This window comes from Bos indicus, chromosome 1 (assembly GCF_029378745.1).
Source record: "Bos indicus isolate NIAB-ARS_2022 breed Sahiwal x Tharparkar chromosome 1, NIAB-ARS_B.indTharparkar_mat_pri_1.0, whole genome shotgun sequence".
Taxonomy (NCBI): Eukaryota; Metazoa; Chordata; class Mammalia; order Artiodactyla; family Bovidae; genus Bos; species Bos indicus.
The window spans coordinates 118,022,255-118,166,433 of record NC_091760.1 but is presented as its reverse complement, the minus strand read 5'-3'; the positions used below and the strand labels follow the sequence as shown (position 1 = coordinate 118,166,433).

Here is a 144,179-nt window from a genome sequence, read left to right as displayed (position 1 = left end):
GCTTGCATCCGCATGCATCGGATTCGGCTGTCTCTTAAATCTGCAAAGCGTTATCTGCCCCACCGTGCACAAACTACTGTCCCGGACTGTATTCAATCCAGATGGGCGGCTTTACGACTTCCTGACTTCCCTTCAATTGCAAGTATGAATATTTTGAAACCAGGCAACTAGGAGACCAGTATCCCAGCTAAATGGGAGGTGTATACTGTTCAGAGAAAGCTTTTTAAGTGGCCTCCTAAGAAATGAAAAAATGCCCCCTTTTCCTCCTGGATGTCTGGAATTTTCAACCCCTCAGAATGTCCACCAGATCACATTTACAAAATACATACTTTGGTAATGCTATGGGTCACACATACTTCTCAGTGAACCAGCTTGATCCCCATGCCTTTTGCTCTCACTCACAAAGGCAAATCAGAATGCAGATGAAGTTAATTGTCACAGGAATAAGCTCCAACCTATTTTTTAAAACAATTTACAAACACTGGCACTTCACTATTAGTAACAATAATTTACTTGTGACAGTTGATCAGGCTCAGAGATATTTAAACCCTGATCCACTCAGCCCACCACCACTCCCAGAAGTACCTCCAAATGGGCACATATCAATCAAATATAAGATAGCAGCTGGTTTCTGTGTCTACTTCTGCCCCAGGGATAGGGGCCAAGTCTTAACCATCACTTTGAACCAGTGATAGTCCAGTGCCCAGGCTGTAGCAAAGATTCAATAACAATTATGAAAACCAAAGGAAAGATACATTTATGCCTGGAATATCTCTAGAAAGATCCACAAAAGAAAAAACCTGATAATGGTGACTGTCTCTAAGCAAAGGAACTGGGAGACTGGGGATGAGAAACTTGCTTGTCACTGTTTATTATTTTATACTAATGGAAATTTTTACCCTGTATGTTGTATTTAATAGAGTAGATTCGGATAGATGTTTATTAAAGAAATAAACAATAGATGAATGAACAAGCTACAATCCAGAGTTGACGCCTGAATATTTTTAGCCGCAGCAACTTAATGGCAATGGCTTTTCCTAGCCCTGAGTTTCAGATCCTTCCAGTGACTCATGGTAAGCTGTGTGCCAGGTCAAGAGAATGCTGACACCCCGACTGACTCAGTGTCCAGACATTCTTGGCCGAGGAGGAGACAAAGAACTGTCACAAAGACTAGATTTCATTGGTCCCATTTTGATCCATTCAGCAGAAATGGAAATACTGTTTCTCTCAATATTAGATGTCCTTTGTCTGCAATGAACCGCTATAGTTAGTTCTTTAAAATAAAGCTCTAATCAAAGCTCAAGGAAACCTGGAACGCTTTAGGGAAGAAGCCCATTTGTTTCATGAGTTTGTGGCTCCTTTTAGCCCCCACAGAGGCATTTTTTAAAAACTTTTTATTTTATATTGGAGTTTAGCTGATTAACGGGGCTTCCCTGGTGGCTCAATGGTAAAGAAACTGCCTGCAGTGCAGAAGACCTGGGTTCAATCCCTGGATCATTAAGATTTCCTGGAAAAGTGCATGGCAACCCACTCCAGTATTCTTGCCTGGAGAATCCCCTGGACAGAGAAGTCTGGAGGCTACAGTTCCTGGGGTCGCAGAGTTGGACACAACTGAAGCGACTTCACATGCATACATAGCTGATTAACAATGTTTTGATAGTTTCAGGTGAACAACAAAGGGATTTAGCCATACGTAGACATGTGTCCATTTTCCCTCTAAACTCCCATCCCATCCAGGCTGCCACATAACATTGAGGTGAGTTCCCTGTGCTATACAGGAGGTCCTTGTTGGTTACCCATTTTAAATATAGCTATCCCACAGAGGCACTTGAATACAGTCAATCCAAAAGCACTGGCTTTGAGATCAAGTAGAACTTTCCTAACTGCCGGGGGCTCCAGAATCCTCAGTTTTATGTAAACTGGGAGACAATGATATCTATCTGACCAACTTCTATTAGGCCTAAATTAGCTAATGTGTTTAAAATCTAGGGACAGAGTGCTCCAAAAGTAGTCCCTATTATTTTTATCCTCACATAGTTCCATGGTCCCTTTTCCCCTTAAACTGGCTGGGATCAACGCCAGTCTTTGCTTTGAGACAAGCTCTGAGGCTCACCTCTGACATCCAACGATACTGCAAGTTGAAGAACAGGTCACTCCCTCCTCTAATGAACATACTGGGACTTGCCAGGTAGCACTAGTGGTAAAGAACCCACCTGCCAATGCAGGAGACATAAGAGATATGGGTTCCATCCCTGGGTCCAGAAGATCCCTAGAGGAAGGCCTGGCAACCAACTCCATTATTCTTGCCTGGAGAATCCTGTGGACAGAGGGGCCTGGCGGGCTACAGACATAGGGTTACAATGAGTTGGACACGACTGAAGCAACTTAACAGCACACACATAATGAATATACAGGAGTTTCCCTGGTGGCTCAGATGGTAAAGAATCTGCCTGCAATTCAGGAGACCTGGGTTCCATCCTTGGGTAGGGAAGATCCAGGAGATAGCAAAGGACAGCAAAGCCTGGCACGCTGCAGTCCATGGGGTCACAAAGAGTCAGACACAATTTAGTGACTGAACAACAATAACAACAATAATGAATATATGGGAAGCCTGGTGGCTCAGTGCTAAAGAATATGACTGCAATCCAGGAGATGCAGGTTTGATCCCCGGGTCAGGAAGGGCCCCTGGAGGAGAAAATGGCAACCCACTCCAGTATTCTTGCTGGGAAAGTCCCATGGACAGAAGAGCTTAGCAGGCTGCAGTCCACTGGGTCTCAAGGAATCAGACATAACTGAACAACTGACCACACACACACATAATGAATATATGTTGTGCATGGTGTTTTGACCTGTCACTGTTTTTTTCTTTGGCTGCACACTACAGCATGTGGAATCTTAGTTCCCCCACCAGGAGTGGAACCCACACCCCCCACACACCCTCACAGTGGAAGGTGGATTCACAACCACCACCAGGAAAGTCCCTGACATGTCACTTCTTTTGCCTAGAGTTGTAGAGTAGCAATACATCTGCTAGTTCTCATAACTCCCCATGTTATCTGTCTACCTATCATAATCCCCAATCAATCACCTTCCAGAGCGCCTCATTTTATTCAGCCGTGCCAAGATTATATAGTTTGGAAGGTGGAGCCGGGGGTGGGGGGGATTGAAAAAAAAAACAAAACAGAACTATATAGTTTGATGGCTGCCCCAGTACTGTTGGAAATTTGTCAGCTCTGCTGTTTGAAGGGTGTTAGAAAGATGTCAGCACTGGATCAGACTTTCTAGCAGTCTGTCGTGCCAAGAGCATTTTTAATGAGGGTTTTGTTTTGGGGGGGTTTTTGGAGTTGGGGGATAAGAGAACCGAGACTAGACTTTTCGAAACCACAATCCCAAATTCCTGAATGTTTGGCAAGTTTGCCAGGAGGTATAAGCTCTGCTCGAGCCTGTCTGGCCGCTGCTGTCATCTAGGCCATCTGATGACTGGCTGGGGCCGCCAGGGGCCCTGCCTTTCCCAGCATGTAAGTGTGCAGCACTCCCCACACTCCCTTCCCTGACAATGCCAAGAATCAGAAACAAGGGCCCAGACTGTTAGCCGGCCCCGCATGAGTGGCAGCTTAGAGGGCCTTTATTGTGCCTGGTGCACCGAGAGCAGATTGTTATTCTGCAGGCATGGATTAGAGCCTGGGCAAAAGGCGCCACGCTCGCTGGTACCCAGGGCTGGGCCCTGTCCTGGGCCCTGTCCAGCTGCTTCTGGAGAGGGGAGGGGGCTGCTGTCCTACAGAAGTTCAGTGGGCCATGTTCCAAGAATTATCTCTAGAGAGCCCATTGGAAGGGGGAAACATTTGTTTTCTGAATTCAAAACACCCTCCAATTCCATTAGTCTGTTGTTTTCCCTCACCTTCCCTACCTCCCCTGCGGCAAAATAGCATCAACCCTACTTTAGTATAGTTATAGGCTCACTACTCCATTTATCATCACTTGAAACTTTATATTTTGCATGAAGCTTTATTAGATAAAGATTTCAGTTGGAAGCAGTTGTTCCCATTGTCTGTTGGATTGTCAGTGAGACAACACTCCCTGAAAGGTTAGCCCCTATAGATTTTAGCCCGGCTGCTGGAAGAATAAACATACTCTGTTTTTATGGTCCTTTTCCAGACTAGAGGATTCTGAGGCATCAGTCCATGAAATGACTCCCTCTTTCCTCCAGGTATTGAAATCCCTAGAGGAAGTTTGAAAGCTCTCTGTCGCTTTCTCATTGGCCTGAATGCCTAACAACTAGATTTGTGGAAAACTTTGAAGTCAGCTATGAAGGTCTACTGCAAAGTTAAATGATCACTGTTTTTAAAAATCTTCCTGATTTCTCTGCCAGCAGAGATGTGCTAGAATCAGCATCACACTTTTGGTGATGAGGTGCTGAAAGGCTTTGCAGCAATCAAAAAATGAAGGAAAACATCTGGGCAAAGTGAATGGCAGGACATGGTGACCAAGGAGATTGGCAGAAACCATTTTGGGGAAAAAAAATTGTAAAGGATTCCACATACACATATCACATCCTCTACTTCACCTGCCCCCCACCCTCTACCCTCATCCCCCCAAAATGGAATTCATCTCATTCATTGAAGGAACGGAAACATCAAGTGCAGAAGGATTGTTCAGGATGGAGTCTGCAGAATTTTCCACTTCTCTTCTCCCACTCACCCCCTTCTATCCTGAGCCTGGAATATCAAAGACACCAAAGGTCTTAACTCTCTTTTCCCACTGACTCAGCCTCACCATCGTGGGTGGGGACAGCAGGGAAGTGTGCATGAATTTTTCTAAGCCCTTTTGCTGGTTCAAGCAAAAGGCAAAGGAAGTGAAGGAATCTGTCTGATGCACAAAGCACAGACTATGATTCTCCTCTAAGACATGTGCTCGCAAGTAGGCTATCATTATTTGAGGCAACTGCGAGTGTAATTAAAAACCCTTCAGCACTCCAGTCATGTTTCCTGTCAGAAGGGCAAGATGACACACTGAGAACTGATCGAACTTAACTCTTTAGGCAATGCAAGCAGTGGGTCATGGAATGTGCACACACCCTCATACACATGCGTGTGTCAGCCAAGATGAACGCGCTTCACCCATTCTTGAAAACTATTACATTTTATTCAAATAATTTTTACAAGGAACAGAATTAGAGGGATGCAGAAACCTTTCATTCATTCATGCACTCACAATAAATATTTTTGATATATATAAAAGAGGGTGCATATTATTGAATAAATGAAACAAAGGTTTCTAGAACTCTTCGACTTTAGTCCTGAACTCATATACTTCAGTGGTACATTATTTTAGAATGATATTGAAAATCAGTCTCAGTTAAAGAGAATATAATGACAAGGTGGTAGGAAATGTAATCTCTAGGTAGGAGATTTTATTATTGTTCCCCTACTCAGCACAAGAAAAATTAACATGAATTAATAAAATAATAAAAATTAATATGAAGACTGGCGGGGGAGGGAAACTGTTCACTTCATGAAGCTTTTGCCTGGGAAGTCTGATGCCTGTTTTGGATAGTCTTCCTTCCAAAATAAGTTTGATAAAGGTACACGCTTCTGAGGAAAGCCACTTTCCTGAGCTTATAAAAGAAGAACATATCAGATGGAAGAGAATAGAAGAATGTGAGTAGGGGCACCAAGAGTCCAAAGCCCCTCTCCTCTTCTGCCAGTCTGGAATTCAACTCAAGACCAGCATGCCCATGCCCAAAGTGTCTTCTCTTCAACATATCAAAGTAAGATCTAGGAAATCTAGTTTTAAAAACAAATGAACTAATCACAGGTGAGATTTATTTATCCACCTCCAAAGTAAGGGGTAACAACAGTTCATTCCTTCAGAGTATGAAAAAGTGTATACAATTTTAAAAGGCCTCTTAGTTACCTCTTTTGTACTTCATCTAATTATTAGTGCCAAAACTTGTTAAATCTGGTAGCAAAGACTACTGCTGCTGTGTAATGTTCACTGAGCATTCAGTATTTTGCTAGCTGGAAATAGGATTTTTTAATTGAAATACAGATGATTTATAATGTTGTGTTAGTTTCTGATGTACAGCAAAGTGATTCAGATACACAGGTAATATATCCTTTTTTGCCATTATAGTTTATGAAAATATATTGAATATAGTTCCCTGTGCTATATTGTAGGTCCTTGTTATTTATTTTATATATAGTGGTGTGTATCTGCCAATTCCAAACTCCTAATTTATCCCTCTTTCACCCCCTTTCTCCTTTGGTAACAATACATTTGTTTTCTATGTGTGTGAGTCTGTTTGTATCTTGTAAATAAGTTCATTTGCGTCACATTTTTAGATTCCACATCTAAGTGACAGCATGTGGCATTTGTCTCTCCTTCTGACTCACTTCACTTAGTATGGTGATCTCTAGATCCATCCATGTTGCTGCAAATGGCATTAGGAAACAGCATTTTCAAAGCATGGCATCTACCTTGAGGAAGTTCACCTAATCAGGAAGAAAAAACTTTTGTTTGCTGTCTAGATGTGTGATTAATCACAATGACTCACTCTTCTATTTTGAGCTCTGCCAGTTTACCCTAGGCAGCCCTGGGAAAATCACTTAAATCTCTCCATGCATCAGTCTTCTCATCTGTAAAATAGAACTAAGAATACCAGTCTTCTACAGCCATTCAATGAGAAGTAATTAATATATGAGATCTTCAGATGAAAGACTCTCTGGATGTGCAGAGGGCTATACACAAACAATAAAACTGCACCTATACACAGCTGGGCTTGGTTCAAGTGAGAAGAGACAAATTCCTGTAAGTTCTACATTCCGTCAAGACCAGGATATATATCTACCTCTTGATGGTATAGGGCTTAGACTCTGTCCAGCAGAAATATAATGTGACCCACATATGTAATTTTAGATTTTCTAGTTGCCAAATTAAAAACATAAAATGGAATAATTATAATAAAAATAATTGTAATAATTTATTTGATTTCCCTTAATATATCCAAAATATCATTTCAACCTGTAATCCAGGTGAGCAAGTGCTAATGAGCTCTTTGACATACTTCTCCTTTTTTTTTAACTAAGTCACTGAAATCTGGTGTGTGTTTTGCATCTCTCGATTCAGATTAGCATAGTTTCAAGTGCTCATCAGTCACATGTGGCCAGTGGCTCCCATACTGGAGAGTTCGAGTCTAAGAGCTCCTGAAGCCCCAGGTTGTAAGTAATGTCCACTGATCCATGCAACTTTGGTTTCTCTTAGGTTATAGGTCAACACAAATATACTCCACTCTCTTCCTCTGTACTGTTGGGCTTCAGAGAGGTTGATGCTAGAACTTCTAGTAGCACTCAGGAGATTAGCAAGATGGTAGTGGAAGATGCTACAGAAAAAAGTAAATCCTTCCCACTTCTCCCATCCTCATATAAACGTGTCTTGAGACATTTGGGGGCAAGTTTCTTGTGTTTTCTATCATGATCGCCAAAATCATGGCATCCCACAGAGAGCACACAGAGTCACAGCATCATCTCTTCACCCCTAGTCTCAAAAGAACATTCAGAAATGATTCTCAGGATCATTGGGAATCATTTCGAAAATTGAAATGATTCCCAGTAAAGTTGATGAGAAGTTGAAGTGCAAAAAACAAAATCTGTTTTATTTTTGTTGTTGTTATTTCACATATTTGGAGGGAAATGACTATTGGATCTTTGGTTTCTTTGGTTCATATATATAAGAATAATCAACTAACCAAAGGAAGATACAAACTAATCGACCAAAGAGCGAGAGAGAATTGCATCAAATTATTAGGGACCTAAAACCATTACTGATTTTAAACTTGAAATATGTTTGTTTTAGATAAGTTCTAACTCAAAGGATTTTTCAGTCAATTTGAAACAACCAATCCACAATATAATACTACATAATGGCTTGAATAGTACAAAATGCTCAAGAAAAAAATATGTCTAATGTGGACATGTTAACCATTTCACTCTTTTCACTGATCTTTGGAAAACACTATCTTTTCTTTCTTATCTCCAAATATCATACTGAAACCTTTAGTTTCACCTAAACTCCAGTCTCGAATTTGCCCCAGGATTCTCCTTAGTACCCTGAGCACTAGCTCATTCTCTGTGACCCTCTTCATGCAAATTGCTGCCTGATCTTGAGTCTTTCCAAGCTGACCTCAAGTCATTAGATGTTTACTGAACATCTACCAGGGGTAAAACCTTGTGCAGGGCACTGCAGGGACCATAAATATGGCAGAGGACTTACTCAAGCTGCATATCTAAAAGAAGTAGTAGAAAACATACATTATTTCACCCATAGGAGAAATACAAAGAATTCTTTACACAAGAGTATTGTAATCAGCTCAGGCCGCATAACAAAATAGACTGAGTGGCTTAAACATTAAAAGTTTACTTTCTCACAATTCTGGAAGCTCTAAGTCCCAGATCAAGGTCTAGCAGGGTTGGTTTCTGGTGAGAGCTCTCTTCTTGTCTTGTAGACAGCTGTCTTGGCTCCCATGGCCTTTCCTGAGTACATGTGGAGACAGACAGCAAGCTACCGGGTATCTTTTCTTATAAGCGCACCAATTCCTCAGACCAGCACCCCACCTTCATGACCTCATCTAATCCTAATTACCTCTCAAAGGCCCCATCTGTAATACCATCACACTAAGGGGTTAGGACTTCTAGATATGAATGTTGAGGAGACATAAACATTCACTCCATAACAAGGGGTCTCAGAATAAAGAGACACTACCCGGTGGGTTGATCAGAAAAAGATTTTATAACGGAAGTTGCACCTGACATAGCTATCAAGGTGCCCTCCCTTCTGGGCACTAAAAAGTCATGCATCAGGGGTCAAGGGAATGAAATATCTTTTGTACATCAGTGCAGCTATTTCTGATTCATGGGTCTGTTACCCTGGATTCAGTTCATGTGGCCTTTACCCCTCCCTCTTGAGCTCCAGCCCTGGGTGTCCTTCTATTGTCTAGACATTTCTACCTTCTTGATCCATAAGTATCTAAAACTCAGCATCACCAAACCAGTATTCATTATCTTCTACAAAGGTCCGTCTAGTCAAGGCTATGGTTTTTCCTGTGGTCATGTATGGATGTGAGAGTTGGACTGTGAAGAAGGCTGAGCACTGAAGAATTGATGCTTTTGAACTGTGGTGTTGGAGAAGACTCTTGAGAGTCCCTTGGACTGCAAGGAGATCCAACCAGTCCATTCTGAAGGAGAGCAGCCCTGGGATTTCTTTGGAAGGAATGATGCTAAAGCTGAAACTCCAGTACTTTGGCCACCTCATGCAAAGAGTTGACTCATTGGAAAGGACTCTGATGCTGGGAGGGACTGGGGGCAGGAGGAGAAGGGGACGACAGAGGATGAGATGGCTGGATGGCATCACCGACTCGATGGACATGAATTTGACTGAACTCTGGGAGTTGGTGATGGACAGGGAGGCCTGGTGTGCTGCAATTCATGGAGTCGCAAAGAGTCGGACACAACTGAGCGACTGAACTGAACTGAACTGAACTGCACCACCCAACTTGTCCCTGCTCCTACCTTCCCCTACATTTTGGTTCCAACACCCTCCATTACATCATTCAGCTGTCAACCTCCCCCTTTCTTAACTAAAGTGTCATATCCACTGTCCCCCTTCTTATCTCTATCCCCTCCTCACAAATTCCACTGCCTATACTTTGGTTCAGACCATCATCATCTTTCTTATAAACTACTGAAGGACTGTCATTGTAATATTTTAATAATAATAGCTGCCATGAAGCAGGAGCTGTGCTTGCCCTTCTTTGCCAGGCATCACCACATGGTGAGCGGGCAGCCAAGGCAGGTGGCTTTGTATGTGCTGTTCATGGCTGTGATTGTAAAGTCTGGAGCTCTATCCAATACACAATAAAAACTCAATAAATATTTATTGAGGCCAAAAAAATAATAGCTGCCATGTATTGAGAGCTTTCTAGATGGCAGCTTCTGCCCTGAATACTTTATAGGTGTTGTTTCCTTTAAACTTCACAGCTATCACGATTTGCATTTTACAGATGAGGAAACCAGGTCAACAGAGAGGCCAAAAGAGCTTGCCCAAACACACAGCTGCTAAGATAGAAAGCAGGTGTTGGATCTCAGCAGTCTGAATCCAGAATTCTCTCTCTTATCATGACCCTAATGTATTAACATTCTACCTTCTCAGCAGTGAACCCCCTCCTTCCAGACTCTGCATGTGTGCTAATTTGCTTCAGTAATGTCCAACTCTTTGCAATCCTATGCACCGTAGCCTGCCAGGCTCCTCTGTCCATGGGATTCTGCAGGCAAGAATACTGGAATATGTTGCCACGCCCTTCTCCAGAGGATTTTCCCAACCCAGGGATCAAACTTGTGTCTCTTATGTCTCCAGCATTAGCAGGTGGGTTCTTTACCAATTCCCACCTGGGAAGCCCCCATCATCTGTTCTTCCTCTGTTGCCATAATGATCTGTCTAAAATACAAATCTAATGTTCTCATTCCTGGCTTCAAACCATTCAACAGCTTCTGTTTCCTATATGATAAAACTCCATGGAAACCCGAGGCCACAAAGCCCTCCAGACAGCGGCTCTTTCTTCCTCTCCAGCTCTGTCCACTCTTGCTTCCTCACCTCACTTCTAAATACTTACCATTCTCAGAAGATGTCTTTCCACTGCTTGCCTCCAAAAGGTCCCATGTACTGCTCCCTCTTCACAGGATATCTTTTTTCATCAATTCTCCAAGTTCCTTCCCCTTCAAGCTCCTATGCATTCTGAATAGAGCTTCCCCCTCAAGGAAGCGAGGCAGTTAGAAATCATTTGCCAAAAGGGAATTCCTGAATGATTACTCTGTCAAGTGACCAATTGACCAAATTTAACAAAAAATTTAAACTATTTAGAACGTTTACAACAATTTTATCTTGAATGGAATGGATTCTACACTTTTGAAGATTTCTGTGGAGTTATAGTTAGCCAGGTTAATCAACTGATCCAAGGACCCTGGCCTGCAGATTTTTTTTTTCTTGTGTTGACTGATGCATGTTATTATGTTTGAGATCCCAGGAGACTGAGTGATTAGGGTCTGGCTATGTGTCTTTATCTCTTGTCCCTGTATCTAGTGGAGTGTGGAATATGCTAACACTTTAATAAATGCCATATTAAGCTGAATCTTATGTCATCAATAAGTGAGCACTTATAGGTACTACTATCATTAATCCATCAGAAAAGGTAATTGCTAAACAAAACAAATATACATCCTAGAAACTTTGAAGTCCTAGAATATGTATATTCAGGACTTTTCTTAACACGTTTGGGACCCACCTTGAGTACAAATGGAAGGCCACATACCTACCATATGCAGAATATTTTGATGTTATAAAAGCAAACACAAATATTAAATTAAATGTATTCTCTTTATCTAGAAAAAGGTAGCTTAAAAATTGTTTGGAACTCAGGATTGAATTCAGATTTGATTCAGATCCTTCCCATACCATTGATTGCCAATGGTAGTGTGGGGATATCCAACCCCAAATTCTGGCCCTTGGTACCTAGCCCCTGACCTGTGATCCATACCTCTTTCTGCTCTCTGCTCAGTTTCACATTGTGAAGTCTCACACACACACACACAAACACACACACACACTCACATGGACATCCAGCCACCTAAAACAACTGGCCCTGTGTCTACCTTATGATACCACAGTGGTGCAGCCCACTCCCCTCAGGAGATGAGGCCCTGGAGTGAGCTGACATCACTGGGGCAAGGAATTCCCAGTCCCATGGAGCTAGAATCCCCTTAGCTCACCATTATTAAATATTATGTTGGAAATGGAAACGTATCTATGGTATATTAAATTTCAAAAGTGGGGTTTGAAGCTTTTAAGACATCTGCTTGATAATCTATTTTTATAAAAATTATATATGTATATAAAGGCATAGTACATAAAAAAAATCTAAAGAAGTATACATCAAATTTATTATGGTTATTATTATCTCCAGATGCTGGGATCAAGTATGATATTATTTTATTATTGCTTACTTGGATTTTATGTTTTCACTATGAATATGCATGACATATGTCATTTTTTTAAATAATAAAAGTTAAAATCAAAAATATTAAAAAATAATTTACTTAACTTTGGGATCATTCCTACACTATTTAAGTGAAACATGGTATTTTTCAAAACCTCAGAAATTTAGTACTTCCTATCCAGTAATAGTAGAGGATTTATAAAACATACTGGAGAACCCACTGGCTGGTGAGCAAAATGCATGAGGCTATTGAGGGTCTCCTATTTATAGACATGTGCTCATGAGGCTATGAATGTATACATTTATACTAAGTCATAGAAAAATACTCGGAGTGTACAGTGCATACGTGTCCATCCTGGTACCCAGAATTCTTCGAACACAGAAGTACTCTGTTCTCCATAGAGCCTGTCACTAACTCACTGTCTGAATGTGGGAAAACTGCTGTGGGCCCCAAACAGTGGAGTCAAGCTATAAAACTAGTTGTTAGCAAGATGCTTGCAGAGTCTCATGGAATGATCATCCACCTGATTAATATTACTGCACTAACATGGAAGGGAAGGATATTATTTGTTAATAATCCAAATAATTTTAAGGAATGTTGTGTGTGTATGTGTGTGTTTGTGCTGGCACCCATGCACACACGCATGCACCATATCCCATATACATATGCAAACTGTAAATGGAGCATGGATGCTTATATGTCTGGCATTTCAATAACCTTAGATATTGTTGGGTATTTTTTTCCATTGAAAGTAACCTTTTGCCTAGAGATGGAATCAGAATAATCATATACATTTTCAACAGTTTCAGTGAATACAAGTTGACCCAAATATTCCCTCAAAGTGTTCAAGCTATAAATTAATTCTAAACTAAGCTTCTCTGAACTTATTTTTAAGAGTTAGTTTTAATTAGCATTTCCTGCCATTTGTAATGAAAAAGAGTGTCATATATAAACAAGAATGTGACAACATTTCTATTTTCAGGGTATTCTATCTAGACCAAAAATATTCACTTCAGGATAAACACCTGACGGGGAAAAAGTCCATTTCCAAAAGAACTGTTCTATTCCTTTCATATTCTAAAAAATTGATCTGTACAAAAATAAGAAAGTACTATACGTTCAGAAGTTTTATGATTGTATTTCTCACAGTACTAAAGTGGCAATGTAATTGCCTTCTTGAGCTATACTGATAGAAAGGAGAAAAAAAAATTATATTGTGAAAGAAAATGAAAAACATTGAACATATTGCCATAACAGGCCACATTCACAGTCAAAATCTTGTATCTATTCATTGTATTTACTTGTCTAGGCAGCTCTCTGCTGATTGGAAGGATGCATCCCTTTGGGCTTTATGGAATGTGTGTGTGTGTGCGTGTGTACAATATTAAGCTTGGTACTTGGGTTTACAAGATAGCCTCAGAAGCCTATACCTAACCTAGAGCAGAATAGGCTAGTCTTGGAAATGCACCATGATTTATAATATTATTACCACAAGGAAATGAATTCTAAAACATAGCTCAGGAAATCATTTAACCATCCTCCTTCTCCACTTGCTTGCACTTTTAGACACAAGAAGAAAGAAGCACAGTGGCTGAGAATTGCTTCTGGCACCTCAGGGTTAGAGGTAGTCTGTGTCTCTGTTTGCTATTTGTTTATTAACTGTGTTTTGTTCTAATTATAAAAGAAATGTAGTCCATTATAAAAATTAACAAGGCGGAATATAGAACTTAAGAAACAAACACCCTATTTCTCAGCTATACCCACACTACCAGTTTGGTATAGTCTGGTGCTTCTCATATAGTTGTTTATGACTTGTGGTATCATACATAGTATTCTGCCAACAGGCCTGTGAAAAGATATTCAACATCATTAGCCGTTAAAAACTGAAAATCAAAATTACAGTGAAATACCACTTCATACTTATGAGTATAGCTATTACCAAAAAGACATAATAACAAGTAACATACTAGTATGGATGCAGAGAAGTTGGAACCCTTATACGCTGTTAGATGGAAGGCACATCCACTGTGGAAGATAGTCCGACAGTTTCTCCAAGTGTTGAAGTAGAGTTCTCATATGACATAGACATCTGTCTTACTGATGATCCCATTTATATGAAACGTCCAGAATTAGGGAAATTCAGATGGAAAGAAAGTAGAGATTAGCTGGGACAAGGAGGAATGAGGAGTGGAAGCTAATACGTACTGAATTTCCTTTGGGAGTGATGAAAAGGATCTAAAATCAGATATTAGAAGTTTATGACTCTGTGAATATACTAAAAACTACTGAACTATGTAGTTTAAAGAGCACACAATTTTTAATGAATTTTATGCTGTGTGAATTATATATCAATAATGTATTATTAAACCATATGTATTAGCTGTGTGACCTTATTTAATCTCTGAGTCTTAATTTCTTATCCCTGTAGGGTTATATGATGGTTTATATATATATAATTTACATATAAATTTAATAAATATTTATTTGTAATCATTCTTATATATGTAATCTGACGTTTATGCATATATATGGGTTTCTCCGATGGCTCAGTGGATAAAGAATCTGCCTGCAATGCAGGACACAGGAGACGCAGGTTTGATCCCTGGATTGGGAAGATTACCCAGAGTAGGAAATGGCAACCCACTCAAGTATTCTTGCCTGGGAAATCCCATGAACAGAGGAGCCTGGTGGGCTACAGTCTATGGGGTCGCAAAGAGTCAGATATAAGCAACTAAGAACTCACTTACTCAAACATATATAATCACTATTTTAAGTTATATATATATATATACACACACACACACACACACACATATATATATATACACATATATATAAATGTATATATATATATGTTTTATATATGCTTATACATAGAAAAGCAGAGACATTACTTTGTCAACAAAGGTCCATCTAGTCAAGGCTATGGTTTTTCCAGTGGTCATGTATGGATGTGAGAGTTGGACTATAAAGAAAGCTGAGCATAGAAGAATTGATGCTTTTGAACTGTGGTATTGAAGAAGACTCTTGAGAGTCCCTTGGACTGCAAGGAGATCCAACCAGTCCATCCTAAAGGAGATCAGTCCTGGGTGTTCTTTGGAAGGAATGATGCCAAAGCTGAAACTCCAATACTTTGGCTACCTGATGCAAAGAGCTGACTCATTGGAAAAGACCCTGATGCTGGGAAAGATTGAGGGCAGGAGGAGAAGGGGACAGAGGATGAGATGGTTGGATGGCATCACCAATTCAATGGACATGGATTTGGGTGAACTCCAGGAGTTGGTGATGGACAGGGAGGCCTGGCGTGCTGTGGTTCATGGGGTCGCAAAGAGTCAGACATGACTGAGCGACTGGCCTGAACTATATATATACAGACATATAAATGTATATACATAGCTATACATCACTTAACACCTTGCTGGGCACAGAGCAGCCCCTTTGATAAAGATAGTTATTACATTAAATTCTTTATGTTACAGCAAATCTCCTTTGTAACATCGATTTTATGTATTTTCTCAATGTAAAATAGTTATCAAGTCTCCATATAATTTCTTCATCTTGTATTTGAAAATCCTAATTATTAAGCTACTCCTCAGTTCACCTCTCTTGTCAATGAGTAAATGGACATTTGTAACACTTACCTGACTGGTGATTTTACATTTATCTGCTTGATTTCATTAAAGTGTGTCTTGTACTAAACCATTCCAAGAAGGCAGGGCCCATGCCTGTTTTTGTTCAATCCTGAATCATCAGTGCTAGCCCAGGGCCAGACACATGTTAGAGCTTAAGAAATAGTTGTTGAATGAATGAATGGCTGGCTGGATGGATAGATATTATATCTGCTCAGTGAGTGGCCTTCCTGGAAATGGGTGGTTCTCAGCAAGAGTTGGGGTGTGGAGAGAAGGCAGGTTGTCATACAGGATACAGATTGTCATATCTGAATCACCTGGGGTGATTTTTTTGAAGTTACTGTCAGCTTCTCCCCAAGACATGCCATATCAGAGCTTACTGTGTGCTACTTCAGGGGCAGGAAGGCCCACTCCACCCAAGATATACCTCATACAGCCAGTCACTGGTGACAGAAATTTCTTTCATAGGATACAAAACCTTTCATTCATAATCAGAGATAAAGGTTAAGGTACAAACACCTTTGGCCTCTGTGCTATGATAGAAACACCACTGATTAGACATAAACACATCTGGTCTTAGGTTTGACTTGACTTTGGATATGAATATATGACAAGAAGGGCTTCTCAGGTGACTCAGTGATAAAGAATTCACCTGCCAATGCAGGAGACACAGGCTCAATCCCTGGGTTGGAAAGATCCCCTGAAGAAGGAAGTGGCAACCCACTCCAGAGAGAGGAGCTCCATGGAGAGAGGAGCCTGGTGGACTTCAGTACACAGGGTCACAGAAGAGTCGGACACAAACAACAATATAATGCACAAGTTTAAGACCTGCTTTGGCATCACCCAGTGATGCTTCTACACATAAGCTGCAAGAATAGTTTCTTGTCTACTTTATTCTTATTTTCCAACATGTGTTCATTTCTTTTAACGGAGCCCTAGTTGCTAGTTCATATTCACCTTTGATGCAGCCTTATTCCTAAGATCCTCTGCTGTACTCAAAGTCTGTTTTTACCTTTTTTAACTGTAAAATATAGCACCTATTTTGCATGGAACACAAATGTTTGGTTAAATGGATTATTATAAAGTCAACATCTGTATAACTAACATAAGTTTACATTATACATTACTTACATATATACATTATGCATATGTAAAGGGTTATATTAGTTTCATTAAATGTGAGTTAAACCGCAATAAGAATGATTTTTAAAGGAAAAGTAAAAAGAAATAATATACTATAAACACCTCAGAAAATCCCCACCCATGGTTCTTTTCTAATCACAACTCTTACATTCTTCACTAAAGAAAATTCTGACTCCTAAGGTATTTACTTTTTTTGCTTTTCTTAATGGATTTACCACTTAAATATGCATCTCTTAAAAATAGTTTAATTTTATCTACTTTTCAACTCTCCATAAATAGACTCATATAATCTGTGCTCCTTTTCATTATAGGGGACTGGAACGCAAAAGTAGAAAGTCAAGAATCACCTGGAGTAACAGGCAAATTTGGCCTTGGAGTACAGAATGAAGCAGGGCAACGGCTAATAGAGTCTTGCCAAGAGAACGCACTGGTCACAGCAAACACCCTCTTCCAACAACACAAGAGAAGACTCTACACATGGACATCACCAGATGGGCAACACCAAAACCAGATTGATTATATTCTTTGCAGCCAAAGGTGGAGAAGCTCTATACAGTCAGCAAAAACAAGACTGGGAGCTGACTGTGGCTCAGATCATGAACTCTTTATTTAACTCTTCTTAAATTGAAGAAAGTAGGGAAAACCACTAGACCATTCAGGTATGACCTAAATCAAATCCCTTATGATTATACAGTGGAAGTGAGAAACAGATTTAAGGGACTAGATCTGATAGATAGGGTGCCTGATGAACTATGGAGTGAGGTTCGTGACATTGTACAGGAGACAGGGATCAAGACTATCCCCATGGAAAAGAAATGCAAAAAAGCAAAATGGCTGTCTGGGGAGGCCTTACAAATAGCTGTGAAAAGAAGAGAAGCAAAAAGCAAAGGAGAAAAGGAAAGATATAAGCATCTGAATGCAGAGTTCCAAAGAATAGCAAGAAGAGATAAGAAAGCCTTCTTCAGCGATCAATGCAAAGAAATAGAGGAAAACAACAGAATGGGAAAGACTAGAGATCTCTTCAAGAAAATTAGAGATACCAAGGGAACATTTCATGCAAAGATGGGCTCAATAAAGGACAGAAATGGTATGGACCTAACAGAAGCAGAAGATATTAAAAAGAGGTGGCAAGAATACACAGAAGAACTGTGCAAAAAAGATCTTCATGACCCAGATAATCACGATGGTGTGATCACTCACCTAGAGCCAGACATCCTGGAATGTGAAGTCAAATGGGCCTTAGAAAGCATCATCACGAACAAAGCTAGTGGAGGTGATGGAATTCCAGTGGAGCTCTTTCAAATCCTGAAAGATGATGCTGTGAAAGTGCTGCACTCAATACGCTAGCAAATTTGGAAAACTCAGCAGTGGCCACAGGACTGGAAAAGGTCAGTTTTCATTCCAATCCCAAAGAAAGGCAATGCCAAAGAATGCTCAAACTACCACACAATTGCACTCATCTCACATGCTAGTAAAGTAATGCTCAAAATTCTCCAAGCCAGGCTTCAGCAATATGTGAACCATGAACTTCCAGATGTTCAAGCTGGTTTTAGCAAAGGCAGAGGAACCAAAGACCAAATTGCCAACATCTGCTGGATCATCGAAAAAGCAAGAGAGTTCCAGAAAAACATCTATTTCTGCTTTATTGACTATGCCAAAGCCTTTGTGTGGGTCACAATAAACTGTGGAAAATTCTGAAAGAGATGGGAATACCAGACCACCTGACCTGCCTCTTGAGAAATTTGTATGCAGGTCAGGAAGCAACAGTTAGAACTGGACATGGAACAACAGACTGGTTCCAAATAGGAAAAGGAGTCTGTCAAGGCTGTATATTGTCACCCTGCTTATTTAACTTATATGCAGAGTACATCATGAGAAACGCTGGGCTGGAAGAAGCACAAGCTGGAATCAAGATTGCTGGGAGAAATCTCAATAACCTCAGATATGCAGATGACACCACCCTTATGGCAGAAAGTGAAGAGGAACTCAAAAGCCTCTTGATGAAAGTGAAAGAGGAGAGTGAAAAAGTTGGCTTAAAGCTCAACATTCAGAAAACGAAGATCATGGCATCTGGTCCCAGCACTTCATGGGAAATAGATGGGGAAACAGTGGAAACAGTATCAGACTTTATTTTTGGGGGGCTCCAAAATCACTGCAGATGGTGAGTGCAGCCATGAAATTAAAAGACGCTTACTCCTTGGAAGGAAAGTTATGACAAACCTAGATAGCATACTGAAAAGCAGAGACATTACTTTGCCAACAAAGTTCTGTGTAGTCAGGGCTATGGTTTCTCCAGTGGTCACGTATGGATGTGAGAGTTGGACTGTGAAGAAAGCTAAGTGCCGAAGAATTGATGCTTTTGAACTGTGGTGTTGGAGAAGACTCTTGAGAGTCCCTTGGACTGCAAGGAGATCCAACCAGTCCATCCTAAAGGAGATCAGTCCTGGGTGTTCTTTGGAAGGAATGATGCCAAAGCTGAAACTCCAATACTTTGGCCACCTCATGCAAAGAGTTGACTCACTGGAAAAGACTCTGATGCTGGGAGGGATTTGGGGCAGGAGGAGAAGGGGATGACAGGGGATGAGATGGCTGGATGGCATCACGGACTCGATGGACGTGAGTCTGATTGAACTCCGGGAGATGGTGATGAACAGGGAGGTCTGGCGTGCTGCGATTCATGGGGTCGCAAAGAGTCGGACACGACTGAGCGACTGAAGTGAACTGAACTGAACTGAATCTGTGCTCCTTTGTGCTGGATCTCTTCCACTAGACATTGTTTTTTGGATTCAGTCACATTTTTGTCTGTAGATATAGTTTTTGATTTTTATTTATATCTAGTATTCTAGTGAATGAATGATGCATAATTTGTTTATATATTCTACTGTGAATGGATACTTGGGTTGTTTCCAGTTCCAGGCTATTATGAGTAATCCTTCTATTAACATTCGTGTACATGTCTTTCAGTATCCATGTGCACCTGTATCTGTTACATATATGTCTAGGAGTAGGATTATGATAACTTATCTGGTGGTATGTATATCTTCACCTTTATTAGATAATATAAAACTACTTTCTGAAATGACTATCAATGTACTTTATGACCAACAGTGTTTAATTCCCAATACCTGGCATTGTCAGACTTTAAAATTTTAGCTGATCTGGAGAGTGGTAGGCTTTCATTCCTATCCCATTTTGAGGGTATACTTTCTTTCCTAGTATTTACTCTTAACATTTTCTAATGATTTTTTCCTATCTACAAGCATGAATTCATCATTTACTTCTGTATAGCAACTTATACCCACAATTAGTGGCTTAAAACAAATACACTATCTCACACACACATTTGTGTAGCTCAGGAAAGCAGAAGGGCCTTAGGATCTGACTTAGGGTCTCTTCTGTGGTTGTAGTCAAGAGGTCTACCAAGGCTGCAGTCATCTAAAGGCTTATCTGGGACCGGAGGATTCACTTCTAGGGTGCTCACTCATACTCCTTCCAAGTTAGTGAGGGCCATTGCAGAGGGCCTTGGTTCCTCTCCACATGGAGCCTCAATAGGGCAGCTTGAGTGCTTCACAACATGGCAGCTCACCTTCCCCAAAGTAAGTGATTCAAGAGAGTGAGAGCAGAGAGAAAATCACAGTGCATTTTACAAATTAGCCTTGGAAATCACCTCTGCCATTTTGTATTCATTGGAATAGAGGTGCTAAGAATACCCTACATACAAGAAGAGGGGAAGCAGGCTCCATTTCTTAAAGGATGAAATATCAAAAAACTTGTGGACATGTTTTAAAACCACCACACAACGCAATCTAAAATCTCTTGACTGTCACCTTTTGGCAAGCACTGGTTCAGTTGGTAAAGGATCTGCCTGTAATGCAGGAGACATGGGTTCAATGCCTGGGTCAGGAAGATCCCCTGGAGAAGGAAATAGCAACCCACTCCAGTATTCTTGCCTGGGAAATCCCATGGACAGAGGAACATGGCAGGCTACAGTCCATGGGGTCACAAGAGTCTGACATGACTTATCAACTAAACCACCGCCAAAGTTATTTGTTATTTTAGGCATCAAAAAAATGTTAAAATAACTGAAAGTATGATTAAGAAAACAAATAAGAGGGAGTTCCCTGGTGGTCTAGTGGTTTAGGATCTGGAACTTTCCCTGCCATGGCCCAGGTACAATCTCTGGTCAGGGAACTGAAATCCTGCAAGCTTTGTGGCATGGCAAAAAAACAACAACAAAAAAGAAATGTGTATAGTCTCAAAGTATCTTCTCATGAAACAACTTAATAATTACAAAGGGAATCATAATAACTTACAGTAGAAAGACTTAGCACTAACACGACCTTGACCAAGTTATCAGCACTAACATCATCAATAATGAGTCTCAATATCATGAGACTTCCAATATGAAGCACTTTCAGTGTTATTCTTGCCAAAAATGCATAACTTAGATTTAATAATGAGAGAACATCAGATAAGGTAAACCCAAGTTGGCAAACATTCTACAAAATAACTGGATAGTATTCTTCAGTAGTACCAAGGTCGTTAAAGACAAAGAAGGGCTGAAAAATTGTCCCAGATGAAAGGAAACTAAGGAAACATAACAACTAAAACCAAGGTGTGATTTTGAACCAGAAAAAAAAAAAAAAAAAAAAAATACACTAACCAGAAAACTGGTGAAATTTGAACAAAGTTGGTAGACTAGTGTAAAGTGTTAGGTCAATGTTAATATCCTAATTTTGATATTTGCACTGTGGCTAAATAAAATGGTAACAGTTGCAAAAGCTGGATGAAGAGTATGTAAGAATTCCCTGTATTCATTTTTCAAACTTTTGGTAAATCTGAAATACTTCAAGATGAAAATAAAAATTTTTAATTATTATGAGAAAATATGTATCTAATTAAAGGATCAGTGAAAAACAATATGAATGACATAGTCGGTCAGAAGCTCACTAATCTTTAACAGGAGTAGCTACTGAAAAAGAACTAGTCATTTTCTTTATGGCCTCCATTTCTCCCTGCTTCTAGTTTTACTATGCCCGTTTGATGAAATCCTCAACAGCCACCTGTCTAAAACATGTATCTGATCATGTCAATTTCCTGCTTAAACTTTGTCAATAGCTTTCCATATCTTAGAATAAATCCATCTTTCCTAGCGAGGACTCCTCACACGAATGCTTGGCCAAAACTGTATGGAACTGAACACACTCCCTATGACATGACACAGGTCTCCCCACTCCAGGTCTTTGCATATGCCATTCCCTTTTCTTTGCTAGAAAAGTCCTGATTTTTCTGGTATATTAATCTCCAAATATCTGTTCGGAAAGCTTTTTGGACTCTTTTTCTCTTCAAATAGAGTTAATTGTTAATCTCCTCTTCCCTATGGCATTTGGTAAGGATCTCCCTTGCAGCATTGTGTTCTAAGTAGATGCTTACATATCTATTGTTATTGGCATTGCTGTGTTGTTTTTCTGAGAACTATGAGCTTCTAGAGGGCAAAAATTTAAGCCATCTTCATTCCCAGCAGAAACAAACAAATGGTAGGCTTATTAGTTATTTACTGCCATATAAAAAATTACTCTAAAAATTAGCATCTTAAAGTGACAGTTTCATACAGTTTCCAAGGGTCAGGAGTCCAAAAGCAGCTTAGATGAGTGGGTTCTGCCTTAGGGTCTCACAGGGCTCAAATCTAGGTGTCAGGCAGGGCTGCAGTCATCCAAAGACTTGACTGAGGCTGCTGAATCTTCCTCTCAGTTCAGTTCAGTTCAGTCACTCAGTCGTGTCCTACTCTTTGCGACCCCATGAATCACAGCACGCCAGTCCTCCCTGTCCATCACCAACTCCCAGAGTTCACTCAAATTCACGTCCGTCGAATCAGTGATGCCATCCAGCCATCTCATCCTCTGTCGTCCCCTTCTCCTCCTGCCCCCAATCCCTACCAGCATCAGAGTCTTTTCCAATGAGTCAACTCTTTGCATGAGGTGGCCAAAGTACTACAGCGTCAGCTTTAGCATCATTCCTTCCAAAGAAATCCCAGGGGTGTTCTCCTTCAGAATGGACTGGTTGGATCTCCTTGCAGTCCAAGGGACTCTCAAGAGTCTTCTCCAGCACCACAGTTCAAAAGCATCAATTCTTCGGCGCTCAGCCTTCTTCACAGTCCAACTCTCACATCCATACATGACCACAGGAAAAACCATAGCCTTGACTACATGAACCTTTGTTGGCAAAGTAATGTGTCTGCTTTTGAATATGCTATCTAGGTTGGTCATAACTTTCCTTCCAAGGAGTAAGCGTCTTTTAATTTCATGGCTGCAGTCACCATCTGCAGTGATTTTGGAGCCCCCCAAAAATAAAGTCTGACACTGTTTCCACTGTTTCCCCATCTATTTCCCATGAAGTGCTGGGACCAGATGCCATGATCTTCGTTTTCTGAATGTTGAGCTTTAAGCCAACTTTTTCACTCTCCTCTTTCACTTTCATCAAGAGGCTTTTGAGTTCCTCTTCACTTTCTGCCATAAGGGTGGTGTCATCTGCATATCTGAGGTTATTGAGATTTCTCCCGGCAATCTTGATTCCAGCTTGTGCTTCTTCCAGCCCAGCGTTTCTCATGATATACTCTGCATAGAAGTTAAATGAGCAGGATGACAATATACAGCTTTGACGTATTCCTTTTCCTATTTGGAACCAGTCTGTTGTTCCATGTCCAGTTCTAACTGTTGCTTCCTGACCTGCATACAAATTTCTCAAGAGGCAGGTCAGGTGGTCTGGTATTCCCATCTCTTTCAGAATTTTCCACAGTTTATTGTGATCCACACAGTCAAAGATAGATGACAGAAATAGATGTTTTTCTGGAACTCTCTTGCTTTTTCGATGATCCAGCAGATGTTGGCAATTTGGTCTCTGGTTCCTCTGCCTTTGCTAAAACCAGCTTAAACATCTGGAAGTTCATAGTTCATGTATTGCTGAAGCCTGGCTTGGAGAATTTTGAACATTACTTTACTAGCATGTGAGATGAGTGTAATTGTGCAGTAGTTTGAGCATTCTTTGGCATTGCTTTTCTTTGGGATTGGAATGAAAACTGACCTTTTCCAGTCCTGTGGCCACTGCTGAGTTTTCCAAACTTGCTGGCACATTGAGTGCAGCACTTTCACAGCATCATCTTTCAGGATTTGAAAGAGCTCAACTGGAATTCCATCACCTCCACTAGCTTTGTTCGTAGTGATGCTTTCTAAGGCCCACTTGACTTCACATTCCAGGATGTCTGGCTCTAGGTGAGTGATCACACCATCGTGATTATCTGGGTCGTGAAGGTCTTTTTTGTACAGTTCTTCTGTGTATTCTTGCCACCTCTTCTTAATATCTTCTGCTTCTGTTAGGTCCATACCATTTCTGTCCTTTATCGAGCCCGTCTTTGCATAAATGTTCCCCTGGTATCTCTAATTTTCTTGAAGAGATCTCTAGTCTTTCCCATTCTGTTGTTTTCCTCTATTTCTTTGCATTGATCGCTTAGAATCTTCCTCTAAGATGGCTTATTCACAAAACTGTGGATAGAAGATCTCAGTTCTTCTTCGGTTGTTGGCAGAGGGCCTCAGTTCCTCACATGGTCCTCTCCATAGAGTACTAACTATCCTCATAACGTGGCAAATGGCTTGCTTCAGAGAGAGTAGTCCAAGAGAGAAAGGAAGGCATATGTCACAACTTTTTTATAATCTATCTCAGAAGTGACATACCATTACTGTTGCTGTATTCTATTTGTCACAGAGAACAACCTTGGTAAATGTAGAAGAATCTATACAGGGCATGCATACCAAGATGCAGGGATCACTGGATTCCTTCTTAGAGGCTGACAGCCACAGTAGTACTTATTCAATGTCTAAAGGGATGAATCGATGAATGAATGAAGTGACCTCCTCTGGACTATATCCCAAAGTAATCGAAGAACCAAAATGAACTCATTTATCTTAAGGCAGTCTTAGCTATAATAAAGTCATCTCCAGATACTGACTAGGAACCACAAACAGCACTTGAAAAAGGTCCCCATGTGTAATTCACCCACTCTTTGAATAGAAGGACCTTGTCATATTTCAGGAAAATTAACTCAGACCAAAGAAGATGGGGTGATTGACCTGAGGTCACTGAGAAGGTCAGGAAGAGACTCCTTGTCTACTGAGAATAACCAGCATGAGTTTTAGAGGCTCACACATCTGAGTGTTGTCCAGTTGTTTAGAATACTGTGTTCTTTCTTCATTCAAAGGTGATTCATGGGTCCAAGAAATGGCCAACTCATAGCACATCGATATGTTAAAATTTTTCCTTTTTTAATTTTGTTATGAGACACACTTTCCCACTAAATCCTAATCTTTGATATAAAACCTACCATCTCTACAGATTTTTACAGAAGATTCTCACATTACTTAGAAGCTGTGTACCCTGAAGGAGGCCTCATGACCTTTTACCTTCATCTTATCCTTTTGTGTCACACCAGTTCCCTGTAGGGACTGTCCTTTCTTCAACTTCTCATATAAACTGATTGTAATTCTACCAGTTCTTCCAGTTTCAGCCAAAACTCTGCTCCTTCAAGAGGTTTCCCTGATTATTCTCATCTAGAGACTTCACTTCCTTATTGGACCAACCCTATCTGATAGTTTGTTTCACTATTTGTTTTATAAGTACTTAGATACATGCAGGACATGTCAGACATGCTGTTGTTCAATACACACACTTGATTTCCTTTAATAGAATACCATTTTTAAAAAGCCCTTTACCCTTAAAAACTCTGAGGTAAATATTTTTGCAGTATGCAAACTTTTTCAAACTTCTGTTGTTTTTTAGGTTGTTTGGTTTTTCTTTTTGTTGTGATTTCAGACTTTTTTCAAGTTATTATACTCTTGAATGCAGGACAGGTTACACGTGTGCAGTGTTGATACACTTCTCCTTTAACAAAATTGAACTCACTAATCACATTCATTTCTAAAGCCCTTTGAAAATGTGTGTCATGCTTATGAGTGGCCACATTCCAGAGAACTGAATATGTGCTGTGAAAGGAAAGGAGGCTGGGAGTGGGGAGGAAACCCTTACAAGGCAAGAGAACTGAGCATGTGCAAAGCTCTGTACAAAGAGAAGGGCAGAGAAGTGCAGTTTTGGAAACACTGAGGCTAATGGAAAGAGAAAGGGAATTTAAGGGAGAGAAGGGAGTTTGGCCACATTCAGGAGATCCCTCAGAACCCCCAAATGGAGAAAGTGCATTCAAGGAAGGGTACCTCTGACTGCCAGGCCCCTTCTGGCATCTCTTTATCAGTTCCCACCCATTGGGGATGCTCAGGCCCAGCTCTGGCTCCTCACCCTCAGTGACTCCTGAGATTCCAGCCTTTTCCCTGACATGTGATCTGTCACCCTGCATCAGACTTGCAGGTTTGAGTTTTGAGAGGTAGTGTGGGTTCTACCTTAGGGTCTCATGAAATTCAATGGACTTGGAAAACTCCTAGCTCTGCTATTTAGAAGCTGACAAGTTATGCAATCTCTTGTAGCCTCAATTTCCTCATCTATAAATTGGGGATAATAATACCTACAATACAGGTATTATTGTGGATCACAGGTCTTGCAGGATTATTGTGAAAATCACACATTAGTAGATAAATAGCAACAGTGAAAAGCAATGTAGCTTGGTGGTTAAAAGTTTGAAATTTGGATCTAGACTGTCTGGGTTTGAATTCTTGTTTCATTACCTACTCTCAGTGTGATTTATTTTCTCTATGCCTCAGTTAACAAATCTATCAAATGGGAATAATTTCTATCTGTGAGTTGATGAAAGGATATGGATAGTTATAATACAGTGCCTGTCACATCAAAAACATTCAGTTGATGGAAATAGTAGGAGCAGTTGTTTTGTTGTTGTTGTTATTATTATAAAAAATGCAGTGGAGGGCAACAGTTAAGACTGTGTCTTCTAGTGTTGAATGACCTGGGTTCGGATTATCATTCTGCTCTTTACCAGCTACACAATCCCATAGCCTTCATTCCCTCATCTGTAATTTGGGAATAATAGCATCTACTTCATAAGATGAAATAAATTCCTATATGCAAAATACATAGTGTTTATGCACCATAAAGAATAAATGAAGCCATCATTAGCATAAATTCCAGTAAGCCATAGATCCAGTTTTTATGCATGTCTGTGGGTAATATTAAAGCTGGATATTGTGTGCAATTTAATAGACAAAGTTTATGTGTTCTGTGGTGATTAACCTGAACTACTAGCTCCCTTGGAAATAAGCCAGGCTTTTCACTATCAAAGGTTTTCAACTGGATCCCAGCTGACCATCTTTTCAGCATCTATGTGTATAGCAGATGGTGAGCTGCATTTCTTTCAACTATTCCTCCCAAAGAGAAGACTGTAAAGTTCTCAGAAAAATTAAATGCCCTCATGACAAAAGCGTGCCAGGGTCTCAGTCCTCTCACTCCACTCTTTAGTGACTGGCACTGTGGAGTCTCACAGAAACGGACTACATCTCATAATTAGCCTTGTTGGAGAGTCTCCTCGTATGCTGCAGACTGTGCTTTTCAAAGAGACACCGAAAGCCTGCCACTTCAACTCACACTTTTTCTTTGCTCTCTGGCTGTACTGCAGTCACAGTACAAGTTGTTTGTTCAGATACCGGAAAGGCTGACAGTCCAGGAAACTTTTTTTTTTAATTCCTTCAGCCAATAATCTTGTAGCCTGGTGATGTCACTCAACAATTATGCAATATGACTTAACTGTTGGATAGGTGACAGGAATTCCACTGACACCAAGATCACAATGAAACTGCTTAGCTACTAAATTAGTCACATTGTATATTACCGATAAGTCACTTTTAAACTATGATTAACTGCCCTTTCAAACAGCACCATTGTCTAATGAGGGAAGTCAGGGGCCCATCACTCATAGTTTCAATGATTACATCCATTTATTTCAGCGTCTGAACAATGCAAATGAGGTGGTTATTAAACTCCACAAATTCAGAGGCTACTTAAAAAAGGAACATGTAAAAAGGAAACACTTTCTATCCTCTATTTTTAGGGGAAAATTTGTGCAATATTTCCTCAACTGTATTCTAAAGTTAGTCATTTCAATCTCTTGATTTCCCCAATCCAAATAGGATGAGAATAGGATCCTGTTCTTCGATGAAGACAGGAATTATTTACTGTTCTCTGTTCTAACACAAGTTGGCTTCTTTCCTACAATTCAGCTACACTATGAAAGCAGACTTTTTTACTGACCACAAGCCACAAGGTAGGCATCAGTTATTCTACAATATCAGTTGTTAAAATAATTTTAACAACTTTAAATTGTTAAATTTAATTCAATTTTCTCATTCAAAAAGTAGTAGATGCGTGTTAGAAAAAGTTTAGGAAATACTGAAAAATATAAAAAAAAGGAGACCCCACAATCTCACCCTCCCCCTAAAAAAAGCATAACTAAAACTCTAAATTTCTTCCAGTCTCAATAAAGAATGAATACAACAACCTAATGAACTCCTTGCCTGGCAGTGCGGTAGATGCTGAATGTAGAATGATACGTAAGATTCAATCCTTCTCCTTTAAGGGGCACACAACTTAATGTAATGAGGTATCTGAACACAAAAGAGGCATTGAGTGCAAGCTGGAGAGAACAGAATGTGGAGTGGAGGAGATGGAAGGGACTATCAGAACAGATTAGAAAAATTCTAGAGCAGAGCTACTCAAAATGTCATCCACAAGGTAACACCAGATCTCACAAGCTACTTACAGAAAATGAGAGAAATCATGTGAAACTTTTAGAGCAATTTGACAGAGTGATTGTCTGTTTTTTAATCCAATAATAGTTTTTTAAATTGGACCTGTATTCTGTAGGTATTTTTTATTTCTCTTTTGTTGTATTTATTTTTGTTATATTTTTTAAAAATCAGTCCCTAAAATAGATAAGAAATTAAAAATGTATATCTCCTCTGGCACTATAAATAGTTTGAAAACCACTGTTCCCAGGGACACAATAGCTTAGCTAAGTATAGGGTAACCAACTGTCCTGGTTTGCACTAAACTTGGCAAAGCCCCAGGCATACCAGGTTGAGTTCACCACTTTATACCGGTTTAATTCCAAAAGTTAGCTCATGAGAGAATAGATGAAGGGGAAGCAATCATCAGAGAAACAAAAGAAGAAAATTTCTCTAGGGTGAGAGAAATTTTAGTCTTCAGGTCCAGAGGGTTCACTAATAGCCAGGTAAGATTATTGAAAATAGAATCACACTTAGCTACATCCTGTCACACTTTCTAAATTCCAAGGATCACAAGAAAAATCCTACAAGATTACATACACACAGCAAATTGAAATGAACAAAATAAATTAGTAAGGTGGCAAAACACAATATTTATATTACATTCCTTTAACAAAAAGATAGTTGCTTTAACTCCCTGGTCTAAAGAGAGAAAAGAAAGAATTGTCCTTTAAATACAAATATAACCCAAGGGTCACAAAATGGAAATAGAGAGCAATACCACAAAAGAGGAAAATGCAAACATGTTGACGTTATTAATATAATTTATTTGATTTGGCTCAAATTTGACTCTAAACTTCCTGGTTGGTGATGAGAAGGTCAGGAATTACAATCATTCAGATTGTTGTTATGATGACGAAGGAAGAAGCATATGAGTTTCTCAGTAAGTTTCTCAGTTTCTCAGCTGAAGCCTAAAACAAATTCTCTCAAATAGTTTAATATTGGAAGTATGAAGTAGGGTGGTAGACTGTATTCGACACTCAAGGACATTACTACAGCGAAAATAGGAGTGAATTTCACATACATGCTTCTTATAGGAATTCTCATTAAAGTCAATGAAAGACTCAAGATATATAAATAGGGAATTTCCCTAGTGGTTCACTGGTTAAGACTCCACACTCTCGATGCAGGGGCACGTGTTCAATCCGTGGTTGGAGAACTAAGATCCCACAAGCTGCACACTGCAGCAAAAAAAAAAAAAGAGATACATAAATACATTATAGCCTAAAGATATTATTTGAGCCAAAGATAGAACTTTGAGTACTCTAGAGGAGAAGATGAATAGTATATTACTTACTGTTCTCTGAATATTATTTTTCTCAGCCAGACTAATGTAATAACATAATTTGAGGTTTCATAATGCCTGAAAAGAACTTAACTCTTGTGCTCTTCATTGCTGATTGAAGGTGTATAAAAATTGTAGTTTCAAAGGAAACATAGTTAGTTTTGTATACCCAATCCTTTCAGCACTGGTATTAGCATTGGACATCAAATTTGTGTGAGATTAGGCTATTGTGCTTCACATAATGAATGTTATTTCAGTGGATATAAATAGCATTAACACTCATTCATTTTACTCCTCCTCTGTCAGTCTTAATAAATTGAATATTGTAACACTTTCAGTAATGCAAATAGACTTGTTGATCAAAATATTGTTATAATAATAATAATTTTTCTATTAATTAAAATAGAAATTTTAATTAAATTTCCAGTCCTAATAATTTTAAGGTAAAGAAACTTCTTTCACATGCCATCTGTTGAGAGCAAAAATCAGTTTGCAAAGCAACTATGTAATTATGATCACTTTTAATAAAATGTACATTTGTACAAATATAATATTTATAAATGCAGCTGCCCCTTGAACAACACAGGTTTGAATTGTGTGGGCCCACTTATATGCAGATTTTTTTCAATAGTAAATACTACGGTATTACACAATCCCAGGTTGTTTGAATCCATAGATGCAGAAGCTTCCATTGGGAGGGTGGACTGTCAAGTTACACATGGATTTTCAACTGCTCTGAGGGACGGGCCCCTAACCCCCAAGTTGTTAAAGGGTTAGCTGTACATAAGCACACAGAAAAGCATTAGAGAGATAAAAATATTAACTCTGTCAATCTCTGAGTGGCAGGATTTGGGTAACTATTTTTTTTTTTTGCCCACGCCACTTAGCATGTGGGATCCTAGTTCTCCAACCATGGATGGAAACTGAGCTCCCTGCACTGGAAGCTCAGAATCTTAACCCCTGCACTGCCAGGAAAGTTCCTGGGTGACTTTTGTTTTCTTCTTTTTACTTTCCATAGGTGTGAATAACTTGTATTATCTTTGCAAGTAGAACAACAACAACAGCAAAACATTGTTGCTGTACTTAAGGCCAGGTAGACGAGAAGCAAGTGATGTCTCTACTCACCCTTAAAGCACATCAGCCAGGTGACCTTCCTGTACCACCGTCTACCTCTTGCATCATTAAAGTTGCCCTTTAAGGACTTACATGATGATTTTAAGGGTTGGCTAGTTTAAGAAGGGCTTCCCCAGTGGCTCAGTGGTAAAGAATCTGTCTGCAATGCAGGAGACACAGGTTCAATCCCTGGGTGGGAAAGATACCTGGAGGAAGTAATGGTAACCCACTCCAGTATTCTTGCCTGGAAAAACCTATGGTCAGAGAAGCCTGGTGGGCTACAGTCCATGGGGTCACAAAGAGTCAGACGGGACTGAAGTGACTGAGTGCACACACAGTTTAAGAAAGAGTGCAATTTGTATTGGAAACAATCTCCAACTTTACATCATAAGCAGCTATGTGACTTGGGGAAAATTTTCACACTTTTGATCTCTGGTTCCTCACCTTCAAAAGGGAGACTGGACTGTTGTGAGCACAAAATAAAATCACTGGGATGTAGTAAAGTGCCCGGAACAAAATAGGTGCTCAATAAATACTATATGCTAATTTGCTTGCCTCTGTCCTCAGAGAATTTATCCTGTTTCTACAGACAATATTTCTCTTCTCTGCAGTAATTTCACATGAACTTGGTTTCAGTTCAATAAAAGTGTTGGAAGAGTGAGGAAGTCTCTCTTTTCTCATGTTCACTAGTTGCTCAGATGCTGTCTGACTCTTTTACAACCCCGTGGATTGTAGTCCACCAGGCTCCTCTGCCCATTGGGTTTTCCAGGCCAGAATACTGGAGTGGGTTGCCATTTCCTACGCCAGCTCACTAGTTAGGGGTAGAGAAAATGAGAAAAAGGACGACTTACTGAGGATCTCCTGAGAATCAGGCACTATGTTGTCTGTGTTCCTTTGCTTAAGGAAGCCTTCACATTTTCCTAAATACTTGAACATCTGTGAAGTCTCAAGTTTCTCCCTTATTATTAATGCATTTGCCTCTTGAGAACTACTTATGTTATATCATCATTTACCCTAAAACAGCCTCTGTATTTCTATTTTAATCTTTCAGACTTCTAGTTGTGACACAGAACTTTGGTTGGTCACATTGTTATGACAGGTCATATTTTCAGAACATTTCATAGCATTTAAGATTCTAGAATTGTAAGTGATAATTTTCTATCACTTTACCTTGTGTCAAAATATCTCCAATTTTTATTTTTTACATTCATCAGTTTGTAAGCATCTCCTCTACTACATGTACAGCATACCTTACTTAAATGAGCCCTATTCTATAAGGCAGGGGTCCCCTACCTCTGGGTCATGGACTAGTACTGGTCAGTGGCATTTTAGGAGCCAGGCCACCTGGCAGGTGAGTGGCAGGTGAATGAGCAAAGCTTCATCTAATACTTACCACATCTCCCCACTGCTTTCATTCCCCTCCATGGAAAAACTGTCTTCTGCAAAACTGGTCCCTGGTGCTAAAAAGGTTGGGGACCACTGCTACATGGAGAAAACAAGACCAAAAGATAACGGAATGCATGTGCAGTTGCTTCAGTCATGTCCGACTCTTTGTGACCCTATGGATTATAGTCCGCCATGCTCCTCTGTCCATGGGATTCTCCAGGCAAGAATCCTGGAGTGGATTGCCATTTCCTCCTCCAGGGGATCTTCCCCACCCAGGGGAAGAGTATCTCTAATCATCAGGCCCCAGTACTGAAAGTATGATTAGCTTTATTCTTTTAAAAAGAACTGAATCTCATCACATTTTTGATGTAGAAGATTCCACAACAAGAATATTTCTGGGTCTATGGCAACTTATTCTCTTCAACAAGAGAAGTTTTCTTCAATATTTCAGACAGAGACAGTTAAGCAATTGTAGAGAGGCCTGCAAGACTCGGGAATGGAGCCTCCTTCCTAATGATCTATTGCAGTTGTATTACCCAGGGATTGCACAATAAAGACTTCTATTTCCTACTTTTTTTCTTTATCACATGCCAATTAAGCCTTCCCCCATCCCTTCACTCCCTTAAAGCCTCACCCTTTCTCATCTTTTACACTTCTGTTTTCCCTGATGTGAAAACTCTAAAAAGGCAAATTGCTAATTGCATTCCTTCAAAAACCCCACATATGTGTAACCAGCCAGGCAAACATGACCTGCATCTTTTCTCCTGAAAGATTTCCCAGCCATTGATCTACTAAAAACTCAAGTTTTCTCCAAACACATTTCCTAGGAAATGTCCCCAGATGGCATGTGATCTTTTCATTTTAGACAAGCTGCCTTGATCAGGTGTCACCCAACTGACCGGCTTTTCTCTACCTTTATTCTCAACACAATGTTGTCTCAACAGAGGATCCACTAAGTCCTGGTTTTTCTCCACTGAATTCCATTCTTACTTCTCTCTCTCCACCACACCGGCCACATGCAGTAGTTGCTAACATATCTTTGGTTATTCCCTCACCATTCTCACAGGGCCTCTGAGCAACCTTGACATTTTGTAACCATTTCCCCATTGTTTTCCTCCAATCTTTTGTCTGTATGGAGACTGCCTTCAGAAGGTTTTCATCTCAATTCTTTTTTTAGTTTCCAATTGGTTGGGAGCCAGCCCTCTGCTCTCTATCCTATGCTCACCTTGCAAGCTACCTAGCCAGGTCATCTGTATTCATATTTTTTCCTTTTCACTTATTTTTTGCCCATGCTGGGTCTTCACTGCAGCACAAGGGCTTCTCTACTTGTGGTGCTTGGCCTTCTCTTGTTGCAAAGCACGGACTCTAGAGCACGCAGGCTCAGTAGTTGAGGTTTGAGGGCTCTCTGGTTGTGGCACTCAGGCTTATATGCTCCACAGCATGTGAGATCTTAGTTCCCCAACCAGGGATCAAGCCCACGTCCCTACACTGGAAGGTGGATTCTTGAGCACTGGACCACCAGGGAGGTCCTCATATTTCTTTCACTATTCAAAGGAGTAAATGCAACTCAAAGTGTTAAGCTGAGTAAAAGGGAAGAAATTAGTGAGAGCTCCTTGTAGATAACAGATCACAGAATGGAAAGGACTACAGATGTCGTCCAGTCCAATTCTGCCATTTCACAAATGACAGATCTGGGACCTCAGAGTCTAAAGTCACATATCATTCAAATGAATCACTACCAGAGCTGCCAGGAAGAGGATTTCCAAGTGGCTAAAACTGTTGACTTTGGAATCATATGGATCTGGGTTCAAATCCCAAGCCATGTGGCCTTGTACAAGTAATTTAAACACTCTAATACACAGTATCCTTACTATTAACATGGGGATGATAATACCTATTTTACTGGATTGTTGAGCTGGATATACGGTAACTATTAATTTTTAACTATAATCCTGCTCTGTTGACTTTTAGTCTAATGTTCCTTATAAGATAATGCTATTATGTTTCTAGTCCCAATCTTCCAAGATCCCACTTTTAATCTTGAATAATAGTGGTCTCTTTTGTTGACTATGATGGCTACTCCACTTCTTCTAATGGATTCTTGCCCACGGTAGTAGATATAATGGTCATCTGAGTTAAATTCACCCATTCCAGTCCATTTCAGTTCGCTGATTCCTAGAATGTCAACGTTCACTCTTGCCATCTCCTATTTGACCACTTCCAATTTGCCTTGATTCATGGACCTGACATTCCAGGTTCCTATGCAATATTGCTCTTTACAGCATCGGACCTTGCTTCTATCACCAGTCCCATCCACAACTGGGTGTTGTTTTTGCTTTGGCTCTATCCCTTCATTCTTTCTGGAGTTATTTTTCCACTGATCTCCAATAGCATATTGGGCACCTACCAACCTGGGGAGTTCCTCTTTCAGTGTCCTATCTTTTTGCCTTCTCTTACTGTTCATGGGGTTCTCAAGGCAAGAACACTGAAGTGGTTTGCCATTCCCTTCTCCAGTGGACCACATTCTGTCAGACCTCTCCACCATGACTCACCCGTCTTGGGTGGCCCCAAGTTAGAACTGGACATGGAACAACAGACTGGTTCCAAATAGGAAAAGGAGTAGGTCAAGGCTGTATATTGCCACCCTGCTTATTTAACTTATATGCAGAGTACATCATGAGAAATGCTGGGCTGGAGGAAGTACAAGCTGCAATCAAGATTGCCAGGAGAAATATCAATAACCTTAGATATGCAGATGACACCACCCTTATGGCAGAAAGTGAAGAAGAACTAAAGAGCCTCTTGATGAAAGTGAAAGAGGAGAGTGAAAAAGTTGGCTTAAGGCCCTACATTCAGAAAACTAAGATCATGGCATCCGGTCCCATCACTTCATGGGAAATAGATGGGGAAACAGTGGAAACAGTGTCAGACTTTATTTTTCTGGGCTCCAAAATCACTGCAGATGGTGACTGCAGCCATGAAATTAAAAGACGCTTACTCCTTGGCTGGAAAGTTATGACCAACCTAGACAGCATATTAAAAAGCAGAGACATTACTTTGTCAACAAAGGTCCATCTAGTCAAGGCTATGGTTTTTCCAGTGGTCATGTATGGATGTAAGAGTTGGACTGTGGAGAAAGCTGAGCGCCGAAGAATTGATGCTTTTGAACTGTGGTGTTGGAGAAGACTCTTGAGGCTCCCTTGGACTGCAAGGAGATCCAACCAGTCCATCCTAAAGGAGATCAGTCCTGGGTGTTCATTGGAAGGACTGATGTTGAAACTGAAACTCCAATACTTTGGCCACCTGATGTGAAGAGCTGACTCATTGGAAAAGACCCTGATGCTGGGAAAGATGGAGGGCAGGAGGAGAAGAGGAAGACAGAGGATGAGATGGTTGGATGGCATCACCGACTCAGTGGACGTGGGTTTGGGTGGACTCCGGGAGTTGGTGATGGACAGGGAGGCCTGGCATGCTGTGGTTCATGGGGTCACAAAGAGTCAGACACGACTGAGCGACTGAACTGAACTGAATAGTGGTCTGACTTTGAACACCTTATTTACAAAGCTGTGCTTTGGTTGATTAATCCATAATGTAAAGCTAATCACAATGACTAGTGTACAAGTGGTTGTGTGGATTAAATAGATAATTCTTATAAATATAGCATTTCACACAGTATCTGCCATGTAGAAAACAATAAAATATTGAATGGGTCTATATAGTCCTAAATGCCCAGAATAATTGCATGAATGATCAGGATGATCTCTTGCCAATTGCTCTCAGGAACAAATTCAGGGTTGTATACTTGGTTTTCTTTGGCCCACAGTGTCAATATTCATTCATTCAAACTGAGCATTGAACAATAGGTAGCCTTAGATGTTGACGTATGGCAGAAATCAAACCAATATTATAAAGCAATTATTCTTCAAATAAAAATAAATAAATTTTTTTTTAATGTGACTATGAAAGAAAAAATGTTTTCCACCAAAGCAATAGCTATGAGCAAAAGAAGGAAAGGGCAACCTGTGTAGCAGGTCTCAAGTACTAATTAATTCTATTTGGTTTCTTTTATATATATATATATATATAGTTATTTATTTACTTATTTATTTGATTGCATCGGGTCTTAGTTGCATCATGTGGGATCTTTGTTGCGGCTCATGGGCTCAGTACTTGCAGCTCTTGGGTTTAGTTGCTCCAGCTTGTGAGATCTTAGTTCGTCAGCCAGGGATTGAATCCACGTTCCCTGCATTGCAAGGCAGATTCTTAATCACAGGACCACTAGGGAAGTCCCTCTGTTTGGTTTCAAAGTGTTCCAACTGACCTCCCACCAGTGGCTTCATGCCTTCCTATCCATCAACCTCGCTGCTGCCAGAAATAAAACATTCATTCAAGCTTGATTATAATGTTTGCAATTTCACTATTGCACATCAAATTCAGAATAAAGATCCAACTCCTTAGCCCAGTTTTCCAGTCGTGTTGTCACTTCTTCCTGCCATCTTTGTCAGCCTCAGTTCCCCGACTCTGCCAGTGGCCCTCCCTTAAACACGTGTACTTATCTGAATCATCTAACTCACTTTTGGCCCTTTGCATGGGCTATTTCCTTGGCTCAAAACAGTGATATGTCCTACTTGGCCTTTAAGATTCAGCTCAGCTGTTGCCTGTAAGAAGTCTTCTATGGCATGCTTTGCCCCTCTCACCACTGCTATCCAAGAGCAGAATTCCTTTTTGGAGGTCCCAGATCAGCCTACGTTTACCTCAAGCATGGTTGGTAGCACATGGGATTCCATATTTTGCCAACTTTCTCTTTAGAATGCGTGTTCCCTGACCTTGGGAAGAGGTCAGGCCCTTTCCAGGGTCCACTGTATATCAGGCACAATTGTAGGAACTGGGAACACAACGGACAAGAGAGAGAAACTCCCTGATATCTTGGGATTCCTGGTCCAGTGAGGTAAATCAAGCAGTTCACGAATACATAGGGTGTTCCCTGACAGCCCAGTGGTTAGGACTCCACACTTGCATTGCTGAGGGTGTGGGTGCCATCCCTTCTCAGGAAACCAACAGCCTGCAAGGACTGCAGCATGTCCAAAAAGTAATTTACATAAATGCATAAGTATTTTCAGATAATGACAGGTGCTATGAAGCCTAGGAAATGGCCTAATGTGCTGCATAGTGAGGAGGGAAGGGAAAGACAATATAAGAAAAAGTGGTCTAATCATGGTATTTGTGCAAAAAAAACTGATGAGGATCCAGTCATTCCTGGGAATATTGAGGGTAAGATTATTCCAGGTGGAGGGAAGAGTAAGAGCTTATAATCATTTTGTAGAAGAAAAGAAGGGATTGGTAGGGATCTACCTCAAGGATGTAAAGAGGACTCAAATTCCTCCCATATAGAAACCAGGATATACTAACTTTTTAGTACAGGAACAAAAGGCAAAAAAAGCATCAATATTATCACCTACAGCTTAGACAGGTTTTGTATTTTTTGTTGTTGTTGTTGATGAAGGGGTGGTAAGGGAGGAGTGATTAGGAGCTGGCTGAATTGGTGACCTTAGCATAAAGTAGGTCTCTATAAATCAACATTTCTGAAGAATGTTCCAGAAACATTGGACTAGATGCTGTAGTCAACCTAAAGTCACACTGAAGTCTCCAGTTTGGGAAACACTTTTCTTACACTGCTTCTCCCCACTCTCTACACCCCTACCACCTGGGCACTCACAATGCATGTTAGCACATTAAAGGCTCTGAAAAACTCAGCATTTGGAAAACTTGGTTAACTTTTGTTTCTCAAATTAATTTAACCACTATATCTGTTTTGTGGTTTTGTTTTAAGACAATACAAGTTAAATCCTGTGGACGAATATTTTGTAAAACAAATTCTGGGAAGCTCTGGTCTAAATCAGTCTCCACAACCCACAAGCCTTGCTGTGGTCATTCCTAGCTTCCAGTTTCATCCTGTTTAGTGGAAGCAGTAAATAAATAAAGGAATGTGATTTTTTAAAAGATACAACAGATAGTTCGGTTTACAAGTGTGAAAGTAAAAAATGCAAAAGTCTCAATTAATCTAATTTTACTACATTTATTTTAGAAAAGTCAGAGGAACCAGAGATCAAATTGCCAACATCCACTGGATCATGGAAAAAGCAAGAGAGTTCCAGAAAAACATCTATTTCTGCTTTATTGACTATGCCAAAGCCTTTGACTGTGTGGATCACAATAAACTGTGGAAAATTCTGAAAGAGATGGGAATACCAGACCACCTGACTTGCCTCTTGAGAAACCTGTATACAGGTCAGGAAGCAACAGTTAGAACTGGACATGGAACAAAAGACTGATTCCAAATAGGAAAAGGAGTATGTCAAGGCTGTGTGTGGTCACCCTGCTTATTTAACTTCTATGCAGAGTACATCATGAGAAACGCTGGGCTAGAGGAAGCACAGGCTGAAATCAAGATTGCCAGGAGAAATAGCAATAACCTTAGATATGCAGATGACACCACCCTTACGGCAGACAGTGAAGAACTAAAGAGCCTCTTGAAGAAAGTGAAAGAAGAGAGTGAAAAAGTTGGCTTAAAGTTCAACATTCAGAAAACTAAGATCATGGCATCTGGTCCCATCACTTCATGGCAAATAGATGGGGAAACAGTGTCTGACTTCATTTTTTGGGGCTCCAAAATCACTGCAGATGGTGATTGCAGCCATGAAATCAAAAGACGCTCACTCCTTGGAAGGAAAGTTATGACAAACCTAGACAGCATATTAAAAAACAGAGACATTACTTTGCCAACAAAGTTCTGTCTAGTCAAGGCTATGGTTTTTCCAGTGGTCATGTATAGATGTGAGAGTTGGACTATAAAGAAAGCTGAGCATAGAAGAATTGATGCTTTTGAACTGTGGTGTTGGAGAAGACTCTTGAGAGTCCCTTGGACTGCAAGGAGATCCAACCAGTCCATCCTAAAGGAGATCAGTCCTGGGTGTTCACTGGAAGGACTGATGTTGAAACTGAAACTCCAATACTTTGGCCACCTGATGTGAAGAGCTGACTCATTGGAAAAGACCCTGATGCTGGAAAAGATTGAGGGCAGGAGGAGAAGGGGATGACAGAGGATAAGATGGTTGGATGGCATCACCAACTCAATCGACATGGTTTGGGTGGACTCCGGGAGTTGGTGATGGACAGGGAGGCCTGGCATGCTGCAGTTCATGGGGTCGCAAGGAGTCAGACATGACTGAGCAACTGGACTAAACTGAACGTTTATTTACCTTAAAATAATTTCAACAGAATTACAAATAGCTAATACATATAAATATAAATATGTGTGCTGCTGCTGCTGCTAAGTCGCTTCAGTTGTGTCCAACTCTGTGCGACCCCATAGACGGCAGCCCACCAGGCTCCTCTGTCCTTGGGATTCTCCAGGCAAGAATACTGGAGTGGGTTGCCATTCCTTCTCCAATGCATGAAAGTGAAAAGTAAAAGTGAAGTCGCTCAGTTGTGTCCAACTCTTAGCAACCCCATGGACTGTAGCCTACTATAAGTTTCATGAAAAATAAGAAGTTTAATTACTAAAGGTTAAAATCCGATTTGAATGCTCATTTATGCCCTGAGGCTGAGTAAGATGTTTTAAATTAAAATTAATTTCTGCTCAGCCAAGTGCAAAAAACATTAAGCCTATTCATCACAAATCCAACTTCCTTATTTTGATTACAACCATTTTAAATGACAGAATTATTAAGCATTTTAAGATTAATTTTTAAAAATCAAATACATCACACTTTATAATAATATAGATACTTAAAAGAGGGAGGGAAATTCCATATCAAAGGTTAATTAACAATGCTGACACTCTCTTGGTGGCTAAAAATAAGACTAATAGCATGTTTCTCTAATATCAGGCTGTATTATATTATATTTAAAGTCCATTTGGGAAACTGAATTTATATTTCCTGATTAGATTTATTCTAGTAAAGATAATTGTGTAAAATAATTATTACAAACATATGAAAATGTTAAATTTCAATCATACAGTTCACATATATATCATCAGAATATACAGAACCCACTTCCTATATATTATGGCTCTATTTGTCAAATAGCTTCTCGTTAAGTTTCCATTTTGTAATACCTTTAAAATTATGAGCTATCTCAAATAAAATGGAGACTTCAAAATAAGTCACTGAGGGAATGAATGCTAATAGTGTAATAACAATAAATATTAATAGTATAATTCCCTGGTGGCACAGTGGTAAAGAATCTGCCTGCCAATGCAGGAGATGTAAGAGACATGGGTTCAATTGCTGGATTGGGAAGATCCCCTGGAGTAGGAAAAGGCAACCCACTCCAGTATTATTGCCTGGGAAATTCCATGGACAGAGGAGCCTGGCAAGCTACAGTCCGTGGGGTCACAAAGAATTGGACGTGATTAATCACACACACACACACACATTCTCAAACTAAGTTTCCTCTGGTAAATATAAAATTTATTACATTCCCCAAACTGGTCTTCAAAATAATAAAAGAGAAGCTTAATTATTCAAAATAAGATCAGTACATTTTTAACTAAAATTAACCCAAGCCCCCGAAAATACTGATTTATACAAGCAGTCAAAATTCACTTTTTAAAGTTAACCTTTTATTGGCTCATAATGGTCAATTCAAAATTATAACTAAGAGATTTTAGCCATATTTTAACAAATGCTTGGCTGTTTTCAGCATCTTGATATTTTTTCTTTATAAGTACTCTAGCACTCACATCAGTATTTTTTTAAGTCACTCATGCTAAATATCAAGGAAGAATATGCAAGAAAATGCTCAATCAAAATGCTCTCCCAAGTGGTTAAATGGCATATTTAGATATGGCAGGCATGCTAAGCCACTTCAGTCATGTCTGACTCTGCAACCCTATGGACTGTAGCCCACCAGGCTCCTCTGTCCATGGATTCTCCAGGCAAGAATACTTGAGTGGGTTGCCATTTCCACCTCCAGAGGATCTTCCTGACCCAGAGACTGAACTCAGTTCTCTTATGTCTCCTGCACCAGCAGGCAAATTCTTTATCACTAGTGCCACCTGGGAAGTTCCTTGGCAGGCATGAACCCACGTAAAACTCACATTGTTTAGGGAAGGAACTGTACCTTCAATAAGGGACACTGGATGGATTAGATACATAGGTACATAATTATTTTTAAAAAGTCTTGATTCTCTACCTCAAACCACATGTAAAAATTACAGATGTAAATGTAAAGGTAGAATAATACAGCTTTTAGAAGAAAACATAAGAGAATATCTTCATGACCTTAAAATAGGCCAAGATTTCTCAAACAGAACACAGAAAGTACTAACCATAAAAGAAAAGATTGATAAATTGGATTATATTAAAGCTAAGGACTTCTATTCCATTAAAAAATCATCATTAAGAATGAAAAAGCAAGTCACAGAGAAGATATTTGTAGGACATATCAGCAAAGGACTCCTCCAAAGGTATAAGGAACTCCTAAAAGCCAACTTGAAAAAACAGACAACCCAAGAAAAAAGACAGGCAAAAGACTTGAACAATCATTTCACAAAACAGGGTATTCAAATGGCTGGTAAATATACGAAATGAAAATCAAAACTGCAGTAAGAGACTATTATCCACCCACCCAAGTGACCAAAATTTGCTTGGATTTCTTTAAGTGAACATATTGCCATTGTAATAATAATAATAATAAAATACTTATTGCTGTTATTGTTGTTCAGTTGCTACATTGTGTCTGACTCTGTGGCCCCATGGACGGCAGCACACCAGCCTCCCCTGTCCTTCACTGTCTCCTGCAGTTTGCTCAAATTCATGTCCATTGAGTCAGTGATGCTATCTATCTCATCCTCTGTTGCCCTCTTCTCCTTTTGCCTTCAATCTTTCCCAGCACCAGGGTCTTTTCCAATGAGTCGGCTCTTTGCATCAGGTGGCCAAAGTATTAGAACTTCAGCTTCACTGTCAGTTTTTCTAATGAATATTCAGGGTGGATTTCTTTCAGGATTGACTGGTTTGACCTCCTTGCCTTCCAAGGGAGGGACTCTATATGATTCTGGAGAATATACATAAAAAGAACAAATATATAGGCCTTATCTGTCTAGGCAAAAGAAGAGTTTCTAGTAATTAATTACCTTTGATGGCCTGGACTTTTTAAAATACCAAGTATTGGCAAGAATATGAAATAAGTGGACTCAGACATTACTGATGAGAGTGAAAAATTGAAAGTGCCACTTTGGAGAACTATTTGGCATTATCTAATAAAGCTAAACATATGCCTTACCTGTAAACCAACTATTTTTTTTTTTTTTGAGAGAAAAGAGTGCATATGTCACCTGTAGCTGTATACAAAGATGTTCAGAGCAACACTATTTATAATATCTCAGGAGGGGCAAATGCCCATCAAAAATAGAATGGGTCAATAAATTGTGGAATAGGCATACAAGGCAATACTATACAATAATTCAGATGTACATGTTACAGCCATACACAAAATGGAATAAATCTTGCAAGCATAATGATAAGAAAAGCTAGACAAAAACAAAAAAAGTACATACTGCAGTTCTTATAAATACTTTAAATATACCATATATTTTATAAATATATCATTTGTATAAAGTTCAAAAATGGGAGGGATGGGGAAGTCTATGTTTTAGCAGTCAAGATAGCAGTAACACTTGAGATGGAGCACAGTACTTGTAAGGGGGCTTTGAGAAGCTTTGGGGTGCTGGTATGTCCTGTTTCTGGGGTGCCTGTTGCATTCTGTTGGTTACATGGGTGTGTTCACTTTGTGAACATTCATCAAGCTGCACACTTACAATCTGTGAATTTTCTGCATGTTATACTGCAATAAAATTTATACTTTAAAAATCCTATAGTGTACATAGTAATGGGTCTGTGGTGTGTGTATATGTATGTATTTGTATGTGCTTAGTCATGTTCAACTCTTTGAGGCCTCATAAACTGTAGTCCACCAGGCTCCTATGTCCATGGAATTTTCCAGGCAAGAATACTGGAGGAAGGTAGCCCACTTTCTTTTCCAGGGGATATTCCTGACCCAAGGATCAAACCCATGTCTCCTGCATTGGCAGGCGGGTTCTTTACCACTGATCCACCTGGGCTGTGATGTAGTATTAAATAAAAAGAAGGGTTCAGAGTAGAACGATCACCATGATCCCTACTGGGGAAGAAAAGGAAAAGAAATACATATGTGGATAGAGCTGATTTGATGGATAAGCACCAAATACTAAGCAATTCTCTCTGAGGGTTGATCCTTGTTGGTTTTTTTTTTTTTGGTAGTTTTTCTGAGTTTCCTTAAGTGAACGTATCATCAATGCAAAAAAAAAAAAAAAAAATATATATATATATATATATATATATATAAATGTTATCTGTACACCCCTGCCTGGATTTATACAAAAAGAATAAATCAAATTTGTCAACACATAGACCTTGTCTATATAGGCAAAAGCAGGAGTCTTAGGCAACTGCTATTAAAAGCCTGGAAAATTGAGTCAAAACATCAATCTGATGGGAAATGTGTATTATATGAAATATATTATTGAGGAGTTTGGAAGTAAATGTGGATAAACGTAGTCAACAAATGACTGTCTCTTCAAAGTCAGGAACTTCTTGCGTTAGGGAGTATTTGAAAAATTGCCTCATTTTGCCCATAAACTCCTAGTATATCAATAGCTCCCCTACCATTTGGACATTTCAAATATCTCATCAGAGGTCCAGTGAAATGCATTTTTAATGCTGTAAGGCACAAGATAATTCAGCTTCATTCTAAAAGAAGAACTAAATGAAAGAGTAAATGTTTCCTCCTCCTCACCTTCTTCTTTCCCCTCCCCTACTGTCTCTTCTCCCATGGCCTGCTCCTTCTCTTCTCATTTTCCTGGGACTGCCTTGCAGTTTGGTCTCAGTCCTGGGGTGGGCGGGGGGCGGGGGGTGGGGAGTGTGCAAATGGGACTGACAGGTCCTAAGCTTTGTTATTCTAGTGTCCTTGAAATCCCAGCTGAATGGGAGATTTGCCTCTCCTCACTCTAAAATTGGAAGTGCAAAGAGAGAAGAGAAAGTGAACAATTATCAGTTTCTTCTCCCTCTCCCAGCTCCAGCCCTTCCCCCTCAGTTCCCCAACCCAGGCCCAGTATAAGGGGAGATGAATGCTGAGATGCTAGCTGTTCACACTGCCCAACACTTTTCACGTAGTAGGTCACGGGACATTAGGGGAAAGGGAAGTGGTGATGCAATATCCAATGGCCATGCTAGGGATGGGGGACCAGAAAGTTAAGAAGGAAATAAGATGCAGACAGTGGGATGGAGCGTGTACTCCAGTGGCTAAGAGTGGCGCTTCTCTGTATAGCAACAGAAAGTACAAAGCAGGTGCCCCGCACACTACAAAAACAAAGAACAGAAAAACAAACAAAAGACAATAGACACTCGTACATGTGAGATTACATATATCTAAGGTATTCAAAAAACCCTCCAAATATCAGGGATTCATTACAGTTATGAAAATAAATGCTTTAGGGACTTTCAGAGCAACTCATGTATTTAAAAAGAATATAAAAGCTCAGGAAAATAAATAGACATCCCAGAAATTCCCCCAGCAGAAACTATGAGAGCTGCCTCTAGACTTTCCATTTCACGGAGACAAGGAGTAGGGTGGTTTCCACTGGGCCTCAGAGAAAGGAACAGAAAGGTTGCCTCCTCCCAATCGGTAAATATCTGAAATCCCCCCGTGCAGGATTGTGATATGAGGCTGGAAGACACAGAGCCCACAGGGGAAGACTTCAGACCAGAGCCAAGAGATCAAGAATCCACTCACAGAAGACACAAGCAGAGCTACCTGATTGGCTCTGGTGTCACCCCAGCCAGGCAAGAAGAGAAAAATAGTAGAGAAAGATTGTGCTGTTGCCAGGCGGCCTGGCAAAACTAGGTGGTGGGGTGAGAAAATGACCTGAGGGCGCTGACTAGAGTGGAGGGAGTATTTGATGTCTGAGGCGGACTTGGGGTGAGGCAGAGAACCAAGTGATTTGATGGGAAAATCCTAAAGGCAGATGAAAAGGACAAGGTGGGAGTTAATGTTGTTTAGTCACTAAGTCCTGTCTGACTCTTTTGCGACCCCTTAGACTGTAGCCCACCAGGTTCCTCTGTCCACAGGATTTCCCAAGAAAGCATACTGGAGTGGGTTGTCATTTCCTTCTTCAGGGATCTTCCTGACCCAGGGATCAAACCCCCATCTTCTGCATTAGGAGGGGGATCCTCTACCACTGAGCCACCTTATTGTAGTTAAATATACTCTCATATTAGTTTAAAGCACATTCCATATACATTACATTGTTGTTCAGTCGCTAAGTCATCTCTGACTCTCTGCAACCCCATGGACTGCAGCACACCAGGCTTCTCTGTCCTCCACCATTTCCCTGGCGCTTGCTCAAATTCATGTCCATTGAGTCGGTGATGCCATCCAACCATCTCATCCTCTGTTGTCCCCTTCTCCTTTTGCCTTCAATTTTTCCCAGCATCAGGGTCTTTTCCAATGAGTTGGCTCTTCCTATCAAGTGGCCAAATTACTGGGGCTTCAGATTCAGCATCACTCCTTTCAATGAATATTCAGGATTGATTTCCTTTAGGATTGACTGGTTTGATCTTCTTGCAGTCCAAGGGACTTTCAAGATTACATACGTATCTCTAAAAAACAAAGATTCTTTTTATTCTTTTTAAATAACCACAATATCAATATATCTTAAAAACAATTCCCTAATATCAAGAGATATTTCGAAGGCATTTCTACATTAACATCTCTCCTGTTGCTGTATGTAAAGGCACTTGAGCATTTTAGAAGAGTTTAGAAGGACAAGAACAAGTTTTACCACAAGAAGGGACCAGGAAATGAAGTTGTAGCGGGAACTCTGGAAAGAGCTAAGATTCAGCAAGAGAAGACTGTGTTTGATAGGTTTTCATATAATACTGGCCTTTCTAGGCTATCAAGTAGGGGACAACCATCTTGCAGGACTTCATACATAGCTCTAGAAAACTCTGAAGCGATTGATAGACACATAAAAAACCAATATCTGAGCTGTTTCAGTGACCATAAAGAATCAAGAGACGTAAGTAATAGGGAAATGAGTCTTTTCTGTTCTGCCTATTTCTAAGGTTGTGAAGATTTTGATGGTACATCCCCAGACTTAAAAAAAAAAATTCTGTTGTATTAATATGTGCACCATAAAATATTTTTGAAACAGATTTTGTTAGAGGATGAGATTCAAAAATAAAGATAGAAGTTCTCATGTTTTCCCCATAGCCTAAGAAATCATCTCGGACTCCTCTCTTCTAGACCACTGCACTTGACTGTCAGTTTTCCCAGCAGCCATCTCTGAGCTGGTGATAAGGGAGTCAAGTTTAGCAGGTTAAAAATGAACCTGGAGATACCTGTACAAAGAAAAGTAGAAGTCAGTGGTCTCAACTCTGCTTATATTATTAGAGTGAGCCTGAGAGATTTTATGAAATGTGAACAGCCAGGCTCAACCCCATTCAGTAATTCTGGGGTGAAGTTTGTGTTTTTGTTTGTTCGTTTGTTTTAAGTACTCCAGGTGCTTTTCATGCACAGGCAGATCGAAAAACCACAGCTAAATATGTTTTTAAAAAGTTGCTTAATATGAGAATACTAACTGATTTTCAAGCATTCTATTCACTACTTCCCATTTCAAAGTGGGGGAAATATTTTACTCTACATTAAAGATTGGGTGCAGGATAGTGAGAAGAAAAGAAATGCAGAGAAATTTTAAAGTAAAAAACCATATCTAATAAAATAGCAGTAAGGTTCTCTCAGAAAAGGCTGGTTTCCGCTTCCATATCCCAGATTCTAATTTATTACATTTTAAACTGCTCCAAATTTGACAGACCTTATTTTCATTTAGCCCAAAAAACACTCATCCTATTAGATTAATAAAATTATCTAATGACTATTTCAAATTGCAATCACAGTTTTTCATATGTCAAAATTATTAATTCTGACTACTTAAATCTTTTCTGTTTAATCAAGTTTATCTCTCAATTGGGAAGGAAGGAAAAAACCTCTGACCTTAAAAAAAATAAAAAGACATTTTCTATCTCAGAGGAACTGACTTCATTGAATTATCCTGGAGGGAAAAGCAAGTACAAAAATGTGAACTACAGGCAGCTGGAAAGCAGAACTGTGTACAATGAATGACACACCAAATCCTGCAGGGAAATATGTACCACAATACATATTTCCTGTGGCTTCCTGCCTGAGGAGCACTGAAGAACAGTAAAAATTCTTCCAGAAATTTTTTCCTCAGCTGTCTCATTGATGGATTTAGCATAGGTGTTTGTCAAAATGTTAAATCATGGTCAGATCCAAATATGTATATTTACCAATGTTCATACATCTAATTACAAGGGCCAGTTGGTTCCTTAAAATGAAGGCTAAAAGAAACTTGAATTTCATTCTATCCCAAGTCTGGAATGCTGCAACAAGGCCATCAATTCATTCATCTGAGTGAAAAGCTTATAAAATCACAGGCCTTAACTTTTACCAATTACACAAAGTTCGCCATTTTACCAATTACACAAAGTTATACAGATATGATCATATGTGCTAGAAGTAAAATTAACTGTCTTCTGCAGGATCCTTAACAATCAAATAAGCAATCTAAGTTTATCTTAGGATGTTTAAAGAGACTAAAACGAGCTGGTTCCACACATAGCTTCCATGATAAACTCTGGGGAGTCAAGAGAGGACTGTTGGATGGTAGCACATACTTACTGTAGAAGGCATTGTGTATTAGATTGGTCACAGGAAATCTTCATTTAACTAGGGATAGCTTGTCACAACACATTCCTAGTTAGGACAGATAATAAATACCAATAATTAATATCTTTTTATAATATGACATAGTCTTTTACATTTTTAAAAATGTATTTATTTATTTGGCTGTATCAGGTCTTAGTTGCAGCATGTGGAATCTTTCTACAGTGCACAGATCCTTTAGTTGTGACATGCAGGCTCCAGAGCTTCCCGGCTTCAATTAATTGCAGCTCAGGGGCTTAGTTGCTCCAGCCAGGGATCAAACCCATGTCCCCTGCATTGCAAGGGGATTCTTTATCACTGGTCCACAGAGAAGTCCTAGTGCTTCACATTTTTAAATAACTTCTGATTCCTTACCATCCCCTCCTTGATAAATTTATTATCACACGTTCAAGAACTCTGTGTGTATCTCCCACTTGGGCAACCAACTACTCTCTTGCCTCACGCTAGCCCACCCTCATTGTCGTCAGTGTTTTCTTGACAATCCGTCTTGGAGCCTGTTACTCCTATTACATACTGTGGGATGTCCTACTTCTTATTTCTCCACCTCCCGTATTTACCTCCACCACCCTACCATATTTACTCCTTACCCTAACCACAAGGAGCCTCATGCCATTCCGCAAACACACTGTTTGGTTCTCGACTCTATTCCTTTCCCATATACCATTCTTTTGTCATCCTTAACAAATGTCTTCAGTCCCCTTTGCCTGACTGGCAAACTCGCCCAAAGCTTTCAGGACCAAACCAGAACTTCACCTCATCTGCGGGAGACTGTCTGAAAAGTCCCAGAGTTAGTCTGACTATTAATAGCTTTTGCGCTGTCTTAACCTTTGTATACAATTTTACAGTCATCATGGTCTATTTCCAAATCTAGGTTTCTCTGCCTCCACCATCATTCCTAAGTAGAAAATAAGACCTCCAGGCCAGCTACCTGTCACAGTCACCTGATGTCCCCAAAGTGTAGCAGGTGCTCAATTCAAGTGTGTTAGTTGCTCAGTCATGTCCAGCTCTTTGTGACCCCATGGACTGTAGCCCACCAGGCTCCTCTGTCTATGGGATTTTCCAGGCGAGAATAATGGAGTGGGTTGCCATTTCCTTCTCCAGGGGATATTCCTGACTCAGGGATCAAACCCAGCCCTCCTGCATTGCAGGCAGATTCTTTACAGTCTGAGCTACCAGGGAAGAATGGCTCCCAATTCAAGGGATTGATGAATCTAACTGATGAATGGTTAAAAGGAATTTTCTTTCTGTTTGAGGTAGGGAAAATGAAATAATACAATATAGAAACTCAATAATACAAAGTAGAAACTCTTTCACCTATATTAAAGGTGAGAAATCTATTTTACTGTGAGTCAATTCTGAAAAAATTAAAATAATTACTGGCTACATTTTAAAAATTTATTTCTTTATTGAATGGAAGCATTTCAATTGTGAAAATAGGCACTCCTATCATAGGCAGTGAGCTGTCAATATTTGTTAAGAGCACATTTGAGAGGCAGCAACAAAGAGATGGCTTTTGTTGTCATTTTTTAATCTTTTAACTGGAAGTCTATTTCAAGTGGAATCACAAAGCTGAGTAAGTGGCAAGTTGCTCTTCAACCAAGATCAGTTATTCTTGGCATCTAGATTATGGAGGACGACAGGACCACGTGGTCCTTATTCCTTAGGAAGACTTTTCTTCAAAGGCTGTCTTTTCTTTGCCATCCTCTCTCTGCAGTGGGCTTCTTCAGATTCTCTTTCGAAAGGGTTTCTTCTCCACCCTCCCTCCCCTGCCCTTGTGAGCCAGGTGCTAGAGTTAATACTTAGCAAGGAAAAAATAGTTGCTTTTTAGCTGCCTCACATAAATAATAGCCTAAGGAAAACACCTGTGTCTATGAATAGTTGTTTATAAACTCTGATTCACAGGGTCTCAAGGGGCTATACTGCAATTTGGGAGACTGGTTGGATGGGACATGTTTTGACTATTCCATCACCTACAGGCTGTCCTCTCACAGAACTAGGCCACATGCAACACATAAACACTCAAGTTGTATCTACAAGACATCAAAATGGGAACGTCCTCGGCAGTCCAGTGGTTAAGACTGTGCATCCAACGTGGCGGGTGCGAGTTTCATCCGTGGTCGGGGAACTAAAATCCCACATGTCATGCAGAGTGACCAAAAAAATTGAAAAAAAAATTCAAGACATCAAAATAGCTATCTAATCTGAGCAAATCAGTTGTTTTCAAAGCATATTCATTCAGAGTGGGAGAACTAGTTTTTTTACATTATGTTAAAATTAAAACAAGCATATAGGCATAAAGGTAAAACAGAACACTGGCTTTGTAGACACACAGACCGGCTCAATCCTATGTTATTTATGTGACCTCAGAAGAAAAGTTACCTAACCTCTCTGAACTGTAATTTCCTCATCTGTAAAATGGGGCTATGTGATACCCACCTCAGCAGTGCTGAGTGATTAAATGAAATTATGTTTGTGAGGCACTTGGAAGATATTCAAAACATTTAAGTTCCTTCCTTTCAGAGGTAGTAATCTCCTCACAGATGCAGAGCAATAATAATTTGAATATTTGAGTGTGTGTATATATGTGTGTGTGTGTGTGTATATATATACACACATACATATACATATACATACATATTTTTAAATTCTATTCTTGATTGTATGAGTTAAATAGATGCCATCATAATATGACTTAAATTACTATTGTTCTGTCCTTCACACCACACCTCTGCCAGAGGCCCACAGAGTTATAAGGAACCTAGAAGATGAGCCAAGGCAATGCAACTCGGACCTTACTCCATCACTGCATATAAGTCATGCCAGACCATTGAGTGTGGATTGTTAGTTCCATACAGCTCCAGGAAAGGAAACACCTCACTCATTTAGCAACTCCTTTAAATCAACCCTTACTAGAACAGAGCATTAGCCAAAATCTTAACTTCACAAATACAGCAACTAGTTACCACTCTAAGAAAACACGAATTTCCCCATATTTGGTAATATTATTAGGTAACTTCTTAACTATATTTTTATGTTAATGATTTTAATGTTAATTTGATTTCTTTTTTGGTTTGTTTTAATCCTCCAGGCAAGAATACTGGAGTGGGTAGCCATTTCCTTCTCCAAGGGATCTTCCCAACCCAGGGATCAAACTCTGGTCTCCTGTATTGCAGGCAGATTCTTTACCATCTGAGCCATCAGAGAAGCCAATCAAAATGATTGTTATTGTTCAGTTGTTAAGTTGTGTTCAACTCTTTGTGACCCCATGGACTGCAGCATGCCAGGCTTCCTGTCCTTCACTATCTTCCAAAGTTTGCTCAAACCCATGTCCATTGAGTTGGTGATGCCTTCCAACCATCTCATCCTCTGCCATCCTCTTCTCTTGGCTTCAATCTTGCCCAGCATCAGGGTCTTTTCCAATGAGTTGGCTCTTCTCATCAGGTGACCAAAATATTGGAGCTTCAGATTCAGCATCAGTTTTTCTAATGAATATTTAAGGTTGATTTCCTTTAGGATTGACTGGTTTGATCTCCTTGATGTCTAAGGGATTCTCAAGAGTCTTCTACAGCACCACAACTTGAAAACATCAGTTCTTTGGCACTCAGCCTTCTTTATGGTCCAATTCTCACATCTGTACATGACTACTGGAAAAACCATAGCTTTGACTATGTCGACCTTTGTTCGCAAAGTAATGTCTCTGCTTTTTAATATGCTATCTAGGTTTGTCATAGCTTTTTTTCCAAGGAGCAAGCATTTTTTTAATTTTGTGGCTGCAGTCACCATCTGCAGTGATTTTGGAGCCCAAGAAAATAAAATCTGCCACTGTTTCCACTTTTTATCCATCTAGTTGTCATGAAATGATGAGACTAGATGCCATGATCTTAGTTTTTTGAATGTTGAATTTTAAGCCAGCTTTTTCACTCTCCTCTTTCATCCTCACGTGCACATAATTTAAAGAATCCAATTTATATGTCTTGCTGTGAAAAACAGCAGTCCCTTTTGTGTCCCATCAATACCTTTCTCCTTACATTATATTCAATGTTTTTAGCTATTTTGTTTTATTTGTTTGAATTCATTGGTTGGTTGATGTTTTTGGTGTTTACTCCTACGATTTTGAGCTTCCCTGGTAGCTCAGTCGATAAAGAATCTGCCTGCAATGCAGGAGACTGGGGTTCAATCCCTGGGTTGGGAAGATCCCCTGGAGAAGGAAATGGCAACCCACTCCAGTATTCTTGCCTGGAAAATCCCATGGATAGAAGAGCCTGGAGGGCTACAGACCATGGGGTCGCAAGAGTTGGATATGACTTAGTGACTAAAACCACTGCCACCACCCACAATTTTAAGTATGCTATGACTGTCTATATGCAAATTTGATTTTTGAAGTGCAGGATTATGCTAAGACTTCTTACTGTGAAATCTAATGCAAAGCTTTCACCACCACCCTCTTCCTGACCATCACACACATTCTGCTCCTCATCTCTTCATCCACTCAATATCACCAGATCATAATCTTGGTTAGATTAATACTTAGTATCTATGTTAGTGTCAGTATGTAAGTGTTATTTTTATGTCAGTTTTGTCATCTATATACTATAATTCTTTCTTTTTGGCTCCAACTTGTTTCCTTGGAGTTGGTTTTTGTGTGTTTTGCCAAATATTCTGTGTACTATCACAAATTGAACCCCAAACTCTCCATCAGCTTGTTGAACTTTTTTTTTTTTGAAGATGTTCAAACAAGTTAGAAATTCTTTCATGTTTATCTTCTTAAAGAAGTCTTTCCTTGATCCTTGTAACCTGCATCAGTGAGAAGGATGGTCCTGGACCAAGTGCATACTGGCCACCCAGGCTGTCCCTTCCCTATCTTCTAGAAATTCCCTTTGCCTGTGTCCTGAATCCACTGTCTTCTCCTACCTTGATTCATCCCTTCATTTTGGTGAAGCACATCTGGAGAAGCTTCTGAGAGTGGGTTGTAAGGATGATACACATTTTTGAGAAATTACTTACATGACTAAAATTCAACTTGTTTTCTGTTTTTACATTTCTCAATTTCTAGTCTTTTGTTATTTTCTGTATCCTCTGAGTCTCATCCACCTTGTTAAAAAAAAATCTCTTCAACTGGTAGGCCCAAGACTGATGGGAGTATTCCAGTAATGGTCTGGAGAATGTAATGCAAGAATCACTTTGTGATTCCTGAATTTGTACTCTAAATTCCTTTCTGCCACAGTTGCACATTGCAGCTATTGTACATCTGTCTTTCCTACCTACATGTGTTCCTATTTAGGATTAACAACTCTCCATTTTGCCAAGGTCATTTGAATTCCATTCTTATAATCTGAAGTGTTAATAACCCTGTTTCTTAGCATCAACTATAAACTGAGCTTTGTAAATATCACCCATATTTATAACAAATAAAGTACACATAGTACTTCTAGACCTTCAAACTTGCAGCCATCTCTTCTAATGGCTAATTCCAAAAGATTTCTAAATAATTGGATTTGCCATCAACAATGGCAAAGTTTGATACATAATTGTTTCTTCATAAAGAATACTTTGAGGGTTGAGTTTTAAATCTGGGGGATTTGCAAGGGTATTCAGCTTCTGCTTTTCAAAGGAAATCTTCCCTTATTTAAAATATTAGGTGGTCCATGATTCTTTTTCCAGACCTGAAGCATTCATTCTGTTAATACTAAACAGATATAATTAAAGAGGTAGCAAGGCATAGTAAAAGAGTACTTACTTGAGGGAGAGGACTAATGTTACTAATGTTTCTCTACAATCCAATATTTGTTGGATATACTAATAATCCAGTATCTATTCATCCATCAAATGTGTACTGAGTACCTATTATGTTCAGGTACTATGGTAGGCACTGGAGCTGCAGAGAGAAAAGGACAGACATGGTCCCAGCCTCTGTTAAATAGAACCACAGATACTGAGCAAATAACATGTTGACCGTGACAATGACTTAATCTCCTTGAGACTCAGTCTCCTCATGAATAAAATAAAGATAATAATAGTACTACTTCACTAGTTCAAATGAGGTAATACTATAGAAAAACTTTATTAGCTCTCCTTTTCTCCAGACAAACTACAAATATCTACTAGTTATGATTTCCTAGGAGCAGGGAGTATATCTTACTCATCTACTCATCTTTGTAATGTTAGCAAGTAGGCAGCGCTCATTAAACGGGCAGGAAATCAACAGTGTGTGGAGCAAGCGACAATTCCGAAAGATGAATTTATATTTTCACACAATTTTAAGTCTTCTCATTTTCTTACCAAGGTTATCCACCCATTCATAAAATAACAAACTTTATGTCATTCAAAAGCAGAAGGTAATTTTATAGTAAAATGTTTCCATTTAGTATGTATTCATCATTAGTTACTGCTGCTAAGTTGCTTCAGTCGTGTCCGACTCTGTGCGACCCCATAGACGGCAGCCCACCAGGCTCCCGGTCCCTGGGATTCTCCAGGCAAGAACACTGGAGTGCGTTGCCACTTCCTTCTCCATCATTAAGGTATATATATTTGAATAACTAAAATAATATAACATTTAAATTTTCATTTTTTCCATTTGATAGAGCAAGAAATATTTCCTAAAATAATTTCTGAAGGTGCAGCACAGTTTTGGGAATGTTTGACAAAATTCTTTGAGATTTTAAAAGCACCTAAATAAGACACTCAAAACAAGTCAATTACATTTGAAATGTTAAAAAAAATTTTTTTTTTAATCTGACTCTATTCAGCCTACAGAAAAAAATGTTTAACTTCACTAAAACACATTCAAATAAGTGTATGGAAATGTCAACTGACCTGCTTCCCAGCAAGTCTTCAGGATTAATGGACTTTAAATCTTTGGACACTAAAATTTGTATAGCAGACAGAGATTTTTACCATGGAAGGTAATTCCTTCCATGTTGCTTTATTCCCCCAAAGGGACTAAGGGATAAACTGTGATTTCTGTTCTTTTCATGGAAACGCATGGAAGAAGCATAGGAAGGAGTTCTAGAAATTGTTCAGTTCAGTTCAGCCTACTTATTTTTCAGAGGAGGAAAAACAGAGGCCCAGAGAGGTAAGATGATTTGCCAGTTGCACAGCTGAGATTAGAACCAAAGTCTCCCCTTCTCCGGGACAGGAAGTAGCAGCAGCCTGCTGAAAACATTGCCTGGTATCCCGGGAATTTGCTTGTCTGCTGTGTGAGGATAGTCTGACCCTGGAGAGTCTAATTCCAAGACAGTTACACATACATTCCAGCTAAAGATGCATCTTCATTTTAATTGAAATAGAATGACAGACCAACACCTCCAGTTGTTTTGTTTAAGAATAGAAAAATAAAATTCTTTATCTGGTATCAGAAAAGCTCTACTCCTTAATATAACTGAACAGAAATAAGACATCTAGAGAGCTTTATTCAACCTCAGTATAGGTTCTCAACGCATCAGCCTAATTGACTGGCATACCCGAAAGCCTGTGCTGCTTCTTTCATTTGATAAGGAACTGCCTTCTCCCCACTTCCCTCCCCACTCAAGAACCTCACAACAGCAACCCTTCTCCTTAAATTCATCCGTAACAGATTTAACCACTTTCTCTTGGCCTCTTCCTTCACCATTATGAGATCTCCAAACAAAACAAAAATCCAGAAAGTAGTTTCTCTTCTCAAGTTTGGGAACATCTAATCTGGTGGTTGATAAATTATCAAATGGAGCCATGGCAAGAACATGGACCTGGGGGGCACTCAGATCCAGTTCAAATGTGGCTCTGATTCTAAACCCCTGAGGAAATCCTCAATCTCTCTCAGGCTCAACAGTTTCATCTCCGAACTAGAGGTGATAATGCTTATCCCATAGCGTTGTCGTAGAAATTCCATGAAGACACATTTAAGCATTTACCACACTGCCTGGCACATGCTAAAGACTTATTCTTTTCCATCTCTCTCTGTTCTCACTTTTTCTCCATTTTCAAGGAACCCTGCTAAATATGCAATTGTTGTCACTTGTTATATAATTCTTTCTACTTTTATATATACTGGAATTCTCCATTATAAAAAAGTTTTAAATAAAATAATTTAAAATGATCATTTGAGAATGTTAGCAATGTTTAGTAAATGCTAACAAGTAAATAATTTTTTAGGCCTGTAGTTTTGGGTAATAATATATTTTAAAGAGAATGATAATTTAGAAACTAGAGAATATCATATCATTCAAACTGAGACATAAATATCCAATGTTCTTAAGGGAGTTTTATTCCAATATGTAAACTCTTTGGTAAGGCTATACTCACAGATGAAGTTAACTATTACATATGAAATATTATTCTGATCATGTATATACAGACTGGTTCCAAATAGGAAAAGGAGTATGTCAAGGCTGTATATTGCCACCCTGCTTATTTAACTTATATGCAGAGTACATCATGAGAAACGCTGGGCTGGAGGAAGCACAAGCTGGAATCAAGATTGACTGGAAAAATATCAATAACCTCACATATGCAGAGGACACCACCCTTATGGCAGAAAGTAAAGAGGAGCTCAAAAGCCTCTTGATGAAAGTGAAAGAAGAGACTGAAAAAGTTGGCTTAAAGCTCAACACTCAGAAAACGAAGATCATGGCATCCGGTCCCATCACTTCATGGGAAATAGATGGGGAAACAGTAGAAACAGTGTCAGACTTTATTTTGGGGGGCTCCAAAATCACTGCAGATGGTGACTGCAGCCATGAAATTAAAAGACGCTTACTCCTTGGAAGAAAAGTTATGACCAAACTAGACAGCATATTGAAAAGCAGAGACATTAGTTTGTCAACAAAGTTCCATCTAGTCAAGGTTATGGTTTTTCCAGTGGTCATGTATGGATGTGAGAGTTGGACTATAAAGAGAGCTGAGCGCTGAAGATTTGATGCTTTTGAACTGTGGTGTTGGAGAAGACTCTTGAGAGTCCCTTGGACTGCAGGGAGATCCATCCAGTCCATCCTAAAGGAAATCAGTCCAGGGTGTTCATCGGAAGGACTGATGTTGAAGCCGAAACTCCAATTCTTTGGCCACCTGATGCAAAGAGCTGACTCACTTGAAAAGACCCTGTTGCTGGGAAAGATTGAGGGCAGGAGGAGAAGGGGATGACAGAGGATGAGATGGTTGGATGGCATCACTGACTCAATGGACATGGGTTTGGGTGGACTCCAGCATTTGGTGATGGACAGGGAGGCCTGGAATGCTGCAGTTCATGGGGTTGCAAAGAGTCAGACACAACTGAGCGACTGAACTTAACTGATATATATACATATTTGGAAAATACTATTTTTATCAAAAATATTACCTATTTCTCCTTTCAGTGTACGTAATTCAGAATAATTACAGGATAATTCTGTAATTATCTACAAATAATTTTGTCAGTGCTCAAATTGGGTATCTTTTCAAATAAATGGTTTTTTTTCCATACTTATTTTTAAAATTAATTTATTTATTTGGGTATGCAGGGTCTTAGGTGCAGAACACAGGATCTTTGCTCTTCATTGCAGCATGCAGGATCTAGGTCCCTGACCAGGGATCAAACCCAGGCCCCCTGCAGTGGGAGTGTGGAGTCTTAGTCACTGGACCACCAGGGAAGTCCCTCAAATAAACTGATTTTGTCATCAGCTGTCATATGTATGTAGCCTGAATGTTGATCAATAACTGATGAAATCATATTCAGTTTGATACATTTAAATAAAATTGGTTAGTTCATGGGTCAGAATAAGTATTTGTTTCTGTTTTTGGAAAGTACTATTTTCCACTTAAGAGCCAATATCTTGCCCTTTGTAATAAGAGCTCATGCTTTTTACCTAAGCTATAAAATATAAACATGTTAATCCTTGATTCTGTGTATTTCTTGGGACTAATGTGGTTAAATGCTTAAGGCCAACTCACTTGGTCTCTCTAAATTTTGGTTTCCCAAGTTAGATAAATAATATACTTTCCACTTATAATAGTACCTTTCTTTTAAAGGGTTCATAATGCATTGGACTATACTATTATTAATTCTGGAACATTCCTGTAGACTTAGTTAAGGATATCTATTAAATGCTGCCCATTTGGTAAAAACGGGAAGCATGGCCATAGGCTGAATGACTTGTCCCAAGTCATAGATATATGGTTATAAGGGTGAAATGATATGATACATGGCAAGAGTTTAACAACCATAAAGTGTAAAATGAGTGCAAGGTATGATCAGAGATGTGAACAGTTACACAATTAGTTCTTACAGTTATTGACTGCTATTCTCAATACTCTTTTCCCTTGATTTTCTAGCCAAAACTAAAATAATACTTGCCACCAAAAACCCTCTAAAACGGTAAGGAATACGGAGAAATGGGAAGTATACAAAACTCCTTGGGAATATGGTGCCATGTTATTTTTATGGATATTAATAGTGACCCTGCTATTGAAATAGCCTCCATGATTCATTATCCCCTGGTGGCTCAGACGGTAAAGCAACTGCCTACAATGCGGGAGACCGGGGTTTGATCCCTGGGCGGGGAAGATCCTCTGGAGAAGGGAATGGCAACCCACTCCAGTACTCTTGCCTGGAAAATCCCATGGGAGGAGCCTGGTCCATGGGGTCTCAAAGAGTCAGACACGACCGAACGACTTCACTTCAACTTCATTGAAATAGCCTCCATGATTTATCTACTTTTTTTTTTAAGACTAAAGCAATTCATATACTTCAACTTTTAAAAAAGAACAAAACAATTAAGTTTGGAATTCTGACCAAACTCTAACTTGGGACTTGACTTTCAGTACTTATTCTGAATGTCTCTTGCTGCATCTGCTCCATTTCCTACTTGACTAGAGAGTTACTGAGAAATCTCATAGTGCATTTTCAGTATTTGCTACGTGATGCCCTCTACACAGCTATAGAATATCAGCAAAACTTGTGGATTATTCTCTCTTATTCTCTGAACTGTTTCAGAGTATAATGAACTGCTTCAAAGAGATCTGAAGGCCTCTAATGAAAGGTGTTTAGGACATGCCAAATACCATGGTTGCTATGAAAATTATCAGCCAACTAGAAACATTAGCTATTTTATGCCCAAAACAGTGTTTTAACAATGATTCATTTTTGGTCATTACATGATTATTCTGAGTTCTCATTATGTTAAAACTATATTGGCACCGAGAAAAAGTGTTTTCAAATTTGCCTTCTTTTATGTGATGGTTCCATCTCTCGTGTACCAACCATAAATTCTTTGCCTCTGGGACTGCAAATGCTTCAAGATGTAATGGAAAGTTGGTATCACGTGGCAAGACATTTGTTCCCACTGCAGAGTGAGTCCAGCTCTGAAATTGAAACCCTAATGAGAACAAGTATGTAAATGAGAGCAGCCAAACCAAACATGAAGAAAACAAAGCCCAAGGAGTCTATAAAAAAGATATTTTTTTAGTCTAGGTATTCATTAATGCATAACACTTAGACTTTATGAATTCAAAATAGACTTGTTTTTCCAATGTTTGTTACTATAGTGACATATCTATAAGACCTATATTTTAAAAACTAAATAAGGTCTTTAACCCCTAGAGTGATTCTATTTATTAAATGTTCCTATGTAAAAGAAATGCTATTTAAACTAAACTATTACACAAAATATTTAAAATATTTCAATGTGCCTTGAGTTAAATATGATTAAGAATGACTAACGTCAAAGGAATGTGTATTCTTGATCAAAATTTCAACCTTCTGTTTTCTACAGAATACTACAGAATTCTCAAGGACTTCTACATATGATCCAATATATATAGCTTGCATATTTTCTGAAATTTCTGTAAAAATTAAAATTGCTTCAATAAAAATCTTTATCTAATTTAAATATTTTTTCTTTTAAAGATACATGTTACTGCAGTGAATTTCCCACTGTTCATGATTTTAGGCATATTGTTTTATTTTCATAATACTGAATGAAAATGTAGGATGTTATAAAAATGGAAAATTCATTTTTTATACACTATCTATTGAGAATCTAATATGTGCCAGGCTCTATTATAGATCTTGGAAATATAAGAATGAACAAGACAGGTTAAAAAGACTTTGCCCTCTCCCTTTTTAATTTTAGTGTGGGAAGATAGACAATAAATAAAAGAATAACATATTAGAAGGTAATAAGTACAATAGAGAAAAAGCAGGAAATAGGGATGGATGTGGGAGGAGCTTATGGTTTTAAATAGTCAGGGTAGTCACACTGAAAAGGTGATGTTTGAGCAAAGATTTGAAGAAGGTGAAGGAATTAGTCGTGCAAATATCTCAGAGAAGGAGCAGAAGGTACAGTAAGTGCAAAAGTCCTGATTCAGAAGGGTACCTTGAGGGAATCAGCCAATAACTAGCATATTCAAGTGTTCCCAAAGCTAAAGCACCCTTTAATGGATCATAGCCTTGTCTGAGCAAAGTGGCTCATGGAATTTAATAAAGTTATGAGCCATGCCATGCAGGGCCACACAGGACAGACAGGTCATAGTGAAGAGTTCTGACAAAATGTGGTCCACTGGAGGAGGGAATGGCAATCCACTCCAGTATTCTTGCCTGGAGAACACCATGAACAGTATGAAGAGGCAAAACATATGACATTGGAAGAGAAGTCCCCCAGGTCAGAAGGTGTCCAATATGCTACTGGCAAACAGCAGAGGGCAGTTACTGATAGCTCCAGAAAGAATGAATCGTATGGGCCAAAGCAGAAATGACGCTCGGTTGTGGGTGTGTCTGGTGGTAAAAAAGCAGAGAGACAGTGGAGGACAAAGGAACCTGGTGTGCTGCAGTCCACGGGATTGCAATGAGTCAGATACGACTTAGCAACTGAACAACAACACAAAAGCTAAAGCAAAAATGTTTTGTGGATCCATGTATATGTTGGCCGTTGCACGCAAAACCAAGGCTCCAATCTTGTTTTTTGGAAGTCTAGATTTATAAAATCTTAAAACCAAAAAGTCATCAAAACCATTCAACCATCAAAACTCTCATTCAACCTGATTATTTTACAGATAAAGAATATGAGACCCAAAGAGGTGATGACCTGTGCAAGGACACATAGCTAGACAGAAAGATAGCTGCAGTGCATACGATAACAAAGGTGTCCTGACACACCCGTTGTATTCAGCTTTACTTCTTGAATTTTAAATATTTTTCCATTCATGTCCTTTTAATTCCTTTTTGAATTCCTTTTTTATCTCGTAAGTTTGTTCTTTAAAATGTTTCTGCATTAATTTAATTCATCTGAAAAAGCACTAATCATTCCAACTATTATCTTCTGATGGCATTCAAATATATAGTGCTTATGACGGGCACTTTGTCTTTGGACAGCAATTATGAAGTGCCATCTAACACAAAAGTAAAATTGTAGTCTCATATCTTCTTATGACCTTTATGAAGTCTCTTTTGGTTTAGGTAGTGTGTGTGAATACATTTTAAAAATATGATACTAATACATTAGGTGAAAATTTTATGTGATCATTGCAGAAAATTTGGAAACTGTTTTTAAAAATTAAACAAAAAAGCCTATAATCTTATCACCCAGAGACAGTCACCAAGTGCAGATATATTTTCCCCCAAATTGTTATCCTATGTGTACATGTAATTTTATCCCAAAGATGAGATACAATTTTGTTTAATGTTTTTTAACTTGATTATTTTACCATCATTTTTTAAATATCAAATAATGCCAAATGTTCATCTTTAAATGTTTTTACGTCTCCTGCATTGGTAGACAGGTTATTAATCACCAGCTCCAGAAAACAACAAAATTCTGTAAAGCAATTATCCGTCAATTAAAAAATAAATAAATTTTTTAAATGGTTTTGATTTTTGGAAATAAAAGTAAACCAAACGTAAAATTCATTACTAGGGTAGGCTAAAGAGTCTGGGTGACTTTTTTCCACTAATAACACAGTGTTATTGTAGAGTAATTTGATCAATATGCAAGCTGGTTTTCGAAAAGGCAGAGGAACCAGAGATCAAATTGCCAACATCCGCTGGATCATGGAAAAAGCAAGAGAGTTCCAGAAAAAAACGTCTACTTCTGTTTTATTGACTATGCCAAAGCCTTTGACTGTGTGGATCACAATAAACTACGGAAAATTCTGAAAGAGATGGGAATACCAGACCACCTGACCTGACTCTTGAGAAACCTGTATGCAGGTCAGGAAGCAACAATTAGAACTGGACAGGGAACAACAGACTGGTTCCAAATAGGAAAAGGAGTATGTCAAGGCTGTATATTGTCACCCTGCTTATTTAACCTCTACGCAGAGTACATCATGAGAAACGCTGGGCTAGAGGAAGCCCAAGCTGGAATCAAGATTGCCGGGAGAAATATCAATAACCTCAGATATGCAGATGACACCACCCTTATGGCAGAAAGAACTAAAGAGCCTCCTGACAAAAGTGAAAGAAGAGAGTGAAAAAGTTGGCTTAAAGCTCAACATTCAGAAAACTAAGATCGTGGCATCTGGTCCCATCACTTCATGGCAAATAGATGGGGAAACAGTGGAAACAGTGGCTGACTTTATTTTTTTCGGCTCCAAAATCACTGCAGATGGTGATTGCAGCCATGAAATTAAAAGACACTTACTCCTTGGAAGGAAAGTTATGACCAACCTAGACCGCTTATTAAAAAGCAGAGACATTACTTCGCCAACAACAGTCCATCTAGTCAAGGCTATGGTTTTTCCAGTGGTCATGTATGGATGTGAGAGCTGCACTGTGAAGAAAGCTGAGCACCAAAGAATTGATGCTTTTGAACTGTGGTGCTGGAGAAGACTCTTGAGAGTCCCTTGGACTGCAAGGAGATCCAATGAGTCCATTCTAAAGGAGATCAGCCCTGGGTGTTCATTAGAAGCACTGATGCTAAAGCTGAAACTCCAATACTTTGGCCACCTCATGTGAAGAGTTGCCTCATTGGAAAAGACTCTGATGCTGGGAGAGATTGGGGGCAGGAGGAGAAGGGGACGACAGAGGATGAGATGGCTGGATGGCATCACCAACTCTATGGACATGAGTTTGAGTGAACTCTGGGAGTTGGTGATGGACAGGGAGGCCTGGCATGCTACGATTCATGGGGTCGCAAAGAGTTGGACACGGCTGAGCGACTGGACTGAACTGATGGTAAGAACTGGAGCATCCCAGGTGACGTTAGTGGTAGAGAACCCCCCTGCCAACAACACAGGAGATATAAGAGATGGGGGTGGGGTTAGCGGTGGGTTGGATCCCTGGACAGGAAGATCCCGTAGAAGAGGGCATGGCAACCCACTCCAGTATTCTTGCCTGGAGAATCCCATGGACAGAGAAGAGCCTGGAGGGCTACAGTTCATAACGTCGCAAAGAGTCAGACAAAACTGAAGCGATTTAGCACGCATGCATGCATAGTAAGGGGCTTCCCTTGTGGGTCAGCTGGTAAAGAATCAGTCTACGATGAGGAAGACCTGGGTTGGGAAGATCCCCTGGAGAAGGGAAAGGTTTACCTACTCCAGTATTCTGGCCTGGAGAATTCCATGGATTGTATAGTCCATGAGGTCGCAAAGAGTCGACACGACTGTGTAACTTTTCACATGCATGTAAGAATTAATTTAACCTTCTTACACAAAGGACTGGAATCAGGAGAAGACAAAGGAAGGGGTGAAGAAAGTGGCTAGGCCAGTTGTGGCCACTAATACACCAGAGTGAAACCTCTTTAAAGAATGCTATCTTAGTGTTCTCTTGCTAACAAAGAAATAGCCCATGAAACCAAGTAAAACTCCCGAAAGGGAAATTAGATAGTAATCTCGTAAAGAAAGTAAACCCAGCAATACCAAAATGTATGGCCTTGCCTCCTACCTCTTCCAGAACGGTTCCTCCTCTGTGGCTCTTTTACGACTCACTGAATGCTTCAAAGTGTCCCTAGATTTATCTATGGATATTTTTATCTCATTGGAAAAATGAGGCTCACTTCTGAGCCTCCCTAAAATTAGCTCTACTTGTTAGAAGTTCTTCTTGTCAGGGGGTTCTATCACACTCATCTAATGTTGCATTTAAGCAAAATGCAACTTTTTTCACCATTGTTTACAGGTTTCTTTTTCTTTATATGTGGCATTTTACATTCTTCTTGAGTAATCAAAATTACTGCAATTAAGTTAGTTAGGGTCTCATTGAGAAAAAGATTTATGAGTATTGATTTTGATTTAATCATTCATTTTGATTTTGATTTAACCTTTCATTTTGATATAAAGTTATTAAATCTCTATATAAGAACTGTCACATAGATTGTTAGATATTTCTACCACTTTGGTATGACACAATATGATAGCCCTATAAACTTGTCTTTGACTACATAATGAGAAGCTTAGCTTTGTCTAAACATAATACACAACATATTCTAAACTATGAGAGATTAAGAAAACAAAAAGGTTTCTTTTTAAATGTAAATCAGGTTACGTTAATCCTCTGCTTATAACCCTCCCGTGGCTTTCCATTATATTTAAAATAAAATACAAGTTTTTTTGCTTGGCCCCTGCTCCCTGCAGATGCTTCCAGCTCCCTCTCCACCACACACTGGTTTCCACCTCAGGGTCATTGTCTGCACCTGTCTCTCCTCCTTAAATGCTGGCTATTGACAATGAGCTTGCCCTTAACTCAAAAATGTCTTTCCATAGGCCCACCTGCCACACACCTAAGGTACCCTGCCTCCCATCTCCCATGATTGTTTTCTTTCTTCTTAACTCTTGTAAATATTTGAAATTACAACTTTTTTTTTTTTTTGCTTTTCAGTGTCTGTTTCCCTATTAAAACATAAGACCTTTAGAACAAGGGACTTTCCTTTTCTAGTCTAATTCATAAGTGTTTTCCCAAGTCTAGAGAAGAGGCCAGCATATAGTGGGGCTTCTAAATATTTTTTGAATGAAGAAACAAATAGATATTTAAAGCTGTTTATTCAGGGATTTCCCTGGTGGTCCAAGGGTTAAGACTTCACCTTCCAATGCAGGGGGTGCAGGTTTCATCCCTGCTCAGGGAACTAAGATCCTACATGCCTAACAGCCATAAAAACCAAAACATAAGACAGAAGCAATGTTGCAACAAATTCACTGAAGGCTTTAAAAGATGGTCCACGTTAAAAAAAAAAATCTTTAAAGATGTTTGTTCAAAATATAAGGCTAATGTTACCAAGAGATTTTTTTCTTTCATCAAAACATAATATTTCCGATGAAAACGAAGTAAGCTGTAGTCAAGTTTTGATTTATGTTATTCACCTTTGTCTCTCTCTCTATAACATTCAGTAGTACCCTTAGCAATACACTTAGATGTTGTTAGATTATTCAATAATGCCAATAAAAATAAACAATAAGAATACAAAAAAAAAAAGCACAACTATTTAAGCATAGTAATTAAGCTGAAAGAAATTCAGTGGAGAATACTTGGATAATGTGAATGAATCATTACCACACAATTCCTCTTTCTTGGAAATATGCATTTTTGTGGAAAAGGTTGATTATCTTTTCTTTCAAGGGTAGAACTGCTGTATTGACAGAGTATCTATACAGCAAGTAAGAATGAAATTTTTATAAACAAAAAAATCTAGAATTAGATCAGTCAGTGAATGAACGTATGCAATATGCAAAAAAAGAAAAATTAGTATCAAAATCAAAAAAGACAGGCTGAAGATGGAGAAAATACCCTAAATGTTTGAAGATGAAAATATATTTGTAACTGGTCAATTTAGTTTAAAAATAGGTAAGTACCACAAAATGGATGCCACAATAATCACAATATGGTTATTCATTAGGGATTTGATGGCCATAACTGGAATGACCTTTCGGTTAGCATTTCACCTTAATTTTGCACTTTTCCCCTATTTCCCTTCTTTTCCAAAGATCCTAGGGAACAGATGGAAAGAGCAGTATTAATTTGCAGAGAAGCAGCTTGTTTCATGGACATTTTAAGTAACATACAAATCCTTGTACAAACATGGATCATGAGTTGAGCTTTTAATGAGAATGAATGCTGTCAGATTTGGATTTCAAGTATTCTAAAGTTAAATGCTAAAAGTGTTTTGTTCCCAATGACTAAAGAACTAGTTAGTTTTGAATTAAAACATAACTTCAAATACAAAGTAGTCAAGATTCCAGCTGTGCCTTTCAACTTTTTGTTCCTTTAAATTAAAAGTAGTCCCATCACCCAGGTTAGAATGACCATCAGATTATTAGCCAACCACACTTCAGTTCAGTTGCTTAGTCGTGTCCAACTCTTTGCGACCCTATGAACCACAGCATGCCAGTCCTCCCTGTCCATCACCAACTGCCAGAGTCTACCCAAAACCATGTCCATTGAGTCGGTGATGCCATCTAACCATCTCATCCTCTGTTGTCCCCTTCTCCTCCTGCCCTCAATCTTTCCCAGCATCAGGGTCATTTCCAACAAGTCAGCTCTTCATATCAGGTGGCCAAAGTATTGGAGTTTCAGCTTCAACGTCAGTCCTACCAATGAACACCCAGGACTCATCTGCTTTAGGATGGACTGGTTGGCTCTCCTTGCAGTCCAAGGGACTCTCAAGAGTCTTCTCCAACACCACAGTTCAAAAGCATCAATTCTTCGGCGCTCAGCTTTCTTTATAGTCCAACTCTCACATCCATACATGACCGCTGGAAACACTTAGACCATCCTTTACGTCCAAATAACATGTATATAAATTTCTACTCAAACATATTTAAAAAAAACTTTGTAAGATGATAATATTAACATACACAGGGAACTATAATCCAGAAGTCTAGAAACTGACAATGTCTTTCAATGTTCTTTTGTGAGTGCAAAGTCATAACTTAAAGTTATAGGTATATCATCACTTGAAATGATACATAATCACAACTGTGCGTATACCAACTTCATATACAAAGGACAGAATAGACAGTGATGATTCACATACCAAAGGATATGCTGTTAAATGTTTGTAAATAAATAGCTCATCTCTGACAGAATACGTCTTCTTCCTAAAATCATGTACACCTCATAACTTTGTTTTTAATTAACAAATTGTATTGAAAATTTTACTACCAATAGCATCACATTCCCAAAGATGCCAAAGATATTATCTTCCCAAAGATGCCAAAACAGTGCTACATGTATTATCTTTTTCCATCCATTCTTTCTCTGGGGTTGGAAGTTTAACACCCCTTTACCACAATGTTGTTTCTTTTTAGTAACAGGAAAACTGAGGGATTAATAAAGACTTGTCAGTGATCACAAAACAAAGTGATAGCAAAACTGGAGATGTAGATTAATTTTATTCCAAGTGGTAACATAATGTTTAAAAAAAATGGTGGGGGGGATATAGTCATTAATAGATTTTCTTATTTAAGCTAGATTTCAAAACCACAGAATTAATGTTTTGGATTCTAAATTAAGTTCCATAATAAAAGAAAGTAGGCTTTAATAGGATATTTATTATTTAGTTCAAGATGCACCCTTTTCTTTCATCAAATTGCTATATTTTGCCTGAACGTCAAAGATCTTTGGGACTCAAGGAAATCTTCAATATTAAAAAAGGACATCATTGTTTGCTAGTATATCACTTTAGAAGAGTATCTAATAGAACTTTTCTTAAATGTGAAAATTTTACATACTTTGTTCTCAAAGTTTGTACATCTCAATTATATTTTTCTTTATAAAAGTATTCATGGAATTTCACTAGCCTTAGTCCTTTTCTGTTACACTTCTTTCCCTTTTGGAAAATAGTATAAAATGGCTTCACTGTAAGGGGTTATTAATAAGACATTATTCCATAAATGAGACCAAAGGTAAATCATAGTAATAAATGAAGTACTTATTATTTAGACAACTGATATTTACTTCTAACAAATGCTCTTGGAACCTGAAAATTAGTCCTCCACTTTGTGTTTTTCTAACAATTTAGTGATAAAATTATAGAAAATAGGGACTTCCCTGGCAGTGCAGTAGTTAAGACTCCGTGCTTCCACTGTAGGAGGTGCAGGTTTGATCCCTAGTCAGGGAACTAAGGTATCACATGCTGCATGGTGCAGTCAAGAAAAAAAAAAAAACTTTTTTAGTATAGAAAATAAATACAAGTTATTTCTAAATTCCAGAAAAATTTCTTTGCTGGAATAAAAACCATCCAATTCCTAATTCACACAAGATAATGCTCAATAAATGTCACTGTCTGACTGGTAGTATTAATTCTAAAGAGTTACTTCTCTTTACCTAGGCAATTGCTTCATTTTTACTGAAAGTATAGCTTTCTTTTCTCTATCCCAGAGTGTTTAGATTATATACTATTACTATTTTAAATATCATATTCATTCATTGAGAAAAAAAAAAAAGTCAGGTTTTCTTGAGTATCTCTGGTTTACATCCCAGGATCTTGTGACTATAAAATAGTTTTCCATCTGGGAATCAATGCTTTCAAATTGTAGTGCTGGAGAAGACCCTTGAGAGTACCTTGGATTGGAAGGAGATCAAATCAGTCAATCCTAAAGGAAATCAACTCTGAATATTCATTGGAAGCATTCATGCTGAAGCTGAAACTCCAATACTTTGGCCACCTGATGTGAAGAGCCAATTCACTGGAAAAGACCCTGATGCTAGGAAAGACTGAAGGCAGGAGAAGAAGGGGATGACAGAGGATGAGATGGTTGGATGGCATCACTGATTCATTGGACATGAGTTTGAGCAAACTTGGGGAAACAGTGAAGGACAGGGAATCTTGGCATGCTGCAGTCCATGGGATCCCAAGGAGTCAGACATGACTTAGTGACTGAACAACAAATTGATAAGGGTAGATGATAACCTAGTAAAATTTGGGGGCATGATGCTCTCACGTGATGAAAAGATCTTTCTGCCATAATTGTTTTGTGTTTTGTTTTGTTTTTTCCCAATCAGTGGAAATATTCCTTAGTTTCTAAGTCATTTTTCCCCCTAAATTATGTCAGATTAAGTCTTTGAGGGAAGAATCAAGCACAGGACAGTCAAGTTGGAAGTGCTAGAGCAGTAACCAAGGAGTCCCACAGTTTCCACCTGCAGTTTCTGGGTCAGGCAAGAAACAAGGATAGTTGCCTTAATACAGCCAGCCTTGAGTTTTGGTACTCCAGGGAGCTTTCCAGTTCCAGTGAGTTATACTACCAAGTTACTTATTATGAACTTTATACACACACACACACACACACACACACACACACACACACACACGTTGTTGTTTCTTCACTAAGTCGTGTCTGACTCTTTTGCAATCCAATGGACTGTAGCCCACCAGGCTCCTCTGTCCATGGGATTTCCCAAGCAAGAATACTAGATTGGTTTGCCATTTTCTTCTCCAGGGGATCTTCCCAAGCCAGGGATTGAACCCATGTGTCCTTCATTGGCAGGAAGATTCTTTACCACTGAGCCACTCAGGAAGCACCCCCCACCCCAACACACACATACATACTTGAATGTATATCCTGCTTTTAGTTACATGTTGGCTTTTAATTTTTTGTGGGCCAACCAGAAATTACATAGCTTTTTGTAGTTTCATCACAGTTATATGATTTTTTTGTTTGATATAAAATTTCAAACTTATTTACATAAAGCAAAGTTCTTATCATTTCTTAATAGAAATTTTATGCAATGAATTCCTTACATTTTTAAATAGAAAATGTATAAAAGAAGCTAGGGCCTTAAAAGCTTTTGAAAACTTACTTTCAAGATAACTATATTATTAGTTTAAACACACACAAATCCTTCAACAGATAAATAAAAATTCTAACTTTATGAATCTTATTTTTTGCTAAGATGCCTTTAACATCTTTAACTCTATCCTTACTAGAAGTATAGCCCATTACTGATGTCTTCTAAGTTACCTTTGTCATCACTTTCATTTCATAATATATCCTTTAAGGAGAAATAGTCTTATGGATTACTTAACATCTTAAATGTTTCCTTTAAATATAAGAGTAGCATAACAAGTAATCGAGAAATTGATGTGGGATTCCCCTGATGGTCCAGTGGTTAAGAATCCACCTTCCAATGCAGGGTACATGGGTTCAATCCCTGGTCCAGGAACTAAGAGTCTACATACCATGGGGCAACCAAGTCCAAGCACCACAACTAAGGCCTGACACAGCCAAATAAATAGTGGATCACAATAGACTGTGGAAAATTCTGAAGGAGATGGGAATACCAGACCACCTGACCTGCCTCTTGAGAAATCTGTATGCAGGTCAGGAAGCAACAGTTACAACTGGACATGGAACAACAGACTGGGTCCAAGTACGTCAAGGCTGTTAATTGTCACTCTGCTTATTTAACTTCTATGCAGAGTACATCATGAGAAATGCTGGGCTGGATGAAGCACAAGCTGGAATCAAGATTGCCAGGAGAAATATCAATAACCTCAGATATGCAGATGACACCACCCTTATGGCAGAAAGTGAAGAAGAACTAAAGAGCCTCTTGATGAAAGTGAAAGAGGAGAGTAAAAAAGTTGGCTTAAAGCTCAACATTCAGAAAACTAAGATCATGGCATCTGGTCCCATCACTTCATGGGAAATAGATGGAGAAACAGTGGAAACAGTGGCAGACCTTATTTTGGGGGGCTCCAAAATCACTGTAGATGGTGACTGAAGCCATGAAATTAAAAGACGCTTACTCCTTGGAAGGAAAGTTATGACCAACCTAGATAGCATATTAAAAAGCAGAGACATTACTTTGCCAACAAAGGTCCGTCTAGTCAAGGCTATGGTTTTTCCAGTGGTCATGTATGGATGTGAGAGTTGGACTATAAAGAAAGCTGAGCATAGAAGAATTGATGCTTTTGAACTGTGGTGTTGGAGAAGACTCTTGAGAGTCCCTTGGACTGCAAGGAGATCCAACCAGTCCATCCTAGAGGAGATCAGTCCTGAGTGTTCATTGGAAGGACTGATGTTGAAGCTGAAAATCCAATACTTTGGCCACCTGATGTGAAGAGCTGACTCACTTGAAAAAACCCTGAGGCTGGGAAAGACTGAAGGCGAGAGGAGAAGGGGACGACAGAGGATGAGATAGTGGGATGGCATCACCAACTCAATGGCCATGAGTCTGAATAAGCTCTGGGAGTTGGTGATGGACAGGGAGGCCTGGCATGCTGCAGTCCATGGGGTTGCAAAGGGTTGGACATGACTGAGTGACTGAACTGAAGTGACATATATGTATATATGAAGTTGATGTAATAATATAATGTAATTGGACAAGCAGGCATAAAATATTTATTTTCCAAAAGCTGCCCACATAATATCACCCATTGATCATCACTTTTAACAATCTAGTAAATCAATCCAAAATGAAGTTTTTATAAACTCATATTTGATGTAACCAGTTGATCTAACTTATTGATGGAAAACTGTCTCTAACAATTACTTAAATTACAGATTTAGTAATGAAACATTCCATTAGCTATTTTTGCCACAATAGCAGCATTATGTTACCCTTGGTTCCTTTACTCTCTCCCGCCCCCTTAAGAAGCAGGGATTTTATTATGTGGTCTTATTTCAAATCCTGACCTCAGTCATTTGGTTTGGAATACATAATTTCTCCTAAAGTTTAATGACATAGACATATCCTTGTATATTATTTTCAACTAATGACCTAAAAAGTTCTCTGAAATTTTAAATTATCAAAAGATCCTTTGGGATAAAAAATATTTCTATTCTTCAAAGATTAGAGAACTGAATACAATAATTACCTTGATTTATGTCAGTCATGATATGATTGCTAAAGCTGTAATAGATATTAAACTTTGAATTCCATCAAGACACTTTAGATTTTACCTAAACGATGTGTCAAAGAGCCACCTTCCTCTTTTTTTAAAAACTACTTAAAAGAACGACGTTACCATTTTCTTTTGCCAGAGAGTAACTAAATGATGGTCAATTCTCCAGTACTTGCATAGCTGCTTTCTGGACAGGAAAGAGTGCTTTCTAACTTGCTCTGATTGTTCATGGCCCAATCCAAGCCATCTAACACTCTGGCTCTAACTAAGAGTTTCAGAATAAACAGAAGAAAGAACTACAACTATTTAACGCAGTAGGTTCTACATTTATGGAGCCCATAAGCTGATTTCATGCTGAAAGTAAAAACAGTCTCAAGATGTTTAAACGAACTCTTCGATGCTGGAATCACAACAAACTCAGGAAAATTAGGAATATATTGGTAACCTCTAATCTTTTTTTAAACTGACCTCATCCTGGGCAAGTAACCATCTCCTGATGCCATTGTTGGAGACTAAAATTTCTGGCTGAAAGATCCTTTTTCTGACTCAATCTGGCTTGCTATTCTTGGTTAATCGTCCTCATTTCTCTCAATATTTCACTCTTCTGACTATAGTGGATAAAATTCATTTTCAGGAAAGGCTTTTTATAAGTGATTCGGTTCCTCCAGCCGTCTCCCTCTTTATCCTAGCTAAATCCCCCAACCTCCATTCCTATCGCCTTCTTTCACTAAGATTTTGCTAAACATTAGACACAGCAAGCACATGACCTCCAGTTTCCAATGTCTCCGAATAAACCGATATAAAAACCTTCAGTTGGCGCGGCTGTAAGTTTTCCTAGAGTTGGAATTTAAGAGTCTTTAGTTCTTCAACTCTTAAAGACGTACAGGGCAAAATTTAAATTTAAAAAATTTTTTAAATTAAAAAAAAAAAAACCGCTCCCCGTTTTAACCTTTAGCCCCGCCCACTACCCCCCAGCCTCCACGCGAAACTCTGCAGGAAACCGGAGGGGGCGGGGCGGTGACGTCACGACGCCGGTGCGTCACGGAACGGCGGCGGCTGCGGCGCTGGCGGTGGCTGCGGCAGCGGCGGCATTTTAGTCGGCAGCGGCGGCGGCAGCGGGGCTGCTGCTCCTCCCAGCATCCCTGGCGCGGCCATTTCAGCCCCATCTTGGCCGAGGGGAGGGAGCTGCAGCCGCCGCTTCAGCAGTTTGAATTTCAGTTTCTACACGGCCTGCGAACCGGGCGCACCGAGGAAGAGTGGAAGAAGCTACCGCAGCTACCTCACACAGCCGGCGCGCCGTCGCTTGCCGGCCTGCCGGCCGCCGCCCCTCACTCTCTCAGGAGCCGCGAGGGGAAGGCCGAGACCGCCGCCACCGCCCGCCCGCGGGGGTGGCTCCCCCTGTATAGGGGAGGACCGAGCCGGCTTTCCCCTCCCCCGGAGCAGGTTTCCGCCTGAGACAGTCGACATGTCCCTGGGACTGAGCTCCGGCTAGAGCCGGGGAGGGAGGGCCGCCCGCCCGCGCCGAAGCTCCGCCACCCGCCCGCAGCTCCTGGCTGAATCAGGAATCCCTGGCTCCGGACTCGCCACTCCTGCTTCCCTCGGCGTCCGAGAGCCCGGAGCTGACGCCGGCACTGGTTCGAAGAGCCGGAGCGGGGCAGCACCGCCCCTCACGCCGCCGCCGCCTCCCCTTCGCCCTCCCACTCCCACCCCCAGCCTAGGCCTGCTGACCGCGCGGAGCTGGATTGACCACGGCGGCCCGAAGACGCGAGGAGGAAGCAGCCGACCCGCCCCTGGGATAGTGCTCTCGCCGCCACGGGGGGGATTGAATTGAGGCGCCGCGACTGCGGGAGGCGAGAAGGAAGGAGGAGCCGCCGCACGAGTGAGACGGGGGCAGAGCCGTAGAGACCGACTCGGATAAGGAAACGGGAGGAGGATGTCTCACGGAGCGGCCGGCGCCCGGATCAGCCCGTGACTCTTAGAGCGGCGGGCCTCAGACCCCAGCACGGACGCGGACTTTGTCTTTGGGGGCCAGTGTTCTGCCCTTCCTGGTTTCTGGCAAGATCGCGGAGGAGCCGGGTGCCTCTCTGCCCTTCCAGCCTTCCTCACCATGTCCAAGATGCCGGCCAAGAAGAAGAGCTGCTTCCAGATCACCAGTGTCACTACGGCCCAGGTGGCTACTAGCATCACCGAGGACACCGAGAGCCTGGACGACCCGGATGAGTCACGCACGGAGGACGTTTCTTCCGAGATATTCGACGTTTCTCGGGCCACGGATTACGGCCCCGAGGAGGTCTGCGAGCGCAGCTCCTCCGAAGAGACGCTCAACAATGTTGGGGATGCGGAGACTCCCGGAACCGTCTCCCCCAACCTCCTCCTGGATGGACAGCTGGCGGCCGCTACAGCCGCTCCGGCGAACGGAGGAGGAGCCATTTCGGCCCGGAGCGTGGCCGGGGTGCTGGCCAGCACCCTGTCGCCGGCCGCCACCTCAGTCCCCTCCTCGGGGGCCCCCGGCGCCCCCCCGCTCACAGGGCCGTCCGCCACGCCAGGAACTGCCGCCTCATCACAGCCCCCCACCATTTGTAGTTCGCGTTTTCGCGTGATCAAGCTGGACCATGGCAGCGGGGAGCCTTATAGACGCGGCCGATGGACGTGTATGGAATACTATGAGCGGGATTCCGATAGCAGCGTCCTGACCCGGTCCGGGGATTGCATTAGGCACAGCAATACTTTTGACCAGACTGCGGAGCGAGACAGCGGCCTGGGCGCCACCGGAGGGTCGGTGGTGGTGGTGGTGGCCTCCGTGCCGGGCGCGCATGGGCCTGACTCGGGAACTGACAGCTCCTTGACTGCTGTGTCACAGCTACCCCAGTCGGAGAAAATGAGCCAACCCGCCCCGGCCCCGCCGCAGAGTTTTGGCGTTGGGCAGCCGCAGCCGCCGCCGCCGCCCGTAGGTGGGGCTGTGGCTCCAAGCTCGGCTTCGTTGCCGCTGTTCCCGGGAGCCGCGGCCGGGCCGCCGCAGAGGTTGGCAGCCCCGCCGCCCAGCCAGGCCCAGGGCGCCGGGCCCCCGGGGCCCAACGGACAGGGCCTGCCGCTGACGAATGTAACCCTGGCGCAGCCCGGCCTTGCCGTGGGCGCTGCCACCGCGCCCCCGCCCCAGCAGTTCGCGTATTCTCAGCCTCAGATGCCGCCGGGCCATCTGCTGCCCGTCCCGCCCGCCGCCCAGAGTGAGTACCTGCAGCCGCACGTGGCCGGCCTGCAGCCGCCCAGCCCGGCGCAGCCCTCTTCCGCGGGCGCAGCAGCGGGTCTCGCCGCGGTCGCCGGTCTCCCCGCGGGCACCGGCCAGAACGCCGCCTCCACTGGCGCGCAGGTGATGGGTGCGCCCTCCTTGCCCGGAGAAGCGGTGGCCCCTGGGCCGGGCCCCGCGACCGGAGGACCGGCCGCGCCGGGTCAGCAGGCCGGAGTGCCCGCGGCTGCCGTGGGAGGCACGGCGCCGTCGGGCCTGGTTCCCGCCGGGGTCGGGCAGCCGCAGGCCGCGCCTCCGCCGCAGATGAGTGGCAGCGGCGCGCCGTCGGTCGTGCCCAGCGGCCCTCTCGCCGTGGTGCCCGGAGTTGCCAACGTGCCTGCAGCCGCGCCCGCTCCCAGCGTGCCTAGTGTGTCGACGACTTCTGTTACTATGCCAAATGTTCCCGCGCCCCTGGGCCAGGCGCCGCAGCTTTGCAGCCAGCCTCCGGTCAGCAGGAGCGGCAGCAGCATCCAGCACGTGGGGCTGCCCTTAGTGCCCGGCACAGCCAGTGCCCCGACGAGTCTACCGCAGTCTGACCTGAGCCAGTTTCAGACTCAGACCCAGCCTTTAGTCGGGCAAGTTGACGATACTAGAAGAAAATCAGAACCCCTACCTCAACCACCACTTTCTCTCATTGCTGAAAATAAGCCTGTTGTGAAGCCTCCTGTTGCAGATGCCCTGGCAAACCCCCTTCAGTTAACACCCATGAACAGTCTCGCCACCTCTGTATTCAGCATAGCTATTCCTGTTGATGGTGATGAAGACAGGTATGGAAATCTTATTTGAAATATTTGATGGGAATGCTTGACCAAACATTGTAGTTTAGGATGCAATTGTGGGAGATTCTTTTGTTTCTTTTTTCCAATTTGAGGACCTTAACATTTCTAAATATAAAAGATAGTTTGTATTTAATAAAATTGATTTATCGGTTCTTGAAAAGACATTCGTTTTAAATTACTGATGTAAAAAATGGTAGAATTGATGTCATAGCTGTTTATAAGCACCAAAATGGATAGGAATGCAGCATTGTTGGTTCGAAAGGGTGGATATTAGTTTAATCTTCTCGTTTTGTAAGTGGTAGCTAGTAGGTTATGCCCCGTACGATTGTCCCTTTATTAGATGTCGATCACACTTGAACACTTAATGGCAGAGTGTTTTGTCAGTGTGAGTTTTGAGACTAAGACATAAAATGAGTTAAGACTCCCATTCTGGAAAACCAGGAGGCCCTGTAATAGAGAAATAACCATGTAAGATATCTCCAGTGTATCTGGAAAGGGTGGAGAGATAATGATGAAATGTCAAATTCGGCTTTGAAGATCCTGTCTTCGGCCCTTTAATAAAAGAGGACAGGCCAGGAGGCTTCCCAGTGACTTTTTTTAAGATGCCTTTTTTTTTTTTTTTAAAGGCAGAAAGTGTATTGAAAAGATGTTCTTATTTTCATCAATCTTTTTACTTTAGAAAGGGGAGATATGAGACTCTGACAGAAGGGAAAGCTGTAGTTCTTAAAAATTAGGGTGATTTTATAGTAAAAATACGAACGTTAACAACTGGTTCCCTCTAGGGGGGATGCTTTTTAAACAGTTCAAGGGCAGATTGGTGTACTGCCATACCAAGTCCACTACAGTTGATGTTTGGTTATGGTTTAATAAGGATTTCAAGTGGTTTTGAGGAAATGTCACATGAAAATTTGACGTAGTATGTATAATGCAAATTTTAAAAAACTAGCTTATTACCAAAAATTACATTTAAAAATCACAGAGAAAGTTTCAGGTACTTCACAGTTAGAAATTTATTTTCTGGGGTTTTTGTTTTGAGAAAGGTTTAATTTTATATGTGGTAAAGGATCAGAAGTACCTTTATAGATTTCTGGAGTAATTGGTATCTAGAATACGATGAGACCTGTTAAAACTTTTTCTTCTTATTTTCTTCTGAGTTTCTTCACATTCTTTTCATTTTGAATTACCCTTGTATTTTTGTTACATACTTCTGTAGGTTTGAAATGCTCACTGAAATTCATCCTCTCTTCAAAGTTCATCTTTTTTAATAGGAGATTTGCTTGTGGGGTGTCTTTATTTTGAGAACCCTTAGAGAATACCACATGTCCATAAATGAGCTCAGCTAGTCACTGAGAAATTTTATGTGGATGGGACTACCAAGTAAAGACTGATTCCACAAGCCACTCAGAAAAATCCTTCTCTACATTTTCTGCCATATTTCACTTTTCACACATTGGTGCACACCTGAAATGCCATATGAGTTTATTTGTTCACCTTTGGTAATAATCAGCATCTTCCCTTTTCTAGCTGCCAGAAACCAGTTTTTTTGATGAGTTGGTTAATAATCATTTGTTTACCTCTCTGTTCCTGTTGTACATCCCCCCACCTCATATCTCTTCAAGAAATAATGACTGGTTTCCCAGCCCCTCAGCACCCCAAAAAAACACATGCACACCTGTGAACTGAGTGTATTTTTCTGTCCTTCATACCTCTCAGTTTTTTTGCATTTATATTCGCCAGAACTTTAATGTGATGATATGGTATGAAGCAGAGAGATCTGTTGATAAATGGGAACTCTGGGTTGTATCCTTTAGGATATGACCTCAAGGATGCATTTATTTCTTCTCTTTATTAAAAGAGTTGGTAATTTCAAGAATTTGAAGAATCTTATTTCCAAACCTACCACTATCTGAATTACAGATACTACTGTATCAGAGTTCTTATCAATTTTAACAGTTAACCAGTGCTGGGGTTTTCCTGTGTGTATCCTCCTATTTTAAATGTGGCACTTCCCTCCCCCACCCAGTCTTTTAAAATCTTCATTGCTTATCAAATGTGCATTTCTAATTTTTGCTATAGTCTTTCATTGGTTTCTGATTTAACATGCCAGTTTCTAAGATGTAATCTTACACATTTGACTGTTTTGTCACTGGACCAACACACCTGGTGAAGGAATAAATCCATTAAGTAGAAATAGTTTTGGGGTCTTTTTATATTTGTTTTTTAATATGATTTTAAGTTGCCTTTAATTGAAATCTTCATACAGTTTTATTTGCAGTCATTCAGATGTAAACAAAATATTGGAGTGAGAGGTCTTGAGTAATTATTAATAGGTTGACAAATTTCAGATCCTTAAATATTTTTTTAAAAGATGTTTGCTTTTTAAAAAACCATTAAGATGTTAGTAAACACAATCTATTTCTTTGAGAAAAGGAAGGAAAATGGAAAATAAAAAGATTCAGGTGGTTTAAGTTGATATATTAAACACTCTATCTTGTAGATATTGGTTCTGTTACTTAATACAAGGATCTGTATTGGCTCATTTTGAGACCATTTATTTTAAAGAATCAGACCTTATGTACTATCCTATTTTTAAAGGGACTGATGGTTTTGTATGCCAAGTAAGAAAAGTCTTGAAGTTCTCAGTTAACATTGCCCATTGACCTTATATTGTTAATTAGCATAACATTTTATATCATTCTAGCTTAATGGTCAGTTGTTGAGATTATTTAAATTGATTTTGCGTAAACTGGAGGATGTAATAGTGGTTGAAAACATGATTCATAAAAAATACATAGACATTTCTACAGTAAAGGTTACAAAAAATTTTTAAACTACCTATAGGCTTAACAGACTCCAATTTGGTAAAAGGGGGTGGTGCAAAATCTTACTGGCCCTTTTGGAAAAGGAACACAGCACAGATCGTTTTCCATAGATAACTGACCAATGTGAACTCTGTAGGCCACATTCCAGGAACTCATGAATGGCTGCAATTGTGAACTGTCTACTGCAACCAGAAGACTGTTGAAAACCTGATTGTAAGGATCCTCTAGTGGCAGATATCTTTATATCTTGTTAATAGTTTTATTTGTGTAGTTTGCTAATGACTGCTGATAAAAGAGTATAAATTGTGAGTGTTAAGTGGTGTGTCCTGGTATGTGCTATAAACACAGATTTTGTTTGTATAGTTGTATACATAGATACGTGTATGAGATATACATATACTTTTTTTAATGAAGTTTTTTTTTTTTTACTTGACATTTAAGAGAATTACGTAAATGTGTATCAGGAGGCAAAACTGTCACTCTTACTGTGTTTTAAAAACCTGTAAGTAACTTTCCAGAGCTCTGAAAAAACTTAACTGCATTTAGTCTTTAAAAGTGAAAGCTCCTTACTTGAATCTGTATTTCTTTGGGAGCTTATGGTTCCTTATCGATATTGAATTTTGCCTTGTGGCTTTATAGTTGATGTTTAAACCACATACTAGATACCATCTTATGCCTAAGTACTCTTACTAAGGATTTTGTAGTCAAAGTTTGATTGACATCAAATGAGTGACATTGTTATTTAGTATAAAAACTGATATTGATGCATTCATCAGAGTGCCTCACTGGTATGCTTTAGTCATAAAACCTGGCTCTAAGTCAAGGACATTATCATACATTTCCAGAAAGGCCAATGATCAAAAAGTGTCTGAAATTCTTAAAACCAGGAATTGTATCAGCAGGCATATGGCCTTTTTTATTCACGGTGACACAGTTGTTTAAAATTTTCTGTGAACTAAATTGTATGGATTGAACATTGGTTAACTTCTTTGGAAAATATAAGGGCTTTTATGTGTGTGGGTAAGATACATTGCCAAGTTAACGAATTTATTAACAGTCTTTTTCTTGAAAGGGATGGAGGGTATTTTGAATTATAGTGAGAAGTTTTTCTTTTTTTTTTCAGTACTGGTAGTGGGGTATATATTTTCTCCCTTATGAGAATAAATGTAAGACCAGTCTGTTCTTTGGGAATTTTGATAGCACTAATTTGGAAATAATAAAACATGATACTAGATTTATGACCTGGTACTTGGTAATTCAGTTGGTAAAGAATCTGCCTGCAGTGCAGGAGACCTGGGTTCCATCCCTGGGTTGGGAAGATCCCCTGGAGAAGGAAATGGCAACCCACTCCAGTATCCTTGCCTGGAAAATCTCCTGGACAGAGGAGCCTGGTTGGCTGCAGTTCATGGGGTCGCAGAGAGTCGGGCATGACTGAGCACACTTAGTCTTTCTAAGCACCAGAAGTTGGAGGGCCTCTAGAGTCCTCTAGTAACAAAGAGCTGCCCCACCAATCAGATGGTAAAGAAATCAAAATGAATCTCTTTCCTGAGGAATGGTTTGATAGGGGAGTATAAAAGAACATTGACTTTTTTTTCCCTAAAATGGTAGATGCTGAGGGGTTTAGGGAGTAGGAAGTAATAGCAGATAACCAAGACAGAAGTAAATATAGTGAAATAATATGGAATATGGTCTCAAAAGGAATAGGAACCATACCATGTTACTAGTAAGGAACAATGGTCTAATTTCTTCTTTTAATAATTGTTTTAGACCAGTATGTATTTGCTTTTCCAGAAAGATACTATTTCTTAATTGAATTACTCTTTAAATAGAAGAGAGGCTTTACAAAAACAGGTATATCTGGTTAAATGTAGCCTGAATAATAATGTTCTAAGGAATCTTTTTATTAGTGGGAAGAGCAGATTTTTAATAAGTCTTAATTGTTGACAGTGTTGAAGGGATATGTGTAGCAAAATTTCTGAATTGTAATAAATCCCTTAAGTTTTTTTCTTTATACTAAATCAGTAGTCTTGTGATTTGAAGCTGTTCTTTTAAATCATGTAATACAAATTACTGCATCCACAAAGAATATGCATTCCTGAGTCATTTGTATAATTAGGTCTTTACCAGAATAATTCTTGAACATACCAGATGATTCAATATTTGTTATATTCTTAACCTGGCTTTGCTTAGGGTAAAAATTGGGACTCCTCTGTAAAGATTTAGGAACAGTAATTTGTATCATTCTTATACATTATTACATGATTTTTCATAATATATTTTAATGTATACTCTTCCGATTTTGACTGGTAACATTAAGGTATATTGATTATCTGCTCTACTTCTAAAAAGTATGTGATTGGTTCTCCTTTTAAATCAGGTGAATTAAATTTCATCTATGCTACTTTGGACTGCTTACCACTCAAATTTAAAGCATCAAGTCAGGTTAAAGTTTTTAGTTTTAGTTTTATGTCTTTGTACTCAAGCTACCTTTTGTTAAAAAAAAAAACGAACTCATACTCTTTAAGTTGTACATTTATATATGACAGTTATGTGAAAATTTTGTAGATCATTGAGTTAATACTGTTCACCATGGACATAGACGATTAGTAAACGTCCTGATAATTAATACTCATCACAGTAGGCAAGACAAATAAGTGAAGTCTAAATGTTAAATTACTTAAAACGTCCTTTCCCATAAACTCTTACTAAAATCTGATTAAAGAATATAGATATCCAGAAGAGAAACTGATTAATTTGTCAATTATTGTAAATAATGCTAGTGTGTTTTAAATGTTATCTGTAAAGATTTAGGCTATCCATCTTCATTGTTACACAAGTAAATTGTTTAATCTGTGTATGAAGGATACTCAGTTTAAGGCTGACTAGTTTCTAAAATAGAACTAGAATTCAGTTTTAATAACTGGTATTATAAGTAAACCAAAACAAATCCATGTTATATGGTCTACCTAGCTTTTGAAAACAAAGGAGAGGGGGTTCTTGATCAAATAATCTATAGTGTGTTTAGTTATGTACCATACGGCATATCATGAGTGACCATTACAGATGATGGAATCAAGAGTCTTCGGTTTTGATCCAAAAATGAAATTGCATGGCATGGATATAATTAGAGAAAAGGAGACATTGGTTCGGGCCAGAAAAATTCATGATATAATAAGTGGTTCAGAAACTTGTGTTCTAATCCTGGCTTTTCCATCATTTAGCTGATTTATTTGGTCAAGTCATTTAATTTTCTTGGTTTTCCTCATTGGTAAAATTAAAATTTGAGCCTTTGGTCAGACTTTAAGATTCCCTAAGTCCATACATGAGAGAGCTGCCAACTTAAACCTTCCTCTTGGTAAAACCCTTTTCCTGCCCTTAGACTAGTGTGTGACCCCAAAAATGAAGTTTACAAATACTCTGTAAGCAGGTTGAATGCCCAGAAAAACATTTGAAGTGGCAGTATGTCAATCATTCAACTTTCTCTGCGTTCTCTGAGTAGTACAGACAGAGATACAGAAATAAGACTTATCTTCTCCTTTAAGATCTCAGGATTTATGGAAACAATTACCAATTGTATACTTCATTGTAGGCTGTGATGGAATATTTAAGTTATTAATGGGAACAATTTAGGACATCTAGTCAGATTTGTGTAGGGAGGGAATAGTTAGATTGATTTCTGTTTAAATTATTCTCTGCATAGGTAATACATTTACGCAGTTCAAAATTCAAAATATGCAAGTATAAATTGAAAGCCTTTCTGCCACCTCTGTCCTTCTACCCAATTTCTGTCCTCAGAAGCAACCCATTATTACTTTTGCATTCTATGGAAGCTAACTCTTGAACTGAATCTTAAGAGTCATTCAGGTTGGGTCACTGATGAAAGAAGCAGATGATTTTCCAAGTAGGAGGGCAGTTTTGTGTAACAATGTGGAAGAGTAAGACTGTCAGATGTGGAACATGATGTGATTAATTTGACAGTAACCAGAATGTTTAAGGGCTTAAATGTCACAGAAAGGAATTTAAGTTTGTGATTGCTGTTCTTGAAGTTTCTTAAAGCTTTTATTGTTTAAGTAGTATGTATCTTGGAACCATTCCAATACTCTTTATAGTGATTATTGTATTTTTAATTAAAATCTTGTGATAAAGTTGTATATAAGGAAATCCTGGGGGAGATCTGAATCCCAGAGGTAGAATTCTCCAATAGAATGGATTAAATAACTTGGTGTATACCTGGCTCCAGGTTAATGTATTCTGCTTGCCTTAAGTAGTCTGTTTGCCCCAGTAGTACCTTAATAATGGTAAAGTATTTGGTATATGTTAATATACTCTACCAAAAGTTGATTTTTATATAACACATTTAGAAATCATAACCCTGTATTAAACACAGACCAGGCTTAATTGTTTTAGAGCCTATGTATACATAATCTCATTTCATCTTTTCAGCAATTGTAGTGACTGTTTTTCTCCCCTTTTTTATGATTAAGGAAACTGAGGATTTGAGTCACATAGCTATTAAGTCAAACAAGGCACAAGGTCAGATTCAGGCTTTCTGACTCCACAGCCAGGGTTAATTTTATTACTTTCCTGGCTATGAGATAGGGTAAAGGAAAAGCATCTGTAGACACTGATCTGTTGTGTTGTAACCTTTTACCTAAAAGATGTTTTTTAAATCATTTAAAGTTTGTAGATGATAATGTTGGAGAGATGGCCCTTGTTCCTTTGCTTACTGTGTTTCCTTGGTTTCTATTTAGAGATTTCTGAAGTTGAGGTACATATGTTTTTTCTTGCTATTATAGTTGGCAACCCTACAGAGATAGTATCTTTAGCAGGTAGACATATGTCACATTTAACTTACTTTCTCAGGTATTACATTCATGTACTTGATAATTATCATGACAGACTATTCAGTATATAAACTCAGAGAATGTTTATTGTCTGCTGGTGTTGAAATTTTGTCTAGGAGCTGGCAAAATTTTTTTACAAATAGGAAAATAAATGTTTTCCTGTAGCAGGCTGAAATAAATTGAGAGTAAACCATACCTCAGTCTTTGAAGAAGTGCTTCTTTGGCTTTATATTTAAATGAATATCTTATATTTATATATAAATACTTTATATTTAGTTTACATTGACATCAAATATGTTAGAAAAGTGGTTTCAAATTTTATTTCTTGAGCAGAAGAGCATTTGTGTCCAAATCTCCATAAAATTCAGTATTTCTAACGAATTTTTAATATCAGTTGCTTCTTGATGCCTTCAAATATCATAGACTATAAACTTGAAATGCTCCCTATTAACAGTGTTTTCCTTGGACTCTTGATTTCCTCAATTTTACACCATTCCAAAACAAAAGTCTTTGATCTGGCCCTTCAGTATTTACAAATGGCCCTTTTGAAATTCGTGATCAACTAGTTTTCATAGACTTGACTCCTTTAATCTGTGCCTGCTAATCAGTGTTTTGAGATTAATTGTTGCTATTTGCTAAAAAGCTCTCCGTGTATGGATAACATCCCAGCTTAAGTATTCCAGAAACCAAAAAATTCATATTTTGAACACTATATAAATGTTTATCCCTGGAATCTCAACTATTTAAAAAATTTTATACTGCATAGATTGTATAACTCCATATGGCTTATATATTTTGAATATATATGTAAAAAGGAATTGTTAACTGCCAGCTCTTGCAACCCAAATGTTTAATTCCAGACTTACAGAGTAAGTTCTAAGTTTACTCTTTGTTATTTTCTTGTATTCACTACCTTCCTTTTTGTGTCACTTTGTTTATTTTAAACCCAAGGTCTCCAAACAGACCTGTGTGAATAGCAAACTTGTTCCCATATGATCTTGGGTGAGACTGCTAAAGAAAGCCAAATTGAGTTTTCAGTTGGTTTAGTTGGCTTTCATTTAATTTGGCAGACAGATTTTCTAAGTACAGTGGGAAAAAAAAAGCCATGGTAAATACATCTAGAGAGGGTACAAGTTGTTAAACGATAACAACCTCTTCTTTCTTTCTTGATAATTAGTCGGTCTAGTCAGTGCCTTCAGTTGCCTTGGACTTAGTCAAGAGAAAAGTGCAGGAGTAGTAGAATAGAAAGGAGTTGAAGTAGGGAAAGCAAAAAGAACACATACTGAAGACTCCTAATTAATCAAACAGTTGCACTGATGACATGCTGGCATCTAGTGTCTGTCTTTCTTAGTTTGGGATCATCTAAAAGGTACCTTCTGGTTAAAATTTAAAATGCCTTTTTTTTTTTTTTTTTTTAATTCAGTAGATAATATATCTTGAATTTTGTAATCATGGAATTCTATTGAGTGTTTTATTTGGTGATCAATGATACTTGTTGATATTTGGTTGTTATTCCAGTAGAACTTGGAAATAGTTTTCTTATTGTACTAGCAATACTGCAGACTCTCCTAAGGCACTAGTTAGGATCTCAGAATTTCCATGTTGTATCTGAAGTTCATTTTGATGATTAAGATAATGGCTGTCACTTACTGAGCATTGACAGAATGCCAGGAACTTTATATATAGTCTCAGTTCTTGAACCACCCTGCAAGGCTAACTGGTAATATCACCATTTAACTGATAAAGAGACAGACCTAGAAAGGTTAAAATTTAACTCTGCTGTATGCTTAGCATAGTAGTTTGAGTATAAATTCTGGGATCAGATTGCCACGTAATTAGCTTTGTGACATTCAGCAGGGTCTTCTCTCTGATCCAGTTCCTGTGTCCATGAAATGGGAATAATAATAGCACCTACCTCTTAAGACTGTTGTAGTATTGAGTTAATAAACGTAAAGCACTTAGAACAGAGTCTGGTAGGTAATCAGCACTTTGCTTGCTTAGTCTTGGCTTGCTGCTGTGACTCTGCTACAGCATGCATCAGGAATTATGGAAGTGGTATGGCAGGTGTGCAGGTTGGGAGCTGGGGGGACTGGAAATATGCTGGGGTGGCAGAGAAACTGGCAGTCACCTGAGAAACAACTTCTGAGATGCGAAGTGAAACAAGCATGCTGGGAGCTTGCCCGTCAAGATTCTATAGGATAGCCCTAGGGAATATTTCTCCAGGGAATTCTTAGAACTGGATGGTGATAAAGGCGTATAAGCTCTTACCCCTTAAGGGGACACTCTACAAATGAGAGAAATTAGAAAGCTCCCCTCTAGTTGCAGCACCATTTTGTGAACACTATACCTGAGAACAGCTTTGTTAAACTGTTGACATGTGTAGGGATTTATAAAGGCATCTGATACAAAATAGTTGCTGATTAAGCTATGAGTTGATCACGCTCATAGGCATATAAACACACACACACACAACTGGATGCTAGTTAGTATTTAATTTTATCTGTATTACCCCATTCTTTTCCTGCATTGTTGTCGGGGTCTGCTGGATTTTGTCCAGTTTTTAAATTTCTTTTGAAATGTTTTTAATCAAGCTAATGGGTTTTTTTTTTTTTAATTAAAGTGGTTGCACTGTGTTAGAAATCTAAAATATTCCTTCTTTTTTTGAAAAGTAGTGATTTTACTGTACTTTCTCAACTTCATTTCCATTTGATTCTTGGGTCTCACAGGAATCCTTCAACTGCTTTCTACCAAGCGTTCCATTTGAACACGGTTCAGGAATCAAAGAACCTCTGGGATAGGTATGAATATTTGCATATGAAATGCATACATGCAACAATGTATGCATGAATTGCTTTGCACAGTTTCTCATCGTTAAAACTGATCTTTATTATTTTGGGAGGGGGGGGGAATCACATGGTATTTAGCATGAGACAAAGCAGCAAAATAAACCAAAAGGACAATATGTATTTTAAATAGAATATAAACATACTTTCTTTGCACTTTAAAGTATATTTTTGAAGGGCTTACTCTATTGGATTTTATTACATGAAATATCCCCTTACCCATGTGTGTTTAATATAAAAATATGTTCTATTAAAAAAAACCTACAGTTAACTTTGTGCTGTTTTATATAATTTCTCTCTAAAAAGCCTTAGTGACTCAAAGCAGAATGTTATTTCATGTTAAGAAATTGGGGAAGGGAAAAGACTAAGGTATCAAAGTAGCAATCGTTTAATTCTTAGCAAGAGAGTTTAACCTTAAGCTTGTTTGCTAGAATTCACTGTATCTGCATTACAGTTTTATAAACACCTGAAATAGTTTTTCTCACAGAAATGTTCTATAATTTTTTTTTTGTAACTTTTTAAAGTATAGACTGAAGTCTTGGACTTCGCATGTGGCAAAAGATACTTTGGTTTATCTTTCTGCTTAATACACATTTTAGATAGTATATGCTGTGTTCACTTATTTTGCTGAATATTTATTAGCACTCCATCAATCTGTGTCTAATTAACAGAAGTTGAGTGCAAACAATGTTTTTAAAATTCACACAAAGCTTTGTTAGATTCTTTTAACTCTGCCTGGCAGCGCATTTGTGTCCTTTGGCATAGTTTGGATAACACTCATGGACTGAACTCCATCTCATTAGAATAAAGTATTGCTGCGTGCATGTACATGTCATGCTAAGACATGGTCTGTAACAGTCTTTTAATTCTTAGGCTTGATTTACTGTATCACTCAGGATATTTTCTAACAAACTATCTTTTTGATAATGTGTTCCTTACTTAACTGGAAATGTTTTAAAATGGTTACTTGTAGAACAAGAAGTGTATAATGTATAGTGCTGTATTTATAGATTCAATTTTTAAATTGTACAGCTATAGCAATATCGAGACATAAATGTAAATTGTGGCATGAAACAGCATGAAGTTTTAATCATTCAGATGGCTTACCAATGTAGCCAGGGTGAGTACTTTAGGGATGTACTTTATACTTTTCCCTTAGAGAAAGGAAAAATCACACTCTTCTTAGAAATGTTATAAAATGTTTGTTAGATATAAGATAATTTATTTGAAATAGCTAACTTTCATGAGCTACTATGATAGCAATATGAATAATACCTATTATTTTCATCAAAATGATTTAGAAAGGTTTGAACTTTACTTTTTATAATTTGGATCTAATTAAAAGATTTCTTTTCATTATAAAGCAGCCAGAGAAGTTGCCGCCTCATCACCCGTTACCACTAAATACATGTTTTCTTTTTTAGATCCTAGAAATATTTAAGGTATCAGAAGTGAGGCAAGTTGTTATATCTAGTTTCTCATGGGTTGAAAATATTTTCTCTTCTCCTTGGATCCTCTTTTGTCCAGAGCCAAAGAAGTATAACAGATACTTGGATAGTTGTCTATAGGGTATTAGTGCCAAAATATAATCAGAACTTTTATTCTAGATCAGCCATTCTTCACTGTAAATTGACATGTTGTTACCAAGATGAAAAACTCAACCCCATGGAAACTGACTAGTTGTTTCCTTTTAGCTTTTCATCTAGCTTAATTTTCAGTTGAGAAGAGGAGTAGTGGCTGGCTTTGTTAGTTCTAAGCATCTACAGCTTCAGTTGGCAGATATCTAATATATCTATTAGTAGTTTAATACCTGTAAAGTATTGTGGCACTGTTTATTCTTTTTCATTGCAGACAGAGGTTGAAGATTAATGTGTGTTAAGCTTTGAAAAATATCTCACCAAATTGCCTTATTCATTTTTGACTATTATAAATTTAAGCTTTTTTAGATATTACTAATTTGGCAAGTCAGTATTTTTTAAAGTGAAAGTGAAGTCTCTCAGTTGTGTCCGACTCTGCGACCCATGGACTGTAGCCCACCAAGCTCCTCCATCCATGGGATTCTCCAGGCAAGAATACTGGAGTGGGTTGCCATTTCCTTCTCCAACAGTATTTTTTAAGGATGATATTATTAAATAGACCCCATTAAAGGATTTAAGGGCCCTATACATTCCTTACATCATTTACTCACTAAGAGGTATAAATTTGTTTATTAGTGTGTATATATATGGTATTTCAGGCTCCTGTTTATGAAATCTTGGAAATCATTTTCGGTAGGGGCAGCTTTTAAGGCCTGTGCCAATTTTTATTAAACCTGCCCTAGATATCTGAAGATCCTTGGGTTTGCCTTACTCAAAAGACTGGAATCTTTTTTGCCTAGAATTCTTTTAGCAGACTATCTTTTAATCAAAATGTAGGTAACTGATATATCTTTCTCACATTGACTTAGAGCTATCTAATGGCCTTTTTGTTTTCTCTACTATTTAAATTAGAATTAGCAAGCTGAGAGACTTTGTGTCAGTCGGCCTCTGCCTATATTTAGATAGTTCCTCTTTCTGTTGATATCCAGTGCTTTATTCAGTTATTATACTAAAGTCGAAGCTCCTGTCAAGCCTTCCTTTCCCTTTTCCTGTAGGTGCCATCATGTTCTGTCTTCCCCATTTGTCATTTGCAGAGTCCTCAGGGAATCAGTGAGCTGAAACCATCACCAAATAAAGAGCAGTAGATTCTAATAGCTAAAATAATACAACTTTTTCTTAGGAAACCCAAATTAAGTGCATTGACTGTTTTATTAAAATGAATAATGTAGCTTCCAGGTTTCACTTTTTAAGCCCTGTGCCAGTGTTTAGTGATAGCCTCGCCTGTTGGCATTTCAGAACAGTAACTTGAGAATTTGACTTCCTATTTTTCTTCTTTAAAAAACCAACTTTCCAAACTTAATTCCTGGCATTGCTTTGTTGCATCACAGAATTAGTTTAGAAAGTTACCCTGATAATCACTAGGGGATAGGCTCTCACTGGGAGTCCTTTGTGTGCGTAAGCTAAGGGTAAGAATTTATAGCAAACAACTTTTACCCTGTTGTAAATATCGAGTCAGGAAGATAAAGGAATACTAAAGGGAAAAGATTTTACCTCTTCCCTTTAGAGTAAAGAAAAAAATCAGGTAGCTTGTAAGGATTTATCCTTACTGATAAACACTTAGAAATGTTTCTGCCTTAATGAAGAAAATACTTAAAATGTAGTTAAACAGTTAGAGTAACAGTGGCTAGGTACACCATCCGCTTGAGTCTTTTTGTCCTTCCCTATGACAGCACCAAAATTTAAAAGAGAAATGAATAAGGAAAGTAGTACACATGAATTATTAGCTTAAAGTGAATAAGTCTTTGGGTCTTTTACTCGGTTACTTGATGATTTCAATTAAGTCTTTATAGTGATTATTTACTTTTCTCTATTTATATTTGGTTTCTAAATTGTTGCATTAAAATGTTCTTATTAAATAACATCAAGTATTTTGTGTTAGGAGTATCCCAAGTGGCTCAGTGGGAAAGAATCTGCCTGCCAAAGCAGGAGATGCAGGTTTGATCGCTGGATTGGAAGATTCCCTGGAGAAGGAAATGGCAACCACTCCAGTATTCTTGCCTGGGAAATCCCATGGACAGAAGAGCCTGGCGGCTACAGTTCATGGGTTGGCAAAAGAGTCTAATACAACTTAGCAGTGAAACAACAAGAACAAATTTTGTGTTAGAAAAGGTGTCCAACATTTCCTTTGGTTATGAGATTCCACTTTTGAAGTTAGAAGTAAATCAGAACTAAACCATGAGACTATTTGTTCTGTCCTCCTCCAGGAAGCTCGGATACATCATTAACGCCTACTTATTAACCCAAATGGAAAAAAATCAAGTTTCAAAGAATTAACCATGGTGGGCTACTTGTTAGAGATTGTAACTGGTTAGTGTGCTTTCTTGATAATTACACTGTTAAGTACTTTGAGGATATGAGCCCAAACTGTTGTGTAACCATACCAAATACATTTCTTAATAATTTGTACCTTAAGTACTTAAATAATTTGTTATCTGATTGTATTTTTGACCAATTCCAATTAAGGATATCTAGTAGAGAATAATCAGAGATGCTAAAAATTAGAGGAAGTTTTTAATGGCCAGTCATCTTTTTCCCAGGTGGCACTAGTGGTAAAGAACCCACCTGCCAGTGCAGGAAACGTAAGAGACATGGGCTCAGTCCTTGGGTTGAGAAGATCGTGGAGAAGGGAATGGCAGCCCACTCCAGTGTTCTTGCCTGGAGCGTCCCATGGACAGGGGAACGTGGCAGGCTGTAGTCCATGGGGGTCACAAAGAGTTGGACATGACTAAAGCGACTTAGCATGTCACCTTTTTTAGGACTGGATCTCAGAGTTAGATGAAAACCTAAGAACATGCTTATAAAATGTTCAAATGACATTAAAGGAGGAAGTCATAGCTATTATTGGATGATAGCATTTGTGAATTTAACCATCTAAAGTATGTGCAGAAATTCAGAAAGTGAAAGAACATGTATGTAAATTCAGGAAGGTTGAAACTTAGCTGAATAGGTAGAGTAAAAAGTACCGAGATACACTAGTTGGCTGCATTTTATAGTTACTGCTTAGCAAATGACAGGGCCTGCCACAAAAGCTAATGTAATGTGAGGCAATATTTATATAACTAGAATAAATAGGAAAAGATGGTGACAGACCTACTGTACTTCATTTTTGTAGGTTGGTTCCTCTAAATACAAAGCTAACTAGAAAATCTAATTAATATTCCACCTGGACAGCCAGGTGGGTATTTCAGTAGGAAGACATGAGCTTATTTTTGAAAGAAAATGGGTCCTCTGGGAAATAGCCCTGCCATCACTAGAAATAATAAAGTGGTCTTCCTGGCTGTTAGGAATGTTTGAGGTTTAGAGCCAGTTACTTTTAAAATCCCTACTGTGCAGAGTATCACTGCGCTGCTTAGTTCTAAAGAAAGAAAGAAAAGAGGTAAGAGAAGTTTTGAAATTGATCTACTTCATTCTGTTTTGTCTTTGTTGCCCATTAGTTTTAGAAAACGTCGAGAGCTGTGTATTTGTTGAAGGAATGGAGGCTTAACAGACCTTTGGAGGGTTAATAAAATTCTTTCCCTATTAGGACAGATTTCCCACATCAGAGGCAATTAAGTTGTGGCCACAAACTGGGAAACCAGTGACTGGGTAGAATTCAGTTGTGCGCATGCTCAGTTGCTTCCTTCAGTCATGTCTGACTCTCTGCGACCCTATGGACTATGCAGCCTGCCAGGCTCCTCCAGGCAAGAATACTGGGGCGAGTTGCCATTTCCTTCTCAGGGGATCTTCCTGATATAGGGATCAAACCCTGGGTAGATCCTGCATTGAAGGGAAATCCTTTACCACTGAGTTACCTGGGAAGCCCCAGAATTTGGTCATGCAGAGTTAAAGGACTGAGAAGGCACATTCCGGTTAGAGGAAATACCGTGAACCACTGTGGACGTATATGGTAAGGATGGTTAAATTTGATTGGTGCGTAAAACATTTGAAGGTAACAGAGAAAAGATGGTAGATTCGTTAGAGACCAAAGATACTAGGAAGGTAATGAAGGTCTGAATTAGGCAATAGAGATGAACAAAGGGGCTTCCTAGGTGGCGTTAGCAGTAAAGAGCCTGCCTGCCAATGCCAGAGATATTAGAGACATAGGTTCGATCCCTGGGTTGGGAAGATTTCCTGGAGAATGTAATGGCATTCCACTCCAATATTCTTGCCTGGAGAATCCCATGGACAGAGGAGCCTGGTAGGCTACAGTCCATAGGGCTGCAAAGAGACAAAGCTGAAGTGACTTGGTGCGCTCGCACTTACGAAAGGAAAGGTTGATGAAAGAATGGTTATCAGAAGGTTAGAATTAAAGAATTCTGCTACTGATTAGGTATGACAGGGAAACAGTCAAATTTGACTTTGTCAGACCTAACTGAAGGAATAGTGGTACTATTACTAGTATTAGTGAAATAATTGGTTTGGGAAGAAGAAAATAGTAATGAGATTTTGCTTTGAGCTGAAGAGCCAGTGGAAGGTCAAAGTGGAAATATTCAGGGTACAGCCCTAGCTGCAAACCTGCAGATTGGTGGAGAAGTTAAAGCTAGAAGAGATTGAAGAATCTTTTATTTATTTGTTTCTTAGATTATATTATTTTATTCTAGAATTCAGGCTTTAGGAAAGGCTCATGTTTTCTAGGAGCAGAGTAGTGGAAAGGGGGCAGGCCAGGAGGACAGGCCTTGGGCAACACTATATACATTTAGAGAACAAGGGAAACTTTGAAGATAAGTGGTCTTAGAGACTAAAAGATTGTAAGAATATTAATTCTTACCCAAAAAGAAGGGAAAATGTTTGAATCTCTACTTTGAAAAAATTTCAAGTTTACAGAAAAATTACAAGAATAATATTGTTGACCCTTAATGCAGATATAAAGGGGGTAACCAACCTTCTATGCATGAAAATTCCCATGTAACTTACAGTCAGCTCTCCATAGCCACAGAGTTCCTCCATATCTGTGGTTTTGTATACATGGATTCAACCAACCTTAGACTGTGTAGTGTTGTAGTATGACTATTGGAAAAATCCACATACTAAGTGAACACACACAGTTCAAATCCATATTGTTCAAGAGTCAGCTGTACAAAAGCATTTCAGTAATCTTAACAGATTTGACATTTGTTAGCATTTAGTCACACTTGCTTTATCACCCTAACATACTGTTTAGGAACCATTTAAGAGTAACTTGCAGATACCATGTTCATTAATCCCCATATACTTTAGCATATATTTCGTACTATGTAAAAATAGTATAGCTACCAAATTCAGATTTGTTAGACTTGCCTAATATGTAACATACAGTTCATGTACACATTCTGTTGGTTGTCCCAGTAATGTCCTTTATGACCATTTTTTACCTGATCAAAGAGCCTAAAAAGATTACAGATTACATTTAATTATGAAACATTTGTCTTTTTTCCTCCTGTCTTATGTAAATAAATGTTGTATCAGTCTTCTTTAAGATTGTTTAAATAGTCACTAAAAAAGGAAGTACCAGTGTTCTGCTTGAATAACAGGGGAAAATGCATCTGCCTTTTTACAGATGCGTGTCTTTTTACAGTCTTTGTTACAGGGGTTGGGAAGGAGAGAGATGAAAGGGTGTGCTGACTAGAATCCAGCTAAAACAACTACTGGGATTGGAGAAGTTTTTAAGAAGAATCGTATTTCTTAAAGTTCAGTAAGGAGTAGCAAAGGAAGAACATGCAGATATTAATGAGGGTATATCCCTTACAAGAGAAATTGAGGTATATTCATATACCAGTTTTTTCTGTACTATGTTTTTTATACATTAAGCTGGGATTTTAATTAAGTAGAGAAAAATAGTATAGTTTGAAGACATTTCTTACTCACCACTTCGGTTTACAAAATACGTGCTTGCTGTCCTTTATAGTCTGTTTTATCCTCCTAGTTTTATTGTGATAGTTGCCTAAGGTGGATTGTTTGCTGCCAGATTTTTAACCATAGATCTGTATCTCATTGTCTGAAGTGGTGTTTCAGTGGATCCTAAGTATTTGTTCTCCTGTCAGCTTTTCTGTGACTAACGGAAATGGGACACCTGACATGCTGATACTATTTTCAGCACGTGACTGGACTTCAGAATTGGTGATGAGAAATTATTAACTGCTCATCGATTATGATATGCTTCTTTGTGCATGTGCTTACCGCCTTCCTCTTTAGTTAGTAAATTTTCTCCATATAAGTCACCACAACCTACCTACTCTGAAAGGTCATGATAGTTATTCTTAGGATGAAACTTGAAAAGCAGTTTTAAAACATGGGAATAGTTGGTAAGGTCTCTTTATTATTGTTGATATTAATTGTTTAACTTTTCACCAAATAGATTTTAAGTAAATCAAACCCTTGAACAGAACAATGTGTGTGTAATTTGCTAAACCCATCTCTTTTTTTCCTACAGAATCTAGAACTCTGTAGCAAAGCTTTTTAAGAAAAGACTCTGACTGAATTTGTTCAGATGACAAGGAAATTCAAATATAGCCTGAAATTGTTGAACCAGATCAAACATACAACATCTGTTTGGAGGTTTTTTTCCATTCTAGTTCCTAAGAGTTTAAAGATATGAATTCATACCTCTTTTATGTACTGAAACCTGCAGATAGTTTTGGCAACCTATTGAGAAGAAAGAAATATTAAGTGGAATTACTTTAATATTTTTATTTTCAGCAAGATTTGGGTTTGTAGGTAGTTAGACAAGAGAAATGACTGATTCCATTCCAGCTGACATTCTTTGTGTGTGTGCATGTACTTGTACTAATATTCTAAATCATGCAGATCAGGAAATGTGTTAGATTTTTGTGATTGCCATAGATCATTTATATGCATTTGCTACCAGAAATTAGATTCTATGTTTAGGTTTTACTTGACGACTTCTAAAACATTTTCCACGTTTGACAAGTAAATTTAGATAGATGGTAATAATTTAGAATATGTATTCATTGATAGATATCCTCAAATAGCATTTTTATGCTGTTTTGTTTCCTGGTTATTGTCAAAGTGTAAAGATTTTAGTTATAAATAGGAAAAGATTTGGAGGGTCTGCATGGTATTTTTTTTAGTTTTTAATTTAATTGTGATATTTGGCATGGAAATAGTGATGGTGTTACCTATATCCTGGAAGCCAAAAACATCTTTCTACATGTCTACTTGGTGGTAATATCAAGGTAAAGAAGTATTCTCCTTCTAGCCCTGTGCACTATTAGAAGGAGAACAAGAAGGGAAAAAGAGTTGTTGTGTTTGACTAATCCCACTCCTGTTCACAGTGTCTATTAACCATTAATCTTCAGAAAATTTCTGTATTTACAGCAGCTGTTTCTTAGATATTACTAAGTTAGTCCAGAAAATGTTGCTAAATACATGTCTGGAATGGTCATAACATAGTTTGTTTCACAAAATTAGATGTTAACTCTTACACATAATGTGATGATATTTAAAATTTTAAGAACAGTTCTATTTGCTTTATGTTAACTGTTCTTAACAGTTAAGCTCAAAGTCAAATATGCAGCTTTCTGTTAACAAAGCCTGCAGAATGTTATTGCATATATTTGAGTAATACATTGCTGGCTTCCACTTACTTTGTTTTTCCATTTTTATCTTCTCCCACCCCCAATTTCAAATTTTTTTTTTTTTAAGGTGGCTTTCCTATCTCAAGTCACTGTTTCATCTTAAATGATGCCAGAAAATTTTGTCTTTATCAACCTCTGTGCTGTTTGTTACTGTATTTCAAAACTTCAAAAGAAAATAATGGTTAATAAGTATTCACACTTGTTTCTTTTCTTTTTTTTTTTTTTAAAGTCTAGAATTTCAATTTCAATTTTTTGGTTTTTTTTGGTATCCCGTATAAACTTTTTTTTTGAAAGAGAAGTATAAATCATTGTGAGTAAACATGATAGATCTGTCTGTCTATAACTGTCTTGTTAAAGCTTATTTTCCCAAAGCTATATTATTTTTATATGTTAATTTCTTGAAATACTGTCTTTCCAGTATTCTTATTCTACTAGGTACATTTGGACCGATTTTTTTCCCATAAGTTTATCTTTGATGTTTCTAGCCTGGTTTCTCTTATACATATGGAAAGTCCGTATGTAATTATCGGGCATGAGGGGTTGCTCCATATCCCCCCTTTCTCCATTAAAAAATAAGCATTTTTGACCTTTTAAAGAGAAGCAAGCATTGATTTTTATAATATGTAGGAAATCTCAGAACCGTGTAGTGAACTTTTTAAAGAATTGTTGTTTATACTTTAAAAGTGAAATTTTGTACCAAAAGAAGCTAAGCACATGCATTCAAATAGCAAGTTCCTTTAGGAACTCATATATAGATTTGTCTGATTTCACTTACAAGTTTTCAAATAATGACTTGGAAATTGCAAATGGTCTACCTCTTTGCCCCTATGCTCACTCTTTTATTCTGTTAATACAAGTTTGCCATAAAATTAGGTAAATGACTGTAAACTTTAGCCTGGTTCTTGCTGGGCTAAAAGAACATTTAATAGCTCATTCTCAGTTCAGTAGAAATTTTTTCCTCAAAAATTAAAGAATGAAGTGATAACTATAGGAAATACTCAAGATTTGTTTTTTATAGCAATCTTGCCAGAGATTCAAGCTTATGAATAACTTCTAAATATTCACTTTTAGAATTCTAAGTTAAATTTTAAAGGATATCTAATTAATCTTAACTCTTTTCATCTACAAGCACTTCATTTACTCAATTTTATTTCCAATTTTTAATAAGAATTTCCTACATGTTAGAATTTAGTGATTGAAACTCTTCAGTTGTGAGCCTTGTTCTTGGTAGGAACTAATTTTGAGAAAGCATGCTTGGGGAAAAATTGACACAGAAGTTTTATATATTTTTAATGTGTACAACTCTTACATCCTAAATTTCCCATACATTTGTATGGTGCACGCAACCTTAAAGTACCATTTTTATAACACAGTACAAATAATTAAATCTGCTTTATATGGCTGGTTTAATTCTATCTTTCAGAGATTTTTTTTCCAGGCATTTATCTTGACAGTGCTTTTTGTTGGTAGGTCCTTTACTAAAAGACCGAGTAGTCAGCCATTTAAATGACCAGTTCATCAAAGTCTTACAGACAAGCAGCTTACCAGCATTACTGATTATATAGTTCAGGAACCATTTACTTTGCTAAATATGTCTGTGTATTGTATCTTCTCATGGGACTTGTCCCTCAAAAGAGTAAATCATTAAAGTAACTTATTTTATTTTTTAAATTATGGTAGAATTTTGGTTGATAGGAGATGAGAGTTGCATAAAAACATTCTAAAAGCATTTTGATAGTAATGTTGATGAAATGACCACAACCTTCAACTATTATTTATCCTAATAAATATGGATTTTTGCCTTCACCAGGTGATTACATTGTAAGGCTGTCCTTTGAAAATAAAATCTTTGATTTTGTTGAAGTCAAATGTGTTGTCAGGTTACATTTGGAAAGGTTATATTTGTAAATTGAAAAAATTCAAGTAGACCTTCAGATTATATAGAAGACTTTTAAATGACCGTGTGTATTTAATAGAAAATTTAACATTAAAAGTTAAAATCTATAACAACGTAACTCCAGCCCCCTATATTTGGGTCAAATATCTCTGGAGATGGCTGCAGAGTTTCCTTTACAATGCTGTCTTTGAGTTTTTTATAACTTTGCACATCTAATCTTCCTCAATAAGGGCTTTCCTCTTTCCCCCTCCCCTTTACCTCATTATGCCATTTTATTTAGGGGTTTGATGTAGGCAGAAATGTGCCCATAAATGTGTGGGTTCCCTTTGAATGGATTACTGCTGACTAAAATTATAAATCAACATTCTTATCAAACAGAAAATTCAAGCAGAAAATGATAATATTACCTTCTAATGATTAAAACAGGTACCCAATTGAAAGCTTTTTTATAAACATGTAATAAATTTAAGATTATATTCTCAATGAAGTAATTTTTACAATTATTTAATCTTCCTATCCCCCTATTTTCTTCCATGCCCATAGGGACTTAGCAGCAGCAGCGGCATACACAGATGAGCAGTAGGATTACTTTCGAGTAGGATAGACTGTTATATCTATTACATAAAACACGTACTAAAATTTTATTCTTTCCATCGTGTTGTCTAATTTTAAAACTGGGGATGATAAAGATAGACTTGGATTTAGGTATTAAGTTGAATGCTGTCTAGAGCATTTAGTGATTCATATAGATATTACTGATCCAGCCACCTGTGCTGTGTAAGTCTAGAAACTGGTATGGTTGTGGACGAAACAGTATAACTCAAGTGCCATTCTGCAGAACTACAAAGCTATCTATACCAGGTTATGGTGTTAAATCATAATTTCTGGATCATGATCTTAAACCTTTGATGGGTTACATTTCTACTTGACTCTTTACTGACAAGTATTCCTGATGGCCTGAAAGTCCATGTTATTTAAAGCTTGAAGTATCCAGATCAAATATGAAATTATTTTACATTTAAAAAAAAAGTACAAAATATCAGTTGTGTAATCATGGTAGAACATAAACCTTTGCTATAAAAGATTTTTAAAGGCTATTTGATTAAAACACTTATTTACTTAAACTCTTTGCTAGAATTTTTTTTAGAATTCAGCATCGGAGGAGGAATGTGACATAATAATGATCGAAAGCCGAAAGTTTAAAAGTTGTGATGCCCTCACATGGTTGAAGGGTTATTCTAGCTTCTAAGGACTGAATGTTGTCCACAAGAGTGTCTCATCAGGTCATAAATTGGTAAGACTTAATGGATTAGATTTTATGTATTATACCTGATGTTATTGTATTGAGATGAATATTTATGAACAAACTGAGCACATTGTATAACGTAAGAGTATAGTATTAAATATATACGTTAAAACTTGGAATTTTTAATACTTGGAGTATGTAATCCTTTCAGGCTGTATCTTTGCAGTGGTATTTAATAGTTTAAAAAATAAAGTGACATCCTATATCATAGTATGATTATTTAAATATTGCTATCGCATCTGCTGTGGATGCTTACGATATAATTAGGGACCCCATATACCTTCTAGTTAATATCCCAAGAAATATTTGAGAAATACTGATCTTTTATAGAAGTTTTACATCCATCTTTTTCATAAACTATAATTTAATTACTTATAGGATTTTATTTTTCATAAAAAAGGCATTTTTCATGCTGTCACTAAAAATGAAAGCTGAAGAAACTCTCTCAGTTCTTGAGAATACCTAAGATGATAATATCAAATGAAAATAATATATCAGAAGTCATTATACATTATTTGTATACCCTGAAAAAACATTTCCTTTCAGAATTGTGTTCTGCTTAGAAAGCAGAAATTTGTAAACTTGTGTTATAATAGGTCTTCTAATTTTGCTTTGTTTTACATAGCTGTATTTTGTAGGGGAACTCTTAAAATAAAATGGTTTAGATTAGATAATACAGTTTAGATTTAGGATATCTTAATCCTCAACCTGATCATCATATTTTGCATATGAAGAAAAAGAATCTATGCTAAGATACATTTCCAAAGTTATACAGAAAATATTAGAATTAATATTTTTCATTAAAATATGGTACACACATTTTGCAAGCCTGTCAGATATTTGAAAAGCATCATCTAAATAGACTGTGGTATCTATTTCTAATCTTAATCAGAAGTATGTTATTCTTTTGTACACATTCATACTAATTCTTTTTAATTATATTCTAAATTGCTTCAGATAATAGTATTCCATGACTTCATTTTGATCAGATTTTGTATACAAACTTAAGTTTCTTAAACCAGTAATAGCAATCAGTGGTAGTCTGGAAGAAAATACAACAAACTAATAGCAGTTGTCCCTTATTCTATATATGTTTTTCATTTTATTTTTTAATAAGTTCTAATTTCTTTGGTAAGGTATCTATATTTAGTAGTCAGTGGGTAGGCTTCAGAGGGTCATGAAGCCTGTGGAATTTTGGATAGAACATTATGTATGTTTTCAGTGAAAGGTTCAGAGCATTTGCCAGGTTTTCAAAAATAGTTGGGTAACATTGCTAGTGAATGTTTGTGTCTAAGGAACAGGCCTTGTTAGACACCCAAATACATGACGTATGAAAGAAATTTTTAATGAGTACACCAATCTGTAACTCTTACTGATATTTATCCAAGGGTAGTTTATTATGAGTGATCATTAGACTGATGGAACAAATCAGAGCCTAATTGCTTTTAGTTTAGAGTATATCCTTTGAGTCTCTGTGATCAAGTGCTGATTGAATTTCTCCACAGAGTAGTTGTTTTTTTTTGCTACTTAGGGATTACTATATGTCAGGGACTGCTAAGTAAAAATATGCAACATGATATCATGCCAAGTATTTTTGACCTGTTACTTAATTTTCACAGCAGATGTATATATACTATCAATAGCCTCAGCTTATAGAGAAGGAAAGTGAAAACTTAGATTAAGGAACTTTCTCAGGTCACATAGCCATTAAGTGGTGAAACTAGGGTTCAGATCTAGCTTTCTAAGTGGAATCTGGGCTCTCAGTTGTATGCAGGTCTAGAGAGTAACCCTGGAAAACTTGAAGGATAAGATAAGGGAGAATATCATATTGTATGAAGATATGAATACATAATTTTGACTTCCTTTGAATTTAGTAGCAGGGGGTCATCCTCATTATAAAACCATCTTTTAAAGCACTTGCCAAAAAATAAATTTGTTAGGTTGCTTACTATCTAAAATTATTTATTGCATTGTAAAATAACATCCACTTAAATTTAATGCTTATAATTATAAACAAGTATATATGTATTAGAAAGTTTTAGTACTTACTGGAATAGTATTATACTAAGTGTAACCATTAAGGAGTTCATCCTTTAGTATTTAGGATCTATAAATAGGAAACACTATCAGCAGTTTAAAAGGCTACTTCAGACTGCAAATTTTGGGATGGGGAGATGAGTCAAATGTAAAACCCCTTACTAAGCTACATCACATTTGCCCTTAGTTGTGGATAACCATTAAGAAACCTATTTTATATTTACTTTTAAAATATTTATGTAACATTTATTTTTGGGGGGTCAGAAAAACAGGATTTTTTTTTGTTGAGCAACTACTTGGTGCAAGTCCTTTTCATTGGTTTAATTTTATCTTCAGATGAACTCCAAACCTTATAACCTTTAGCCTGTTTTTAAGTGTTTGTAACAGAGTTCCTGTGTCTAAATATGGCTTAATAAATCTATGATAATATTACTGCTTAAAGCAAAAACAAATGAAACTGTACCTTACTAATATAAATTATGTAGTTAACGTGTTAAGTATTTACCATGTGCCAGACACAAATGCATTATCTCACTGAATCCTAGCATCTGGTCCTATTTATTATCCTTTGGAGAGGCTAAATAATTGGTGTGAAGTCATACCGTAAAATCAAATGCGGATTCAAACCTGGGTATGACTTCAGAACAAAAACCTTTTATTTGGTACCACTTCTGAGTCTAGAATTATAAATCTGAGTTAGAAGGGAATGTAGTGGTCACTTAGTCAAACCACTTGTCTTATACTTGAATTATGTCTACCACATACCTTCCAAGTTGTCATCTAGCCTTTGAACACCTCCAGTGATGTTTATCTTAGCTTCCTGGTCTTCTTTCTTTTTCCATTTCATGTTTAAACCTTTATAAACCCTTGTATAGCAGAGACTCTAAAATGTGAAGCAGAAAAATACCTTGCCATCATTTAAAGATTTAGTAGAGAGGTTAGGTTCATGTAAAAATGTAAGCTGTACTACAATTTCTATGGAAACATTGAACTGAGAATATTCTGTAGTTCGTTCTGTTAGTTTTCATAGCAGCTGTAGTCAAGAATATGGGTTCCAGTTCATGGCCATGAGTCATGGTTTTTAGTTCTGAAGCTCTTTTTCAGTGGATAAGGAGACTTTGCTTAACATCTTAGAGATCGCAGGATGTTTCCTCTCTTCCTAATTGTTGATTCTAGAGGTGATACGAGGGTTTCATGGGACTCCTTTATATGTGCATTGATCCCCAGTATAAAAAGAGTGAAGTATATCTGAATTTCTTCAGAATCCTGGATCTACTTCACTTAGAACTTTTGCTTGTTCATGATACACACTTAAAGACATGACAGTTTGAGTTGTCAGCTTTCTCTGACCTGACCAAACCAGCAAGCTTTGAACTCCTCTTTCCACTTTCAGGATAGCCTTTGGTTTCGTTTTCTTCTTCCCGATGATTGAATTTTAAAGTCCAACTTTTTTCCCACAAAGTCTACTATGATTTTGTCATCTCCATAGAACTGCTAAATTTCACTGGCTTAATTTTGTCAGAAGTAACCTGAAAATCCATAGCGCTGACTTTTCCTCATACTTAGAGTTTCTCTACTTTGGTTGCCTATGTTATATAGAAACTGTTACACTTTCTTCCTTTTCAGTGAATAACAACCAGATGAAAGGAATATCAGAAAAAAGTTTATTGGCTTTTTATTTAAGCTGACTTTGTCAGGGAGGAAAAAAAATTCTAATGAAGCCTTCTCTTTATTATTATGTTCCTGTGATATCTTTAGTTTCTAACAGTTTAAGTATCTGGTTGATTTCTTAACTCTTTTTCCCAGCACAGTAAGCTCAACTTGCCATAAGTTCATGTTGAACTTACAACATATAATTAGATAATATATTAAATACTATATGTTTTATTCCATCCTTTATTCAGTTAAATGTTCAGTGTCAATTATATGCAGAGTGTTGTAATAAGTAGACCCTCGAGATAGACACAGTTCCTACCTTTAAGGTTTAATTCAAGGAAGAAGAACATTCAGTGAAGACAACAAAAACAGTTATTTATGGAAGAGTCAGAGGGATAAGGGCCTATTGGCAAGAAAGGAAGAGGGCAAAGATTATGTTGGTAAAGCATACCATTTCATTTTATTATCTCTAGAATTTAAATTGATTTAACAAATTTCAGGTCATGATGTAAGTCTAGAAACCATCATAAAAATTTTACATAAATTGATGTGTACAAACTATTGTAAAGTTCTGTCACTAGTCATGTCTATTTTATAGAATTGTTATTGCCTGTAATAATTCAGGATATGGATCTAGGTTGAAATGAGAAAAAGCAGGGAGTCCCTGGTTGGTCCAGTGGTTAGGACATGACAGTTTCACTGCCAACGGCCCAGATTAAAAAGAAGAAATGAGAAAAAGTAATTAGCTGTTAAAACTTTTGCCGCTGAAGATGTGCATTTTTTACTGCATTTCTCCATGAGTGAGAAAACCTTGTAACCCTTTAAATTTTATAATACTGCTACTTTATACTTTGCTTTATTGTCCCAGATCCCTTTTTGAGTTAAGTAATTCTAAAGCAGTGATTCTCAACTAAGGGAAATGTAGTTTAGAAGCAAAACAACACTTTATCCCACTCTTTTGAGTTTTTAGTAATATTTATTGTTGAAATGTCATGTAACATATTTTTGGTTAAACTGGTTTTTGGAAATTTTTATGTTGGATTAAACTGATTAAGTTATATTTTAGTGGCCTTTGGAAAAGTTTTTTACAGTAAGTTAAGATTATATATATCTAAACAATGAAACTTTAAGATCCTATCAAAGATCAAAGAATTTTACTGATGTTCAATTCACAGGAATGCTGTGCTTCATAAACATTGATGTGAGTTTAAATCTCAAGTCAAACAATTTTTATTAGCATATATTTTGTGACTGCATTGAATCTTTAACAAAGAGTACAAAATAATCAAAGAAGTACAAGAAATCAAGTAGATTGAAAGCATAACTAGCATGATTTGTCTTTGGGAAAGACCATAAAGGCTGTTTCTTAATATTAATCATAATTTTTGTTTATACCTTACTGCTTCATTTTTAATCCAAGATACACTTATAAGATAGTAAACTTATACACTTATAAGATAGTAAACCTTAAACACTGTCAAAATCCAAATTGATCCAAACAATAGGAGGAACAAAAAAATTTTAAGTACTACTATTGTAAAAAGTCTCATATAATCCTTACAGCAATCCTTTATGGTAGGTACAAACCATGACCCATTTAACAGATGAGGAAACTGGTTTCAGTATGTTAACTTGGTAAGAGCACCTCATTAGTAAGTAGTGGAGTTGGGATTTTAAAACGAGCTTGTCTAATTCTAAAGCCTATGTTCTTAACCCCCTTTATTACTCTTGGAGAATTCAGCCTTTTGCTTAGGCAGCTACTAAGAAGTCAACTGTCTTACCCCAGAGTGAAGTAGAGAGCAAAAGACAGTTAAGCCAAACGGTAGTGAAGTGACAACCTAGACAGTTTTAAATATTCAGGGCATGCCTTCACAGTACTCTTCTTAGATTTGTTGAAGATGAGCAACTTAATTCTTTGCTCAAACCCAGGCCAACCTATATTTTTAAAACATCCCAAAATAATTGATTTATTAAAAGTAAAACAGACCAGATTTTTTTCCCCTGATACAGTATTCTCTTCACTTTATTGAAGGGTAATGACCATGCTTGGAGCTGTCCCTTTAGTCTAATTCATAATGAAACAACGATCTCTTTAAAAACCTCATGATACTTTTACTTTTATTCTTCTGGGTTTATCCCTATTTTGAAACAGTTCCTTGATAACCTCCATTCTTATTTATTACTATTCTTGGACTTTGGGGACAATTAGGAAGGGATATAATATAGTAAAGAAAGGTTAATTATTAACCTGGGAACAAAAGCTGAGTTTTAGTCAGATAACCCTAATGGTTAACCTGATCAGTTTTACTTTGTCAAATATATTGTCCATAGAATTACGCTTTTTCTATAAAAGCTTTTTTAAATAACATCTCTGCAGGCATAAATGAAGAGATTAGCTGTAAGACAAGCAAAAATTATGATCTCTTCACTGGTATTTGACATTTGATATTCAAGGGGATAGTCTCATTTTGACTCATTTGGTTAGGCCTCATTGTGGAAATGGGATTGAGAGGATTTGTTCAAGAATAGCTGCGTAGTTTAAAAAATTAATATGTGGAATGCTTGAGAAAGAAGAGACAATTATGAGGCTATTCAGTGAAAGAAATAATTAGTTTTCTCAAGAAAGGGTAGTTTCTTCCCAGCCCTTCTTCTAGCTTTTTACCTGCTGATCTTCTCCAGTGTCCTGGCCCTATTTGTCTTCACTCTTTAACTAGGATTATCTCTTACAGTTGGAGCTACCTACCACATTCTGACAACTCTCAAATCTAGACTCCTTGCCAGAGATTACTCTATGGAGTTCTACATACCTATTCCTAGTAACCTTATTTCTCAACTTTTGTTTCTCCATCGTGATCTATATCCTAGAGTCAGCAGTCCCAAATGTAGCTTAAAATGTCTCATTTCCATCTGCAAGTTTCTTTGCCACTCACTCTCCACCCCTCAAAAAATCTTAACAATCTTTCTTATGACTCATTAACTATCTCCCCACTCCTGAGTTGCTCCATACTAAAAATTGCAGTCATTGGTGTTTTCTATGTTATAGGTGACTCTCATTTTTATCATCCCTCTGATTTCTTAAAGATTCTCTGTGCTTGAGTTATAAAACTTTCGTTTTCCCTTGCTTAATCCCTGTGACCAAGCATTTTACAGTGTCTAGCTATTCCCTTTACTCCTTTACTTCCTTGGGTAACTTTTTTAAGACTTGAGTTGAATGTTACTATCCTTTCTTCTCACTGAATCTGCACCCCTCTTCCCTTCCCTCCCCTCCCATACCCATCCAAACACACACACCACCACATTGAAGTAGTTAGGGTATTTCATAAGTCTCTAAAACTAAATGATGAAGGAAAAAAGCCCAATAAGAGTAACTTGCCTCTGGACATAGTAAACCTGAGGTGAGGCTAAGTTGCAATGTATATTTGCTAATTCCACATCTAGTGGTCTTCTCTGTGATGAACACTATCTAACTTCATGTTCTTCACCCAATATTTGTTGAGCGTTGTGTGTGTGCAGAGGAGACAGATTCGATTTTTATTTTTTTACAAAAGTGTCATCTAGAAAGGTAAATGTTACTGAGATTTGGCTGTTAGGAAATAAGAGGCAGAAGTTTGTTCAGGATTTATCACCTGTTACCACCAAAGGTATTTGAATTACCTAGGTGTATGGAGTATTTCATTAATATTAGCAAGAACGTATAGCAAGTTTAGTTTCAAATTGAAAATGAGAAATGAGAGTAAGGAATGTTTCCTCAATTATTTGTTTTGTGTTTGGTTAAAATAGTAGCGTTACCCAAGTTTATTAAATACCAAGGAATGTTGGAAAAGTTTTGTTGTTAAGTGTAGGAAATGATTTGGAGGTGATCCAGTACAGCTACTTTGTGTTACAACTTTACCGAAAAAAAGGCCCCAGAGTCAGCATAGCAGGTAAGGTATTCAGGACTCAAATTCCAAGTATACAGGTTTTGAGTCTTTAGTCGTATAGCATTGTTTATTAAATGTCTGCCAGCCCTATGGTAGATTGTTAGCGCTTTTGTGTGGTAGAAGATTGATGAAACTGTTAGAACACACCCTATATGCGGAGTGCTGCAAGTGTAGTGTGAAGCATGACTTACTGTATTACTTCTGGAAGAGTTACAGAAGGCTTTCCAGAAGAGAAAATATTTGCACAGAAAGCTCTAAAAGAATGGTAGAGTATTTAAAGAGTGAGAAGCAGTATCAACAAAGAGAATAAAAGTAAACCGCGGAGCATCTTAAGAAGTTTAGGCTTTTCAGTTCAAAAGCTGCAGGCATTTGGAATTGGGGGGAGGTGAGGTGGGATAATGTAAAGGTTAGCAGTAGAGATACATATAGTAAGCTAGTTCCTGATTCTTCCCCCACTTTTCCTGCCACACACACTTTGGCCCGTTTGTATGTGATTGCTGAAGAATTCGAAGTTACTTTAAAAATTGTAGATGAATTTAGCTACATAAAAAGATTGTTTTATAATAGGCCCACTGCTAGGTAAAAATTTATTCAATGCTTCTTGGCCTCTGAAATGAAATGTAAATCTTAAAGAACTTTACATTTTTGCTTTTATTGCCCTTGGCATTGTTTTTTTTTTTAATGTTCTTTCTCCAGTTTTGTTCATTTTCATATACTTACACCATGAAAATTGCCTTAGTTGGTGACAGTGTTATTATTTACTCATAGTCAAAGGGAAGGAATGCCATATTGTTAACCATTTAAAGGAGAATTGATCTTAACTACAAAATGGCTGTTAAACGTAGTCCTTTCCCTGAAAGTCTTTTTCTTAATCTTTATCCTTTTCCTAACACAGCTGGAAAAATTTGAGCTTTTATGTGTTTGTAATGTCTTCATTCATATTAAGAATTTTTATTGACTTTTTCTCTTCTACTGAAGTTTTGTTTTTTGTAGGAAAGATAGGTCTTAAAATCAGTATCAGAAACCATAGAACTTTTACTAGGTTAACCTATATGGTACTTTAATCTCCAAATTCTCATATTTTTAGATGTTGATTAACTATCAGCTTCTATCCCGGCAGACTAAAAGGAATGGCTTTAGAATATCTAAAATGAATATATGGAACTATATCCACTATGTTATTTTTCAGTATAACTAGGTTAAATAGGTTTTTGTTAGTTATTCTAAACATAAATTGGGAAAAATACCTTCCTAATCTCTCTCCTTCTTTTTTCACTCTCAGATACCAGTGTACATCTCAGTCTAGATAATTGTCGGTTGTATACTGTTTTCCCAGTCTCCAGGAAGTAAAGTTAGCCAGGACTGTAGTGTCAAATTTTAAATTTGGGCTTAAACACCTCTGTTATGTGTCCTTCACTCCCCTGTAATTACGCTATCACCAAATTACCAGTTGCTGCTTTGTAAACAGTAAAATGAAATCTCTTTCAAGAGAGTCTCCTTTAAATGTAAGCACTCCAACATTGGGGAAAATGCTACCCTCCTCCTACCCCTTTCTCACACCCTTCTTTTTTCAGTCTGACTCAGAGGAAGGAAATAACTTTTTCATTGTGTCAAACCTTGCCTTATGCTAGTCTAATAAGAAATAACAGTGCATAAGCTCATTTATCTTATGTAATTTATCTTATGTAGATATGATTTTTCATGTACTTACTACATTTAAGTATTTAACTTGAAGTAATAGAATGTTAAACTTTCTTAGTGTATTGGAATGTTTGGACTGTAATGGTAAAATTGCTATGCTGTCTTCCTTTTATATAAGTCTCGTGACTAAATCTTTATATCTTCCATCTTGACTGTTTTAACAGAAAAATAGTTTGGCTAGTTTTTAAGTTGTTTCCTTAGAGTAGCTCAGGAAAAATATCTATCTAATTATATCAGAATTTTACTATCAAATAATAATTCCTCCAAAATATCATAACTTTGAAGTGTAAAAAGTAAAAAAGATCTTACCAATGCTTTATTTGGAATTCATTTTTTAATGCAACACTGTGTAAGCTTATGTAGCCCGTTGTATCTTAGATACTTATCCGAGAGACTTTTATAATTTAGTTACCAGCATCACTTTTAAACAGAAATAACTATACTGGGAGTTATGTTTTTAAGTGATTTTAATTCACCCTAAGCCAAGGAAATAAATTTTGCAAATCACAAGTATCATGTATATTAATAGTTTCCTGTGTTAAACATAGTACCTAATATTTCAGAAAGAAAAAGTTCCAAAAGCAAGAGGAGTTGTTGGTCCTCTTCCCTCCTTTCTTCCTTTCTTGTTTCCTGTCTGCCATTTGGTCATGTCTTAAGTTCACACTGTAATAACTCCTTTATGAGTCATTTTCATTTTGGAAAATGTTTTTCAGTATTCTTCAAAGTGCGTGAAAGTAGCCTTCAATCCCTGTTCCCCTTGTGCCCGCCTTTACAAACAGATAACTTTCTTTGTGTGTGTTTCCAGTCTGTCTTCATATACATAATATGCAGTACATAATCTCCTTCTTCACATAAATGATAATACATACACATCATACAGTTTCCCAGTTTCCATCTCAGTACACAGAACAGCACCGTTGTGGGTTTTTTTTTTTTTTTTTCCCTCTTACTAAATGACTAGTATTAAATGAATGGCTATACCATGATTTATTTAAGCCCTTTCCTATTGCTAGTCAGAAACTTTGCTATTACAAACAACGTTGTAATGAGTAGTTTTGTCAGTACATTTTTCCTATGTATGTAAAAATATCTGTTGGATAAATACCTACTTGTAGTATTGCTGACTTGAAGAGTGAGGGTGTGTATGTATGTGCAAAATTTATTAGATGTAACCAAATTGCTCTCTGTAAGGATTATACCATTATACCATTTTTCACCAGCACAGTAAGAGAAGGCCCATTTTCCCACAACCTCACTAATTTTGCGTTAAATTTTAATATGTTTGCCAGTGTGTTTAGGGAAATAATATCACATATTATAGTTTTAGTCTATATTTTTATTATGAGATATAGAGTATTTTTAATGTCTTGTTGAATGTTCATGTGTATTTTACCCATTTTTCTACTGGGGCTTCTTGTCTTACAGATTTATAGAAGTACTTCATATATTTTGAGGCCTATAGTTAGAAAGGCCTCTCCCACTCCAAAACAGTAAAGAATTCCTTCCTAAATGGACTTTTTTAAGGTCACTGATACATATATGTGGTTGACTTGGACAAAGGGAATCTGAGGTAGGAGAGGGACTTTATATTGATGGTATACCTTTTTGTGTGTACTCGCTGAGTTTATTGACTTGCCTGGCGGCTCAGATGGTAAAGCATCTGCCTACAATGTGGGAGACCCGGGTTCGATCCCTGGGTGGGGAAGATCCCCCGGAAAGGAAATTGCAACCCATTCCAGTTCTCTTGCCTGTAGAATCCCGTGGATGGAGGAACCTGGTTGGGGTGTCGCAAAGAGTTGGACATGACTGAGCGACTTCACTTTCACTTTCCTTTCACTGAATTTATTCTTTACCATGTACTAGTATCTCCTTTAAAACTTTTATTTGGAATACTTATAGATAAGTTGCTCAAAAAAAAAAAAAGAAGTGCAGGGAGGTCTCATGTAGCCCTTCATCCAGTTCTTCCCCCAATGGTAAAATTTTGCATGACTATAATATAAAACACCTGAAGTCCAGAAACTGACATTGGTATAATCCACAGTGTGTATCCTTTTTTCCTCTTTTTAAATATTCTCTTCTGGAAGAAAATTTCAGGATTTTGACCTGAAATTAATTAGATGAATGTAAAATATGCTAAGGGCATTGGTGAGCAAGGTATTTATTGATGCTAAAAACAAATATCAATCTTTGTATATTTAGCTGGGTTTTTAATATTTCCTTGGTAAAAAGCTTTTTTCACAGTATGATTGAGTACTTGATAACGTTTAGTTTTGTGAATAGCCATTTTACCTGCTTGCTTAGCATGATAATAGCTTTTATGGTCCACAGAAATCACTTATTTTGTGTTACTGAGAATAAAAATTTCCATGGGGTCTTTTGTCTATGTTTTTTAAGCCATGAAATTAAACAGATTGTTTTTACATTGGTAGAACTTATGGTTAATAATTAGGATACATACAATTTGAGTTCTTAGCTTAATTTTCTTATTTCTTCTTAATTCATATAGATAGAGACTATCTATATGAATTTTTATCTACGTAGGATCTTTTTTGGAAGGAGGATTATTTGCTCTTAATTGTGAGAAAATGTAAATATTTTTAAAATTCCTTTTACGGAAAGGGTGATAGTTTTTTGTTGTTTTTTTTTAACCTTGATAAGCTTGCTGAGCTGTAGATTCATTGGATTTCTTCTTTTGCAATCAGCTACTTAACAATTACTTTCTAAAAATAAAACACACATTTCTTTGAGAGGAGGCAAAGTGTAACCCAGGTTAGAATTAAAGCATTCCTAGCACTAATGATATAGTGCTTATTATGAGTGGCGGGCAAGGGGATGAAGATTGTAAATGATGTATTGGAAACAGTATGTGATTCCTGAGGACTGGCCTCCAAGAAAGACTATAGCTTCTACTTTTTAAAAAGAATTGATTTTACCTGGTTTGGGTAAAGGTGCTTGAACCTTAGTGTATGAGATTGCCAGTTCAGTCAAATAAGTTCTTATCACAAACATTTTATTTTGTGATTTGTGGAATTCCAGTTTTAATTGTATTGTGATTCAACAGAGAAGATTAGGAGGGTCTTTGAGTAAAGCAAGGTAATTTTTTAAATAATATTCTGCATATGGATCTATATAGTCTTAAGGTACCTTCAACTTTCTAACAAAAGAACATTTTAACCCTTAGCAGAGAATCAAACTATGCTGGTTGTCTAAAGATCACTGAGCAAGTACCTTTTCCTAGAAGCTACCTACCTTGTTTTCAGACCTGAACCTCTTCTAGGAATATGCTAAGATAAATGCCATGTTATGAACATAGTTGGATCCATGCTTAATGGTTTCACAACTAAGTTTAAGCACTTTTTACAATGCACACAACTCTGTATTTCCTTTAGGTCATTATAGATAGTTACTTTCTTCCTTTTACAGTCTTAATGTTGTGATAGGAAAAGCATGTGTTTTGATATTGATTAGGTTAGGTTTTAATCCTGTCCCTAGGGTTGTGTCTGGAGAAGGCAATGGCACCCCACTCCAGTACTCTTGCCTGGAAAATCCCACGGACGGAAGAGCCTGGTAGGCTGCAGTCCATGGGGTCGCTAAGAGTCGGACCCGACTGAGCGACTTCACTTTCACTTTTCACTTTCATGCATTGGAGAAGGAAATGGCAACCCACTCCAGTGTTCCTGCCTGGAGAATCCCAGGGATGGGGGAGCCTGGTGGGCTGCCGTCTACGGGGTCGCACAGAGTCAGACATGACTGAAGCAACTTAGCAGCAGCAGCAGCAGCAGCAGGGTTGTGTCTGAGTAAGTTACTAGGCTTCAGTTTCCTCAACTGTAAAATGAGAGTATTACTCAGGCTGAAGTAAGAACTCACTAAAATGTGTGTGCTGCCATGAAGTGAGAAGTCATATGTGTTCCTTTCCTCTACCTTGTTGCTTTGTTAATAAGCATTTGTGGGACTTCCCTGGCAGTCCAGTGGTTTAGACTATGCTCTTCCACTACAGGGGTCACGGGTTCAGTTCCTAGTGGGGGAGCTAAAATCCCACATGCTGCACAGTGTGGCCAAAAAATAATTTTTTAAATGGCATTTCTATTGAGAAGAAAGACAACAGTAGTCAAAGTGTAATAGTGAAGAAATTTGCACTATTTTTATCTTAAACAGTAGTCATGATGTCTCTCTTCACATTAATAAAGAAAAATTTTGATTTCTCATAAGGAATTTTTCTTAAATATGAGATCAAGTTAAGCCTAACTTTGCCTTCACTGGTTTTAATTTTTAGAGAGGAAAGACGGGATGATTTGCAGTCACTGAGCTGAGAGCATGGATGAAAGAGTTAGCCTATTAAGAAGGATGCAAATGTAAGACACTTGTGAAGACGGAGCAGAGTCTCCTATCTGGCCCCTTGTCTTCTCAGTGAGGTTGCAAGTAATCTAATGTGATAAGAGTAAGCAGGCCTGTGGAGAAAAACTGTGGTGGGGAACCATTTGGGGTAAATTAGAAGATGAACAGCGTGGAAGTCCGTCCTACACTGATACTTAAGTTTTAATTTTCTCTTAAGGTTTACTTTTCTTATGAATGTGATTGTAATTTACTTTATTTAGAGCATTATCAAGCTCCTTTTGATTCCTTTGGGAGCCACAATTCCAAGAAATGAACATTCATTATATAAAAAAGTAATAGTCATTCTTGTGTTTTTTCTCACAGATATATATTTCTGTCCATTCCATCAGTACCTACAATTTTTTATTCATCTAATAAATGCTAATCCACTTATGACTTTATTCTAAAAGAGTGACCCATAGGAAACAGAAAGTTTCTTTATGAAAATTATCCCCTTTTGTTTATCAGAATAGTTACAAAGTGTTACGAAGCCTTCTCTTAAGGAACTTAAGTTCGGAAACTGGTTATTAATCGTCCAGTTATAGTGTAGTGAATGCAATAAGAAAGAAAGCAAGGCCTAATACTGTAACATTAGGTCAAGGAAGCAAATAAAAGAAAATTACTCATTCTTCTGCAGCTAATCATTCTCATTTTAAAAGATCGTAAACCCCAAACCACTATGTTGACTTTGAACACAACAGAAAACACCTTATTACCCTCATTGATCCCATGTTCTGGGATCATCAAATAGAATGCCCTCCTATTTGTTTTTATTTAAAACTACCATATTGGTGCTTGCTTGCCTAGTCACTATGTCCAACTCTTTTGAGCCACCAGGCTCCTCTGTCCACAAGATTTCCCAGGCAAGAATACTGGAGTGAGTTGCCATTTCCATGTCCAGGGGATTAAACCCAAGTCTCCTGTCATGCAGGCAGATTTTTTACCACTGAGCCACTTGGGAAGCCCATTTTGTATCTTTATTTTTAAAGCAGTAGTTCTCAAGCTTTAGTTTCTTTCATATCAGCTGCTGCTGCTGCTAAGTCACTTCAGTCATGTCCGACTCTGTGCGACCCCATAGACAGCAGCCCACCAGGCTCCCCCGTCCCTGGAATTCTCCAGGCAAGAGTACTGGAGTGGGGTGCCATTGCCTTCTCCGCATATCAGCTGGAGGAGTTATTAAAATAGATTTTTTGAATCCCACCTCAAAAGTAGATCTGAGTGGACCTGAATATTTGCATTTCTAACAAGTTCCTAGATTATGCTGATGATGCTCCTGGTCCAGGGACCACATGGAGAACTACTGATTTATTTAAACTCAAAAAAATATATGGCTTCCTAATATGAACCAGTAATTGTTTCTAATATATTCAGTAACTGTTGTCATATTGACTCTTTCTGTACACACCTGAGCTCCTATGTGCCAAGCACTGTTCTCTTCACAGAGGTGAAGATGATAATGAACCTCACTCAAAGAGCTCAAGTCTGATAGAGTTAACAGTGGTAGTATTTAAAGTCACTTAATCCTCACAGGAGTTTTGTGAATTGGGGTATAATCCTTGCTCCTTGCTTAGTCACCTCCGACTCTGCAACCCTGTGGACAGTAGCCCACCAGGCTCCTCTGTCCATGGGATTTCCCAGGCAAGAATCCTGAAGATACCATCCTTATTTTAGATTAAAAAAAAAAAAAAAAAAAAATCTGAGATCTAGGAAGGTTAAATAATTTCCTAGAATTCACAGTGAGTATATAAAGGGGCCAGAATTTCATGGTTATGCACTGTAAAAAGTTTGTGATTATTTTAGTGAAACCACAAAAGGGATGGAATATTGGTTCACCTTAGGAAACTAGAAGGCATTCCAGAAGAGATGGCAGTGAGCATCTTAAGAAACAAGTAGAAAGAAAGCCAGGTGAATTGGAACTATGTGAAGATATATACATCAGGACTGGAGGTTATTTTATCAACAAAGAGTAGGATGCTAATTACTATTCCTTAGCTGAGGAAATGGCTTGAAAACTGATTAGGTTTTATTTTAATTATCAGAAAAGAAATCTTTTAAGAGTTTGAGATTTATTTAGATTTTTTGATTGCTCATTAGTATGTAAAACTGGTATTAAAGTTAGCATTTACAATATTCTATTTTAAACTGATATATTAAAAGAATTGATTGTATTTAAGTCATGAAATGATTTCAGTTATCCCTTGATACAGAATAAAAAAGTATAATCTAGGATTCTCAGGCAAATTCTAATCTAAATGCCTATTACCTTCTTTTTTGCCAAATTATGGCCAGTATTGGTGACTTTATCCATATGGTGTCTGAACTAAACTTTACACTGAAGTTTATATAGTTCTATAGTTTATAGTTACATGAAGCCATACTTGGTCTCTACAAGCTTTTAAAGCCTAACATATATAAGTATTAATGATCTATACATCCTTTCCAGTTATTAGGTATACAGAAGCTCCTTTTCATCTTAGCAATACCAGGAAGTGAAGTAGTATGCTGTAATTAATATTGTAAATGCTCAGATAAACAAGCTTAGTGTTTTCCATGCATTGACTCAGAGTTTAGAGGATTAAAAAGTTCAAAGATCACTGAGGCATAGATACCAACCCCTTCATTTTACAGATGAGGAAACTGAGGCCAGAGGAAGCTAAATAGATGATTTACTGATGGTAGGTAGTGAGTAACAAAACCAGGATTGTAACCATATCTACTTAGATTACAATATAAAATGCACCACTATATCAGATAGGATATTTCTGAGCCTCATAACATTAAGGATCCCCATCATCTAAAGTAAAATAGTCTTCAGATATATTAGCACCTAAATTTATCACTAAATACTAAATGAAGAATGTGTAGTAAAGTTTTACATAAAAATAATTTAAAGACATTTTTCTGTTTTGATACAGTAGATTAATATATCAGATTTATATTTGCAAGAAAAATCTAATAACTGTTCTTTAAAATTTACAAAAACACCAAGAAAAGGATATAGGTCCTTGCTATATACATAGGACAATATAAACTGCCAAAGAGGATAATTATTCAGCCTTCTGTGTCATTATCATATACATGCTACAATGATGCTTGAACTTGAGATGTACTTACCAGCTAGACTGTTCCCAATTGTTTCTAGGAAAAAACTGGGCTAAACCACATACCTTACTTGGTGATTTTTGCCAGGTACAAGATTTTTGCAAGCTACAAAGCATGTGGGTCTGCCAGATGGTTGAGTTCCTGGTTAACCAACCCTCCAAGTACTGTTTGCCCAAAAGCCCTCTGAATCATTTTTACAAGCCAGTTTTTAAAATGTAAAAACGAGATATTAAAAACATAAAAATCTATAGAAGAGGAGTAATCATCTGAATTTACTGCAATAAGTAACCACTGAAATTTTTGCATGAAAGTTAATTAGAATATATAGTTAGTAAATGAAGAGATGGGGAGCAGATACTGCTCATTTGAAATATATCTTAAGGTCACTGAATTGAGAACTCCTGAATAGAACTGGGAGTTAATTTTTAAAGTAGCATATATATTTCATAGGCAAGTTGGAAATTGTGAAACAACAAAGGATTTTTAGAAGTCACCTATTTGCTGAGATCCTCATTTTCAAAGTGAGAGCTCTGAGTATGAAATTCTGAAAATAGACTAATAGTCTATTTTAAATTACTATTTTGGTTTTAAGTAAAACAAAAATGTTTTTATTTACTTTAAGAGTTGGAAGGGAGCTTACATTTTTTTAGAATAATTTAATGAAATATTCTAATTTTTTCCAGTGCATCTGGGGGAGGTGGTGTAGCCATTGACAACAAAATAGAACAAGCAATGGTAAGTAAAAATTTATAGTCTTCTCATTTCATACATTCTTGGGTTTTATCAGTCCTAAAAAACAAGTATCTAATTTCTTTAAACCAAGATGACCAAAGTATATTTTTCAATAATAAGATTTAGTTGAAAATGCTAAAACATTGAGAATTTTTCGTCTAGAAATACCACTGGAGTTAATACTTTTCCTACTTGAACATCTTACATTTCATGTTATGCTATTGATAAGGACCATTTTGGGGGATATATATAATCAACATGCATTTGATCCCCTAAATATCTCAGCATCAAGAATAATTTAGAGACCTGGACTTCTCTGGTGCTCCAGTAGACAGAGAGTGTATTACTCAGCTTTTATAAATAGACTTGTTTCTATTGACTCTGATATTGATTTCTGCTGTTTTACTTTTTCTTAAAGATTTATACTCAACATTATTAAAAATATTTTGATTCAAGTTATTAAAACCATAAATAGGTTATAAATAAAGGCCATTAGTCTGCTTTTTTTTTAATCCTAAGATTTTGAAGTTGGAAATTGCAGGTCACTTTATTTCTTAAAGCTTTACTGTAACTAGTTTAATAGCAATTTAGTTTCCTTTGTTCTCTTCATCTGACATCTAAGTATATGATTTTAAGCTTTTTTTTAATTCTAAGCTTTATTAATAGACAATTTAAGGAGCTGATTTTTTTTTTAATCACTCCAGACTTTGAAAAGAAAATTCTGGACTTGCTGCCCCAGTTGGGAACTAGATTTTTTCCACCCCATCTTCCTCAGGGTTGGTCAGGAAACAGTAGAAACATAAAAAGCAAGAGCAGGAAAATTAGCATAAAATCGTCTTGTGTTTATAAGGCACAACACAATCGTCTTGTGTTATAAGGAGAACCAGATAGCAACTCCTTCCCATTTCACTCTTTTTGATATTCCTAATTTTGTTTTTCACAGGATCTGGTGAAAAGCCATTTGATGTATGCAGTAAGAGAAGAAGTGGAAGTTCTAAAGGAACAAATAAAAGAATTAGTTGAAAGAAACTCTTTACTTGAACGAGAAAATGCACTGTTAAAATCTCTTTCAAACAATGATCAATTATCCCAACTCCCAGCCCAACAGGCCAATCCTGGTAGCACTTCTCAACAGCAAGCAGTGATAGCACAGCCTCCGCAGCCAACGCAACCTCCACAGCAGCCGAATGTCTCCTCAGCATAAAGCTTTCTTGCCTCATTAAGAAAAACTGAAAGCAATCTATCCTTGTGTGCCACTGGTGTTCTTTCCACTTTATACGAAAGCAAGTAGCCATGCTTCAGTTGTGTGTTTGGCCCTTTCAGTATTAGACAATCATTCTACAAGAGCTTTTCCTCTCTTTGAGATGTCATGCAGCGCTGTTGGTGTCCAGTTTCTGTCCTCAGTACACAAGGAGAGTGATAGATGAGGTGTATTAAAGTGAGCAGAGTTTGCATTTTACCTGGTGCGCACGAGTGGGGTCTTTTCAGAGCTTTGGTGGCTCTCCCGTGTTTCCTATTACCCATGGATTTTCCCTGAGCCTTCCTATCACATTATAAATAACAGTTCATCTAAAGAGCCACTTTTCTTTCAATATCAGTAACATTTGCCTACATAAGTTTTCATTTATTTGTGTTTTATTTATTACAGGGCTGCTATTTTCATAATGTACATGAACAATGTCACAGAACTTTTTTAATTTTTTGGAATAATTATAAGTATCAGTAAAGGAATTGAAAGACAGGATTGCATTTAATAGATAAAATGTTTAGGCAATAATTGAACAAAAGAATCCTGGCATATTTCTAACACTAATGGCAATTTACCTTCGGTATTTATTTTCAGTAGTAAAGACCCAGCTTGAATGTAAATTTTGTATAGTGTAAGTATGAAGAACATAGTGCAACTGTACAGGTAGTCACCAGTTATTGTGATATAATAAATAATTGGGCTATTTTGATGAAGAAAACTTTGTTCATTTGTTTCTACTTTCTAATAGAGAAATTGCCACGATTCCTCTGCTTTTTGACATTTCGTATGACTTTTTTCGGGTGGGAATAAAAAGCTGTGAAATTGTTCAACCTACTTTGTAACCAAAGAAGCAAAGCTGTGTAATGGAGTTTTTTTTTTTTTTTTTTTTTTTATAATGCACATTCTTTATGTATTTTTATTTAGTGTTTTCTCGGTCACAATTTTCTTTGCTGTCTAGCATGATCTGCATGACCTATAATCTTTGAACCACTTTCGTACCTCATGTTTTTATCCAGCACTCTTATTGTAATATGTACTAGTCTGTGAACAATGTCAAATAAAAAAGAACGAACAGGTAGTGTGGTGGAGCTGAGCTAGTGTATTATACACTAGTTGTAAAAATAAAAATGAAGTGAGCCATCTTTTGTTCATTTAAAATGGTGTTTTGAATTTCGTATGCAGAAAACGTTTTGTTACATTGCAGATTTTAATGTATTTAATAAATGCAACATGCAGATTAAGTGCAGTGTATACTGAGTATTTAAATTAAAATGTACATTTCATAAATACAGTTTCAAGAGAAAGCATCATTTTGTGTATACTAACACATTAAGTGTATGTCAGAAATTGATGTATAAATATATATTTTAACACATTTTCTGAAATTAAACTGCAGTTTTGTTGAAATATTTGGCTCTATATGTGTTCAAAATTTAATTTGATTAGATTTGTATTTTCACAGTTCCAAATATTCCTTCAATGAAAACCTGTTACTAATGACTTAAGGATGGTTCTTAAATCTTCAAGGTAAAATAACTTAAAGAATGCAAGAACAGTGAGCAATATTTGTACTCGATACTCATATTATGTCAATGACATTTAAATAGGAAATCCTTGTCTACCAAAACTTTTACTTGAATTCAGAAAGGTGCCTGTAGAAATTAAGATGCTCTATATCTATAGCCAACTAGCTAATCAGGAGTTATTGAGAATCAATAATTAGCTCTCTGCATTAAAAGAAGATAAATGTTCTTTATTTAAAATAAAAACTTAAACCACAAACTCAATGCATAAAATCAGAGTGTACATGGAACTTCCAATTATTTTATATTCTAGTTATGCTGCAGGATAAATTCACTAAAAACAGAATTTTAATATTAATAGAAATAACTAAAGGAACTTAAGTCCTTAGACTTGAAGCAACCCGAAGATATGTGGAGTAAGATTGCTAAGTAGAGCTGTATCAGATGAGCTAGAAAGTGAAACTTCCTTGTTGGAATGTTTACCAAAAGGCTCTCCGGGTGTGCCCCTGAAGTGCAAACAGTATATTTAATATAGGTGGAGAAAAACTAGCATTAGAAAAAGTTGGGATTTTTCTGAAAATATCAATTTTGGTGTTGGGAGTAGAAAAACACTATAATTCCTAAGTAATAGTCACAAAGGAAATGATTCATATGTTTAAAATGGTAATTAAAAGCAATTATTACTATTACAGTTTTTAAAAATCACAGTAGAATACATGTATAGTTCACAGAAGAAATAACTGGCAGTTTCTAAGTGTTCAACCTCTAGTAATCTAAGAAATACAAATTAACATTTAACAAAATTATTTGTCTTTAAATAGCAGGACCTAATGTAGAAAGGCAAGCTTTCTGTGAATGTCTAAAAAGTAAGTTGGCAAAAATGTACTGAGCCTTAAATATTAACAAACTTTTCAGTTCAATGACATGAGAAGATAACTAATGGTGCCATGTTCAAAAATGCAAAACTATAGTCGTGCCTGTCGTTCGCTTCCCAACTCCCTGCCTTCCCTTTGGACCTGTGAAGGAAGCCTGTACCATCCATACCTACTCTCATGAGTCCCTCACTGCAAAGTCAGGGACAACTTAGGGTGGAAAAGCTTGTCTGCATCAGATAGACTGTATTTTAAGGTAACATCAACCATTCCTCCAATTGATTAAATCTTTAAATTTCAGTGTTACCTCTGATATTTAGGGTCTCCAGTTACACATAGCTGGAATATTAATTTAAGATGCCAGTTTAGGAGCACATTCTTTGTATGAATGCCATCTGTAATTTTCTCAGTGAAATGCTCATAGGCCAGGGTACCACAGAAGTTTTCTGTTTATTTACTTTAGCCAACTACAAAATCAGGACATTTTGTTTCTGATATGGCAATGTGTACAAACTTTATTGCCCCCCCTAAAAAATTAGGTAGCTACAATGTGATTTTATAGCTTACTATACCACCCCCCAAAAAAGGGGTTGTGAAATATAAAATACATGGTTATTTTAACTCATAATTTTTTGTCCAAAAATAGCTGGATATTGCCAAGTCTATTTCCAGTGTTCTGAACTAAGCATAACAAGTATAAAGACAGGAATGCTTTATCATCAAGCCCTCAATGATGGATAATTAAAACTCATTATTCTGTCATGGGTCAGAGATGAGGGTATTTCTCCAAGTTCCAAACACTAGTCACTAATGGACCTTTAAAAAAAAAATGGAAGGGGATAAAGGGGTGCAGTGTTAAGATTATACTTAAGATTATAGCAACCAAAATATCTGTTCATGAGAATTCTTTGTAGAACCAGAATTAAAATATCACTGGGTTTTAAGATGAAGTCTTTTTTTTTTTTTTTTTTAAGGAAGTTCTAGCTCAATGGCAGGCACTTTAAGATGTGACTCAATTCTCTTTAATAATTGAATTCAATTGAAAAGGACAAAGCCCACCCCTCAACATTCAGAGTTTAAGGATATAGATACACCAAGAGATAAAATGACAATAATAAAGATCTGTTATGCACCATTAAGGATGGCTTTGTTAGGGAAGATTTCCTCTTAGAGATGACACCTGAGTCTTGAAGTTCACGAAAGTAAAACTGCTCAAAGCAGAGTATAAGCAAGGCTTGGGTAGCTACAGAACTGTTGTTTTCTAGGACGCAGGCAGTCAATGACTGCCTCACTCACCTGGGTAGTCTGGCATTGATTAGGAAAGCAGGAATGATTTAGTAAATTTAAACAATGCGATTGTAATTAGAATTTCATTTCAGGAAAATTAATCATTCCAGCAGTACATAAGAGGTCATTGAGGGGTAAAACTAGAAGCTGACAGATAATTTAGGAAGGACAATAGTATTACGTAAAAGAAATGATGGATAGGCAAAATTACATAGGCAATCTTCTGACATTTGTGAAGGAAGTTGGTCGGGAGTCTTTGTATCATCTTTGCCTCCATGATGAACATTCCATTCCCATCATCAGGTGCCTCTTGCTCCAAGGAAAGATCAGAGAGAACTCTTAAGTCTTAGAAAGTTTGAGTAAGACTTGCTTCCCTGTATCTCTATGAAATGAAAGTCTTTGTTTCCTGTTTAAGGAATTTCAAGAATTTAAGTAAAGGGTAGGGGGGACTAGACGAGCCTTGGCTGTCTTTAATGCCTTTGTGTAAATCCAGTCCTAAAGGTAAGCCAAATTTAGCCCTTTTATAGTGACTAGGAATTAGAGTGGCCCAGAAGGATGAATTCAATGTCTGCCCCTCAGAGCTCTGTCTTCCTCCCCAGAAAGGATAATATGGGTTCTACCTCCATTGCAGACATTTGACAACCCAAATCAGAATGGGTTCTGCTAGGCTGTAGCCTTTGATTCTTTGACACAGTTCAGTTCAGGTTTCTTTCTGCCCTATGAGCCCCTGCCTAAGCAAAACTGGACATTTTCTTCCACCCTCCTGGCTGGTAATCCGTGTTTATATATTCTAGCAATACTAATAGTTTATTATTTAGAGATGTATATTTGCATCCTATTTTTTACCTTTTTGACTTTCCAGAATGCATTCCAGTTTCATTTATTTCTCTAGCAGGTCTCAGAATTTTTATGGTAAGATCAGCTGTTTATAAGCATGTATTCCTTTCATCAGTAGAGAGATTCTTATAAAAGTGCTTCTTAATGATTTCCTTAGTCTGCAATTGGACTGACATGTGTTCACAAATAATAATGCTAAGCGGGGCACTATACAAAGAAAGTTAAAGGTCTTAGATGTCCTTTTTGTTTTTAACAGAATCATCAAAAATAAAAGTAAGACAGCCTTTCAGGATTGATAATGGTAAAGTAAGAAGCTGCTGTTTTGCACTGGCACACTCTACTTGGCTCATAGAACTTGTTCAGCATTCTTGGATCATGTGAGTTAGATTTATTTTTCCTTCTCCTCATCAGGGAAACTGATAGATTAAATAGTTTCGGGAATTTTCCCAAGGTCTAATGTCTTACGTTGAGCTATTAAACAGAGCACTGAAGTTTATGAACTAAGGTATTACCCATGAGAGCCAAAGTTACTCCTCTGAAAGAAGGAAAAGGTGCTTTGATCATAAAAATAACTGAATTTTAAAATATAGCAAATGTAACACTTTTGCTTTCCCATAAAAAGTTGAATTTACCTTTTTAATTCATTCTTTGCATGCCTGATATATTTCTGTATAACAACCATAAAGTATGCTTGCCCACTTTAATTCAGAATGTTTTCCAGATCTCAGTTCTTGCTGTCATTTAGCAGGCAAGCAGTATATCTATAGATAGGTCATACCTGAGGCAGTCCATGAACAGCAAGGGAACATTTTTCTCACACTTGGGTGTGAACTGTCACACTAGAACTGAATTCTAGTGTTCCTACTTTAAGAAAACAATAAAAATTCACAAAATATATATAATTTAATCAGGTGGCAGATGGACAGAAAAAAATATGCATAACTTTGTTATGCCCCTAAATTTTTTTTTAGAAACTTGAGTTTTGTTTTTTTATTTTATAGGAACACTCTTGAAATGCAATTCAATTCTAGTTCAGTCAGGCACTGCCTACAACCTGAATGGAACGTTTGGGAGTAGAAAAATGAGGCATGATTTAAACACTTCAGGAGTTCATGGTCCAATGTAAAAAGCTAGAGCATCACATTGTTTTTCAAAGTATGTCTCATGATTTGTGGACCTCATTTCATTTGTGGAATGAAACATTCTTATAAATGAACAGTAATACTGCCATGCCATGTGAAACCCTTTGACATTACCAGCAAACAACTTGAAATCACCAAAAAGCTTTAACATCAAATACTTAGAAAAAGGGGGCCTGGCGAAAAGACCTTGCATTTCTATATTTAGCCTGCAAGGTATCCCCTAAGAAAGGAACTAGTCTGAAAGAGAAGTTTACACATTTCTTAATACTCTAGTTTGTAGATAACAGAATTGATTTAAATTAAAATAATTCTTGTATCATGAATTATATCATCTATTGTCATTATCTTAGCTGGCAAAATCAGCTACCATTCAGTGAACCAAGTTAATAATAACTCAGGTACCTAATACCAAAATTAAATCTGATAAAGCTGAGAATCCAGAAGGAAACACATTGAGTAAATGATAAAAGTGACATTTCAAATCAATAAGGGAAGAATGGATTATTCAGCAAATAGTACTAAGACAGCATAACCTTTTGGTAAAAAATAATTTTAGATCTCTAACTCACAAAAATTAATTCCAGCAGGACTCACGCTTTTTGGTCACATACACATATTTAGAAATATCCCTGTGAAAATGTATGTAAGCAAGAAGTTTTGCAAGTAGGTTGTGAAGAGATGCCCAACTTTAGACAAATAAGGGGAATGCACATTAAAACACGAGAGACTATCTCAGATCCAGTTGGCAAAATATTGAAAGTATAAATCAAGAGTGTGAGGAAACAGAATTCCTACCTTACCACGGAGCATATAAATTAGCACAGCCACTTCTAAAGACAACCTAATGCTATCCATTACAATTTTAAATTCACATGCCCCATGACCCAATATTTCTAATTTTTAATGAAACACATTTTACATACGTTTATTCATAATGTAGCTTCTACGGTGATGTCTGTTGTTCCTGTGGTTGTAACTATAAAACTGGAAAAACCAAAATATGCATCTAGGCAATGGAGCATGGTACGTGTTACACATGGTACATGTTATAGGTCACTAGGCGTCAGTGAAAAAGAATCAAGAGTCCTACATGCACTGACATGGAAAGATCTCTTAAGATACAATGTTAAGTTTTTTAAAAGTTTAGGGGAAAATAGAAGGATAATACATGAAATACACATGGTACCACTGATGTTAAAACACATACCACACCCATTCACACAAATACTGTATAGTGTACATCTGAAGTACCTAATTGTGTATTATAAAAATGTATAGAGAAGGTCTGGAAGGGTACTAACCAAACTGTTCACAGTAGTTTGGTGGAGTGCATTAGCTTTACCTGTAATGTTTGATGTTTTTGAGTATGCATTCATGTATTGTTTGTGTAATGGACCAATTAATAAATTAGAAATAAAATAAAATAGAAGATGTTTTCTTCTTGTCTGTTGCTAAAGTCTCTCCTGGTGCTTTGGATCTTATCCTTAGCCTTGCTCCCCACAATTGCTTTCCCCTCAGTTCTCTCCCATTTCTTTTCCTTGGCTCTCTGCTCTGGCTTCATGGCATCAATATTTACACAGGCTCAAACTGATAAACAAATGGTAAGTAACTCCTCTTCCCCAACTAGGAATGTGCCTCCTCCACTTGCCTTTCCTTCTGCCTTTCTACTTCTTTCTCTCCCATTGACTGCATGTCACACACAATCTGATTGAGTCCCCACTGTGACCCCAAACCATTTTTGTCACGATCACCAGTGGTCACTTTGCTACTAATTCCTTTCAGTGCATTTCATTCTTACCTTATTGAACTGTTTTACCTAATTTCAGCTTTTTATCATTTGTTTAGCCTAGTAGATAGTTTTCTATCTCTTCATTTTCCTCCTTTTCATTTTTTAGGGATTGCTCTTGTAATATGTGTGTGTGTGTGTGTGTGTATACAAAGTTGAATTTTTTTAACCCAATCTATCTTTTGGGTATGGTGGAAGGCAGCCCACTTGGCTTACAGGATCTTAGTTCCCGACCAGGGATTGAATCTGGGCTCTCTGCAGTGGAAATGAGGAGTCCTAACCACTGAAGCCCCAGGGAATTCCCCAATCTATATTTTAATAGATTAGTTAACTGTCTCCATCTATTATCATCACTGGCACTTTTAGGTATGTTTCTACCATCTTGTTTTGTGTTTTCTGCTTGAAATGTTTTTTAGATTCCCGCCCGCCCTTTTTCCCTTTTCTTGCCTTTTGTTTTCTTATTCATTTTTATCTCTTCTAAGGGTTGGGAAGTTATACATTCCATGTCCATTCTTCCAGGGGTTTATCTTACAGGTTTTATCATTTTGTTTTGGAAATTTTCAATTATGTACAAAAATAAACAGCATAATGCATTTCTATGTACCTATCATTCAGTTTAAACCATTATCTAATCTATTATTTACACTTGTGCCCCATTTCCCCCATGGACCTCTGAATTATACTGAAAGAAATTCAAGATACCATAACACTTAATGTATTTTTAAAATAAAACATCTTTAAAATATAAGGTTTCTTTTAAAAAATAACTGTACTATTATTCCACTACAAAAGTAACAATAATTCCTTCCTTAATATCATTAAAAAATAATCAATGTCTATGTTCCCCTGCTTATTTTAAATTTTTTTCATAGTGCATTTGTTTGAATTTGAATCAAACTAATGTCTATATGTTGCAATTGGTTGGCATGCTTCTTAAGTCTCTTTTAATCTATAGATTCCTCACTGCCCTCTTTTCCTCTTGAAATTAAAAATCAGAGTTGTTTGTCCAACAACTTTCCCAAGTTTTCCTGATTACATTCTTGTACAGTCACTGATCCCTGCATTTCCTGTAAATTAGTTAGATCTAGGAGCTTAATCAGATTTGGGTTCATATCTTGTCAAGATTAATTCATAAGTAGTAGTGTATACTTCCATCACATAAGGTCTGGGTATCCCTATTTTGTGATTTTGGCAACACTGATAAGCATTACCTAGACCCATTAACCTATTAACTCTCTCGTTCCTTCTCACTCATTAGCAAAACACTTTCTCTAGAGAGAAAATTACCCTTTTTAATAATTCAGTGACCTTGAAAAAGTGAAAGTGAAGTCTCTCAGTCGTGTCCAATTATTTGCAACCCCATGGAGTGTAGCCTACCAGGTTCCTCCATCCATGGGATTTTCCAGGCAAGAATACTGGAGTGGGTTGCCATTTCATTTCCTTCTCCAGGAGATCTTCCCAACCCAGGGACTGAACCCAGGTCTCCCGCATTGTAGGCAGACATTTTACCGTCTGAGCCACCAGGGAAGTCATGGTGACCTTGAGGTACAGTTCATATAAGGAGGTCAGGGACTTAATGCTTTACTTTAATTGCTCAGTTTTCAAAATAATGAGTATCTGGAAAGGAATAAAAAGTAAATGAGTGATTGAGGAAGACTTCCTTGATATTTTATTCTGAGAAACAGAATAAAGTGAGTTGATCTGGGATGGTCTGTTTCAGGGGCTGGTAGGGAGACACCAGGAAATAACTACTCCCAAAAAGCTGAGGTTGAGAAATGGCAACCTGAAAACTTCTCTTTACTGCTGAGTCTGGGAGTAACTTGTGAGTCAAGAGTACCTTGAGGGAATAGAGACAGGAAGCCCGTATCTGGGCAGCTTGGGGGCTGGGTCAGAGCAGCGTACACCACCGGAGAAAGCAGGTCAGGGTGCCCTGAGGACCCAGGGAGTGAAGAAGAGTTACACAAACGGAGTCCTGGAATATTGTGTGCTTAGTCTATGCCAAGTGGAGACTGGAAATACTCTCCTTACAAGCTGACAACAAGCCAGGAAGTTTCCTAAGAAACACAGCATGGATGGGTAACATTTAGCTTATGCCGCATTTCTTCTAGCAAGGCAATAAAATCAACGACACTGGTGCCCATGTGTTCTGTTTATTGCCTTTGTTAACCATGTCTTGACTCTTTACAAGGATCAATTTATTATTCTTATGGTCTTGCCCTGGACACAAGAAGAGACTTCAGTATTGAGACATGAGCTTAAGTACCTCCTAGTAACCACTCCTCTCATCCTCCTGTCTCTCGCTACCTTCTCGCCCTTTCCTCTCCCCTCTCCCCACCCCACTCTGCCCCTGTTGACTGTCCTTGGTAAACAAACGCTCTTCGGGAAAGATTGAGAAGGAACCTCTTCCCAGAAATACCAGCATCTTTTTAAAGGGGACTCTTGAAGGCTACCCCATCCCGCTCTCCAGAGAGAATGAGCAAGTAAAAATGGCACCAGCTGCAGAAACACGGCCAACCCCTGGCTTCCAGTGACCTTGAGTTCCAAACCTGTGAGTTTTGGCTTTTTTCCTGCCTTCAGCTTTCTGAACCCATCCAGCTCAGCATTAGGTAATCGCTGTGATGATGGCTGACTCATCTGGGAATGAAGTTTTCCTGGAGGTTTGCTTTGCTCAGATAATCACACCTTGGGGGGCGGGGAACAACAAAAACTGGTTAACAAAGGCTTCTACCCCTGGATATTCAAGAATGTTGCTGGCACAGGGTGGGGAATCTCAGGGGGAGAAAGAGAAAAGACATCCGTGTTCTGGAACCAACTTGTGGGATATAAAGTTGCTATTTAGTCGATAAGTGATGTCCAACTCTTTTGCAACCCCATGGACTGTATAGCCTGCCAAGCTCCTCTGCCCAGGGAGAATACTGGAGTGGATTGTTATTTCCTTCTCCAGGGGATCCTCCCAACCCGGGGATGGAACCAGAGTCTTCTACATTGGCGGGCAGATTATTTTTTACCACAGAGTCACCTGGGAAGCCCCGGACATAAGGTGAAGAATCCAAAAACCATGGGGCAGGAAGGTTACAATACTTAAAGCCAGAAGCTGAGTGGTATGGAACTGAAGGAGAGGACTTCCGTGCTGGTACAGTGGATGAGAGGCCACCTGCCAACACAGAGGACGCAGGTTCAGCCCCTGGGCCAGGAAGCTTTCACCTGCTAAAGGGGCAACTACTGAGTCCATGCTCCAGAGCCTTCCAGCTTCAGCTGCTGAGCCCATGTGCTGCAACTACTGAAGCCTGTGTGCTTAGAGCCCGTGCTCAGTAACAAGAGAAGCCACCTCGTGAGAAGCCCACACAACTCGGGAATAGCGCCCACCCGCCGCCACTAGAGAAAGTCCGCGCACACAGCAAAGAAGATCCAGTGCAACCAAAAATACAAATAGTAATAAATAAGTACTTTTTTAAAAAACAAAGAGAATCCCTCCTTTGCCATTCACAGCCGAGGACCTTCAAGCCAGATTGCCCTCAAAGGTAAGATCTGTGCGAGCAGGGACTCCACCTTAGTTGTACTTTTGGTACCTAATACTGTTACTAAATGGATAAATGAACAAGGGCTTGCACATAGGTTACGCATTCTTTATTTTGAGTGTTCTGATCTGTAAACATAGCCTGAGATAACAAGTCCTAGGCTTGTTGTGAGGATGAAACAAGGTGAAATACATGCATTGCTTAACTGGGACCTGGCCCATAGTGAGCACTTCTCGACCAAAAGCCCTAGGAAAAGATTGGGTGATTTTTAGGACCTGAGAATAGCACCCATGGTAATAGAGGTCACCTAGATAAGTTAAACCACCTGCTACAAAGTCTTTTTCCCCCTTTATCTCATTAAATCCTCACAACTATCCTAGTGAGTCTTGGGAAAGCAAATATTTTGCTCATTTGACAGATAGGGAAACAGGTGTAGAGAATCCAGAGAGAGATCTTATAATCTGTGTAAGATCTCCGATCTGCTGAGTGGTAGAACTAGATTCCAGGCTATGGAAAAAAACCACATCGCATGTTTTTGTTCCCATTGTACTTAAGTGAGTTAGAGGTCAAAGGAAGAAAAAGCTCCTTTTCTAGAACACATTACATTGAAGCTGTACACAAATTATTTCTATTCATTGATTCATCTATTTGATTTCATCGAGGCAGGTCTATGATTCAAAAGATGGCCATGTGGCAGCCTGAATGGGAGGGGAGTTTAAGGGAGAATGGATACATGTAAATGTATGGCTGAGTCCCTTTGCTGTCCACCTGAAACTGTCACAACGTTGATAACTAGCAGTACTCCAATATAAAATCTAAATCTCCTGACTCATCCTCAACCCTAGTCTGCAGAGTTAATCTCTGCTAACAGTTTTCTCTGCATATAATTAAGAAATACATGCATATACACATTTTGTGGTTTTTTTTTTTAACATAAATGGGATCATACTAAACATATTCTTCTTCACCTTGCTTTCTACAAATCTACAGTAATCATGGACATCCTTCCATAACAGTATAATCCAGACAATAAAATGCAACATAAACTATTTTAAATAAGAATTTGATGAGTTTTGACAAGTGTACACACTCGTATAACCACAACCACAGTCAAGATGAAGAGTAACTCTATCACCTTAACAATCCCCTCCTGCCCCTTTGAAGTTGAGTCTTACCCATTCCTGCCCTAGGCTGTTTTTTTCTGTTGTTCGGGTTTGCAGGAGGATTTTGTTTTCAGACTTTTTGCTTGAAATTTTAGGTTTCCTTTATCTTAAACTTCATATAAACTAAATTATGCAGAATTAATCTTCTGAACCTGGCTTCTTTTGCTCGTTGAAGTATTTTTGGACATTCATATTTGTCGCTCTATCAGTAATTCATTTCTTTGTATCCCTGATTAGCATTCCATCATAGAGTTCACCACAGTGCATCCATTCAGTGTCAGTGAATAACGGGCCGCTTCCTGTTTAGAATTGTTATGAATAAAGCTGTAGGAACATTTGTGTACAGATCTTTGTATGGATACATTGTTTTCTTTTCTCTTGGATAAATACCCAGGAATGATTCATACGGTAAATATATAGTTCAGTTGATTTTTTAAATGGCCGAAGTGTTTTCCAAAGTGTTTACATGTCTTTCTCACTGAGAGTTCCAGTTGCTCCACATTCTTGCCAGGACTTGGTATTGTCACTCTTTAATTTTAGACTTCAAAGAAGTATGTAGTGGTGTTTCTTTTTTATTTATTTATTTATTCTTTTCTAATTTTATTTTATTTTTAAACTTTACATAATTGTATTAGTTTTGCCAAATATCAAAATGAATCCGCCACAGGTATACATGTGTTCCCCATCCCAAACCCTCCTCCCTCCTCCCTCCCCATGTAGTGGTATTTCATTGTGACTTTTTTTTTCTTTTTTTGGCCACATGGCGGCATGTGTGATCTTAGTTCCTCAACCAGGTATCAAACCCATGTCCCCTGCAGTGGAAGCACGAAGTCCTGACCACTGAACCACCAGGGATGTCCCTCACTGTGATTTTTTTAATTTGCATTTCCTTTGTAACTGATGATGCTGAGCATCTTTTCATATGCTTATTGGCCATGACTATATCTTCTTTTGTGAAGTGTCTGCAAATCTTTTATCCATTTTTATTAGCTTATTTGGTTTCTTATTATTTAAGTTGTAAGATATCTTTATGTATTCTGTGCACCATCTTTCATTAGAGACAGGTATTAAAAATATTTTCTCTCCGCCTGTTTTCATTTTGAGTAGAACATTTTAATTTGATGAAATATAGTTTATCAAAATTTTCTGTTATAGTTTATGTTCTTTCAGTCTAATCTAAGAAATCTTTGCCTACTCCAAAGTCAAGATGGCTTTCTCCTTTGTTCTCTCCCAGAGTTTTTATGTATTTAGAGCTTTTATATTTAAGTCTGTGATCCGTTTTGAGTTAACTTGTGTATGTAGGATGGAATAAGAGGGCTCCCCAGGTGGCGCTAGTCGTAAAGAATCCGCCCGCTATGCGGGAGATGTAAGAGACATAGGTCCAATCCCTGGGTTTGATCCCTGGGTTGGGAAGATCCCCTAAAGGAGGGCGTGGCAACCTACTCCAGTATTCTTGCCTGGAGAATTCCATGGACAGAGGAGCCTGGAGGGCTATAGTGCATGGGGTCCAAAAGAGTCAGACACAACTGAAGCAAGTCAGCGTGCACACAAGATAAGAGCTTAAATTTACCCTTTTGCATATGGATTCCAACTGAAAATTACCCTTTCCCTATTGAATCTTAGAATCTTAGTAAAAAAGTGGTTGATTATAAATGTAAAACCCACACAATGTAAATATAACCCCATGGACTGTAACCTACCAGGCTCCTCCATCCATGGGATTCTCCAGGCAAGAATACTGGAGTGGGTTGCCATTTCCTTCTCCAGGGGATCTTCCCTACCCAGGGATTGAACCCGGGTCTCCCGCCTTGCAGGCAGACGCTTTAACCTCTGAGCCACCAGGGAAGCTAAATATAACCCCTAATTTTGTCAATTCTGTGCCATTGATCTACATGTGTATCTTTGTGTAAATACTATATGCTCAATTTCTGTAGCTTTATAGCACATTTTATTTTTTTTTTGAAAGGCCTTCCTTATTTTTTTATTGAAGTATAGTTGATTTACAATGTTGTGTTAATTACTGCTATATAGCAAAGTAATTCAGTTATGCATATATATATATTTAAATATATATATATGTATATATAAACCCTTTTCCATTATGGCTTATCATAGGATATGAATATAGTTCTCTGTGCTATTCAATAGGGCCTTGTTGTTTACAAGTTTTAAAATAGGATAGTTTAAGTCTTCAAATTTCTTCTTTTTTTTTTTTAATTAAGGGTGGTATGGACTATAGACTGTTTTGGTGAGTCTAAATTCTCTACATTTCCATTTAAAATTCAGGATCAGTTTATCAATTTCTACCCCCAAAAAAAGGCTGATGATATTTTTATAGGGATTTATTGAAACTGTAGATCAATTTGGGGAGAAATACCATCTCAATATTGAGTCTTCTAATCCATGAACATAGAATTCCTGTCCATTTCTTTAAGTCTTTATCTTACCAATATTTTGTAATTCTCAGTGTATATTTCTTTTTTTGATAAAATTGCCATTAGACCCATTTATTTTTTGATTGATTTTTAGCTGCACTAGGTCTTTCTTGCTGCATGTGGGCTTTTTCTATTTGTGGCGAGCAGGAGCTACTCTTCATTGCAATGCGCAGGCTTCTCATTAGAGTGGCTTCTGTGTTTTAGACCACGTGTTCCAGACCACGTGCTCCAGGTGCCCACTTCTGCAGTTGTGGAACACAGACACGGGCTCAGCAGTTGCAGCTCGTGGCCCCTGGAGCACTAGCTCAGTAGTTTTGGCACATGGGCTTAGTTGCCCCATGGCATGTGGAATTTTCCCGGACCAGGGATCAAACCCGTGTCCTCTTTACCACTGAGCCACCAGGGAAGCCCACCTTAACTTGATCACCTCTTTCTCCATGTAAGATGATATTACATCTTTGGTACTGGCTTACAGTAACATCCATCTCTGTTATTGTAAGCCATCAAGTTTGTGGCAATTTGTATGGCAGCCACAGGAAACTAGTGCACAGTTCTTTCACTTTTCTCCCCCCTTACTCAAGTACTTTACAGCAAGTGTTAGTCGCTTAGTCCTGTCCTACTCTTTGCAACCCTACAGACAGTAGCCCTCCAGATTCCTCTGTCCCTGGGATTCTCCAGACAAGAATACTGGAGTGGGTTGCCATGTGTTTCTCCAGGGGATCTTCTCGACCCAGGGATGGAACCCAGGTCTCCTGCATTGCAGGCAGAGTCTTTACAATCTAAGCCACCAGGGAAGCCCATTTTTACAGCGAATCTCAGTTCAAATGTTATCATTTAACCTTTTCTTCTTTCTCCTCCCCTCCCCATTTCCTATAAGCAGGAGTGCACCTCTAGGGGCCTCCTTACATTCAAGTGCACGTTGTTGGCTAGAAGCTTCCTACCTGGTGCTCTGTGCCTCAAACTGCTTCACACTGGCAGACACAGTATCTGATTGTTCCTTAATGTATTTTTAATGAGGCCCCACATCTAAAATAATTTATGCAATCCCCTCTTAAAGACAATTTCCAAACTAATTTTAAACCTACATTTAAAATGTGTCTTCCAAGCCAGGCATAAAAACAGTGTTTCAAATAATATTTGATCTGAAAATATTTCACTATTCCCATTCACCCTTAATAAAATCATCCCCAACTTTCTGGCTTCTAATTCTAGACTAACTGCTGCTAAGCTTCTGTCTCCGGCTAGCACTGAATCACCTGTGCTGCAGTTCCCCTGAATGATCAAACAAAACAGGAAGAAAATAGACAACTGTCAAATAACTGTAGTTTTCCAAGAGGCATACAATATGCAGTTTTCCAATAGGGATCTTCACTTTTCCTCCTCAATTGCCCTGTAATGAGAATGTATTTATTTTTTCTGGTCCCTGTCTCTCTCTCCCCAGCCGCTCTCTCTCTCTGAAAGTTTCTCCCTGAAACCTCAATCATACAAGAGTTTCTTCTTTCTCTGTCCTTCACCCTAGAATACTTTCCTACTGAAACTACCTAACAGACCGCACCAGGTTCAGAGTCCAGTAACTAAGGACCAGGTGTTATTATCAAAATAAGCATCCTTTGTGTTATAAGGGAATGTGCTAGACTGAGTCAAAGGACACAGTTCAAGTCCTGGCTCTGGTTTTGTATGTCTTAAATCTTTTTTAGGGAAGTTCACATGATGTAGGGTTGAGTTTTCCACCCTGTGAGATGACTTTGTGTAGACACTTGGCAAGAGGATCAAACCAGTCAATCCTAAAGGAAGACATTCCTGAATATTCACTGGAAGGACGGATGCTGAAGCTGAAACTCCAATATCTTGGCCACCTGATGTGAAGAACTGACTCATTGGAAAAGACCCTGATGCTGGGAAAGATTGAAGGCAGGAGAAGGGGACAACAGAGGATTAGATGGTTGGATGGCATTACCGACTCGATGAACATGAGTTTGAGCAAGCTCCAGGAGTTGATGATGGACAGGGAGGCCTGGTATGTTGCAGACCATGTGATCACAAAGAGTTGGACAGGACTGAGCAACTGAACTGAACTGAGACACTTATCTAGCAAAAAATTATATTCACTCACATAGAAAGTTATGCAAACTAATGTCCAGTTTGTGTGATTCAGTTCAGTTCAGTTTAGTTGCTCAGTCGTATCTGACTCTTTGCGACCCCATGAATCGCAGCACACCAGGCCTCCCTGTCCATCACCAACTCCCGGAGTTCACTCAGACTCACATCCATCGAGTCAGTGATGCCATCCAGCCATCTCATCCTCTGTCGTCCCCTTCTCCTCCTGCCCCCAATCCCTCCCAGCATCAGAGTCTTTTCCAATGAGTCAATTCTTTGCATGAGGTGGCCAAAGTACTGGAGTTTCAGCTTTAGCATTGTTCCTTCCAAATAATACCCAGGACTGATCTCCTTTAGAATGGACTGGTGGTTTGTGTGATTAGGTCACCTCCATTTTGTGTGACCTAATCACCTCTATTGTGCTTTTAACACCTCTCTTTTAACATTGTCTATTCATTTTTTTCCTTTTAATTGTGGTAAAATACACATTATAACATTTTCCATTTTGTTTTTTAAATATTTATTTACTTATATATCTATTTAACTGCACTGGGTCTTAGTTGTGGCACTTTGTGGATCTTCATTATGGCATAAGGACTCTAGCTGTGGCTCAAAGGCTTGGTTGCCCCACAGCACGTGGGATCTCAGTTCCAAGACCAGGGAAGGAACCCACATCCCCTGCATTGCAAGGCAGATTCTCACCCACTGGGCCACCAGTCAAGTCCCTTAACTGTTTAAGTGTATGGTTCAGTGGCATTAAGCTCATTCCCGTTGTTGTGCAACTATCACCACCATTCATCCACAGAATGATTTTCATATTGAAAAACTGAAACTTTACATTTTCTGTGACCCCAGACCCCTCTGGCAACCACTATTCTACTGTCTGTCTCTATGAATTTGACTACTCTAAGTACATCATATAATTGAAATCATTCACAGTATTTGTCTTTCTGGCGTGCTTCACTTAGCATAATATCCTCAAGATTGATTAGTGTTGTAGTTTAAAGTATGAATAATATTTCATTGTGTTTATACACCATATTTTATTTTTTTACTTATTCATTGATGAACACTCGGGTTTCTCCCTTTCGTCTATTGCCAAAATGCTGCTATGAACATGGGTGTCACATTGACTATTCTTCCTTTTCATAAAGAAATGGTGAGGCTCAAGCATCTTTTTTCTTGTGGGGCGGGTAGTTGTAGAAGGTCTTGTAGGTCGTCATAGAACTGTTCAACTTCAGCTTCTTCAGTGTTACTGGTCAGGGCATAGACTTGGATTACTGTGATATTGAATGGTTTGCCTTGGAAACGAACAGAGATCATTCTGTCATTTTTGAGATTGCATCCAACTACTGTATTTCGGACTCCCTAAGGGATTCTTGCCTGCTGTAGTAGATATAATGGTCATCTGAGCTAAATTCACCCATTCCAGTCCATTTTATTTCACTGATTCCTAAAATGTCAATGTTCACTCTTGCCATCTCCTGTTTGACCACTTTGAATTTACCTTGATTCATGGACCTAACATTCTAGGTTCCTATGCAATATTGTTCTTTACAGCTTTGGACTTTATTTCCATCACCACTCAACATCCACAACTGGGTGTTGTTTTTGCTTTGGCTCCGTCTCTTCATTTTTTCTGGAGTTATATATGGCTGGGGGTCAGGGAGAATGTAAAGTTTCCAGTAGCATATTGGGTACCTACTGACCTGGGGAGTTCATTTTCCAGTGTCCTATCTTTTTTCCTTTTCATACTGTTCATAGGGTTCTCAAGGCAAGAATACTGAAGCGGTTTGCCATTCCCTTCTCCAGAGGACCACGTTTTGTCAGTACTCTCCACTATAACCCATCCATCTTGGTTGGCCCTACACAGCATGGCTCATAGTGTCATTGAGTTAGACAAGGCCTGGTCCATGTGATCAGTTTGATTAGTTTTCTGTGATTGTGGTTTTCATTCTGTCTGCCCTCTGATGGATAAGGAAAAGAGGCTTATAGAAGCTTCCTGATGGGAGAGAACAACAGACTGGTTCCAAATAGGAAAAGGAGTACGTCAAGGCTGTATATTGTCACCCTGCTTATTTAACTTCTATGCAGAATACATCATGAGAAACGCTGGGCTGGAAGAAGCACAGGCTGGAATCAAGATTGCCAAGAGAAATATCAATAACCTTAGATATGTAGATGATACCACCCTTATGGCAGAAAGTGAAGAGGAACTCAAAAGCCTCTTGATGAAAGTGAAAGAGGACAGTGAAAAAGTTGGCTTAAAGCTCAACATTCAGAAAACTAAGATCATGGCATCTGGTCCCATCACTTCATGGGAAATAGATGGGGAAATAGTGTCAGACTTTATTTTGGGGGGCTCCAAAATCACTGCAGATGGTGACTGCAGCCATGAAATTAAAAGATGCTTACTCCTTGGAAGGAAAGTTATGACCAACCTAGATAGCATATTGAAAAGCAGAGACATTACTTTGCCAACAAAGGTCCGTCTAGTCAAGGCTATGGTTTTTCCAGTGGTCATGTATGGATGTGAGAGTTGGACTGTGAAGAAAGCTGAGCGCCGAAGAATTGATGCTTTTGAACTGTGGTGTTGGAGAAGACTCTTGAGAGTCCCTTGGACTGCAAGGAGATCCAACCAGTCCATTCTGAAGGAGATCGGCCCTGGGTGTTCTTTGGAAGGACTGATGCTAAAGCTGAAACTCCAGTACTTTGGCCACCTCATGCGAAGAGTTGACTCATTGGAAAAGACCCTGATGCTGGGAGGGATTGGGGGCAGGAGGAGAAGGGGACGACAGAGGATGAGATGGCTGGATGGCATCACTGACTCGATGGATGTGAGTCTGAGTGAACTCCGTGAGTTGGTGATGGACAGGGAGGCCTGGTGTGCTGCGATTCATGGGGTGGCAAAGAGTCGGACACAACTGAGCGACTGAACTGAACTGAACTGATGGGAGACATTGACGAGTGGGAATGGGTCTTGTTCTTATGGGCCAGACCATACTTAGTAAATCTTTAATCCAATTTTCTGTTGACCTGAGGCCAAACTATGCTGGAGGTAATGAATATAATGACGACCATCTTCAAAGGTCACACTGCCTGCACTCAGTGCCCCTGACCCTGCAGCAGGCCACCGCCGACCTACACCTCCACTGGAGACTCCTAGACACTAATGAGCAAGCCTGGTCAGTCTCTCTTGGGGCCACTGTTCCTTTCTCCTGGGTCCTGTTGCACACAAGGTTGTTTGTGCCCTCCAAGACTCTGTTTCCCTAGCCCTCTGTAAGTTCTGACAGCTCTGTGGTGGGGATAATGGCGACATCCTCCAACAGGGCTTATGCCATACCCAAGCCTGCTGAACCCAGAGCCCCTGCCCCTGTGGCAGGCCACTGCTCACCTGTACCTCTGCAGGAGACGCTCAAACACTCAAAGGCAGGTCTGGCTCAGTCTCTGTGGGTTCTCCTGGTGTGCACAAGGAGAGCCCTTGTTTGAGACCTCCAAGTGTCTCTGTTGGTTATGGGGTTTGATTCTAAATGCACTTTTGTCCTTCCTATCATCTTGCTGGTGCTTCTCCTTTGCCCTTGGACATAGGATATCTCTTTTTAGTGGGATCCAACATTTTCCTGTCGACGGTTGTTCAGGAGCAAGTTGTAATTTTGGAGTTTTCGCAGGAGAAGATGAGTTCATGTCCTTCTACTCTGCCATCCCAAACCAGAGTGATTGATATTTCTCCCAGCAACCTTGATTCCAGCTTGTGCTTCTTCCAGCCCAGCATTTTGCATGGTATACTCTGCATATAAGTTAAATAAGCAGGGTGACAATATACAGCCTTGACATACTCCTTTCCCGATTTGGAACCAGTCTGTTGTTCCATGTCCAGTTCTAACTGTTGCTTCTTGACCTGCATACAGTTTTCTCAGGAGGCAGGTAAGATGGTCTGGTATTCCCATCTCTTGAAGAATTTTCCATACTTTTTTGTGATCCACACAGTCAATAAAGCAGAAGTAGATGTTTTTCTGGAACGCTCTTGTTTTTTCAATGATCCGATTCCTCTGCCCTTTCTAAATCCTGCTTGAACATCTGGAAGTTCATGGTTCACATACCCTTGAAGCCTGGCTTGCAGAATTTTGAGCATTACTTTGCTAGTGTGTGAGATGAGTGCAGTTGTGTGGTAGTTTGAGCATTCTTTGGCATTGCCTTTCTTTGGGATTGGAATGAAAACTGACCTGCAGTCCTGTGGACACTGCTAAGTTTTCCAAATTTGCTGGCATATTGAGTGCAGCACTTCCACAGCATCACCTTTTAGGATTGAGTGCAGCACTTTCACAGCATCACCTTTTAGGATTTTAAATAACTCAACTGGAATTTCATCACCGCCACTGGCTTTGTTCATACTGATGCTTCCTAAGGCCCACTTGACTTCACATTCCAGGATGTCTGGCTCTAGGTGAGTGATTGCACCATCGTGATTATCTGTGTCATGAAGATCTTTTTTGTACAGTTCTTCTCTGTATTCTTTCTACCTCTTCTTAATATCTTCTGCTTCTGTTAGGTCCATACCATTTCTGTCCTTTATTGTGCCCATCTTTGCATGAATTTCTCCCTTGGTATCTCTAATTTTCTTGAAGAGATCTCTAGTCTTGCCCGTTCTATTGTTTTCCTCTATTTCTTTGCATTGATCACTGAGGAAGGCTTTCTTATCTCTCCTTGCTATACTTTGGAACTCTGCATTCAAATGGGTATATCTTTCCATTTCTCCTTTGCCTTTTGCTTCTCTTCTTTTCTTAGCTATTTGCAAGCTCTCCTCAGACAACCATTTTGCCTTTTGGCATTTTTTCTTGGGGATGATCTCGATCACTCTCTCCTTTACAGTGTCATGAACCTCCATCCATAATTCTTCAGGCACTCTGTTTATCAGATCTAATCCCTTGATTTATCTCTTCCACTGTATAATCATAAGGGATTTGATCATACCTAAGTTGTCTAGTCGTTTTCCCTACTTTCTTCAATTTAAGTCGGAATTTGGCAATAAGGGGTTCATGACCTGAGCCCGTCAGCTCCCAGTCTTGTTTATGCTGACCATATAGAGCTTCTCCATCTTTGGCTGCAAAGAATATAATCAATCTGATTTCAGTATTGACCATCTGGTGATGTCTATGTGTAGAGTCTTCTCTTGTGTTGTCAGAAGAGGGTGTTTGGTATGACCAACATGTTCTCTTGGCAAAACTCTGTTAGCCTTTGCCCTGCTTCATTTTGTACTCCAAAGCCAAATTTGCTTGTTCCTCCAGGTATCTCTTGACTTAGGCCCTATTTTGCATTCCAGATATACAGATGATACCATCCTTATGGCAAAAAGCAAAGAGGAACTAAGGAACCTTTTGATGAAAGTGAAAGAGGAGAGTGAAAAAGTTGGCTTAAAACTCAACATTCAGAAAAGTAAGATCATGGCATCTGGTCCCATCACTTTATGGCAGACAGATGGGGAAACCAGGGAAACAGTGACAGACTTTATTTTGGGGGCCTCCAAAATCACTGCAGATGGTGACTGCAGCCATGAAATTAAAAGACACTTGCTCCTTGGAAGAAAAGCTATGACCAACTTAGCATTAAAAAGGAGGCATTGCTTTGCCAACAAAGGTCCATCTAGTCAAAGCTATGATTTTTCCAGTAGTCATGTAAGGATGTGAGAGTTGGACCATAAAGAAAGCTGAGCTCTGAAGAATTGATGCTTTTGAACTGTTGAAGAAGACTCTTAAGAGTCCCTTGGCCTTCAAGGAGATCCAACCAGTCAATCCTAAAAGAAATCAGTCCTGAATATTCATCGGAAGGACTGATGCTGAAGCTGAAACTCCAATATTTTGGCCACCTGATGTAAAGAACTGACTCATTGGAAAAGACCCTGATGCTGGGCAAGATTGAAGGCAGGAGGCGAAGGGGATGACAGAGGATGAGATGGTTGGATGGCATCACCGGCTCAATGGCCATGAGTTTGAGTAAGCTCCAGGAGTTGGTGATGGACAGGGAAGCCTGGCGCGCTGCTGTCCATGGGATCGCAAAGAGTCGGACACAACTGAGTGAATGGACTGAACTGAACTGTGGCTCAAGCCTGTCTTTAGTGGATTTCTAAGCATCTAGCTGGAATTTAATAATATTTAAGAGCATTGTCTTGTTTTATTGTATTTGTTTTTAATGGTTTTACTTTTATGACAAATATACTAGTTTACAAGGGCTACTACCATAACAGAGGGCCACAAGCTGGATAACTTAAAAAAAAAAAATTACCTTCTAGTTTTAGAGGCTTGAAGCCCAAAGCCAAGGTGCTGGGAAGGCCATGCCCCCTCTAGGACTCAGGATGGACTCCTTCCTTGCCTCTTCCTAGCTTCCTGTGCTGACTAGCAATCCTTAACAATCCCTGATTTGTAGCTGCATCAGCCCAATCTCTGCCTTCAGCATCACGTGGCCATCTCCACATTGTCTCCCTTTTGTGCATATCTCTGTTTCTGTCTAAATTCCCTTTGTTATAAGGACACCAGTCAGACTGGGTTAGGATGCTATAACCTCACTTTAACTTTATTGACTCTATTTCCAAATAATGTCATGTTTGAGTGTCATGGGAGCTAGAATCTCAATATATTTTTTGGGGGAAGGGTGCAATTCAACCCAGAATATTAAAGAAAACTGGCTTTCCCTTTATATGGTGATATAGAGTAGTAGAATTGAAATCCCTTAGTGACTATACACATGTTATCAACTAAGAATGAACAGGCTCTTCTGTAATAAGCAGAAATTGCATGATTCCTTTTCTCCTTGAATTTCCATTTTCTTTTTAACTCCTCACACAAATTATAACCTAATACAGTGGTTTTCAACTTCAGGTGTTTTTTCCCTACATGGGACTTTTGGAAATATCTAGATCATTTTTGGTTATCATAACTTGCCAGGGGCCAAGCGGGGCAAATCAGGGGAGTGTGTTACTGGTATCTAGTTGGTAGAAGCCAGGAATGCTACTAATTAGTAAGAACACAGGCTATTTACAATAGCCAGGACATGGAAGCATCCTAAATGTCCATCAACAGATGAATGAATAAAGAAGATGCTGTACATATATATGATGGAATATTACTCATCCACAAAAAGAAACAAAACTGGGTCATTTGTAGTGATGTGAATGAACCTAAAGTCTGTCATACAGAATGAAGTGAGTCAGAAAGAGAAAAACAAACACTGTATATTAATGCATACATTTGGAATCTAGAAAAATAGTACTAATGAACCTATTTGCAGGGCAGAAATAGAGACACAGATGTAGAGAATGGCCTTGTGAACAAGTCACTTTACCACTCTGAGCCTCAGTTTCTTCATCTGTAAAATGGCAATAATACCTGTTTCACAGTGTGTTTCTAAGGGTTAAATGAAATAGTCTATAGACAATACTTCTGTAGACTATAAAATAAAGTTATGAAGCCTTGATGAAAATTATGGAAGGATGTTTCCTTTCCTCCTCACCTGCTATAATTGAATTAATAAATTAATAATAAATTCAATAAATTCTGTAAAGGAATATCCTCCCTTAGGTCTGAGTCCTGGGCTGAAGAATCCAGATTCAAGAGTTTTATTCTGATATTAGAAAAAATTGACCCCCAAATTAAATCTATAGCATCTTACTAGCATTTGTTTACTCCCTTACTATATATTACAGTTGGATCCTAAACCATAAACTCATCAAATTCTAAAGTTGCTTCCTACCCCAGAATGGTAGGAAGTTGCAGGAGAAAGATGCCTAGTATCGAAGTCTCTGAATGCCTCATTGCACATCCTCTTTGGATGATAATGGCTCTGCTCCATGCTACATGTCTTATCTCATACTGATACACACATTTGAAGTTATTGTTTGATACTTATGGTATTCTTAATCACACAATACACAAACTTTCTCCTCACAGACTAAAGGCTGAAAGAAAAAAGAGTTTCAATGGAACACAACTTTGTAGTTCAAAAGCTTTGTGCAGATTAAAAGAACAGAATTGCTGAGCAAGTCAACACGAAAATGAATGATCATACTCATCATTCTAGTAAAGTCATTTCTAGAAAAGTCAGCAGAGAGCTATTCAACAGGACAAAATTAAGGATTTTTAGAAGATTTAAATCAAGAATACTTGGAGACCATAAAATGTTTGTATGGCTTGTGTACTTTTGTTAGTGTCCTCATATTAATAATGAGATTCCTTTAACATCTCATTATTATAAAATAACATATAGCAACTGATCTGATATCTTAACCACATATACGAATTTTACATAACATATACCAACTGATCTGATATCTTAACCACATATACGAATTTTACCCCCATAACAGTGTTACAGCTACTAATTTGGGATGAAATAACCCCAAATGCTGTCTTTACTTTTAGTTTGTTTTTATGTCACATTTTATAACAAAAGAAAAACATTTTACTTAATTTCAGCATAATCTGTTCTTTGTAAAATACGATAATTAATTTTTCACTCATTATTCTTCCTGTTGTAAAGATTTTAAAATGCAATAAATTAAATTTATATCATTTCTTGCAGTATACATTGTTTAGAAGACATTGTTTTGCTATCTCCTTTCATCCAAGCATACATTGTCTGCCTTGAGCACTTGGGGATATTCGATCAAAATGCATTCTAATTTTAAGTATTCTGAGATCAAATAAGTTTCCCAAAAATTAAACATTTAAGTTATATGCCAGCCTGGACGGGAGGGGACTTTGGGGGAGAACGGATACACGTGTATGTATGGCTGAGTCCCTTCACTGTTCACCTGGAACTATCACAACATTGTTAATCAGCTATCAGATCAGATCAGATCAGTCGCTCAGTCGTGTCTGACTCTTTGTGACCCCATGAATCGCAGCACGCCAGGCCTCCCTGTCCATCACCAACTCCCAGAGTTCACTCAGACTCACGTCCATCGAGTCAGTGATGCCATCCAGCCATCTCATGCTCTGTCGTCCCCTTCTCCTCCTGCCCCCAATCCCTCCCAGCATCAGAGTCTTTTCCAATGAGTCAACTCTTCGCATGAGGTGGCCAAAGTACTGGAGTTTCAGCTTTAGCATCATTCCTTCCAAAGAAATCCCAGGGCCAATCTCCTTCAGAATGGACTGGTTGGATCTCCTTGCAGTCCAAGGGACTCTCAAGAGTCTTCTCCAACACCATAGCATACCCCAATACAAAATAAAAAGTTTAAGTCTTGAAAAAACAAATTAGACATTTAAAATCTGCTGGTGTTCAAAAGAATTGGGCTAGATATAGAATGACACAGAAAAATATCCATGGTCTATAGTCTGCTGAAAAATTACATCAATAATACTTTTGATGTTTAATGGTTATGTGTATGTATGTCAAAAAACATTCATGTATATCAACAAGTCAGAAAATATCCTCCAAATTGTTAGCAATGATGATCTGGGGATTTGGTGCTGAGAATAGGAGGGGGGTGTCAGAGGATTTTCACATTTTAATACACATTTTTATTGAATATATTTATAATATCCAGATATTATGTTTCTACCCTATAAAGATTTTATTTTTAATTACAATCAACTGGGAAATGAGTTTTAGCAGTAACAAAACTAAGTCGAATTTGATAGTGACTTTTTGAAAGTGGGGTCCCTATCACATCAAGGCACTTGAAACTTGTCTGGTTCAACCATGAAGGAATTTGAGGACATCCCCACCCCCACAACAGTTGCCCCAAACTCCTGAATCCAGAGCTGCCCTCCTCCCCCACCCCAGGACTAAATGTTGTAGGCCTGAAAGGTTTATACAATTAGCACCTCTTTTTTTAATATTT

General features: G+C 38.3%; 1 protein-coding gene and 1 long non-coding RNA gene across 8 annotated transcripts; one reads left to right on the top strand and one right to left on the bottom strand.

Annotated features, from left to right (window-relative positions):
• Positions 1-29,190: 29,190 nt before the first annotated feature.
• On the bottom strand, positions 29,191-75,319 carry LOC139184115 (uncharacterized). 2 transcript variants are annotated; one of them, XR_011567590.1, is made up of 5 exons: positions 75,182-75,319; positions 53,970-54,107; positions 48,188-48,262; positions 45,735-46,089; positions 29,191-29,786 (listed from the first exon to the last, which is right to left on the bottom strand). It is a non-coding gene; the product is annotated as an uncharacterized lncRNA (long non-coding RNA). The 2 variants fall into 2 exon arrangements; XR_011567589.1 differs by lacking the exon at positions 29,191-29,786 and having other exon boundaries at positions 43,788-46,089.
• Positions 74,057-124,801, top strand: TSC22D2 (TSC22 domain family member 2). Of its 6 annotated transcripts, XR_011567580.1 has the most exons (5): positions 74,057-75,999; positions 86,404-86,475; positions 98,743-98,901; positions 116,387-116,438; positions 117,379-117,471. XR_011567580.1 is itself a non-coding variant. In XM_019960889.2 (4 exons), exons 1-4 carry the CDS (start codon positions 74,057-74,059, stop codon positions 117,637-117,639), a joined length of 2,328 nt encoding a protein of 775 aa, XP_019816448.2. In that variant the 3' UTR covers positions 117,640-124,801. The 6 variants fall into 6 exon arrangements, 3 of the variants coding, with proteins under 3 accessions (XP_019816448.2, XP_019816456.2, XP_070649304.1); XR_011567583.1 differs by lacking the exon at positions 86,404-86,475; XR_011567581.1 differs by lacking the exons at positions 116,387-116,438; positions 117,379-117,471 and adding an exon at positions 112,501-112,518.
• Positions 124,802-144,179: the final 19,378 nt, after the last annotated feature.

Excerpts from the sequence above, each read along its gene's own strand:
- TSC22D2 (XM_019960889.2), top strand. The coding sequence starts at position 74,057 with ATGTCCAAGATGCCGGCCAAGAAGAAGAGCTGCTTCCAGATCACCAGT. Across the intron at positions 76,000-86,403 it reads GTTGATGGTGATGAAGACAG|GAATCCTTCAACTGCTTTCT; the intron begins GTATGGAAATCT and ends TGGGTCTCACAG. Across the intron at positions 116,439-117,378 it reads ACAAAATAGAACAAGCAATG|GATCTGGTGAAAAGCCATTT; the intron begins GTAAGTAAAAAT and ends TGTTTTTCACAG.